Consider the following 124,991-nt stretch of genomic DNA (forward strand, 5'->3'; position numbering starts at 1 on the left):
TTTTGCTGCTAAGTCCTAAGATCTGAACTGAGGGTGGTAAATTCTGTACTTTTCCCCTCCCCTGGGGAGGAAAAAAAATCAGCATCCTGCAGTCGGATCAGACACCCAGGAGACAACGGACATGCCAAATGTTCAAAGTAAAGCCAAGAATCCAGCAGTCAAAAGCAGGTTTGCCACATCCTCACCGGCGCTGCTGGAGAAGCGGCGTTTCAGCTTTTGTGCCAGCCACTGCCTTGACTGTCACTGTGGATTGGATTTGTCATGATCTCCTAGCTGACCCTCAAGCATTAAGAGAATGAAGGACAGCATGCTCTCTTGCTGTGGCAGCAAGCAGCATCAGGATCAGAACAGCTACTAGGGGAGTAGAAACGATACAGAACAGCTCCCGGAGCCACGACAGAGATAAAAAAGACAGCGTACCCCATCCTGGAATGGCTGACTGGCTGGGAGAACCTGCTCTGGTGAGATCGCCAAGGGGCGCGGGCTTCCCCGGGCGGGGCAGCAGCGATCGGAGTCACTCCCCTCCTCCTTCCCGGGCCGGCTGGCAGAATTGGGCAGGCGGTCCCCTCAAGCCGCAGCACCTGGCGCCCCCACCGCGTGCGGCCCCCCGGACCAACTGAGAGAATTGGATCGGAAATCCCCAGGCCGCGAAGAACGGTGACCGGGGGGGTCCTTCCAAACACGTGACTCCCCGGTACGGCTGGGAACGGTGCACTCTCCTGGGCTGCAGCGGCTGGCGCCCTCCCGCCACGCTTGGCACCCTGGGCCGACTAGGAAATTCGGATGGGTGCACTCCCAGGCTGTGGTGGCCGGCGACCCTCCCTGTGTTCGACCCCCGGGCCGGCTGTCACTCGTCCAAGCTGCTTCGGCTGGCGAACCTCCCCCACGGCGAGAGTTCCCCAAAGTTAAAGGACCCACAGCACCTTTTACTGGTGGGACCCGCAGACAAATGTGTGCCAAGAGTGCCACCTACTGGGCAGGATAAGAAAAACAGAACCCAGAGATTTCACAGAAAAATCTTTCAACCTGTTGGGTCCGACACCCAGGGAAATCTGACTAAATGCCCAGACGCCAGCAGAAGATAATGGATCACGCTCAGAAAATTGAAAATATGGCCCAGTCAAAGTAACAAACAAATAGTTCAAATGAGATACAGGAGCTGAGACAACTAATGCTGAATATACGAACAGAAATGGAAAACCTCTTCAAAAACTAAATCGATAAATTGAGGGAGGACATGAAGAAGACATGGGCTGAACAAAAAGAAGAAATAGAAAAACTGAAAAAATAAATCACAGAACTTATGGAAGTGAAGGATAAAGTAGAAAAGATGCAAAAAACAATGGATACCTACAAAGATAGATTTAAAGAGACAGAAGATAGAATTAGTGATTTGGAGGATGGCACATCTGAATTCCAAAAAGAAACAGAAACTATCAGGAAAAAAATAGAAAAATTTGAACAGGGTATCAGGGAACTCAAGTACAATATGAACCGCACAAATATACGTGTTGTGGGTGTCCCAGAAGGAGAAAAGAAGGGAAAAGGAGGAAAAAAACTAATGGAAGAAACTATCACTGAAAATTTCCCAACTCTTATGAAAGACCTAAAATTACAGATCCAAGAAGTGCAGCGCACCCCAAAGAGATTAGACCCAAATAGGCGTTCTCCAAGACACTTACTAGTTAGAATGTCAGAGGTCAAAGAGAAAGAGAGGATCTTGAAAGCAGCAAGAGAAAAACAATCCATCACATACAAGGGAAACCCAATAAGACTATGTGTAGATTTCTCAGCAGAAACCATGGAAGCTAGAAGACAGTGGGATGATATATTTAAATTACTAAAAGAGAAAAACTGCCAACCAAGACTCCTATATCCAGCAAAATTGTCCTTCAAAAATGAGGGAGAAATTAAAACATTCTCAGACAAAAAGTCACTGAGAGAATTTGTGACCAAGAGACCAGCTCTGCAAGAAATACTAAAGGGAGCACTAGAGTCAGATATGAAAAGACAGAAGAGTGAGGTATGGAGAAGAGTGTAGAAAGAAGGAAAGTCAGATATGATATATATAATACAAAAGGCAAAATGGGAGAGGAAAATATTATCCAAACAGTAATAACACTTAATGTTAATGGACTGAATTCCCCAATCAAGAGACATAGACTGGCAGAATGGATTAAAAAACAGGATCCTTCTATATGCTGTCTACAGGAAACACATCTTAGACCCAAAGATAAACATAGATTGAAAGTGAAAGGTTGGGAAAAGATATTTCATGCAAATAACAACCAGAAAAGAGCAGGAGTGGCTATACTAATATCCAACAAATTAGACTTCAAATGTAAAACAGTTAAAAGAGACAAAGAAGGACACTATATACTAATAAAAAGAACAATTAAACAAGAAGACATAACAATCATAAATATTTACGCACCGAACCAGAATGCCCCAAAATACGTGAGGAATACACTGCAAACACTGAAAAGGGAAATAGACTCATATACCATAATAGTTGGAGACTTCAAGTCACCACTCTCATCAATGGACAGAACATCTAGACAGAGATTCAATAAAGAAATAGAGAATCTGAATATTACTATAAATGAGCTAGACTTAACAGACATTTATAGGACATTACATCCCACAACAGCAGGATACACCTTTTTCTCAAGTGCTCATGGATCATTCTCAAAGATAGACCATATGCTGGGTCACAAAGCAAGTCTTAACAAATTTAAAAAGATTGAAATCATACACAACACTTTCTCGGATCATAAAGGAATGAAGTTGGAAATCAATAATAGGTGGAGTGCCAGAAAATTCACAAATACATGGAGGCTCAACAACACACTCTTAAACAACGAGTGGGTCAAAGAAGAAATTGCAAGAGAAATTAGTAAATACCTCGAGGCGAATGAAAATGAAAACACAACATATCAAAACTTATGGGACGCAGCAAAGGCAGTGCTAAGAGGGAAATTTATTGCCCTAAATGCCTATATCAGAAAAGAAGAAAAGGCAAAAATGCAGGAATTAACTGTCCACTTGGAAGAACTGGAGAAAGAACAGCAAACTAACCCCAACGCAAGCAAAAGGAAAGAAATAACAAAGATTAGAGCAGAAATAAATGAAATTGAAAACATGAAAACAATAGAGAAACTCAATAACACCAGAAGTTGGTTCTATGAGAAAATCAATAAGATTGATGGGCCCTTAGCAAGATTGACAAAAAGAAGAAGAGAGAGGATGCAAATAAATAAGATCAGAAATGGAAGAGGAGACATAACTACTGACCTCACAGAAATAAAGGAGGTAATAACAGGATACTATGAACAACTTTACGCTAATAAATACAACAATTTAGATGAAATGGACGGGTTCCTGGAAAGACATGAACAACCAACTTTGACTCAAGAAGAAACAGATGACCTCAACAAACCAATCACAAGCAAAGAAATTGAATTAGTCATTCAAAAGCTTCCTAAAAAGAAAAGTCCAGGACCAGACGGCTTCACATGTGAATTCTATCAAACATTCCAGAAAGAATTAGTACCAACTCTCCTAAACTCTTCAAAAAATTTGAAGTGGAGGGAAAACTACCTAATTCATTCTATGAAGCCAACATCACCCTCATACCAAAACCAGGCAAAGATATTACAAAAAAAGAAAACTACAGACCAATCTCTCTAATGAATATAGATGCAAAAATCCTCAATAAAATTCTAGCAAATCGTATCCAACAACACATTAAAAGAATTATACATCATGACCAAGTAGGATTCATCCCAGGTATGCAAGGATGGTTCAACATAAGAAAATCAATTAATGTAATACACCACATCAACAAATCAAAGCACAAAAATCACACGATCATCTCAATTGATGCAGAGAAAGCATAGGACAAGATTCAACATCCTTTCCTGTTGAAAACACTTCAAAAGATAGGAATACAAGGGAAATTCCTTAAAATGATAGAGGGAATATATGAAAAACCCACAGCTAATATCATCCTCAATGGGGAAAAATTGAAAACTTTCCCCCTAAGATCAGGAACAAGACAAGGATGTCCACTATCACCACTATTATTCAACATTGTGTTGGAGGTTCTAGCCAGAGCAATTAGACAAGAAAAAGAAATACAAGGCATCAAAATTGGAAAGCAAGAAGTAAAACTATCACTGTTTGCAGATGATATGATACTATACGTCGAAAACCCGAAAAAATCCACAACAAAACTACTAGAGCTAATAAATGAGTACAGCAAAGTAGCAGGTTACAAGATCAACATTCAAAAATCTGTAGCATTTCTATACACTAGTAATGAACAAGCTGAGGGGGAAATCAAGAAACGAATCCCATTTACAATTGCAAGTAAAAGAATAAAATACCTAGGAATAAATTTAACTAAAGAGACAAAAAAACCTATATAAAGAAAACTACAAAAAACTGTTAAAAGAAATCACAGAAGACCTAAATAGATGGAAGGGCATACCGTGTTCATGGATTGGAAGACTAAATATAGTTAAGATGTCAATCCTACCTAAATTGATTTACAGATTCAATGCAATACCAATCAAAATCCCAACAACTTATTTTTCAGAAATAGAAAAACCAATAAGCAAATTTATCTGGAAGGGCAGGGTGCCCCAAATTGCTAAAAACATCTTGAGGAAAAAAAACGAAGCTGGAGATCTCGCGCTGCCTGACTTTAAGGCATATTATGAAGCCACATGGTCAAAACAGCATGGTATTGGCATAAAGATAGCTATATCGACCAATGGAATCGAATAGAGTGCTCAGATATAGACCCTCTCATCTATGGACATTTGATCTTTGATAAGGCAGTCAAGCCAACTCACCTGGGACAGAACAGTCTCTTCAATAAATGGTGCCTAGAGAACTGGATATCCATATGCAAAAGAATGAAAGAAGACCCATATCTCACACCCTACACAAAAGTTAACTCAAAATGGATCAAAGATCTAAACATTAGGTCTAAGACCATAAAACAGTTAGAGGAAAATGTAGGGAGATATCTTATGAAACTTACAATTGGAGGCAGTTTTATGGACCTTAAACCTAAAGCAAGAGCACTGAAGAAGGAAATAAATAAATGGGAGCTCCTCAAAATTAAACACTTTTGTGCATCAAAGAACTTCATCAAGAAAGTAGAAAGACAGCTTACACAATGGGAGACAATATTTGGAAACGACATATCAGATAAAGTTCTAGTATCCAGAATTTATAAAGAGATTGTCCAACTCAACAGCAAAAGACAGCCAACCCAATTACAAAATGGGAAAAAGACTTAAACAGACACCTACCAGAAGAGGAAATACAAATGGCCAAAAGGCACATGAAGAGATGCTCAATGTCCCTGGCCATTAGAGAAATGCAAATCAAAACCACAATGAGATATCATCTCACACCCACCAGAATGGCCATTATCAACAAAGCAGAAAATCACAAGTGCTGGAGAGGATGCGGAGAAAGAGGCACACTTATCCACTGTTGGTGGGAATGTCAAATAGTGCAACCACTGTGGAAGGCAGTTTGGCAGTTCCTCAAAAAGCTGAATATAGAATTGCCATACGTCCCAGCAATACCACTGCTGGGTATCTACTCAAAGGACTTAAGGGCAAAGACACAAATAGACATTTGCACACCAATGTTTATAGTAGCGTTATTTACAATTGCAAAGAGATGGAAACAGCCAAAATGTCCATCAACAGACGAGTGGCTAAACAAACTGTGGTATATACATACGATGGAATATTATGCAGCTTTAAGACAGAATAAACTTATGAAGCATGTAATAACGTGGATGGACCTAGAGAACATTATGCTGAGTGAATCTAGCCAAAAACTAAAGGACAAATACTGTATGGTCCCACTGATGTGAACAGACATTCGAGAATAAACTTGGAATATGTCATTTGTAACAGAGTCCAGCAGGAGTAAGAAACAGGGTAAGATAATGGGTAATTGGAGCTGAAGGGATACAGACTGTGCAACAGGACTAGATACAAAAATGCAAAAATGGACAGTACAATAATACCTAATTGTAAAGTAATCATGTTGAAACACTGAATGAAGCTGCATCTGAGCTACAGGTTTTTTTTTTTTTACTATTATTATTACTTTTATTTCTTTTCTCTATATTAACATTCTATATCTTTTTCTGTTGTATTGCTAGTTCTTCTAAACCGATGCAAATGTACTAAGAAATGATGATCATGCATCTATGTGATGATGTTAAGAATTATTGATTGCATATGTAAAATGGTATGATTTCTAAATGTTGGGTTAATTTCTTTTTTTCTGTTAATTAATTAAAAAAAAAAAAAAAAGCCAAGAATCCCTCACCAGACTCACAATTCAAAGCATGTCTTGGAATAGACTGAGTGTTCCTGAAGGGGACAAAATTTTTAAAAATGAATGTGCCTCATAAAAGACAAATAAAAACATCAAAATGGCCCTTAGAATCATTGTAGAACTTAACAGTCATTGTACAATATGATGAAATGCAGGCAAAGTTGTCCAATATTTTTGTTTCCCTTTTGGGATGCTTGAGAGAAAACAATCTGTTGTAGTTAGTAAGTTGCTAGAATGTGATATACCAGAAACAGGATGGCTTTTAAAAAGTGGAACTTATTAAGTTGCAAGTTTACAGTTCTAAGGCCATGAAAATGTCCAACTTAAGGAACCAGCAAGAGGTTACCTTCACTCAAGAAAGGCGGATGCAATTCAGGTTTTCTCTCTTAGCTGGAAGAGCTAGCCACATCTGTTAGCTTTCTCTTCTGGCTTCTTGTTTCATGAAGCTCCCCAGGGGTGTTTTCCTTATTCATCTCCAAAGGTCTCTGGCTGCGTGGGCTTTGTTGGTTCTTGTGGCTCTAAAGCTTTTTCCCTCTTAAAGGGCTCCAGTAAGCAACCCCACCTTGAATGGGTGGAGACATGTCTCCATGGAAACCATCTAATCAAAAGCTACCACTCAAAATTCGGTGGGTCAGATCTCTATGAAAACAATAAAAAAGCTCCCACCTAGAAATACAGAATGGAGATTAAAGGACATTGCTTTTCTGGGATAGATAATAACTTCAAACTGGCACACTTGGAATCTAGGCTCCCTTCCTTGGAAACCATATGACTCACTTTCTCCTTTTTCCGATGCCAAGTCTCTCCCTTTGTCCACTTTCTTTCTGCTGCCAGGTCCTGAGATCTGAACTGAGGTTGGCAAACTGCATTCATTTCCTCCCCTGGGGATGGAGGTATGTTTAAACAGCATTCTGCAATCGGACCAGACACCCAGGAGACAAGGGACATGCCAGATATTCAAAGTAAAGCTGCAAAACCCTCATCATACTCACAATTCAAACCATGTGTTGGAGTAGACTGAGTGATCCTGAAGGGGACAAAATTTTTAAAAATTAACGTGCCTCATAAAAGACACAGATAGACACATCATAATGACCCTTAGAATCATCGTAGAATTTAACAGTCATTTTACAATATGGCGAAATGCAGGCAAAGTTGTCTAACATTTTTGTTGCTTTTGGAATGCCTGCCTGAAATTGCATAGCTTGAATTAATGAAGAGCTTTCTCTAAAATGCAGAATCGATGAATTAGATCTCTTTAGCATACCCTCCATGGTAATTTTTTTTGACATTTATTCCCCCTTTTATTTATTTTTAATCCTTATGTTTTACTCATCTGTCCAAAAGGTAGATAAAAGAAGCATCAGACACAAGATTTTCACAATCATACAGTAATATTACGAAAGCTATATCATTTTACAGTCATCTTCAAGAAACAGTCCATGGTAATTTTAAGGCAGGAAATCACTGAAAAACCCAGCAGATCTTTCTTTTTATTGGCCAAGGCTAGTACTGAGGGTGATCTTAAAACTCTGCGGTTTCAGAGAACGTTCAAATTGGTGAATTAATGTGACATGAAGGAAAAATAATAGTAGCCTCATTCTCTTCCAGTGTAATCTCAGAACCAGCCCTAGAGGAGGGAGCTTTTAATGTTCTGTGTAAACCGATGCCCAAGCAGTATGAGTTTGAAGAAGGGCGGCACGTACCAGTCAAAACCGAGGAAAGCCCAGCCCCAAAGGGGCAGCCCCAGGGACAAAAAAAAAATCTCCTGCCAAGAGCAGCCCCAGGCAGCACCCCCGAGATGGCCCTCCTGGCCAGGGTTCCACCGGCAGCGGTGGTCTGCGGCTCCCAGATCTCCGGCGCCGGGCTGCCGGCGGGGGCGCGGGCCCGGTCCGAGGACAAAGGAGCCGGGCGCCCGGGCGGGGGACCCAAAAGCCTGGCCGCCATGCCCGGGCCCCGCACGCTCGCCAACCTGCGCGAGCTCTTCTGGAAGGACGGCTTCAGCCGCATCCACGAGATCCAGGTAGCCGTGCCGCGCGCCCCGGAGGGTGGCCGCCCGGGGGTCTCCGCCGGGGCCCACAGGGGACCGGTGCGCGGGCACCGCGGACGACACAGAAGCAGCAGAGCGGACGCTGGGCGTGTGGGGAACCGGGACGGCGGAGTTGGGGGGGGGGGGTGTGGAGACTGGAAGCGGAGAAGTCCAGAGTCACGCGGCGACAGGCGTCCCAGGGTCCCTAGGACCCTCATGGTGTGAACCCTGCCTTGGGGGTCCTCCGGCGGGCAGGACCCCGCGGGCTGGGTGCCTCTTGGGCACCCGGGCTGAGTCCCCGCGGTTCGGGAGGGAAGCCCGCCTGGGGCGCTGAGCTTTTTACGCCCTGAGAACTGGGGGAGCGCGGATCCCTGTCCGATGTGGGTCGCACGTGGTTGCGATCACATTTCTGATCATCGCGGCTCCGAGGCTCCGGCCTGTAACTTTTCCATGATGGGATCGACAAGTGAAGCTCAGCATCCCTGGCCAAGGTCGGAAACAGGGATTTAGGAAGAACCAGCCAGGCTGGGAGTGCTGGGGGCGGGCACGGTCCCCCAGTTTCTCATTTTGAACCTGAGCTTCGCCCCCACCCCCTCAAAATGAATCTTTCATGGGAGGGTGGCCTCCACCTTTAGCCTTCATCAGATCCCTTCCGACTCCAAAAAATGGGCAGGGCTTAGCTGTGACCTCCGCAAGGGCCTTTCGGCTTTCTCTCACCGTCTTGCAACTCCCACCCGGCACAGACAGTTATTTCTTGGATCAGCCTTTTTGCCTCTTCTGAGACAGTTCTCTTCCCACACCCACCCACTTCTTCTAAAATATTTTCATTGTAAACCTTAACAAAAACATATCAACATTCTTGACATACAAACATTCTATACATGGTGTACAATCAATGGCTCACAGTATCATCACATAGTTACACTCACTTCCTTTTGTCCAAAACTTCTCTGTCCTTTAAAGCACTTCTAACCACCCATCTGGTTTCAGGTGCATTCCCTGAAACATTCAGCATACATGATGGTAGAGGATCTAAAGCTTGATAAGCAGAAACTTTGTTAGTAGCAAAAGCAATGGAGTCTGACATGCAATTTTATTGCCACCAAAAGTTCAACTGGCCCCCTCCTCTCCATACCCCACATCAACCCTACATAATGTTTTTCACAGATCTGCTTACCCCAGTCAAAAATTATTTTTAACTCTTTTGCTTGTGGAATCGAAACATATCAGGAATATACATTTCAAATATAGTAAAAAAATGTTTTGCTGTTTGCTTGTTGACCATTTCAGTACAGCTTGCTTTTGTTCTAAATATTTTTCCCTTCTACCTCCACCCACATTTATCTTAACACTTCAAGCAGAAATTGTTCCAGGTGCACCAGTTTCTTTGAGAAACTGTCCACTATTAAAACCTGTACCTTTAGCAGGACTAAAATCAGGAATGGTCTCCATTTCAGATGAGGCATTTTTCCATTCAAATAACTCATCTGCCAGCCTCCAGCCATCACCCAAAGCCAAAGCTGTTTTTGCTGCATGGCTAAGACAACTGCTTTTGCCCTGACTAGTGGTGCAGATGTTGACAACTGATTCACTTGGCACTTTCTCAGAACACAGCACAAAGGACCCACGTGTCCCCACCTTTAGCACCATCCCAGGGTCACCTGTTCCTTTACTCTCAGGGTAAAATCACTAGAACCCTCATACTGTGGCACTGCAGGACTCTTGTCTTCCTGCAGCCATTCTGAGGATCCCAAGGGGCACTTTTATGGTCACTCACTTCTGCCCAGACTGCAGGCATGCTCAGGTTGCTATAGACTGAATAAGTTTCTAGGAGAACCTTCTTGCCCTGGTTTCCAGGTTGCTCATAAGGCACTTGGAGGTATTCTCCTACCCGAACTGGCCGGCTTACTCTTGCTCGTCTTGGAGTCACTGAGTGTTAGCTCAACAAGGGATCTTAGCCTTCACCTCTGTGCTTCAGTTCTTTCATTTCACAAATGGAAAAAGCTAAAAGTGTTAGAAACCAAGTGACTTGCCCAAGATCACACAGCTGGTTAGTGGCAAGGTGAACATCATAATCTGGGTCACCAGATGTTCTCTCAGGTATGATGGAGCTTCAGGGTCTCTGGCTCAGGAGATCTGGGTTCAAATGCTGGTCCTCACCTGATCACCTGTAGAGTCTTGGGTTAATCATTTATCCTCTTGGGACCTGATTTTCCTTCTCTGTAAAAGGAAAGCAATATCTCCATCCATCTCACAGGTTATTATAAGATCACATGAGATGAGTGTTGTGAAAAGGCTTTTTGAACGGTAGTAATAACCAACAGATAATGATAACAAACATACCTAGAGCTTTTTCCATGTGCCAGCACAGTTCTAAGTTCTACCCGTGAAATATGTTCTATTATTATCTCCATTTTTCAAGTGAGGAAACTGAGTCACATAGAGACTTAACTTCCCGAGGTCACCCAGCTTGTGCACTGTGAGCCAAGATTCAAATTCCAGAGTCTGTGCTCTTAATGTCTAAGCAAACTCTAAGTACTATGAATGGACTATTTTGCTCCATGGTCCTGTACCGAAAAGTACTGCAAATGCCCTGGATCACTTGTCATATTCTTTCTACTGCCTGGTCAGTTGCTTCCATGTGCTAATTGTGCCTATTTGGTAGCTGGATTTGCCTGAGGAGTGCTGGGTACTAATCCTCTCATCAGGGCTCCCCTTCATCAGCAGGTCCAGGCACAGAAGACTTGAGAAACATTCTTTGGAGTCACTTGCTTGTTAGATGGATGCATTCCACTTGATTCAGAGTGTTCCAGCTATTGGCAAGTGGACCTGACCCAGGCCTCCAGAGAGAGTGCGTGGCTGCCACTTGAAGTTAGAAGTGTGAAGAGCCAACAGTCCATATGACCTGCCACTTCCAAATATTGAGAGTTCGGGGTGATGAGAAATGTCAGCACATGTTGAAGACAGACTTAGTCATTTGTCCTGGGACCAGCCCTGACTATGCCATGCTGAATCATGCCAGATGGCTTTTTTTTTTTTTTTTTTTATCCCTTTTAGCTGAATAGTTGAACCTTGTCTTAGTTTAGCTAAGCTTCAATCACAGTGTCCACAAACTGGTTTTGGCTTAAACAACAGGAATTTACTGTCTCATGGTTTTGGAGGCATTCTGGCTGGCCAGCTGTCTTTGGGTTCCTTGGCTTTCCCATCACAGGGGCAGTGTCCTCTCCTTCCCCTTCCACCTTCCTATTGACACTTCGGGCTTCTGGCTCCTCCATGTGACTTTCTCTCTCTCTTTCTGTCAGAATCTCTTCTGTATAAAGGCTTCCAGTTATTCATATTAAGACTCAACCTCATTCAGTTGGTCACACCTTAGCCAGAAATAACATCTTCAAAAGGCCCTGTTTACAATGGGTTCACACCCAGGGAGATGGGAATTAAGATTAAGAACATCTCTAAATTAGAGTACATAATTCAACTACTGAAAATCCATTTACATTTATTCTGATTTTTGCTGTGTGTGTGTTTTGGCTTTTTAAAAAGTGGGATTTAATAAATTGCTAGTTTACAATTTTAGGGGTGGGAAAATGTCCCAATTAAAGCAAGTCTATAAAAATGTCCAAATTAAGGCACCAACAAGGGATTACCTTCACTCAAGAAAGGCCGATGGAGTTCAGGGTTTCTCTAGCAACTGGAAAGGCACGTGGCAAACATGGCGAAGTCTGCTATCTTTGTCTCCAGGCTTCTTGTTTCATGAAGCTCTCCCAGGGGCATATTCCTTCTTTATCACCAAAGGTCTCTAGTTGCTTGGGCTCTGGCTTTCATCATTCTCGTGACTCTGCTCTGTTGTTCTCCTATTCTTTGAAGCTTTCTCCAAAATGCTTCCTATTTTAAAAGATCCCAGTAAACTAATCAAGACCCATTCGGAGTGGGTGGAGGCACATTTCCATGGAGATAATCTAATCAAGTTTCCAGTATACAGTGCTGAATAGGGTTTAAAAGAAACAGCTGCCTCCACAAGACGGATTAGGATTTAAACATGACTCTTCTAGGGTACTTAAATCCTTTCACACCAGCACAGGTACATACCAAGATTTTTGGGTTAGGCCACTAAATAGATAATGTTATATTTGACTGAGGTGTGGACCAGGAAGGGTGGGCAGGTTTGGTGGAAGGGGAGGATGATAAAGCCATCTGGTATGTAGTTGGGACCACCTGAGTCTGGAGTGCAAGCGTGAGAACTTGGCTATATGTGGAAACTTGGGAGTCCTCAGTTACAGATGTTCACTGTGGCCTCAGGAGAGGATGCAAGAGTACCTGGGAAAAGTAGGTGGGATGGGAAGATGACCAAAAATCCTAGGGAGTGTCAATAACCAAGGGGCAAGCACAGGGTGAGCAGCCTACAGGGAGGGTGACATGGAGGGGTGGGAGAGGGACAGGAAAACCTTGGAGTTAAGGAAGCCAAGGAAAAATCATTTTAAGGTGGAGGAAATAGTCAATGGTTTGCAGTGGGTAGGAGGAAACTGAATGGAGAATCAAGGAGGGAAAATCTAGAACATTTTTCTAAGAGGTTTGGCTCTAACAGGAAGGAGGAAGATAAGGCAAAGTAGAGAGCACTGTGGGATCCAAGGAAGGAATTTTTTTGTGTGTTTTTAAAAATGGGAGAAATGGGAGAATGTTTAGATATCATAAGGTAGGAGCATCTAAGAAAGTGTTTGAAGGTTATGTTTTGGCCTATGGATTTGTCAAGAAATGTAGGAGGATTTTCCATAAAGAACTCTTCTGTGTCCTCCCTCTTCTCCCATCCACGAACTTATTCAGGTCTCAGGTTTGGGACTTGCCCAGGATGGGTGTTCAGGTGCTGAGTGGACTCAGCTAGATTAGACACCTTCAGTCACAAAGCCATTCTCTCTCACCTCTCAGTGTCTTGTTTGTAATAGTACGTGCTGTCTCTGGAGACTTTCAATCATATACCCACACCAAAGTTCACGATGAGGCAATCCGCAGAGCTCAAGGAGCACCCCCAGAGCCTCTGTGGTGATGTCCAGCCATTATCGGTACCACTGCATGATTAGTGGTCAAGGATGACAGGGCATAGCATCCCTCCTGCACTCCACTGCTTTACATCATCTCTCTTTCTGTCTACCGAGAAATTACAAACTGAGCTGCAGGGCAAAAAAAGTGTTTATTTGTGGTCCTAGAATTGCAATTCATGGAGCACAGATTCAGGTAGCAATCCAAACTGTGCCCCATCTTGAATCTTCCAGGAAAGTTTTTTTTTTAAAGAAGATTACATAAGTTGTTTATGATTGGTGGATATTCAAGGCACTCCAAGTGTCCTTCACATTGGATACTTTATTGAGTTCTTGATCTTGTAGCTTGTTTTTGGGGTCTAGATGTCCTCAGGGTTTTTTTTTTTTGTTGTTGTTGTTGTTGCTGCTTTTACAGGAGGGCTTTATTTCTTTTTTTTTAAATAATTTTTTTATTTTATTTTTTTAAATACCAAAAAACACCAAACAAACGCAAACATTCCTATTTTGATCATTCTGTTCTACATATGTATCAGTAATTCATGATATCATCACATGGTTGCATATTCATCATCATGATCATTTCTTGGAACATTTGCATCTATTCAGAAAAAAGAAATAAAAAGACAACAGAAAAAAAGTTATGCATACCATATCCCTTACCCCCTCCCTTTCATTGATTGCTAGCATTTCAAACTAAATTTATTTTAACATTTGTTCCCCCTAATATTTATTTTTATTCCGCATGTTCTACTCTTCTGTTGACAAGGTAGATAAAAGGAGCATCAGACACAAGGTTTTCACAATCACATGGTCACATTGTGAAAGCTGTATCATTATACAATCATCTTCAAGAAACATGGCTACTGGAACACAGCTCTACATTTTCAGGCAGTTCCCTCCAGCCTTTCCATTACATCTTGAATAACAAGGTGATATCTATTTAATGTGTAAGAATAACCTCCAGGATAACCTCTCCACTCTGTTTGGAATCTCTCAGCCATTGATACTTTGTCTCATTTCACTCTTCCCCCTTTTGGTTGAGAAGGTTTTCTCAATCCCTTGATGCTGAGTCTCAGGTCATTCTAGGGTTTTTCTCAATCCCTTGATGCTGAGTCTCAGCTCATTCTAGGATTTCTGTCCCACGTTGCCAGGAAGGTCCAAACCCCTAGGAGCCATGTCCCACGTAGATGGGGGGAGGGTGGTGAGTTTGCTTGTTGTGTTGGCTGGAGACAGAGGCCACATCTGAGCAACAAAAGAGGTTCTCTTGGGGGTGACTCTTAGGCCTAATTTTAAGTAGCCTTGACCTATCCTTTTTGGGGTTAAGCTTCATATGAACAACCCCCAAGATTGGGGGCCCAGCCTATAGCTTTGGTTGTCCACACTGCTTGTGAGAATATCAAGAATTCAACTTCTTGATGCCCTATTTTCACCATTCCCCAAAGGGGACTTTGCAAATACTTTTTTATTCACTGTTCAGCTCACTCTGGGGTTTATCAGGGCATCACTCTGGACAAACCAACAAAATCTCATTTCCTACTCAAGGTTCCATGTACTTATGGTGTTCAATTAAGCTGTCTACATAAGTTTATATTAGGAAATGCACTAGTCAAAATATAAATTTTTGTACCGAATAAACATTTTTTGCTTTAGTCTCACACATAGGTTGAAATTTTAAAATATTAATTGCCATCTATTTTCAGCACCCTGATTTATTTATTCTGATTTCTGTTGTGTGCGTTTTTAACAGCTTTTCTGAGATATAATCCACATCCCATACAATCCACCATTTAATGTCTACAATTCAGTGGTTTTCAGTATATTCCTAGAATTGCACAACCATCAACACATTTTAGAACATTTCCATCACTTCAAAATAAAGTAAGTCCATAACCTTTAGTTATTGTTCCCCTAAGGCCCCCATCTCCACCAACCTTCAGCAATCATTAATGTACTTTCTATATCAATAGATTTGCCCATTCTGGACATTTCATATAAATAGAATTATGTAATATGTAATCTTTTGTTACTGTCTCCTTTCATCTAACACAATATTTCCATATTGTGGCATGTGCCTGTACTTCATTTCTTTTGATGGTGGAATAATATTCTTTTGCATGGGTGTACCATGTGTTGTTTATCCATTCATCAATTGAGGGACATTTGGGTTTTTTCCACTTTGAGTCATTATAAATAATATTGCTATGAATATTAATTTACAAGTTTCTCTGTGGACATATGTTTTCATTTCTCTTGGATATATACCTAGGAGTGGAATTACTGGGTCATGTGGTAACTCTGTCACAGAGTTCTGAGGAACTGCCAGACTGTTTCCCTAAGTGGCTGTGCCATTTTACATTTCCACCAGCAATGTATGAAGGCCCTGATTTCTCTACTCTCCTGCCAACTTCTTATCTGTGCTTTTGAATCCAGCCTTCCTAGTGACGTAAAGTGGTTTCTTATTGTGGTTTTGATTTGCATTTTCCTGATGACTAGTGATGCTGAGCTCTTTCCATGTGCGTATTAGTCATTTGTATATCTCCTTTGGGGATACGCCTATTCAGATCCTTTGCCCACTTAAAATTGAGTTATTATTATTAGTAGTAATATTATTGAATTGTAAGAGTTCTTTATATATTTTAGATACAAGTTCCTTATCAGACGCATGATTTGCAAATATTTTCTATTCTGGGCGTTTTCATTTCACTTTCTTTTTTTTATTTTTTTAAATTTTTTATTTTTTATATGGGCAGGCACTGGGAATCGAACCCAGGTCCTCTGGCATGGCAGGCAAGCATTCTTGCCTGCTGAGCCACTGTGGCCTGCCCTCACTTTCTTGATAGTGTGTTTTGAAGTGCAGAAGTTTTTAATTTTGATCAAGGTCAGTTTATATATATGTATTTTTGCTGTTTGTGCTTTTGGTGTCTATCTTAAGAAACCATTGCCAAATCTGAGGTCATGAAGATTTACTTCCATATTTTCTTCTATGAGTTTTATGGTTTTGGCCTTATGCTTAGGTCTTGCTTCATTTTGACTTCGCTTTTGTATATGATGTGAGATAAGTATCCAATTCCATTCCTTTGCATGTGGCTTTCCAGTTGTGTTGACACCATTCCCCATCAACTGGCACCCTTGCTGAAAGCCAATTGACCATATTTTTATGGTTTAATTTCTTAATTCACCATTCAATTCCACTGATATGTATGTCTATCCATATCTCAGAATCACACTCTTGGATTACTGTAGCAAGTTTTGAAATCTTATAAAACTCCTATGCAAGTTTGTTTTAGCTATTCTGGGTCCCTTACATTTCTGTATGAATTTTAGGATGACTTTTCAATTTTCGCAAAAAAGGCAGCTGGGATTCTGATAGACAGTGCATTGACTCTGTAGATCAATTTGGGGAGTATTGCCATTTTAATATTAAATCCTCCACTCCATGAACATGGGATGCCTTTCTGTTTATTCAGATCTTTATTTCTTTCAACAATGTTTTATGGTTTTCAGAGTATAAGCTTTGCACTTATTTTGCTAAATTTATTCCTAAGTATTTTATTCTTTTTATGCTGTTGGAAATGGAATTGTTACTTTGATTTCATTATCAGATTGCACATCACTTGTATATGAAAATAAAATTGATTTTTGTACTTTGCTCTTGTATCCTGCAAGCTTGCTGAGCTCATTTATTAATTACAAAAGTTTAGTGGATTCCTTAGGGTTTTCTATAGACAAGATCATGCTCCCTGTGAATAGAGATCACTTTACTTCTTATAATCTGAATGCTTTTATTTCATTTTCTTGTGGGGGGGGCATTTTTACAGGCTCATTATACAGCTGGACACGGAGGGCTGGCTTCACAGAGCAGGCTGGGGCTCTGCCCACATAAAGCCATGGAGAGCCTGTAGGAGAGGGACAGGCCATAAAGGCCTCTCCCAGGAAGTTTAAGTCAGTGCATCTGCCTCCAAAACAGCATTTCTCCCTTCTGGCTTCATACAGCTACCTCAGACCCATAGTTCCAAAGACGAAGAAAACTTGCATGAAATGTGATGAACTGCGTGCAAACATGCTTATTGTAGGAAAATTTAAGATTGTCCCCTGACTCAGCTCCGGCTAACATAGAACTTCCCTCCACCCCAATTTTCTGCTTTTGTAACACTCAGAAATGTTGATGCTTAACGTGTGTCATGTCTGTATTTTTTCCTTTCTGATTTCTCCACGGTGTTGCAGCAGAAGCACACGCGGGAATTTGGAAGAGTCTTCAAGTCTCACTTTGGTCCTCAGTTTGTAGTATCTATTGCAGACCGTGATCTGGTGGCTCAAGTGCTGCGGGCAGAGGGGGTCGCGCCCCAGAGAGCCAACATGGGATCCTGGCGCGAGTACCGCGACCTGCGAGGCAGAGCCGCTGGGCTCATCTCCGCGTAAGTGTGGCCGCCGAGGTCGGGGCACCAACCTTCCCCCAAACCGCGGGGAACCCATGGGATCGTGTGAAGGGGACCGGTCCCAGGTCCTCTGCAGAGAGGTTTGATGACTGAGTCATGGGTAGGAGCTGTTGCTCAAGCAGGACGGTGTGGCTTTAGGTGTCCGTTCTGACGATCGAGGGACCAGAAGATCAGGAGCCCCCATCCCTGGACGGGCATGAGGGTGGTCCACTGTTTTAGGAGATCCTGGGGAATAATCCCCTACACAGGGGCTGAGAGCCTCTGGCACCCATCGCCATCTGATGGCATCCCCTTGTCCTGATAGACTGGGATGGTTGTTCCCAGGCGAAGTTCCCCAGGGACAAACCTTCCCAGAGTGAGCCCCACGTTCTCTGGGCTGGGAGGAGAGCACAGGATGTCTGCGCAGGCTCTTCACTTTGGAAATTCTACTTTCGTTCCTTTGATATACCCATCTCTCTTTCTCTTTCATCCATCTATCCATCCATCCATCCATCCATCGATCCATCCATCCATCCATCCATCCATCCATCCATCCATCCATCCATCCATCTACCTACCTACCTACCTACCTACCTATCTATCTATCATCTCTATTTTGATCACTATCTAGGGTGGAAATACAACTATGAGTTTCTCAAACAAGGTAAATAAAAATGTGGTTGGATGTCCCTGGGTCCCTCACTTTCCACCCTGTGGGAGATAATTAAAGGTGTGAAAACAGTTCTTCCCTGCCTGTCAGGCCCTAGAGAGCAGTGAGTGAAGGCTCAGGCCAAAGCTCTCTGCTTCTTACTCTATGCCAGGTGAACTTGTCTGCTTCAGGGGTGGGGTCAGGAGCCCATGTGGGTGGTGCTGGTGGATGGAGCACAGGGAAAGAAAGAAGGGTTCAGGGGTGCACAGGCGAGGAGACTGGCTGCCCCAAAAGCAGGCTGTCAGGCTGGAATTGAGTACAAGTGGTTTATTTGGGAGTGAGGAAGGAATGTCAGGTAAATCAATAAAGGGAATGTGGTTGGTGGACTTACAGAGGCTCAGCCCCTGCGGAACGCTGTGAGAAGCCTGGATAAGCCCTTGGGCTTTTCCAGAGTGTTCTCTCACCAGTTCCTGCCTTTCCTGGCTTCGAGGCTGTTAGTTCACAGGGCCCTCTCTGCAGGTAGGCTTAGGGAGTTAGCGACAGCTTCTCTATCCTGCCTGGGGCAGTGGGGGGGGGGCACCCTCAACGAGCATCCAGGAGCCACAATTCACCAAGGTTCTTGTAGCGAGATGTAGTGGCTCTGTTTTTTCTTTAACATCAATACTTAATTCATTTATATATAGAACTTTTTTTTCTTTTGCTTAGCAGCATGGTCTTGTATCTCTTCGCTATAATATAATTCAAAGTTTTTCAAAGAAAACTATAACTTTTAATAAAGATGATTTCCAGTGGTCATTTTTTTTCCTCTTAAAATCTGCTTCTAGGGCAACACCTGAAACTAGAAAAGGCTCCTGAAGTGAAGTTAGTCCTTTCTCCTCAGCAAAGCAACCTTCCTGTTTTAATTCCATTTCAAATTGGCAGACTTCTGTTGCTTCTTTATTGCTGGGAATTTTTTCAGTCATTAAAAAAAAAAGTCTTTCCCAGAAAGTCAGTATCATCTTTCTTTTTTGGTATGCTGTATGGCAGGGTCACATTTCATTCCTTATCCATGTGAATATCCCATTATTGCAGCACCATTTGTTGAATTTTTTTGTTTGTTTTTGATGGTTTCTTCTGTTTGTCTATTTGTTTGTTTGGGAAGTACATGGGCTGGGAATCGAACCCCGACCTCCTCCATGCATGACAGGTGAGAATTCTACCACTGAACTACCCTCGCACCCCCAGAAAGTATCATCTTAGGATTCTTTGAAACGTATTTTCTTCTTCTAGGGAAGGTGAACAGTGGCTCAAGATGAGAAATGTATTGAAACAAAAAATTATGAACCCAAAAGATGTGGCCATTTTTTCTGGAGAAGTCAACCAGGTGATTGCTGATTTAATTAAAAGGATCTACGTCCTCAAGAGCCAGGCAGAAGATGGAGAAACTGTGACTAACGTCAATAACCTTTTCTTCAAATATTCAATGGAAGGTGAGGCCCCTGTTGTGGAGTCGAGAGGTGGAAAAGAGGAAGAATCGACAATTGACAGGAAATAGTAATTCATCGTTCATTAAATGTTGTGCCATGTACATATTTACCGCTCACAGTGCTACCATGAGCCAGTTGTATCACTCCTGTTTCCAGATAGGAAACTGAGATGCAGAAATGAGCTTGTTCGAGGTTACCTTGTCCCCCATCTTTTTAGCAGCAGAAGCTTGGTCTCCACTGCAGGACTTTTTAAAAACATTTTTTATTGTGAAATATAACGTATATGCCAAAAAGGGATAAATTTCAAAGTACAGTTTAACAAGTAGATACAGAGGAAATTTCAAAGTATGATATCTGTTACAGTTCCACAATTTCAGATACTTCCTTCTAACTGTTCTAATATACTAGCGATTAACAAGAAATATCAAAATAGTGATTCAGTAGTCACAATTATTTGTTAAATCCATCTTCTCTGTTACAAGTCCCCACTCTCATTTGATCCCTCTCCCAATCTTCAGGGTTATTTGGGTAATGACCACTCTAACCTCTTCATATTGAAAAGGGTTCTCGATATTACTGGCTAGGGGGATGCAACTAGCTGATGTTCTTGGAGAGAGCATGGTGCTTTTGGGTTTCAGGGCTTATATGGCATAAGAACAATCCGGAAGTTTTAACTTTCTGAAGAATAAACTTAGTGAGTGAAACTTTTATAGAGCCTCGGATAGAGCCCTGGGTGTTCTTTAGAGTTTTCAGGAATACTGTTGATTAGAGCTTGATACCATGGCAATTAGCAATATCTAGCGGAAGCTTTGATGAAAGTAAGCTCCAGAATAGCCTCTCAACTCTCTTTGAACTCTCTTAGCCACTAATACTTTATTTTGACGCATTTCTGTTCCCCGTTTTGGTCAGGAAGGCATTGTCAATCCCACGGTACCAGGGCCAGGTTCATCCCTGGGAGTCATGTCCCACGTCGCCAGGGAGCCTTTCACCCCTGGATATCATGTCTTACATTGGGTGTGGGTGGGAAGGGGAATGTTTTCCTTGTAGAGTTGGGCTTAGAGAGAGACAAATGTGGGACTTTTTTTTTCTTTCATTATAATAGACATTTTTATTATGTATTTTTCAGACATACAGGAACTGAACAGCCATATGCATACCACTTAGATACAATAATCAACATTTTGCCATAAATGCATCATGATGCACACACACACACACATTTACATTTTTTCATATTCTTTTTGAGAATTATCCACATGCATACAGTGTAATCGTGTTATACAATCAGTAGCTCACAATATCATCACATAATTGTGTATTCTTCACCATGATCCTTTTTAGAACATTCGTATCACTCCAGAAAAAGAAATAAAAAGAAAAAAAAAGAACTCATACATCCCCTACCCCTTACCTCTTCCTCTCACTGACCCACAGTATTAAAATCTATTCAATTTTTACCCTTTATCTCCCCCTTTTATTTATTTTTTATCATTATTATTATTATTTTTACTCATCTGATGAAAGTAAAAGGGGCATCATACACAAGGTTTTCACAATCACGCAGTTACATTGTAAAAGTTATATAGTTGTCTTCAGGGACCAAGGCTACTGGAACACAGTTCAGCAGTTTCAGGTACTTCCTTCCAGCTATTCCAATACACCATAAGCTAAAAAGGAATATCTATCTATTGCAAAAAAATAACCTCCAGGATAACCTCTCAACTCTGTTTCAAATCTCTCAGCCACTGAAACTTTGTCTAATTTCTGTCTTCCCCCTTTTGGTCAAGAAGGCTTTCTCAATCCCATGATGCCAGGTCCCAGCTTATCCCTGACCCTGGGAGTCAGGTACCATGTTGCCAGGAAGATTTATACCCCAAAGAGATTTACATCCCTGGGAGTCATGTCCCATGTAGTGGGGAGGGCACTGTGTTCACCTGCCAAATTTGCTTAGAGAGAGAGGCCACATTTGAGCAACAAAAGAGATTCTCTGGTATAAGAGATTCTAGGTATAATCATAAGTAAGTTTAGCTTCTCCTTTGCAGGAATAAGTATCATAGGGGTGAACCCCAAAATTGAGGGCTCAGCCTATTGAATTGGTTGTCCCCACTGCTTGTGAGACTATCAGGAATTCTCCAAATGGAAAAGTTGAGTATTTCCTTTCTCCCACTCCCCCAAGGGGACTTTGCAAATACCTTTTTATTCTCTGCCCAAATTACTCTGGAATATATCAGGGCATCGCACTAACCTGCAGGAACCAACAAGATTTCACATTCTTTTCAAGATTCCATGTGATTATGGTGTTCACAATAAACTGACCATGCAAGTTAAATTAGATAATGTGCTACCCAAAATATAAATTTTGCTCCGAATAAGCATCTTTCCCTTTGGTCTCACACAGAGGTTGAAGTTTGAAAATAAAAGCCATATCATCCTTTACCCAGTATTCTGATTTACCTTAGTCCTATCCAAATCAGCTTTGTTCATATCTCTGCCTGAAGACTGATCCCCTTTTCAGCTTTTGAAAACTGTTGCTGAATGGGGTTCTGCTGACTTTCATAGCTTCAGTGCTCTAACTCTGAGTCTCAGGTGTCACATAAATACCTGAAGTTTCAAGGAATGACCAGGTTATAAACGAATAGCTCAGGATCTCAGAATTTAGAAATATCAGTTACAACTCCTAAACATAAATGACTGCTTTAAGAGCTTACAATAAAGGAGCCTTTACAATAGGCCCCAATCTGATAACCCATGCTCCCAACTTCAATTCTCTGAGTTTGTTTGTATATTATAGTTAATTCATATGAGTGAGGTATGATAATATTTGTCTTTTTATTTCTGACATTTTATTCAGCATATTGTCCTTAAGGTTCATTCACCTAGTTGCAAGACTCACAACTTGATTCCTTCTTGCAGGACTCAAGAGTCTCTTGAATGCAAACACCACAGTTCCCGCTTCTAGTCCTTAGTCATTGTACCATTAGGTCACCTCCTTCTGCAGTGTTAAACACCAGTGAATGCAGGACTTTTTAACTCATGCCTCCATTTTTCTAATTGTTACACTCAGCTATCTCAGTGCATAGCACATTGTGTGCTAGCACAACTTTAAAAAGCTTTAAGTGTAGAGAACATTGATTGCAAAGTCATTTTGACATTTAAAATTTATTTTGAATGAGCTATATGTTCCCTTGATTTCTAGTTTGCTAGCTGCGGGAATGCAACACACCAGAGATGGATTGGCTTTTAATAAAAGGGGATTTATTTAGTTAGTTCTTCAGAGGAAAGGCAGCTAACTTTCAACTGAGGTTCTTTCTTACACGGGAAGGCACAGAGTGATCTCTGCTGGCCTCTCTGTTCCAACAACTTTCCCCAGGGTGATTCCTTTCTGCATCTCCAAAGGCCTGGACTGAGCTGTGAGTGCTGAGATGAGGTATGTTGAGCTGCTTGGGCTGTGCTGCGTTGAGCTCTCTCATTTAAGCACCAGCCAATTAAATCAAACATCATTCACTACAGCAGGCACGCCTCCTAGCCGACTGTAGATGTAATCAGGAACAGATGAGGTTCACATGCCATTGGCTTATATCCACAGCAACAAAACTAGGCACCTTCACCTGGCCAAGTTGACACCTGAATCTAACTACCACACCCTGATTTGAAAATCAAAACATATCAGACATACCAAAAATGTATTCAGAGAAAAATCTCCCTCCCTCCTGAACATTATATGAATATTCTTTTTCATCCTTTTAAAATAAATAACAACATATCTTGTGCTTTTTTTATCATTGTAAAAAGTTTTATGGTAGTAAGTATATGTACCATAAAATTCACCATTTTAACCGTTTTTTTTTTCCTTTTACATGGGCAGGTATTGGGACGCGAACCTGGGTCTCCGGCATGGCAGGCGAGAACTCTGCCACTGAGCCACCATTGCCTGCCCCATTTTAACCATTTTTAAATGGACAAATTGGGGGCATTAATTGAATTCACCATGTTGTACAACATCACCATTCTTTTCAAAACTTTTACAATACCCCAAACAGAAACTCTGTATGCATTATGCTACACTTGCTTTTTTTTCTCATTTAAAAATATATCCTGAACCTTCTGTCAGCTCTTTCATTCTTTTTTAAATGATTTACCTTACTTCAAATTTAATTTTAAAGTTACTTGTTTTTGAAGTTATAATATTAATATTCTATAAAAATTGTAATGAAATCAACAGTGATGTGAACACGTTGGAAAATCCTGCTTGTCGCTAAGTCCTGGGGAGCATTTCCGCTGCCTCTTTAGCTCCCTGGGCCTCGGGATTCCCCTCTTGTAGGCCAGGAGGAGCCAGCTGTGGATTCCTTAAAGGTTGGGCAAGTGGGCAGACAGGTGACACGCCGTCATTCAGTGGGTGGTGGTTCTACCTCCTCCGTCCTCAAGATCCCGACCCACTACTGTAAGGAACAAGACAGGACGGCAGGGCTGGCTTGGAGGTTATCCAGGTCAGCTTCCTCCTCTCACCCGCCCTCCCGCGTTTTCACTTCAGACCAGAGAATAAATCCCATCCTGGCCTCCTCCTTTGTGACATTAGCTAACCAAGCTGCTTCAACCACCTGTGCCTTAGTATTTCCTGTTTAGAAAAGTTTTCTCTGTCTGTCCCCCTGGGTTGTGGAAGTAACTGCCATCTGCTGGCCTGAAACATACAGCACTCAGCCTTCTGTGGATGTGGCCTCAGACCGTGAGATCAGTGGTGCCTCACCCCGCCTAGAGTCAAAAAGCACCTGCACTACTTTGTGTGTGTGTGTGTGTGTGTGTGTGTGTGTGTGTGTGTGTGTGTGTGGCAGGAGGTTGGGGGGAAGGAGTTGGTTGTCTTTTAAAAAGTTATTTTTAAAAATTTTATTTTTAACATACAACATGAAGTTTCCCATTTTAACTACTTTCATATGTACAAGTCGGTGATATTAATTCCATTCACAGTATTGTGCTACCATTACAACCATTTGTGACCAAAACTTTTCCATTATCCCAGTCAGAAACTGCATCCATTAAGCATTCACTCTCCGTCCCCCCACCCATCGTAACCTTTAATGTACTTTCTGGCTCTATAAATTTGCACATTTTAGTTATTTCATTTCAGTGGAAACATACGGTTTATCCTTTTGTGTCTGACTTATTTCATGCAACATGAGGTCTTCAAGGTTTGTCCATGTTCTCACATGAACCAGAATTGCGTTCCTTTTGGGGGCTGAGTAACACTGTTGTGTGTATGTGCTGTGCTTTGTTTATGCATTCATCTGCTGACGGATGCATGGCTTGCTTCTGCCTTTTGGCATTTGCGAACCATGCCACAGTGAACCCCAGTGAACACGTATCTGCTTGTGCCCATGCTCCAGACACATGTTTGGAGAGTTACTTTTCTGGCCACATATTGTATGATGCTGCTGTAAATAAGCTAAAAGAAGAAGGTTCTAAAACTCCGTTTCCTCTCTAGGGGTGGCCGCCATCCTTTATGAGTGTCGTTTGGGCTGCCTGGGAAACCACGTGCCGCCCCTGACTGTGGAGTACATCGGGGCCCTGGAGCTCATGTTTAGCATGTTCAAGACCTCCATGTATGCAGGTGCCATCCCCAGGTGGCTCCGCGCCTTTGTCCCGAAACCCTGGCGAGAGTTCTGCAGGTCCTGGGACGGACTCTTCAAATTCAGTAAGAATTGACCTGCCTTTCCTGCCAGTCGGGTGCTTAACCATCATCCTGACAGGGAGTTAACATGGCAAGGAATGACCAGATAGGTTTAGGTGTTGTTGCTTGGATTTACGAACTCTCAGACTGGTTTGTCAAATAAGCAGAAGGCAGTTGGGTTGCCACTAGAAAGTCACAGGAGGGAGTTTTAATTTTAAAATGATTGCTAATTTTAATGAGCACGTGAGCAGTGACACATTCGAGTTAGGCATTGCCTTTGGGAGATGAGAGCTTCAGTCTGATAATCCCATCATTGTTTAAAATGCAGTAAGTTTCTGGCTCCGGCTACAATCCTTTGAAACATAACTATAATTCTCAATTGCAGTTTTCTGGGGAAAGACAGATTCATTGTTTCCTTCCTGGTGAGAACCAGCCAGGAGAAACCCTTCTTGTTTACGTTCAGTTTGAGACTACAAAGTAAGGAGATTGGTTTTCTTAAGTGGCTAAAATTTTTTACCATTAAAGCATTTCCAGGAAAAAAAGATCATATTTCCAAAATGTTTATACCAATGATAACATTGAAAGAAGTTTCTCACGGTCTCTTTTGAAGGTCAGCATTCGTTTGGATATACAAGCTCTGATGTATAAAATATAGCTCTTAATGCATGGCCTTTTCCCACTACTCAGTTCATTCTCCTTTCTGGAAATATCATGAAAAAAAAATGAAGCTGGTTTCTTGTTCTCCTTATTATATAAATCGTTTCTACTGCTATTTTTTAGTTTGATTCATAAATAGATTATTTTCAAAACCTGTCCATTCATTTATACAACCTAGTACTCCTTGAAGTCCCAAAGATGATAAAATATAAATCTGGCTTTCAGTGAACCTCTGCCATCTATTGTTGACTTAGTTAAGTTATTGGGAGGACGATGAGGGGGCTTGAGACTAAAAGAAAGATTATTCTCGACCAAGACTTCTTTCAAAAGAAATGCTGTTTCCAAACAGGCCAGATTCATGTTGACAGCAAGTTAAGGGCCATCCAGTCCCAACTGGAGCGAGGTGAGAGGGTGGCAGGGGGTCTTCTCACTCGCCTCTTCCTTGGCCGGGAGCTGACCCTGGAGGAGATCTACGCCAACATGACTGAGATGCTGCTAGCCGGAGTGGACACCGTGAGTTTGTGGGGTCTCTCGTTTCCTCCGTAATCCAAAGCACGGTTAAATTCCCAGGGCCTTGCCTGGTAATCAGATGGGAGTTGTCTACTTCTAAGGCAGATCCCACAATTAATGGACTGAAAGAGCTCTCAGTGTTTGCATGACTGAATGTTGGCTTCACTGATGAGGTCTCCAGGAGAAACTTTGCTTTCTTAAAAATATACGTAATGTAAAACTAAGGTGTGCAATGCATTCTGTAAAAAACATAACTATAATTATCACACATACACACAGGCACACGCACACCTCGTGACAATAATTTTAAAAGTTTAAAAATCATTCCTGACTTTTCATTTCTCGTTATGGAAATCTTTGAAGTTACGTTAAAATGTCGAGAATAGCCTGGTGATCATTTTTTTCTTCCTCATTAGAGAAGTTGTGGAAGTTTACAGAACAATCATACCTGAAATGCAGGATCCCCATCTACCACCCTTATTAATACCTAGCATTGGTGTGGAGCATTTGTTATAATTTATGAAAGCACGTTTTTATAATTTTACAATTAACTATACTACATGCTTTAACTTAGGACTCTCTGTTTCTGTAGTGTAGTTTCAAGTACTTTTTAAGAAACAATTATTATGCTACCATGTAAACAATCTAATCGTTCCCCTTTTAAGCACATTCAGCTAGATATTTCAGTGCTGTTAATTAGTGGGATCACCGGGCCATACGGTAGCTCTATACTTAGCTTCCTGAGGAACTGCCAAACTGTCTTCCACAGTGGCTGCACCATTTTACATTCCCACCAGCAATGAATGAGTGTTCCTATTTCTCCATGTCCTCTCCAACACTTGTAGTGGCCATTCTGTTTTTGTTAATAGCAGTCATTCTAGTGGATGTGAAATGATAATCTCATGGTTTTGATTTGCATTCCCCTAATAGCTAGTGATGCTGAGCATCTTTTCATGTGGTTTTTGGCCATTTGTATTTACTCTTCGGAAAAATGTCTAGAAGTCTTTTGTGCTTTTTTTTTTTTTGCATGGGCAGGCACTGGGAAACGAACCGTTTTGCACTTTTTAAAATTGGGTTGTGTGTTTTTTATTGTCAAGTTGTAGGATTTCTTTATATATTCTGAATATTAAATGTTTATCAGAAATATGGTTTCAAATATTTTCTCCCATTGAGTTGGTTGCCTTTCACTTTTTAAACAAAATCCTTTGAAGCACAAAAATTTTCACTTTACAGAGATCCCATTTATTTTTTCTTTCATTGCTTGTGCTTTGGGTGTAAGGTCTAAGAAACCATTACCTACGAAAAGGTATTGAAGATGCTTCCTTACATTTTCTTGTAGGAGTTTTGTGGTCCTGTCTCTTATATTTAGGTCTTTGATCCATTTTGAGTCATTAAAAAAATTTTTTTTAAATAAAATCAATCAACATACAATATGAACATTCTTTTTTTATCACATAGTTGTATATTCATAATCATCATCATTTCTTAGAACATTTGCATCAATTCAGAAAAAGAAATAAAAAGAAAACTGGAAAAAATTCATACATTCCATACCCCTTAACCCTCCCTTTCATTATCACTAGCATGTCAATCTACTAAACTTATTTTAACATTTTCCCCCCATTATTTATTTATTTTTAATCCATATGTTTTACACATCTGTCCATAAGGTAGATAAAAGAAGCATCAGACACAGGGTTTTCACAATCACACAGTCACATTGCAAAAGCTCTATCATTATACAATCATCTTCAAGAAACATGGCTACTGGAACACAGCTCTACATTTTCAGGCTCTTCCCTCCAGCCTCTCTGTTACACCTTAACTAAAAAGGTGATATCTATATTATGTGTAAGAATAACCTCCAGGATAACCTCTCTACTGTTTGGAATCTCTCAGGCTTTGACACTTTATTTTGTCTCATTTCGCTCTTCCCCCTTTCGGTCGAGAAGGTTTTCTCAATCCCTTGATGCTGAGTCCCAACTCATTCTAGGATTTTTGTCACACGTTGCCAGGAAGGTCCACACCCCTGGGAGTAATGTCCCACATAGAAACAGGGAGGGCAGTGAGTTTGCTTGTTTTGTTGGCTGAGAGAGAGAGGCCACATCTGAGCAATGAAAGAGGTTATCTGGGGGTGACTTTTAGGCCTATTTTAAGTAGGCTTGACCTATCCTTTGTGGGGTTAAGTTTCATATGAACAAGGCCCAAGATTGGGGCTCAACCTATTGCTTTGGTTGTCCCTACTGCTTGTGAGAATATCAAGAATTCTCCACTTGGGGAAGTCGAATTTTCCCCCTTTCTCACCATTCCTCCAAGGGGACTTTGCAAATACTTTTTTATTCACTGCTCAAATCCTGGGATTTATCAAGGCATCAGTCTGGACAAACCTACAAAATCTCATGCCCTATGCAAGGTTCCATGTACTTATGATGTTCAATTAAGCTGTCCATGTAAATTATATTAGGAAATGCACTAGTCAAAATATAAATTTTGTACCAAATAAACATTTTTTTGCTTTAGTTTCATACATAAGTTAAAGTTTTAAAATATTAATTACCATCTACCTTCAACACCCTGCATATTGACATTCCTTTATTCTTCCTCATGCAAAACATTTTTTAATTTGTACATTTAGTCACTATCATTATGCACTCTCAGCATTCCTAGATTATACCATCTCAGTCTTTATTGTCTATCTTTCCTTCTGATTTCATTTGTGCCCCCAGGACTTCTCCCTCTATCTCTCACATTTAGTTTCATTCAGTGTTCTAACATAATTGTATTACAGTTAGGTAGTATTGTGCTATCCATTTCTGAATTTTTACAATCAGTCCTATTGTACAATCTGTATCCCTTTAGTTCCAATTACCCAATATCTACCCTTTTTCTATCTCCTGTTTACCTCTGTTCTTAACTGAAATTATCCAAGTTCATTCATTAATGTTAGTTCATATTAGTGAGACCTTACGGTATTTGTCTGTTTGTTTCTGGCTAATCTCACTCAGCATAATGTCCTTAAGGTCCATCTATGTTGTTACATACTTCATAACTTTATTCTGTCTTACAGCTACATAATATTCCATCATATGTATATACCACAGCTTGTTTAGCCACTCGTCTGTTGCTGGACATTTGGGCTGTTTCCATCTCTTGGCAATTGTAAATAATGCTGCTATAAACCTTGGTGTGCAAATGTCCGTTTGTGTCTTTACCTTCATGTCCTCGGAATAGATACCTAGCAGGGATATTGCTTGATCATATGGCAATTTTATACTTAGCTTCCTGAGGAACTGCCAAACTGCCTTCAACAGCAGTTGTACTATTTGACATTCCCACCAATAGTGGATAAGTGTGCCTCTTTCTTCACATCCTCTCCAGTACTTGTTGTTTTCTATTTTATTGATAATGGCCATTCTGGTGGGTGTGAGATGATATCTCATTGTGGTTTGGATTTACATTTCCCTAATAGCCAGGGAAGTTGAGCATCTTTTCATGTGCCTTTTGGCCATTTGTATTTCCTCTTCTGAGAAGTGTCTGTTCAAGTCTTTTGCCCATTTTGTAATTGGGTTGTCTGTCTTTTTGTTGTTGAGTTGAACAATTTCTTTATATATTCTGGATACTAGAACTTTACCTGATATATCATTTTCAAATATTATCTCCTATTGTGTAGGTTGTCTTTTTACTTTCTTGATGAAGTTCTTTGATGCACAAAAATGTTTAATTTTGAGGAGTCCCCATTTATTTATTTCTTCAATGCTTGTGCTTTGGGTGTAAGGTCTAGGAAACTGCCTCCTCTCATAAGATTTATAAGATATTTCTCTACATTTTCTTCTAACAGTTTTATGGTCTTAAATCTAATGTTTAGGTTTTTGATCCATTTGAGTTAATTTTTATATAGGGTGTGAGATATGGATTGTCTTTCATTCTTTTGCATGTGGATATCCAGTTCTCTAGGCACCATTTATTGGAGAGACTGTTCTGTCCCAGGTGAGTTGGCTTGACTGCCTTTTCAAAGATCAATTGTCCACAGATGAGATGGTCTATATCTGAGCACTCTATTCGATTCCATTGGTCGGTATATCTATCTTTATGCCAGAACCATGCTGTTTTGACCACTGTAGCTTCGTAATAATCCTTAAAGTTAGGTGTGAGACCTCTGACTTCATTTTTCTTTCTCAGGATACTTTTAGCTATTCGGGGCACTCTGCCCTTCCAGATAAATTTGGTTATTGGTTTTTCTATTTCTGAAAAGTAGGTTTTTGGGATTTTAATTGGTATTTCATTGAATCTGTTAATCAATTTAGGTAGAATTGACATCTTAACTATATTTAGTTTTCCAATCCATGAACATGGTATGCCCTTCCATTTATTTAGGTCTTCTGTGATTTCTTTTAACAATTTTTTACAGTTTTCTCTGTATAGGTCTTTTGTCTGTTTGGTTAAATTTATTCCTAAATATTTTACTCTTTGGGTTGCAATTGTAAATGGAATTTTTTTCATGATTTCCCCCTCAGATCGTTCATTACTGGTGTATAGAACCACTACAGATTTTTGAGTGTTGATCTTGTAACCTGCCACTTTGCTGTACTCATTTCTCATTTATTAGCTCTAGTAGTTTTGCTGTGGATTTTTTGGAGTTTTCAATATATAGTATCATATCATCTGCAAATAGTGAGAGTTTTACCGCTTCCTTTCCAATTTTGATGCCCTGTATTTCTTATTCTTGTCTAATTGCTCTGGCTAGAACTTCCAACACAATGTTGAATAACAATGGTGATAGTGAACATCCTTGTCTTGTTCCTGATCTTAGGGGGAAAGTTTTCAGTTTTTCCCCATTGAGGATGATGTTAGCTGTGGGTTTTTCATATATTCCCTTTATCATGTTAAGGCAGTTCCCTTCTATTACTCTCCTTTTAAGTGTTTTCGACAGGAAAGAATGTTGAATTTTGTCAAATGCCTTTTCTGCATCAATCAAGATGATCGTGTGGTTTTTCTGTGCTTAGATTTGTTGATATGGAGTATTACATTAATTGATTTTCTTATGTTGAACTATCCTTGCATACCTTGGATGAATCCTACTTGGTCATGGTGTATAATTCTTTTAATATGCTGCTGGATTCAATTTGTAAGAATTTTGTTGAGGATTTTGGATCCATATTCATAAGAGAGATTCTCTCAGTGCTTTTTTGTCTGAAAATGTTTTAATTTCTCCCTCATTTTTGAAGGACAATTTTGCTAGATATAGAATTCTTGGTTGGTAGTTTTTCTCTTTCAGGAATTTAAATATATCATCCCACTGTCTTCTTGCCTCCATGGTTTCTGCTGAGAAATCTATGCATAGTTTTATTGGGCTTCCCTTTTACGTGATGGATTGCTTTTCTCTTGCTGCTTTCAAGCTTCTCTCTTTCTCTTTGACATCTGACATTCTTATTAGTAAGTGTGTTGGAGTACGTCTGTTTGGATCAATTCTGCTTGGGGTATGCTGCACTTCTTGGATCTGTAATTTTAAGTATTTCATAAGAGTTGGGAAGTTTTCAGTGATAATTTCCTCTATTAGTTTTCTCCTCCTTTTCCCTTCTCTTCTCCTTCTGGGACACCCACAACACGTATATTCATGCACTTCATGACTCATTCAATTCCCTGAGTCCCTGCTCATATTTTCCCATTCTTTTCCCTATATTTTATTTTGCTTGTCAGATTTCAGATGCCCCATCCTCCAGTTCACTAATCCTGTCTTCTGCCTCTTGAAATCTGACATTGTAGGTGTCCATTGTTTTTTAATCTCTTCTATTGTGCCTTTTATTCCCATAAGTTTTGTGATTTGTTTTTTCAGACTTTTGATTTCTTCTTTTTGTTCATTCCTTGCCCTTTTTATATCCTCCCTCAATTCACTGATTTGATTTTTGATGAGGTTTTCCATGTCTGTTTGAACATTCTGAATTAAGAATTTCAACTCCTGTATCTCATTTGAATTGTTGGTTTGTTCCTTTGACTGGGCCATAGCTTCAATTTTCCTACTATGATTCATTATTTTTTGCTGGCTTCTAGGCATTTAATTACCTTAATTAGTTTATTCTGGAGATTGTTTTCACTTTTTTTTTAATCTAGGATTTTCTTGCTGGATGGATTTGTTGTCTCTCTGTTCTTTGACATTTAGTTCAACTTATTCTGGATCTCTAGCTTATGTTTTGTTTAACAGATCAGAATTTTTCAGTTCTTATTTTCTTGTTTCTTGCCCTGCCTGTATGGTGCCTTTTTCCCCCTTAGGAGGATTTACGTAGGTATTATACACCCCAGCCAGATTTTCCCAGACCAAACTGGTCTCCTGTCAGGAGGAAAGAGTCACCTGCATCAGTTTTCCCTGAGGGTGAGACCAGTAGATTGAAAGACCTTCCTATGAAGCCTTTGGGCTCTCCATTTTTCTGTCCTGCCCAGTATGTGGTGGTTGTCTGCCTACGGGTCCCACCAGCATAAGGTGATGTGGTACCTTTTAACTTCAGCAGACTCTCCCTGCTGGGGGTATGGTAGAGACAGAGGAGAGGTTGTAGTCTGGTTTTAATCACTTCACTTTTCCAGACCCAGGTGTCTGAACTCTTTGAGGGAGGGATTCCACCTGAGCTGGGCCCAACCCCTCTCCTGGGGAAGGCACAGGCTCCAGACAAACACTCAAACAAGCTTAATTCTGCCTATGCCTGTGGCAGTGAAGCCCGAGAAGCCTTGCATCTGCATCCAAAGAGCAGTCAAGCTGTAGAAACACAAAACACCAAAATGAAAGAGAAAATTCCTTTTCAGAGCAGGACCCCTGTTCCTCAGATTTGCCAATCAAGATCTTAAGTTGGTACATTGATCTGTGTATCTCCAGGTTGTATGTGCCCCCTCCTTTCCTTCATGGCCCAGACATATTCAAATCCAAAAAAAATCTCTGTTTCTTTCCCCCCTTTTTCCTTCAGCCCTGCCCCCTCTGCACCAGGGCAACAACCACCAACCTCCGCTTTTACTCTAGGTTCAGCTGAACTGGGGGCCTATTTTTAGTAGTCAAAATTTGTTAATTAATTCCACAATTGGAGTTTAGTTGCACTCAGCCCCTGCTGCTGGCAAACTCTCTTTCCTTTCCCCTCTGGGAAGCAGCCTGTGGGGGAGGGGCTTCAGCTGCCACCGCTTGGGGAACTCTCGGTTCTGGGTGGGCTCGCAACCAGTCCAGCTGGCCCAGACTCGTGTATGCTGTGTGTCTCATCACTGATGTGGCCCCAGCAGTTGTTCTGTACTGTTTCTGGCTATTTATTAGCTGCTCTGGAGGATGAACTAAATCTCACACCTCTCTAAGCTGCCATCTTGGCCCCCTTCCCATGTTGAGTCATTTTTTTGCATAAAATATGAGATAGGGGTCCTCTTTCATTCATTCTTTTGGATGTTGGTATTCAGTTCTTCCAGCACCATTTGTTGAAGAGACTTTTTCTGTCCCAGTCAAGTGAATTTGACAGCTTTGTCAAAAATCAGTTGACCATAGATGTGAGGGTTTTTTACTGAATTCTCACTTCTAATCCATTTGTCACTGTTATCTGTCTTTATGCCAATACATGGGATGTTTTGACCACTGTAGTTTTGTCATATGCATTAAAGTCAGGAAGTATGAGTCTGCCAACTTTGTTCCTCTTTTACAAATGTTTTTGGCTATCCAGGGCCCCTTACCCTTCCAAATAAATTTGATAATTGACTTTTCCATTTCTGCAAAGTAGGCGGTTAGAATTTCAATTGGGATTGCATTGAATCTGTAAATCAGTTTGGGTAGAATTGACACCCTAATGATATTTAGTCTTCCAATCCAGGAACACAGAATGTCCTTCCCATTATTTTGTTCTTCTTTGATCTCTTTTTGTAATGTTTTCTAGTTTTCTGTGTCTAGGTCCTCTACATCCTTGCTTAAATTTATTCCTAGATATTTGATTCTTTTGGTTGCTACTGTAAATGGATTTTTCCCTTGATTTCTTTCTCAGCTTGCTCGTTACTAGTGTATAGAAACACTACTGATTTTTGCGTGTTAATTTTGTATCCTGCCACTTGTTGAACTAATTTATTAGCTTTAATAGCTTTGTTGTAGATTTTTCAGGTCTCTATATAAATAGGCTCATGTCATCTGCAAATATTGAACGTTTTAGTTCTTCCTCTCCAGTTTGGATGCCTTTTATTTCTTTTCCTTGCCTGACTACTGTAGCTAGAACATCTAGCATAATGTTGAATACAGTGGTGACACTGGGCATCCTTGTCTTGTTCCAGATCTTGGAGAGAAAGCTTTCAGTCATTCGCCATCGAGGATGATGTCAGCTGTGGATTTTTCCTACAAATGTTGAGAAGCCTTTTTCTTCCTTATTAGATAAGTTGTGGAAGTTTATGGAACAATTATGCCTAAAATGCAGGATTCCCATCTACCACCCTATTATTAACACCTGGCATTGGTGTGGAGCATTTGTTATAATTCATGAAAGCACATTTTTATAATTTTACAATTAACTCTACTCCATGCTTTAACATAAGATTCACTGTTTCTGTGGTGTAGTAACATGTACTTTTTAAAAAACAATTATGTTACCATGTATACAATCTAACTGTTCCCCTTTTAAGCACATTCAGATAGATTTTCAGTGTTGTTAATTAGTGGGATCACTGGGCCATATGGTAGCTCTATACTTTAAAATGTTGAGGAAATTTCCTTCTATACCTGTCTTTTGAAATGTTTTTATCAAGAAGGTGTGCTGAATTTTGTCAACGGTCTTCTCTTTGTCAAATGAGATGATCATGTGTTTTTTTCCTCTTCAATTTGTTAATGTGGTATATTACATTAATTGATTTTCTTGTGTTGAACCATCCTTGCATACCTGGGGTAAAACCTACTTGATCATGGTTTGTAATTCTTTGAATGTGCTGCTGGATTCAATTAGCAAGTATTTTTTTTCTTGGATTTTTGCATCTATATTTATTAGAGAAATTGATCCATAATTTTCTTTTCTTGTAGTATCTTTATCTGTCTTTGGTATTAGGGTGATGCTGGCGTCATAGACTGTGTTAGGATGTGTTCTCCCCTCTTCAATTTTTTGGATGTGTTTGAACTGGATTGGTATTAATTCTTCTTGGAATGATTGGTAGAATTCACCCGCGAAGCCATCTGGTTCTAGGCTTTTCTTTGTTGGAAGACTATTTTTTTTTGTAAGGTTTTGTAGTATCTATTTTTTAAATGCAGTTTTATTGAGATGTATTGATACAGTGTAGAAACCATTCGGATTATACAATCACTACTTCATAGTATCACTGTTGGCAAGCTTTGAATGTCCAATTCTTTATTATAATGGTTCTGCTGAGGTTTTCTATTTCTTCTAGAGTCAGTGTAGGTTGTTTGTGTGTTTCTAGGAATTTATCCATTTTATCTAAGTTGACTAATTTGTTGGCATACAGCTGTTCCTAGTATCCTCTTATGACTCTTTTTATTTCTGTGGATCAGTAGTAATGTCCCCCCTCTCATTTATGATTTTATTTATTTGCAGCTCTTCTCTTTTTTCCCCCTTTGCCAGTATAGTGAAGGATTTGTCAGTTTTAGTGATCTTATCAAAGAACCAACTTTTGCCTTTGTTGATTCTCTGTTGTGTTTTTTTTTTTTTTCCACATTGGCAGGCACGGGAATTGAACTTGGGTCTCCAGCATGGCAGGTGAGAACTCTGCCTGCTGAGCCACCGTGGCCCGCCCTCTCTATTGTGTTTTTATTCTCAATTTCATTTATTTCTGTTCTAATCTTTGTTATTTCTTTCTGTCTGCTTGCTTTGGGATTAGTGTGCTTTTCTTTTTCTAATTCCTCCAGGTGTGCAGTAAGGTCTTTGATTTTAGATCTTTTTTTATGTAGGCATTTAGGCTATGTTTCTCTCTCAGCACTGCCTTCTTTGCATCCCATAAGTTTTCATATCTTGTGTTCTCATTTTCATTTGTCTTGAGGTATTTACTGATTCCTCTTGCAATTTCTTCTTTGACCCACTGATTGTTTAAGAATGTGTTGTTTAACCTCAATATACTTGTGATTTTCTGATTCTCCACCTATTATTGATTTCCATCTTCATTTTGTTATAGTCTAGGAAAGTGTTTGGTATAATTTCAACCTTGTAAAATTAATTGAGACTTGTTTTGTGGCCCAACATGTGGTCTATCTTGAAGAGTGATCCATAAGTACTTGAGAAGAATGTATATCCTACTGTTTTGGGGTGGAATGTTCTTCATAAGTCTGTTGGATCTAATTAATTTATTTTATTATTCAAGTTCTCTAGTGCCTTATTGATCCTCTGTCGAGATGTTTTGTTTATTGATGAGAGTGGTGTATTGAAGTCTCCAACTATTATTATTTCTATTTCTGCCTTCAGTTTTGTTAGTGTTTGCTGCGTGTATTTTGGGGCACCCTGGTTAGGTTCATAAATATTTATGATTGTGATTTCTTCTTGGTAGATTGCCCCTTTTATTAATATATAATGTTGTCCTTCTTTGTCTCATAACAGTTTTTTAAATGATTTTTATTGTGAAACATAACATATATTCCAAAGGAAAAAAGGAATAATTTTCAAAGTACATTTTAACAAGTAGTTACGAAACAGACTCCAAAGTTTGGTATTGCTTACATTCCTCAATTTCAGGTTTTCTCTTCTAGTTTTTCCTTGCTCCAAAACACTAGAGGCTAAAAATAAATATCAATATAGTGATTCAGTAGTCATTTTTATTTGTTAAATCTTTTTTTCTCTGTTGTAGCTCCACCTTCTTCTTTGATCTTTCTTCCAATCTATAGGGATCTTTGGGCTATGTTCATTCTAACTTTTTCATGAAAAGGAGTATCAACAATATAGGATAGAAGGATGGAATTAGCTGGTATTCTTTGAGAGGATGGCCCCTCTGCGTTTCAGGACTTATCTGTCCGAGAAGTCCTCTGGAGGTTATAGGTTTCAGGGAAGTAAACTTAGTATGTGAAACTTTTATAGGGTCTCAGTTATAGCCCTAGGTATTCTTTATGGTTAACAGGAATGATGTTGGTTGGGGTTTGGCAAACAATGGCAATTAGCAATATCCAGTTGAAGCTTGCATAAGAGTAACCTCCAAAATAGCCTCTCGACACCATTTGAAATCTCTCAGCCATTGATACCTTATTTTGTTACATTTCTTTCCCCCCTTTTGGTCAGTAAGGCATTCTCGAATCCATGGTACCATGGCCAGACGCATCCCTGGGAGTCCTCTCCCACATTGTCAGGGAGACTTTCATCCCTGAATGTCATGTCCCATGTCAGGGGAGTATAGTGAAAGCTGAACTTAGGTTGATTCTTATAAATCCCCTTTCTTTCTTTTCAAAATTTTAGTTTTGGCATTTTAGTCTCTTCTTCAAACCTGATAAGAGCCTTTTCACACTCTTCATCACAGGGATCTTCCTTTTTAAGGAGGTTCGTGATGAGTATCTGAACTAACCCTTGGGCACCTGGGATAATACAGCACTAAGTATTGTGAGTACCCCAGCTACAATGGTTAAAGAAGCTAGCATGGACAGTGCCATCCCTTTCCATTTCCCAAATCAATTTTCCAGCCATCTCATGAGGGGGTCATCAATGCCTGAATTTTTCTTTTTTTTTTTTACCTATTCTTCAGATAAGGCCCTCAGACCTTGTAAAGCTTTGGTGATAGTTCCATTTGGAGCTGTATTATTACCCCAAGTACCTCCCTTTTCAGCTAACATCATATTTAGGACCATCCTATTCTCCTAGGTCATTTGGCTAGTAACATCCAACTGTTCTGCTATTTCTTCAACTGCATCCTTTGCTAATTAATCCAATCCACATTTTTGTTGACAGTTATCCACCAGAATTAGGATGACTCAAATCCTGCAGATACTTGGTTTTTTAGCCTTAAACTCATCTGGGATTTCTCTTGGCTCCCCTATATTGTCTAAATCAAGTTGATTCTCCTCTTTTTCAAATGCCAGGGTGAATGGGATGGCCAATTGGACTAGAGCACAGGTCCCCTTCTACTTCTTAAGAATAACTGATCAGAGGGTGCCCTTTCCACAGTACCGCCAAAAGCCTGCTTGTGGTGTGGTTAAACTGGAGAAATTGCCAGTACTATCCTCAGTTACATCCCATGCTTGGGTATGTGAGACCATGTTCCCAAGATCCTGGAGCCCTTCTTCCTGTCTAGAGAGACAGGCAGAGTGGTTTCCTGAACCAAGGCAAGAAGCCAGCATGGCCTTGACTTTTCTGGTCCTGACTGGAGGAAAAGAGAGGCCAACATACTATAATTTTCACCAGGAGTAGTATTCTGAAAAAGGAGTACCATGCACTTGAACTCCTTTTCGTGTTCTTCCATACCCATTGGGAAGAACTGTGTCAGTTAGGGTTCTCTATAGAAACAGGATCAATGGGAGATATCTCTAAATATAAAATTTATGAAAGTGTCTCATGTAACTGTGGGAATGTAGAGTCCAAAATCCATAGGGCAGACTGTGAAACTGATGACTCTGATGGAGGGTCTGGGTGAACTCCACAGGAGAGTCTCGCCAACTGAAGCAGGAAGAAGACTGTCTCTTCTGAATCCTCCTTTAAAGCCTTCTATTGATTGGATTAAATGTCAGTCATTGCAGAGGACACTTCCTTTGACTGATTACAAATAGAATCAGCTGTGGATGCAGCTGACGTGATCATGATTTAATTCTTTGAAATGTCCTCATAGCAACAGACAAGCCAGCACTTGCCCAACCAGACAAACAGGTACCACCACCTGGCCAAGCTGACACATGAACCTGACCATGACAGTCCACCCTTTGTCAACTTGGCAGCTATATATATATCACCTTAAACTGTACTTAATTTCTAAATAGAAAACAATAAAAGACACATTTTTCTTTGCATAACAACACTTAACTGTCTTGCATATGACCAAAAACACATGAACTGTTTCACATTAAATGTAACACATGGTCTACAGGAGTGGAGACCATGGGGATTGGGCCACTTCCTCATGCAACTTACTTATTCCTTCAGGACCTGCTCTGACCCTATCTCCTATATACCATTTCCATTTTATGGTGGAGTGCTGCTGCTCATGCCCAACTTTATGGCTTGGTGGGTCAAACAATACCCAGCTCATGATAGACAATTCAGGTCTCATGGTAACTTGGTGGCCCAAGGTTAAGCATTCAGTCTCTACTAAGGTCCAGTAGCAGGCCAAAAGCTATTTCTCAAAAGGAGAGTAGTTAATCTGCAGCAGATGGTAAGGCTTTGCTCCAAAATCCTAAGGGTCTGTATTGTCATTCTCCTATAGGGCCCCACCACAGGCTCCAAACAGCATCTCTATTTGCCAGTGACACTTCCAGCACCATTGGATCTGCTGGATCATATGGTCCAAGTGGCAGAGCAGCTTGTACAGCAGCCGGGATCTGTCCCAGAGAATCCTCTTGTTCAGATCCCCTCTCAAAACTGGCAGCTTTTCTGGTCACTTGATAAATGGGCCAGAGTAGCACACCCAAATGAGGTATATGTTGTCACCAAAATCCAAAGAGACCAACTAGGCATGTGCCTCTTTTTTGGTCGGAGAACAGGCCAGATGCAGCAACCTATCCTTCACTTTAGAAGGGATATCTAAACATGCCCCACACCACTGGACACTTAGAAAATTCACTCAGGTGGAAAGCCCCTGTATTTTTGTTGGATTTGTCTCCCATTGTCTGACATGCAAATGCTTTACCAATAAGTCTAGAGTAGTAACTACTGCTTGCTCACGAGGTCTAATCAACATGATATCATCAATATGATGGGCCATTGTGATGTCTTGTGGGAGGGAGAAAAGATCAAGATCCCTGTGAACAAGATTATGACACAGGGTTGGAAAGTTGATATACCCCTGAGGTAGGACAGTGAGAGTATATTGCTGACCTTACCAGCTGAAAGCAAACTGTTTGTGGTGGTCTTTACTAACAACTATTGAGAAAAAAAACCGTTTGTCAGATCAATAGCTGCATACCAGTACCAGGAGATATACAGATTTGCTCAAGCAATGATACTACATCCGGAACAGCAGCTGCAATTGCAGTTACCACCTGGTTGAGCTAATGATAAGCCACTGTCATTTTCCAAGATCTGTTTTCTGCACAGGCCACATAGGAGAGTCGAATGGGGATGTGGTGGGAATCACCACCCCTGCATCCTTCAAATCCTTAAGATGGCAGAATCTCTGCAATCTTAATTCCTCCAGGAATCCAGTATTGCTTCTGATTTAGTATTTTGCTAAGTAGGGGCAGTTCTAGGGGCTTACACTTGGCCTTTTGCACCACAACAGCCCCTTGTTCCATGAGTTAGAGAGCCAATGTTAGAGGGCAACTGGGATTCTGCCAGTTGCTCAGTATGTCTATTCCAATTGTGCATTCTGGAACTGGGGAAATAACTGCAGAATGGATCTGGGGGCCCACTGGACACAGTGTGAGATGGACCTGAGCTAAAACTCCATTGATCACCTGACCTCCATAAGCCCCACTCTCACTGGTGGGCCAGAGTGACGTTTTGGATTCCCTGGAACTAATGTCACTTCGGAACCAGTGTCTATAATGTCCCAAATATCTGATCATTTCCTTTTCCCCAATGCACAGTTACCCTGGTAAAAGGCCTTTGGTCTCCTCGGGGAAGGCTTGGAGGATGAGTAATGATATAAATTTGGTCAAAGGGACCTGGCCTCCCCCTCATTCATGGGGCTCTGTATCTGTAAACTGTCTCAAGTCTGGAAATTGATTAAGGGGCCATGACTGTCCATTTTTGTAATTCCAGTTAGACTTCTGTTCACTTGACCTAGAATACTTTTGCTTATACAGCTCAAACAGGAATTTAGTTGACTGACCATCTCTTGTACTTCTAGGTACCCCATGATTTACTAGCCAATACCACAAGTCTCTATGAGTCAGATTATTTTGACTCCAGCTTTGAGTCTGCTGTCTATTATGATAGCCACATCCACCTTGTGTTTGGCGATTAAGTGCTGCCACCTGGCTTCTGCCAACTCAGGATCCAGTCATCCCCACTCTGTTTAAGGATTCCAGCTCAGTAACAGCTGTTCCCACAGTAATATCTGACCTACAGAGAAGTGCAACCACAAAGCTCTTCAGGGTTGATGGTCTTAGTCTCATAAATTTATTTTTCACAGTTCTTGTAAAAGGTGCATCCTCCGGACAGTCCTGGGGTGTACGAGCAGACTTTGCATGATAAATCCACTCTAACATTCCAATCTCTCTAGGCCTCTGGATCCCCTCATCTACATTATACCAGGGCAATTCTGGCATTTCAACCTCAGGTAATGTCAGCCACCTTTTGATCCATGTTTCCACCAACTATCCAAACAAACTCTTAATGCCTTTTCTAACCCCTCAAGCTATGACATTGAATTCAGAATCTCTGCTTAGTGGGCCCAAATTAATAAATTCAGCCTGATTCAACTTTATATTCCTCCCACCATTATCCCACACCCTTAAAATCCATTGCCACACATGTTCCCCTGATTTCTGTCTATATAAATTGGAAAACTTATGCAGTTCTTTTGGAGTATAATGTACCTCCTCATGGATGATACTTTGTACCTCACCTTTTGGGGCCTATTGGGACTTAAGTCTAATTATAGGTCTGGAAGAAATGAGAGGTGGTGGGGTGGGTCATGAAAGGAATTAGAAGTATCTTCCAAGCCATTTGCTATGGGATATTCATTTGCAGTTTCATCTGGCAAAACAAGATTAATTACTCTAGGGCTCATCACTTCAGGTGGAGGTTGGGTGGCCAACTCCTCAGGGCAGGCTGGAGGTGGGGTGACTATGTCCTTAGGACAGACTATTGCAGGGTTATCTAGAGAAGACTCAGCATGGTCTAGGGTTTCAACCTCTCCATGGACATCATTATCAATCCATATGTCACCATCCATTTTTCAGGGTCCCATTCCTTTCCAATTAAATGCCCTCATTTTAATGGCAGACACCATGCAAGATTGAGATTTCAGTTTATATTGTAAAGTTGCTACTCTAACAATAAGACTCTGAGTCCTTTTTTCAGAGATCTCAAGTCTACAGCTACAGGAAATAAGATTTTCCTTCAGTACACTCATGGAAACATTTACATCTGTCAGATGGCACATAAGCTTCTCATTTGAAGCCTTAAACCCATCCCTTTCACTCATTAATGTATACAGTCTATCTAACAACAACCAACCAACATCTCTATACCTCCTATTTTCACAGAACTCTGTAAAGGTATAAAAAACATTGTCCCCCAGAGCTTGACTTCATACAAGTGAAGCATTAGAAGATTCAAATCGTGATATTTTGACTTTCTCTTTTGCCAACTCACCCCATGGATTGGCAATGTCATTCTGATTATGGGAATCAGAGTCCTTGGTGCCTTTGCACCAGTCAGAGTAGAAAACCATTCATAAAAACCTATTTTTAAGGTTCTGTTTCTTAAGAACCACTCCTGGTACCAAGCTGTATTAGTTATGGTTCTCTAGAGAAAGAGAATCAACAGGAAATATCTGTAAATATAAAATTTATAAAAGTGTCTCTCATAAGTGTGGGAACATAGAATCCAAAATCCATAGGGCAGGCTGTGAAGCTGACAACTCCGATGGAGGGTCTGGATGAACTCCACAGGAGAGACTCACTGACTGAAGCAGGAAGAAGACTGTCTGTTTTGAATCCTCCTTAAAAGCCTTCCATTGATTTGATTAAATGTCACTCATGGCAGAAGACACTCCCCTTGGCTGATTACAAATGGAATCAGCTGTGGATGCAGCTGACATAATCATGATTTAATTCTTTGAAAGGTTCTCTTAGCAACACACAGGCGAGCACTTGCCCAACTGGACAAATGGGTACCACTACCTGGCCAAGTTGACCTATGAACCTGACCATGACAAGAACAGTGGGTTGGCCTGTTCTTTAATCATAACAGTTGCTTTTGTCTAGACTCTGGACTGTATATTTGATCCATTCCACCTAGGCATTTGCAGTTCTTCACCTTATCCCTACCCTTATCGTTTGCTCCAATTCTTCTGTCCTGTCCTCCTTGACAACTTTGGAATCATTCTGTATTAGGGAACTAACCTCTAGCTGAGTGTCCTTAAGTGCTATTGGAGGGCCAATTGAAAAGGCTTAACCATTTTTTTTTTATTTTGAAATATAACATATATACAAAAAAGCAGTAAATCTCCAAGTAGATTTTAACAGGCAGTTATAGAACAGATTTTAAAGTTTGGTATGGGTTACAGGTGCATGATTTTTCATTTTTCCCTCTAGCTGTTCCAAGACATTGGAGACCAAAAGAAATATCAATATAATGATTCAGCAGTGGTACTCATTTATTAAACCCTTCCTTCTCTGTTGTACTCCTCCTTCTCTTTAAATAGCATATATACATAAAAGCAGTAAATTTCAAAGTACATCATAACAATTAGTTGTAGAATAGATTTTAGAGTTTGATATGGGAAATAATTCCATAATTTTCCATTTTTATTTCTAGCTGCTCTAAGGTACTGGAGGCTTAAAGAAATATTAATATAATGATTTAGCACTCATACTCATTTGTCAAACCCGACCTTCTCTGTGTAACTCCACCATCACCTTTAATTTTTATCCCACTCTTTAGGGATATTTGGGCTACGTCCATTCTAATTTTTTCATGTTGGATGGTGCTGTTGATAATATGGGATGGGGGATGGAACTAGTTGATGTTCTGGAAGGGCTGGTCTCTCTGCATTTCAGTATTTACCTGGTCTAGGGACCCATCGGGGGTTGTAGGTTTTAGAAAGATACCATAGTACATGGAATCTTTGCAGAATTTTATATAATGCCCTAGGTATTCTTTAGGGTGGGCAGGAATGGTTTTGGTTGTGGTTAGGTGAGTTATGATGGGTAGAAATATGTAACTGAAGCATATGTAAGAGTGACCTCCAGAGTAGCCTCTCAACTCTGAACTCCCTCAGCCACTGAAACCTTATTTGTTACACTTCTTTTCCCTCTTTTGTCAGAGGCAACAATGGCAACCAGGCTTATCCCTGGGGATCATCTCCCATGCCACTAGGGAGACTTTCATCCTTGGATGTCATGTCCCACATAGAAGGGAGGGCAATAGTTTCACTTGCAGAGTTGGGCTTAGAGAGCGAAAGGCCAATCTGAGCAACAAAAGAGGTCCTCCAGAGGTGACTCTTAGGCATACATATAGGTAGGCTAAGCTTCTCTGCTACATCCATTAACTTCACAAGAGCAAGCCTCAAGATCAAGGTCTCGGCCTATTGATTGGGTGTCCATAATGTTTGGCACAGTATCCAGAGTTTCCCTGGTGGTAAAGTTTAATAGTTCCCTAATTTTTCTCCCATCCCTCAATAAGCTTTGCCAATACTTCTTAATTAGAAGTCCACTACAGTCTGGGATGTATCTGGGTATTACATTAAGCTCTATAGAATTACAAGGCCTTGTTCCCATTCTGGGATCCATGTATTTGGGTTACCCAAATGAGCTATCCAGGCAGATTGATTTAAACTATGTGCTACAGAAGATCTAGGTTCTAGACACGACTCAATGGGAGAAAATATTTTGAAACCATATTATCTGATGAAGGTTTGATATCCTGTGTACATAAAGAAATTATATAATTCAACAACAAAAGAACAAACAACCCCATTATAAAATGGGTGAAAGATATGAATAGACATTTTTCCAAAGAGCAAATACTCAACATTGAATTGTCTGCCTCTTCACCTTTTTGACAAAGTCCTTTGAGGCACAAAACTTTGAATTTTGAGGAGTTCCTGTTTATTTATTTTTTTATTTCATTGTTGTGCCTTGGGTGTAAAGTTTAAGAAACTACCTCCTGTTACTAAGTTTTGAAGGTTTTCCCCTGTATTTTTCTTCTGGGAGTTTTATGGTGCTGTCTGTTATAGTTAAGTGTTGAATTTACTTCGAATCAATCTTTGTGTAGGGTATAAGGTAGGGATCCTTTTTCATTCTAGTTATTACTATCCAGTTCTCACATGCCTATTTATTGAAAAGAATATTCTGTCCAGGTCAGTGGACTTGGTATACTGTCAAAGATCAATTAACCCTAGATTTGGTGGGTCTATCTGCATTCTCTATTCTATTCCATTGGTTGATACCCCTATCTTTATGCCAGTACCACATTGCCCCAACTACCTGTGGCTCTACAATAGGCTTTAAAGTTAGGAAATGCTAGCTCTCCCACTCCGCTCCACTTTTCCAGGTTATCTTTAGCTATTTGAAGTCTCTTTACATTCCAAATAAATTTGATGACTAGCTTTTCCAAGTTTCCAAAGTAGGTTTTTGGAATCTTGATTGGTGTTGCGTTGAATCTGCAAATCAGTTTGGGTAGAATTGTCATCTTGACGACATTCAACCCTCCCATCCATGAGCATGGGATGTCTTTCCACCCATTTAGACCTCTGTTCTAGTTTGCTAGCTGCTGGAATGCAACACACCAGAGACGGATTGGCTTTTAATAAAAGGGGATTTATTTTGTTGGTTCTTCAGAGGAAAGGCAGCTAACTTTCCACTGAGGTTCTTTCTTACGTGGAAGGCACAGGATGGTCTCTGCTGGTCTTCTCTCCAGGTCCCTGGGTTCCAACAACTTTCCCCGGGGTGATTTCTTTCTCCATCTCCAAGGGCCCAGGCTGAGCTGCAAGTGCTGAGATGAGGAATGCCAAGCTGCTAGACTGTGCTACATTGCGTTCTCTCATTTAAGCACAAGCCAATTAAGTTAAACGTCACTTATTGCAGCAGACACGCCTCCTAGCCGACTGCGGATGTAATTAGCAACAGATGAGATTCACCTACCATTGGCTCATGTCCACAGCAACAGAACTAGGTGCTTTCACCTGGCCAAGTTGACAACTGAATCTAACTACCACAACCTCCCTTGACTTCCCTTAGCAATGTTTTGTAGTTTTCTATGTCCAGATCCTTAACATCCCTGGTTAAGCTTATTCCTAGCTATTTGATTCTTTTAGCTGCTGCCGTGAATGGAATTTTTTTCCTTAATTGCCTCCAAGTTAAGTCATTATTTGTGTATAGAAACATTACTGATTTTTGTACACCCATTCTGTATCCTGCCACTTTGCTGAATTGCTCAGGAACTCAGGTACCTTTGTTGTAGATTTCTCAAGATTTTCAAAATATCGGAGCATGTCATCTGCAAATAATGAAAGTTCTACTTCTTTCTTCCCTATTTAAGTGTCTTATATTCCTTTCTCCTGTCTGACCACTCCAGTAGAACTTCTAGCACAGTGTTGAATAAGAGTGGTGACAATGGGCATTCTTTTTTTTTTTTTTAATTTTTTTTTTACATGGGCAAAGCACCAGGAATCGAACCTGGGTCCTCTGGCATGGCAGGCAAGCATTCTTGCCTGCTGAGCCACCGTGGCCCGCCTGACAATGGGCATTCTTGTCTCATTCTCGATCTTGGGGGAATGCTTTCAACTCTCACAGTTAAGCATGATGTTGGCTATGTGTTTTTCATATATGCCTTCCATGATACTTAGGAAGTTTCCTTTAATTTCTATCTCCTGAAGTGTTTTTATCTGAAAAGGATGCTGAATTTTGTCAAATGCTTTTTTTTCAGTATCAATAAATATGATCAAGTGATTTTCTCTTTCAATTTGTTTGTATGCTGTATTACATCGATTGCTTTTCTTGTGTTGAACCACCCTTGCATCTCTGGTACAAACCCCACTTGGTTGTGATGTATAATTCTTGTAATGTATGGATGGATTCAGTTTGCTAGTATTTTGTTGAGAATTTTTGCATCTATGTTCATTAGGGGTATTGGCCTGTAATTTTCCTTTCTTGTGTCTTTGTCTAGTTTTGGTATTCATGTGATGTTAGCTTCATAAAATGAATTAGGTAGTGTTCCTTCTTTCTCAGTTTTCTGGAAGAGATTGGGCAAGATTGGTGTTCTTTTTGGAATGTTTGATAAAATTCTGTTGTGAAACCATCTGGTCCTGGGCTTTTCTTTGTAGGAAGTTTTTTGATGACTGATTGGATCTCTTTACATGTAATTGTTTTTTTTGAGATCTTCTATTATTCTTGAGTCAGTGTACGTAGTTTGTGTGTTTCTAGGAATTTGTAGATTTCTAAGTTGTCTGGATTGTTTGCATATAGTTGTTCACAGTATTCTCTTATTATTTGTAAAGTTGCTTCAGGATTCATGGTAACGACCTCTCTTTTGTTTTCTGATTCTGTTTATTTACATCTTCTCTTTTACTTTCTTAGCCTGGCTAGAGGTCCATCACTTTTATTGATTTTCTCAAAGAACCAGCTTTTGATTTTATTGATTCTTTCTATTGTTTTTTTGTTCTCCAGGTTATTTATTTTTGCTTTTGCCATTTTTCTTCTTCTATTTGCTTTGGAGTTAGTTTGCTGTTCTTTCTCTAGTTCCTCCAGGTGAGCAGTTCTCGATTTTTGCTAGTTCTTCTTTTTTAATGTAGGCCTTTAGGGCAATAAATTTCCCTCCCAACACTGCTTTTTCCACATCCCATACGTTTTGTTATGTTGTACTCTCATTTTCATCTGTCTCCAAATATTTATTTATTTACCTAGCAATTTCTTCTCTGACCCAGTGATTGTTTAAGAGTGTGCTGTTTGATCTCCATATATTTGTGAACGTTCTAGTTCTTTGGTGGTTATTAATTTTCAGCTTGATTCCATTGTGATCAGAGAAAGTGCTTTGAATAATTTCAATCTTATTGAATTTATAAAGACCTGTTTTGTGTCCCAGCATACGATCTATCCTGGAGAACATTCCATGAGCACTAGAGAAGAATATATACCCTGGTTTTTTGGGGTGTAACAATCTATATATGTCTGTTAGGTCTAATTCATTTATCACATTGTTTAAGTTCTCTGTTTCTTTGTTACTTCTCTGTCTGGTTGTTCTGTCTGTAGAGGAGGGTGGTGTATTGCTGTCCCCCACTATTATTGTTGAATGTCTATTACTCCCTTCGGTTTTGCCAGTGTTTGCCTTATATATTTTGGGGCTTCTTGATTGTAGGCACAAGCATTTAAGATTGTTATTTCTTCTTAGTGAATAGTCCTTTTATTAATATATAGTGTCTTTCCTTGTCTCTTATGACATCTTTACATTTAAAGTCTATTTTATCTGATATTAGGTTAGCTATTCCTGCTTTCTTTTGGCTATAGCTTGTGTAGAATACCTTTTTCCATCCTTTCACTTTCAATCTATTTGTATCCTTGGGTCTAAGATGATTCTCTTGTAAGTAGCATATGGATGGATCATATTTTTTAATTCATTCTGCCAGTCTGTATCTTTTAACTGGTGAGTTTAGTCTGTTAACATTCAAAGTTATTACCATAAGGTCAGTTCTTGAATCTGCCATCTTATTCTTTAGTTTTTATTTATTAGATATGTATATTCTTTTTCCTCTTTATCTTTTTGGTGCATGGCTGTGCTCCTCCCTACGCTATTGTTGGGGAAGAGAACTTTTACTTCCAGCCAGGGATTGGATTCCTGGACAGCCTGTCACATGAGTGGGGGGTGGACACAAACCTTCCCAGCCTACAGAGTTTTACAGCTCTTCACTATAGTTTCCCAGTCTCTTCCTTCTGCTCTTCCCTGGTTGGTGTAGGAGTTTCTTCTGGCCTCTGAAGCTCCCACTTGGCTGTTTCATACAGTTCCTGGCTCTTTACTAGATGCCCTAGAGGACAAACTGAGTCCTGGAGCTCCCTTCTCCACCATCCTATCTCCGTACTCCCAATTCATTCTACAAAGGCAGCTTAACCTTAAAACCAGAACCTGCTAAAGAGAGTGGAAAGAAAGAAGACTTTAACAGATTGACTTATGAATATATGTGTGTATGCACACATATATATTTATATATCAATTCTAAATAAAATACTAGAATAGAATCCATTAGTGTAACAGAGGAATAATAAGTGCTGTGACTATGGAGAGTTTAATTCTAAGAGTTTAAGTTTGGTTTACTGCCATTTGACTTGGAGGGAATACCACGTCCTATTGTTAAGTGAAAAAAGATGCTGAAAAGTGTGTGTATGTTTCTGTCAGTAAGACAAACAGTGCCCTTCCACACACCTGTGTGCACATGTGCGCTGATGAGTGTCCATGTGCCTTGGTCAGTGAGTGCATGCCATGTTGAGAAGTCACTTGGATTAGTTGGTGGAGGGTGGGGAGGCAATTTCTTTCCAGAAATATATGTATACCATGGTACATTTATTCATTTATGAAAAAACAATGTACATGTGGGTGTATGTACAGATACATTTAGAAATTTGCTAAAATGGGTGGTAAGATGAGAAAAAGCTGGGTCTGGGTCCAGTGTTTGGTGGCAGAAAAGGCAGTTGAGTGAAATCTCTGTAGGAGACTAGGGAAACCCTGAGTCAGAGTGGAGAGTTTCTGATGGTCTGGTTGGATAGGTAATAATTACAATTTGCCTGGTGCTTTACTCTTTCAAAAGCATACCCCCAACCACCTCTGTCTTCGCACAGTGTGCTCCAAGGTAGGTGTTACCATTATCATTTTACCAGTGGGGAAACTAAGAAATTAAGCTTTGCATGAGTTCTACTCAAACTTGAATAAGCTACAGAATTTCCTTTTAAAGGGAGAAAAAGCCCTATTATTTTTTATATAATGTGAATTGAAAAGCATAAAAGCTTCATATAAACTCTTTATTCTTATAGGTCTACTACAATGACAAACAACAAAAAAGATTTATAAATTAAATGCAAATTAAATGACGCAGTCAATGAGAATTCTCAGGAACTGTCTGAATGTGAAGGCTATGTGGGTTTGCTTAAGCCTAGTCACTATCGGAAAGGTGAAGGCATGAATGAATGGCCCGCTGTCAAGTGACTTGGAAGGTCTTTGCCTTTTGCCCCCTGGTGGTAATTAAGAACATCACAATGAAATCGAGTGCAGAATGGATCTGTCTCTTTCACATTCAAGCTCAACACCAGTGAAGGGAACATCAGGAGAGAAATTCTCACCATTTCACATTCTTTTTTAAAAATGTCATGTAAAAATTAAATTTATTGTAATATAACATATTTTAGTTTGTTTAGTTGCCAGAGTGCAAATATACCAGAAATAGCAGGCCTTTTAAAAAGGGAATTTATTAAGTTTCAAGTTTACAGTTCTAAGCCTATAAAAATGTCCAAACTAAGACATCCAGGTAAAGGTACCTTAATTCAAGGAAGGCCAATATGTTTGGAACACCTCTGTCATCTGGGAGATCACATGGCTGACATCTGCTGGCCCTTTGCCTCTGGGCCCTATTGCTTTCAGACTTTGTCCTGTGGGGGTTCCTGACTTTGCTTCTTCAGAGCTGGCTTTCATCTCTTGGCTGTCCTTGGCTCTCTCCAAGGCTTGCTTAACATCTCATGGTGATGTCTGCTGGGCTCCAAGTGTCTCCAAATAGTTGTGACTCTGTTCTCCATCTGTCATTTCTGCTCTGAAATTTCTGTTGGCTGTCGTTTCTGAGGTTTCTCCAAAATAGTTCCCCTTTTAAAGGCTCTAGAAAACTAATCAGGACCCACCTGGGATGGGTGGAGCCCCCACAGGATTGAATCAGGATTACAATATGTCTTTTCCGGGATACATAATACTTTCAAACTAGCACAACTCATATGCCATAGATTGCATTCATTTCAACTGTACAATCTGGTAAATTTTGACATATGTAAGTCATTTATGAAACCACCACCATGATACTGCACATTTCCTTCAGCCCCCCCAAATTCCTCATGCCCCTTTCAGTCTGTACCTCCCTACACCTCCAGCCCCAAACAACCACTGCTCTCTTTCTTTGTGGTTGGTGGTAGACACTTCTTTGGTCATGTTGATGGTTTGGACTAAGAAGTTTTCTCTTGATGTTGAGTCTTTACCACAACCATCCTTGAAATTGGGGACTTTGGTTTTTCACTTCTTCATCTCCAGTGCTTACCTGCACATAGTAAGAGTTCAGTAAATGTTGAGCACAAGAGTTGGCACATGTAGGGTTCAATAAGTAGGGTATGCTAAGAACTGTATGTTTTGGAATGTGAATCTAACCTTGAGTAGTTATCACAGATGGGGGGAAAGAGCTGGCAGGAATAAATATATGTAAAGAGAGTATTGAGTAAGAAAAACAGAGGTTGAAAAGGCATGAACAAAGCCAGGGAGGGTGGAGAGAGTGGAGAGATACTTTAAAGTTGAATGAAGTCTCTGGCAGGAGACTAGGGAAACCCTGAGCCAGAGTAGAGAGTTTCTGATGGTCTGGTTGGAAAGGTAATAATTACAATTTGCCTGGTGCTTTACTCTTTCAAAAGCGTGCCCCCAACCACCTCTTTCATTTCACAATGTGCACCAAGTCAAGTATTACTGACTTCATTTTATAGGTGGGGAAGCTAAGAAACTGAGCTTTGCATGCGTGCCACCCAAACTTGAATAAGCCATAGATCTCCCTTTAAAGGAGAAAAAGCCTGAAGTGGTCCTAGCATTGAAGGAGGAGAAAACCGCCGCTCTTTTTGTCACTCCACATTAGTTTGCATTTTTCTAGGCATTTAAATGAATGGAACCATACAGTATGTATTCTTTTGTGTCTGGCCTTTCTTTCACTCGGCAAAATGATTATGAGATTTGTCTGTGCTGTTTTATATATTGATAATTCATTCTTTATTATTGCTGAGTATTTTCCATTATATGGGTGCACCACATTGTATTTTTCCATGAAAATGTGATTTTAATAGAACATTTTTCTCTTCTCTTAATAGAAATCATGCAAACTATTTCCTTATCATTTATACATCTCTACTACAGGGAAATAATACAAATCTGGTCTATTTAAGTTACATTATTTTTAGATGAAAGAAAGGGCATTTATGGTGTGGAATTTCCTTGTTTCAAGAGAGCGAGAGATAATAATACCAATTTTAGTGAAAATCATAGGCCCTAGGAGAATAATACCTACACAATAACAATAATACATTCTCAGTGAATGGAAATGGGATTCTTGAGTCTGAGAAGGGGTATGGAATTGGTACTCCTTTGCACAATTGAGCTATTCAATCACTTTATGTTGACTTTACTTGATAAATGACTAATAATCCTTTGACCACCCCCAGACTTCCTCTAGCTTAGGCAGGCACATCAGATCCAGCCCAGTTGTCTTTCACAGCCCAGCCTGTGGGTACCCAGAAGATCAAATGGTTTGAAGCCTGAGGAGCAGTGTCAGGCCTCTCCGCACCCCCTCTTTTTTAATTTTAGCATGGTAACATACACAAAACCCAAAGTTTCCCATTTTAATCACTTTTACGTACAGAACTGTGATATTACTTCTATTTACAATACTGAGGTGCCCTTCCTACCATTACCAAGACTTTTCATCACCCCAGACAGGAACTCTGTACCCATTAAACAGAACTCTCCGTTCACTCCCCCAGCTCCTGGTAACTACAATCTACTCTCTGACTCTGCTTATTCTGTTCTTTTCATAGAAGCGGGATCATACGGCATTAGTCCTCTTGTGTCTGGTCCTTTCACGCAACATGCTGTATGTCTTCCAGGGTTCATCTGGGTTGGGATATGTTTCAGAGCTTCATTCCTTTTTTACACCTTTGCCCCCTTTAAAATCGGTTAATTTGTCTCTGTTGTGGAGATGTAGCGATTCCTTATGTATTTGGATATGAAACCCTGGGCAGACATATGATTTGCAACTAATTCCTCCCATTCTGTAAGTTTTTTCACTTTCTTGATAAAGTCCCTCGACGCACAAAAGTTTAAAATTTTGACTGAGTCTGTTTCATCTATTTTTCCTTTTATTGCTTATACTTTTACTCACGCCCCTTTTAGTGAAAATCAGGCGACCTCTGCAAAGAAGGTCGTGTGAAGTCACAAGGTTGAACTTCCAAGATTTGTCCAGCATCACCTACACCCTCTCAGGTGCCCACTGGAGAGGAGGTGTATAGCTCTTAAAGGATTAAAAAAGATGTTCCAAAACACCGCTTCCCGTGGCTCTTCTTTAAAGGAGTGCTTGAATCACATAGTTGATGGCGTCGTCCAAAAATATTTCTCTGTTCTTTTTTTTTTTTTTTGCATGAACCAAGGTTTGGTAAGGTTAAAATGTCACGATCAAATTGCATGAAGATGACTTTACAGCTACAGTTACTCACTAAGTGACTTCCTATCTGGCCCTGCATCCTGTTTTAAATCTTGGGCTTTCCTCACTGATGTATCTGCGTCTCCCTCTTTCTTTCCACAGACGTCCTTCACCTTATCATGGGCGGTGTACCTCCTGGCGAGGCATCCGGATGTGCAGCAGGCTGTGTACCAGGAAATAGTTAAAAATTTGGGGGAGAGGCATGTTCCAACCGCAGCAGATGTCCCCAAAGTGCCTCTGGTCCGAGCTCTCCTTAAGGAAACCTTGAGGTAAACAGACTCACCCAAATGCATATCCATAAATCAAAGCAATTGCCATTTTGGCTTAAAAACAGAGTACCAGGCCAATCCTTCAACTATCCTCAGTGGCTTACATGTGCACACAGTGTTCTCATAACTTGCCTATTTAGGAAGAAGTTATTCCTAACTATTTCCTCTCTGCTCTTGTTAGAATACAGGAAGGCTCTTTTGCCGTATGCTTGGAAATATGAATGGTTCTTTGCAAAGCTCTTTAGAGCAGGCAGTTAACATTGTACCCGCTTTGGTCACTTGGTTCATCAAGTGTTTCCCACTTTAGTTCCCAGATGAATACCCCTTGATTTCTTTTCCTTTGAAGACTAAACAGAGGTTAGGAATTTGTTAGGAAAATATTTTGGGCTGTTTGGCTAATTACCATTCCTGTTTACAAAATATGGCAGTTCTTATAGGAATAACCTAGTCTCAATTACAGATACCACATAGTAAAGCTCATTTGCTCATGGAAAGGTTTCTACTGACCCGAGTATCAGAAAAGCTGATCCTGGAGACTGTGGATTCCTTGGTGGGGGGGTGGGGAGGTGGTCTGGGTGGGAGATGGGATTAGGTGACCAGTAAAATTCCTCAGCCCTCTGAGATTCAAGCAGCTGAACACAGCATACCTTTGTAGAGGAAATGGAATGACACTGAGCAAAGGTTAATTTGCATAGTATACATTAAAAGAATCCCTTCAAACCTGATGTGCTAGTGACACTTCAATTTGTATAATATCTTCAATCTTCATGCAGCATGCCGCTTAATCTAAAAAAAAAAAATCACTATGTGATTTATTGGTGTCAGTTAGATTTTTTAATTCATCATTTTCTTAGGATCACTTCCCTGAGACAATCCCAGAGCTGAAGTAGCATTTCTCAAACTGTATTTCTTAGACTTCTAGTACTATGAACTGTTCTTTGATAAACTCTGAATCGTATATCCGTTTTTGGGATTTTCGTGATGCACAATTGCCTAGTAAAAGCTCAGCTTTGTTTGCGTTTCCCAAGCTTTTTTGAACATGCAACCTTTTCTTCGCATTCCTCAATACCCTCCCTGGACAAAGTGATCTGAGGAGCCACAAAGGTTCTTGCAAAGCTTTTCAGTTAAAACTGTACCACTTGTTACTTTTCAGAATTTTTAATAGGAAGGACAAAATCTCCAGATTCTTCAATGATTAATGAAACATCTTCAAGTCATACCACCATCCCCTTCCCCTTGGTCTCTTCACAGGCTGTTTCCAGTGCTGCCCGGGAATGGCCGGGTGACCCAAGAAGATCTGGTTATTGGAGGGTTTCTGATCCCCAAAGGGGTGAGTGTGGTGGACGCTGGGGTAGAATGTTGGGCTGTGCAGTAAAGGTTGAGGTGGAAAGCTGCTTCCAAATGGAGGAAATCCTTGTACCAAGACAACAAGTTTTCTTTTCTTCTGCATATAATTTGTAATGAAGATGGGCTCTAGAGGCAAGAAACTGAATGCATTGTGTGAGCTTATTGCTCTGGCATAAACAAAACCACACATTTCTGTAGTCTGCAGCCTTGTTCCCCCCCCCCCGCAAAGCCATTGTGGAAGCAGCAGTTGAGTTTCTAAAGGACTTGACTTGCCTTCTGAGAGCTCCACTGGCATTTGGGGTGGTGTCTGAGCAGAAGGAGAGCTGCCATCTTGGTTCTTTTGGGATCTTGAGTGGCTCCTCCTGGAGGCTCTGTCCAACTAGGGCCCCTCACCCCTGCTCTGCCTTTGAGTGATCTTATTCTTTACTTTTCTGGAATAACTGGTGTCCTCAGACCCAGCTGGCCCTTTGCCACTACACCACCTCCTACGATGAAGAGAACTTCCCCCGGGCCAAGGAATTCCTGCCAGAGCGCTGGCTGAGGAGAGGGAGCCTGCACAGAGTGGACAACTTTGGCTCCATCCCCTTTGGTTATGGTGTTCGCAGTTGCATTGGGCGGAGAATCGCAGAACTGGAGATTCACCTGCTCGTGATCCAGGTAGGAGGCGTGGAAACCAGGCATGGGCCTTTGAGTTCCTCTGTTACTGGACTCAGCGGGAATCCAGACCTTTAGGTTAAAAAAATAGAGCACGATTTCAGAACCCTGAAAGCCATAGTTTTGCATTAAATCCCTTTTATATTTTAAAACCCCACCCCCAGGGGGTGCTAGGGTAGTTCACTCAAGGTAGAATTCTTGCCTGCCACGAGGAAGATCAGGGTTTGATTTCTGGCCCATGCACTTCCCAAACAAACAAAGAAACCAACAAAAACCAACCAACAAACAAATGAAAAATTCAACAAATGGTGCTGCAACAACAGAATACTCACATGAAAAAAAAAAAATGAAATGTGACCCCATCCAAAAAAAAAAGAGTTAAAAGCCCACCCCTGGCAGCAGCCACCTTTAGCCCCTTGGCCAGCCTCTGTGTTCTGTTTCTCCTTGGGGTTGTGTGGGCAGAGGAGGTAGATGCTGGAGGCCTGAAGGACTGGCTGGTGTCTCTGTGTGTCCAGGTGGGGCACGGGTGGGAGCCCGAGGGCCCAACTCTCTTCATTGTATGGGCGTTCCAGAGAGAGGTGAATGGGAAGGTGTCAAAGGAGGGATATTCACATTTTATGGACCGTGACATCACCAGGGGCGCTTCTTAAAAGACAGAGTCCCAGGCACCACCATTCAGACAATAATTTAGTAGGTCTTGGGTATGGTCCCCACATGATTCTATCTACATTATTCCAGAAAAATTCCCCCACTCACTTTATGAGACTTACATAACTTCTATATTCAAACCTGGAAAGGATAATATGAGAAAGGAAAACTACAGGCCATTCTCATTTATTAACACAGATGAAAAGCATCCTAAATGTAACATTGGCAAACTGAATCCAGTGATGTAGAAAACAGAAATGCAGACTCCCGAAAGCAGGTGTTTTCAGGAATGCCAGGATGGTATACCACAGGAAGGTCTGTTAATAGAATTTGCCACAATAACAAATCAAAGGTAAAAAATGATGTGGCCGTCTCAAAAGATTATTGATAAAATTCAACACCCACACATGAAGAAAACCTCTGAACACACTGACAATAGAGGACTTTCCTTAAGCAAATAAATCGTACCTTTCCCAACCCTATAGCATTCATGCCTGCAGCATATTGGGATGCAAAGGGACAGGCTTTTTGGTGAATGTTAAATGTGCCCCCTTAAAGTCAGGTCCCAGATATTGCACAGAGGACATTTAGAACAGTACATCCCAGCTCCTCAGGAGTTTGTGAATAGAAGTGGGGGAGGGCCTTTGTTTTCTGCCCTTATGTATCCTGTGAATTTTTAGTGTTTTCTGTGAGCATATACCACCCACTTGGAAAAGGACAAAGACCTGTGCATCACTGTTCTAGTTTGCTAGCTGCCGGAATGCAACACACCAGAGACGGATTGGCTTTTAATAAGAGGGGATTTATTTTGTTGGTTCTTCAGAGGAAAGGCAGTTAACTTTCCACTGAGGTTCTTTCTTACGTGGAAGGCACAGGATGGTCTCTGCTGGTCTTCTCTCCAGGCCCCTGGGTTCCAACAACTTTCCCTGGGGTGGCTTCTTAATGCATCTCCAAAGACCTGGGCTGAGCTGCGAGTGCTGAGATGAGGAATGCTGAGCTGCTTAGGCTGTGCTACGTTGGGCTCTCTCATTTAAGCACCAGCCAATTAAGTCAAACGTCACTCATTGCAGCAGACATTCCTCCTAGCCGACTGCAGATGTAATTAGCAACAGATGAGGTTCACATACCATTGGCTTATGTCCGCAGCAGCAAGACTAGGTATGCTCACCTGGCCAAGTTGACAACTGAATCTAACTAACACAATCACATTGGGCTTGAAATTAGGAGACCAATGTGTGCGTTCCCCTTTTGCCACATGGAATGTCTAGGTAGGCAGTTCCCTGAGGTCAGAGTGAAGGATAGTTGGGTGTTTGGAGGAAGCCATCTTGATATCAGAATATTCTGGAGCTGCCTTCATGTTGACAGGGCAGTGAGTTTAAGACCTGCCCTCATCGCAGCCCTGGGGTTCCAACCCACCCCAAACACCCACCTGTGTATCCTACTTTGCTGGAGAGGGAGGCAGGGCAGGGCAGGGATAGCCTGGGTCACTGACAAGCACATCTGTTCTCCAAAGCTGGAAACCTCTAGTAGGTGTTGGGCTTTTCCTGAACACAGGGGGCAGTGCAGAAGGGGTTTGTCCTGGCAAGATCCTCTCTCCCCTGCAGGAACCTACCCTTATTTTGACAGAGGTTCTTAGTGCAGGCTGCCTTTTGTTCCCCAAGCCTAGGGGTGACTTTAAGAGAGAACATGAAGTCACAGCCCATTGGTTGGGGAGATTATTGCTTTAGGTGAATGGGTGCTTTGGTGCTTTTCAGGCACTTTCCAGTTTTACCCTGATAGGTAGGGCTGGTTCTACTTTTGAAGTGTAGAAGTGGGAAGTGGAATCATAGGTCTAAATCAAGTATCTTTAGGTGGAAGACATTGAACTGCGATTTATCCTCCCCAACAACTCTACCCACTACGGTTTTCTGGAAGGTTCTGTACCAGCAGGAAGCCTGAATTTCACATTATTCCTCATTTCTCCCTTCTCTCTCTCTCTTTTTTTTTTTCCGCATGGGCAGGCACCGGGAATTGAACCGGGTCTCCAGCATGGCAGGTGAGAATTCTGCCTGCTGAGCCACGGTTGCACCGCCCTCTCCCTTCCCTTTTTTCTCCCTTCTTTTTTGATACCTTCTCTGTAGCTATACCTAAAAATGGAAGCCAGAGAAATTAGAACTTTGAACTGGCTAAAGGAATGTGAGTTATTTGAGCTCTTTGCTTGCTTGTCTTTATCGCATTGATTTCGGAGGTGTTCAGTGGACATGGCAGACTCTTGCACGGGACATCATGCCAGGCGTTCAGACGACCAGTACCCCTCTGTCTGAGGAGTCAGTGTTCCCCACAATGGACTGTGCACTTTCCTGTTTCCTTATCTCCGTGGAATATGTGGCCACGATGGTAGGAGTCCAGTCATACGAGGGGCTTTGAGAATTTTCTGCTGCTCGCAATTTGAATCCTTCTCTCTCTTTCTCTTCTTAGCTGCTTCAACATTTTGAGATCAAAACGTCTCCTCAGACTAAAGCAGTATGTGCCAAAACCCACGGGCTTCTGACTCCTGGGGGACCCATTCATGTGCGTTTTGTTAACAGAAAGTGAAGCCCCATTTCTGAATCCAGGCTAATCAGGCAGAGCCGGCTCCTCACCACAAGCTGCATGTCTATGCATCACTGCTCACTGTGGAAAAAGAAAACGATTGCTTTCAGATACTGTCTTGGTTATAGACTGGCTTCCCAGATTCTGGGAGACCTGTAAATCACACATTACAAAGTCATGTCAAATGACTTTTATTTTATTTGTGCATACTGGAAGTTGCCTTTTCTTTGGGGCAACACCTGTTTATAAAAACCAGTGGAACTGAATCCTCAGGCCATGCATATTGTCTTGTACTTGTGTTGTCCACGGTATTTAATTACTGGTAGAATCCTATCTGTTGTGCTAGTGCTGTTTACTTACAAATCTAGTTCTTGTACATATGCCCTCTAATACTCCATGTTAGGAGGCAATTTCAATTTATTGTTTCTAATTTTGAGAGGGAACATTCAGAGTGCATTGTTTAGGGTAAAAGAGGATAGTGTATGTACTCTAGACCTTCAGCTACTCTGTGAGTTCAAAGGCAAAGAGGTTTATTATATAGAGAACCTAAATTTTCTGTAATACATAATCAAAATCAGCTTCTCTGGATAGCTCATTTAAATAAACGAAACTCCTAGAGTCCAGAATGGAATGAAGCCTTGCAATTCGGTATAGCTTAAGACACTACCATGATACATCTCAGACAACGGTGGGCTGATAATTAAAAAGTCTTGGTAGAGTCCCTTGAGGGTCTGAAGGGGAAATAGACACACACATATATGTGTGTATATATATATATGAAACTATTAAACTTTCTAGGAAAACCTGGGTATCTTCTCAACCATTGGGGATTCCTAAGCAATTCAGCCACGCCCTGGATTTTGAGGCTTGCCCTTACGAAACATTTTTCTGCAGGGGAGAGGCTAATGCTACCCATAATGAGGCTTAAGGGTTGCTCCCAGGAAGACTCATTGTCGCTCAGCTGTGGCCTTTCTCTCTCTAAGCCCAACTCTGCAAGGAAAAGTGTTGCCCTCTCTCCTATGTGGTACAAGTCATTCAGGGGTGAAAAACTCTCTGACAACATGGGGCATGATTCCCAGAGATGAGTCTGGCCCTGGTACCATGCCATTGACAAACCTTTCCTGACCAAATGGGAGGAAAGAAGTGTCATAAAATAAGGCATCAGTGACCAGGAGAGACCAAATGGAGTCAAGAGGCTATTCTGGAGGCTGCTCTTATGCAAGCTTCAGTTAGACAGTGCTAATTGCCATGGCTTGCTAAAGCCCAACCAACATCACTACTGCTGACTCTTAACAACTGAGACTCTATAAAGGTTTACCTTCCTGGAACGTACAGTTCTCGGAGGGTTCCTATGTCAGTTAAATCCTGAAACTCAGAGGGACCAGCCTTTCCAGCATTCTCAATTAATTACATCCCCCTATCTTTTAGTGGGGGACACTCCTTCTCAACATGAAAAAGTCAGAAAAGGCATTGCCCAAAGATCACTATAGATTGGGAGAAGGATTAAAAGAGAAGGAAGAAGTATAAGAGAGAAAATGGGATTTCACAAACAAGTATGGCTCCTGAATCATCGTATTAATATTCCTTCTAGCCTCCAGTGCTTTGGAGCAGCTAGAAGGAAAAATCTGAGATGATGGAAGGTAATATATGACAAACTCTGTAATCTTATCTGTTGAAGTGTGCTTTGGGATCTGTTCTGTAACTACTTGTTGAAGTGTGCTTTGAAAATTATTGCTTTCTTCTTTCTTTGCTCTGTACAGATATTATATTTTACAATAAAAAATTGTTAAGAAAAGAATGCATTTTTATGGGTTGCACAGGTAGTTCAGTGGTAAAATGCTTGCCTGCTATATTGGAGACCTGGGTTTGATTTCCAGTCCATGTATTCCCCCTCAAAAAAACAAAACCAAAAACCAAAAAACAAAACGACTACCGCCAACACACACACACAAAAACCACATTGTGAACAAAATTCCCTAGGATATACATACCACATATCTGCCTCTGTGTGTGTGTATGTATAGATATAGAAATATATATGTAGGGAGATATAAAAAAATAAAAGAATGCATTGTTATACTGTATTTAAGGGAGATATTAGAGGCAATATTTTTTATCTTGAGTCCTGGATTTAGATCTAGTAGAAGGCTCAAAATTAAAAGGGCCATATTCTTATATATCTCTCCCAAACCAGTACTTGCTTCTCTAGTCATAGTTCCTCAAGATATTGAATTTTTTACTTGAATGAAATAACGAACAAAAAATAAAGCCCCCAATGAAACTGAGAATAATCAGGTTTCCTACCCAACTCTAAATACTATGCAGATACATAAGGACTGGAAATCGACATGAATTGCCATTGCCTACTTTATTTGAGAGAAATGAATTAAATGAGTTTTGCAGAGTACTGTGGAACTTTAGAACATCTTTAATTTAAGGACAACTAAATGTATAATCAATGCTGTATATAAATAATTTTTTTTAACTTTACATTGCTATTTTTAAATACCTGAATGGGAAATGTGGAGATGTGGCCCAGCTGTTGGTGTCAGTTCTAATGGGATGTCTGGGGTACGTGGGGACATGTAGCTCTGCTGGGTTCTGGGCTCTTCATGCATGCACTGGTAGCTAATAACAAACACCATGATTTCACAATCTTCTTTCCTTTCCTTCACAACGAAATATGTTCCAATAAAAATTTTATTTCCAATTCTTGGATTCTTTTTACACAATCCTTATTCAAAAATCACATTTCTATTAATATATACCATAAGTCTATTTCTACTTTTGGTAATAATCCTTAAAGTAGAAGTGGCATCCATTTCACACACTGTGTTAAAGCGTATGAGAGTACTGAAATCTGTGGGTGACAACAGAATAACTCTAGCACGAATGCAGTAAAAACATGGACGGTTAAATAGGAAACTGGTGGATGACTTTGAAGTAGCAGTATATATGTTGATTTGCATTAAGTAGATAAATTTTTATCTGGCTGGAAACTGAAATTTAAAAAAATGTTGAGAGTAACTAAGCAAACTCTGAATTCCTTGCTATTTGTCATGCATTGTGTGGCTGTAATGAAATAATGGGGTGGAACAGAGATGCCCCCCCTGGGGTGACAGCTGAAATGCTGACCACGTGGCAATGTCTGAGCCCCCCACTCAGTCTCCCCACAAAATGAGGAGCCATCAGCCCTCAGGAGGTTCCTGATAGCAATGACACAGCACCAGCTATGAAGCTTTCTTGCCGAAGGGGTGGAAATTGAATTGGAAATGTCTTTCTATCCACTACTGGTAGATAGGAAATACAGAGGCAGAGGAGCAGGTTAAGCTCCCGAACAGATGCAGCTAGCAAAATCCAGAATAGAGGGACAGCTACAGGATATATAACTCAGATTTTTCAGCAAATAAATGACAAAAAAAAGAAGAAGAAGAAAAGAAAAAAATAAGAAAGAAAAGGGCAGCTTATATAGATTAAGACAGATTTAAGACATATCAACTAAGGGCAATGTCTGGACTTTAAATCCAACTTCAAATAAACTGCTTATAAAGAGACATTAAAGAGATAATTGGGATGTATATTTGGTGATATCAGGGCATTATTATTAATTATTTTAATGTGATAAGTGGAGTTCCTATGTTAAAAAAGTGACACAGGAGTCTTATTCCTTGAGATACCCCTTAAAGACATAAATGTTATAACGTTCATGGATGAAATGTTGTGATGTCTTGGATTTAATATAATCCAGTTTGCTGGGGGTGGGGAATGGTGGCTACTGTGTATTTGGGGAGGTGGGTCAGGCAGGAAGAGATAAACCAAGGTTGGTCAAATGTTGACAGTTATCGAAGCTGGGTGACAAATGCATGAGGGTCTCCTGACATTGTTTTCTCTGCTTTGGGTATGGGTGAACCTTTTCATAATAAAAAGTGATTTTGAAACACAAAAGTCTTGACTGGTTAATCATTTGTCCATTTGTATTTCATTATTATTCACAAATCAGCTACACTGAGTGTAAGTTAGGCTCTGCAGGAAGCCAATCTTTCAAGAACTGTAGTTAGGCATTGCTGATTTCCTGCACTGAAATATAACTGTTGTACTAGACCTTGGGAGACGCGCAGGACAGGCTTCAGCTAGCCTTGGAGCTCATAAGTTAAGCAGAGGACAAATCCAGAGCTGTCAGTAAGGAAAGCAGGAGCAGAACTGGCCTCTGCAAACCAAGTAGGTAGCTTAGGTGTGCAAAGCCACCAGGCGAAAGCTGATGGACAGTAGCCTGCAGACTGCACTCCCTGCCCGAAGGTTTCTGTTCTAGTTTGCTAGCTGTCGGAATGCAACACACCAGAGATGGATTGGCTTTTAATAAAAGGGGATTTATTTTGTTGGTTCTTCAGAGGAGAGGTAGCTAATTTTCCATTGAGGTTCTTTCTTACGTGGAAGGCACAGGATGGTCTCTGCTGGTCTTCTCTCCAGGCCCCTGGGTTCCAACAACTTTCCCCGGGGTGACTTTCTGCATTTCCAAAGGCCTGGGCTGAGCTGCAAGTGCTGAGATAAGGAATGCCGAGCTGCTAGGCTGTGCTAAGTTGCACTTTCTCATTTAAGCACCAGCCAATTAAGTCAAACGTCACTCATTGCAGCAGACACGCCTCCTAGCCAACTGCAGACGTAATTGGCAACCGATGAGGTTCACATACCGTTGGCTTATGTCCGCAGCAACAAAACTAGGTATGCTCACCTGGCCAAGTTGACAACTGAATCTAACTAACACAGTTTCCAAATTCACTTTTTAAAAAATGTGCTTGGCAAAAAAAGGGGTCAGCAAATGGCCATCTCTGAGAAACAGCCTAGGTTCAGAGCTCACAGGTGAGAATTTGGGCCCCACTGACTAGCATTTCCCCCATATCAAGGCAGGCATGCCCACCAGGTCAGTTGGGGTGCAAGCAACAGAAACAGACTGGGATGATGAGCCCTTCACCAAAAGGAAGGAAAAGCTGAACAGCCCAGCACTGGGAAGCACATCTTCCTACAGCATCTCTGGGCACTGCCTGCCCTGGTTGGAGAATCACACGTCCTGAGTGCATCTAATTGGCCAAGCCTGTGGTTGACAGGTGCTGTGACCAAAAGAAGGTGAGGGGTGCTGGGCTGGGAAAGCCCTTTGTTCAGGCATTGCCAGTCATTGGACAGCATCCAGCAGGGTGCAAACTGAAAACAACTTACCCTTTCTCACTGCTGCCCTGTTCAACCTGTTTTGTGGATCATTTCTAGCTCATATGATACCCAGCTCACAGGACGTTCCTCTTCCCTATGACCATAATTCCCTCGGTCATCTTAGGTCACTCCTAGAAAAGAAGTTCCCTGGTTATGTTAGCCTCTGCAACACCCGCATTTAATAACGGAAATATCCTATCCAGTATAAACAAAGAGTCTCAGACCTTTACTTCAGGTCAAGCCTCTTGCCTTCCCATTTTTAGGCCCGCTGCTGGCTGCAAGCCTCTATCTTCCTGCTTCGTTCTCCTACCTTGTCCAATCCCCCAACCCCTGCCCCAAATGAGGCTTGCTTTGGCACCTCTGGGTTTGGAGCTCGTGGGTTGGAAGGAGAGGAAGGGGGCAGGAAAGGCGTTCCTTGACTGTTACTATGGAGCTCTAGTGTTAGTACTCTTTTGCCTTGGCAGATATGACCAAGGACCTCCTCTCAAGTCCTTTTTTTAATCCCAGCAATAAACTGGTGAAGGGCTCATCATCCCAGTCTGTTTCTGTTGCTTGCACCCCAACTGACCTGGTGGGCATGCCTGCCTTGATATGGGGGAAATGCTAGTCAGTGGGGCCCAAATTCTCACCTGTGAGCTCTGAACCTAGGCTGTTTCTCAGAGATGGCCATTTGCTGACCCCTTTTTTTGCCAAGCACATTTTTTAAAAAGTGAATTTGGAAACTGTGTTAGTTAGATTCAGTTGTCAACTTGGCCAGGTGAGCATACCTAGTTTTGTTGCTGCGGACATAAGCCAACGGTATGTGAACCTCATCGGTTGCCAATTACGTCTGCAGTTGGCTAGGAGGCGTGTCTGCTGCAATGAGTGACGTTTGACTTAATTGGCTGGTGCTTAAATGATGCATATCCTAAGAAATGGGTAGTGCACCTCCCCCAGTTGGCTTCTTATGAGTCTTGCCTCGAGCATCCTGCCTGGGTCCCACAGCCCCTTTAAGCTCCCTTCTCGGGCAGAATCTAAAATTCCCCCACCTGATCCCCTCTGTTTGGCTTGCCCATCCTTGGTGGAAGCTGTCTCCTCCTCATGTGTTTCTATCTTAGTGTAGCTGCCTATGCAGGTGCATGTAACTGTGTCTGTGTATTTATATGTATATCACTTTTCTAAAAATACTTAGTCCATGAGAGAGTTGGGCTTTGTGTGTTAGAATGAGCCCTGGAGCCCCAGGCCCATGCCCCTCACTCCAGGCCATTGTTTCTCTCCTCGACCCCATTTGTCAGCCAGCATTGCTGTTTTCTGCGGAGAAAAGGATTGCCAGAAACTCCAGGAATCTTTCCACCCACTTCCCCAGCCTCTGCTGCCTGGGGCTGCCTGCATGTCACCCCCAGATCTGGAGTCAGTGGCATACCTTCTACCCATTTCATTTCCCCCTTTTGATAAAGGATAAGAAAAAATTCCACCCATCCCCCATCCCCCCAAAAGGGCAGGAATTTGATACCAGTCTTTGTACCCCACAGATTCCAGGTAACAGAGCTCCAGTTTGTTCTCTGAGTGGTTCTGAAAGAACCTGGTGCTTGTTTGAAAGGATTATGTGCCCTAAAAAAGCCATGTTTTAATCCTGATCTATCTTGTGGAGGCAGCATTTTCTTTTAATCCTTATTCAGGACTGTAGGTGGGAAACTTGATTAGATTATCTCCACGAGACTCACTCAATTGTGGGTATTAATCTTTGATTAGAGGGAGATGTGACTCCACCCATTCCAGGTGGGTCTTCATTCATTTACTGGAATCCTTTAAAAGAGGACACATTTTGGAGAGAGCCACGAGAGAGCTGAGAGAGAGCCACAAGAACCACAAGAGCCCACGCAGCCAGAGACCTTTGCAGATGAAGAAGGAAAATGACCTTGGGGCAGCTTTATGAAAGAAGGAGCCTAGAAAGAAAGCTAGCAGACGTTGCCATGTTTGCCAATTGCCTTTCCAGTTGAGAGAGAAACCTCAAACATCATCAGCCTTCTTGAACCAAGGTATCTTTCCCTGGATACCTTAGATTGGGTACTTTTATGGATTTGCTTTAATTGGGACATTTTCATGGCCTTAGAACTGTAAATTTTCAACTTAATAAATTCTTCCCTTCATAGCCATTCCATTTCTGGTATATTGTATTCTGGCAGCTAGCAAACTAGAACTCCCCTTTTATTCAGCTTGGGTTGAGGAGGTAGCTTTGGACATTGGGGTGTAGCGAGGGGGAATAGGGGATCTTTTTTTTTTTAGAACAAAGCTGATTTTTTATTTTTGTTTTTGATGTTGTTTTAAAATATTTTTATTGAGAAATCTTCATACACATACAGTCCATCCATAGTATACATTCAATGGCTTACAATATCATCATGTAGTTGTTTATTGATCACCGTGATCATCCTTAGAACATTTGCATTACTCCAGAAAAAGAAATAAAAAGAAAAAGCTCATTCATTCCATGCCCCTAATGCCTTCCTCTCATTGACCACTAGTATTTTAATCTATCCAGTTGTTTATCCCCATCCCCCAATTATTTATTTATTTATTATCCTTTTTTATTTTACTCATCTGTACATACCCTGAATAAAAAGAGCATCAGACACATGGTTTTCATAATCACACAGTCACATTGTAAAAGCTATATAGTTATGCAATTGTTTTCAAGAAGCAAGGCTACTGGAACACAGCTCAACAGTTTCAAGTACTTCTCTCCAGCCACTCCATTGCACCATAATCTAAAAAGGAATACCTATATAATGCATAAGAATAACCTCCAGGTTAACTGCTCGACTCTGTTTGAAATCTCTCAGCCACTGAAAATTTATTTCGTCTCATTTCTCTCTTCCTTCTTCTGATCAAGAAGGCTTTCTAGATCCCGTGATGCTGGGTCCTGGCTCGTCTCAGGAATCCTGTCCCACATTGCCAGGGAGATTTACATCCATAATAGGAGATCTTGCCACCCACTGTCTTATTTGCATCATTTGCAGCTTTAGCTAAAAGAGTCAGAGTCTCGTTTTAACAACTTTACCTTTGCCATGGTTTCCTTCCCTCAGAACATGGGCCTAGCTTTGTAACTGTCCTTGGGACAGCTGTCCAGGAAATTGCATGGAATGTCCAGTGTTGGCACCAGGAAAGGAAAGGATCACATTGTGCACAGAAGAAGGTATAGAGGGTTTGCATCTAGGGCCTCTAACTCAGATCTAACTCCCCTAGAATGGGTCAGCCTGAGCCCTGCCTGGCATGGAATACAGGGACAACTCTTCTTGAGAACACCTTAGAGCTAGAGAGGAACAGAGTTCAACTCTACTATATTGTCAGGTCTTTGTACTCCATGTGGTTGGTGGTTTGAAGCTGTATGTACCCAGAACAACATGTTTTTAAATCTAACCAGTTCTTATGAATGTGAACCCAATGTAGGCAAGGCCTTTTGATGAGGTTACTTCAGTTAACGTGTGACCCACTCAATCAGGAAGGGCCTTAATCTTATTACTGGAGTCCTTTAATAAGTGGAATAACATTTAGGCAGAGAGAGAAAGTCCAGAGGAAGCAACCAGAAGCTGAACATCAATGGAACTTGGTAGAGAAGGAAGAGATCAGAAGAGGCCACCACATACCTTGCAGTATGCCAAGGACTGCTGGCAACCCAGCCCAGAGCATCCCAGTCTTTGGGGAGAAAACATCACGTTGGTGACACCTTGATTTGGGCTTTCTTTTAACTTCAAAACCATAAGATACTAAATTCCCATTGTTTAATCAATCCATTTGGTGGTACTTGCTTGAGCAGTCTTGGAATCTAAAATAATGGCCTTCTTTTTTCTTTTAATTGCTGAGTTAATTGTGTTGTGTTCTATGTGATACTGATTCTTTGAAACTTGCTGAGACTTGTTTTGTCGCCTCCTATGAGGGTTAATTTTTAAAATATTCCATGTACGCTTGTGAAGAATGTACATCCTCATCACGGCCAGGTTCAACTTCTGTCTAGTATGTCAAACTTGCTATACTGTTGCTGAAAATGTATGTACACTTACTACTATTTGCATATCAATTATTGAGAATGGCATGTAAAAAATTCCTGCTATCATTTTGCTTAATATATTTTGAGGTCATGTTATTAGGTGTACCCAAGTAAAGTATTACTTTATATTTCCGATGAACTGTTCCATTTATCATTATATGCCACTTCTAATAGTTTTTGCTTGAAGTCCATTTTTATCTGACATTAATTTAGCTATGCCAGGTTGATTTCATTTACCTGGTCTTTCTATTCCCATTATTTTATTCTCCCCACCTTCCCTAATTCTTTTTTTTTTCAAAACAAAATTTTATTAATAAGCATATTAAACATATTCAAAGGAATAAAATGCAAAGATCCTAAAATACACATCATGATAAATGATAATTTATGAAATATCCCTCTCCTGATAAAATTTCAGCTTTTTGCATTTGCTTCTACATATCTTGCCATCTTTATCCTGTTGCTTTTCTATCTCTTTCCCTCTAACTTTTCCTTTCTATAGTTACATTAACACATTCACTGTTTCCTCTGTGGCTATAGAAAGTTTACCCCTATACAACCTATGATAGTCACCATTACATTTCTTAATATACTCTAACTTTGCCAACATCTAGATAGTACCTATAACCTTCCTTTCCCCTCAGCCTCAAGCATGTTGTTAGCTGTGCATCTATACTCCCTGAGTAGAGATGTGGTGTTTTATTTTCCAGTTTTACCTGTTGAGTTTTTGCATTTTTCTCTCTCTAGAATGCTTTATGATTTTCTCTTTATCACTTGCATTTCAAAATTTCACCAAGATGTGTCTAGGAGTGAGTGTCTTTTCATCAATCTTACTGGGTACATGGTAGACACTTAGAATCTTAAGGCTCAAATCTTGCTTTAGCTCTGGAAAGTTTTCTTTAATTATTTCTTCAATTATTTCCTCCCCTCCATTCTCTTTATTATATGTTTTTGGAATTCCTATTAAACGAATGTTGGAGCTTCTGATTCTATCCTCTATGTCTCTTAAACTTTGTTTTTTAATATATGCTTGGCCGTTTGCATTGTTGTCTCAGATCCTAGATTGCTGTTTTTTTCTTCAAGTATATCCATTCTGCTACTGAATTCATCTATTAAGTTTTTATTTTCCAAAACTTCTGAGAATTTTTAACATTTCCAGTTGCTTCTTGTATCTCTCTGAAACTATTAATTTTAAGTTTTCTCAAGTTTTCCTGTATTAAGTTTGCTCCTTTGGATGTTTGCTTTTCCATTTGCAGAATTTTACGTCTCTCTTTCTCAGTTTTCCTCAAAAGCTTGGTGACTTTTTTTTAAACTTTTTAAATTGCATAGTATAACATATATACAAAGCAAAGAAATAAAGAAGTAATAGTTTTCAAAGCACTCTTCAACAAGTGGTTACAGGACAGTTCCCAGAGTTTGTCATGGGCTACCATATGATCCTCTCATATTTTTCCTTCTAGCTGCTCCAGAATATAGGAGGCTAGAGGACTTAAATTTTTTTTATCATCACAATTGACTTTTTTTCCTTCTTTTTTTGTGAAAAATAACATACATACAAAAAAGCTATAAATTTTAGAGCACAGCACCACAATTAGTTGTCAATATATTTCAGAGTTTGGCATGGGTTACAATTTCACAATTTTAGGTTTTTACTTCTAGCTGCTCTAAAATACTGGAGACTAAAAGAGATATCACTTTAATGATTCAACATTCATATTCATTCGTTAAATTCTATCTTCTCTGTATAACTCCACCATCACCTTAGATCTTTCATAATCTCTCTTTAGGGTTGTTTGGCCTACGGCAATTCTAAATTTTTGATATTGGAAGGGTCTGTCACTAATATGGGGTAGGGAGATGGAACTATCTGATGTTCCAGAGAGGCTGGGGTAGGTTTCAGGACTTATCTGGACCAGGGCCCCATGTGGAGGTTGTAGGTTTCTGGAAAGTTACTCAGGGGCATGGAAGCATTGTGGAGTCTTATATATTGCCCTAAGTGTTCTTTAAGATTGGTTGGAATGGTCCTGGTTGGGGGTTAATAGGTTATGATAGTTAGCAAGGTCTACTTGAAGCTTGCATGAGAGCAACCTCCAGAGTAGCCTCTTGACTGAACTCTCTCTGTTCTTTATTAATTACACTTCCCCCCCTTTGGTCAGGTATTAATTACACTTCTTTCCCCCCTTTTGGTCAGGTTGTAATTGTTGATCCCATGGTGTCAGGTCTGAATTCATCCCTGGGAGTCATTTCCCACGTCACCAGGGACACTTTCACCCCTGGATGTCATGTCCCATGTGAAGGGCAGGCAATGATTTCACTTGCGGAGTTGGGCTTAGAGAGACTGAGGCCACATCTGAGCAACAACAGAGGTCCTCCAGAAGTGACTGTTAGGAATGCATATAGGCAATCTAAGCTTCTCCGCTACCTACATAAACTTCACAAGAGTTAGCCTCATGATCAAGGGCATGGCCTATTGATCTGGGTGTCCCTAACATTTGACACAGTATCAGGAGATTCCCTGATGGTAGGGTTTAATAGTTTCATAGTCTTTCTCCACTCCCTCAGGGAGCCTTGCCAATATTTCTTGATTATCTGCTTAATATACTCTAGGATGTTTCCAGGCATTACAATAATCTATACAGGATTAAAAGACCCCTTTCATATCCTGAGCTCCCTGTGTCTCAATTGTTCAAATGAGCTATACAGATAGGTTGAATTAGATTAAGTTCTGTGACTTTCGATGGAGTAGGCAAATTTGTACATGAATGCTTGTTCTGTTTACCACAGCTTATCTCCAGAGAGTTTGAAGAAGAGGTTAAATGTAAGGCTGGAAAGGCTGTCCTAATTTCTTGATTTTGGAGCATAGCCATTTTCTTTTCCTTCTGGGTTTTGTCTACCATCTGGTGTTTTACCAGCTATTTCTTATCAGAATCCCAAAGGCAGTAATTAAAGGCAATTTCTTTAAGTCCATGTGAGGCCTCTTCTTTCTCAGTCTTGGAGGTAGACTTTAATTCCTCTCCTTTAAAGGTCTTTCTTTCTTCCTATGTTGTCTTCTTCCATTTTCCACTCTGAGGCTTCTTCCTCCTCTGGTTCCATATCCTTTACCTTTTTAACATCCCTGGGTATGTTAAAACTTCATATTTTGTATCTATTAAGTATGACCCTGAAAGGTTGAGTCCTGCTCCTCATGTAAACCTAAGGCCTCTTCCCCCTAATTTTCTAGTTCTGAGGCCTCTCCTTCTTCCTCCTCCTCCTCCTCCAGTCCCAAGACCTCTTCTCCCTCCTCTTCCAGTTCTGAAGTTACTCCTTCTTTCTTCTCCTTTTCCAGTACTTCTTCCAACAACTTGGGGACTTCTTTCTATTTCCACTCTGAAGACTCTTCTTTCTGAACTTCTGAGTTCTTCACCTCTTCGGGCTCAGCAACCTTTACCTCTTTAATAAATAGAAAGCTCAGACCACCATTAGTTGTTCTCCCATCTCCATGCTTTGAGTCTATTAGAGTTTTACCCACTTTTTCTTGAACCCCATGTCTTCTTCTTCCTCCTTGGTTTATTTTTCCATTTAGTAAGAGCACATCCTTCACTAATTCTTTCATAGAAGACTTGTGGGCAATATATTTTCTGAGGCTTTGCAGGTCTGAAAATGCCTTTAATTCACTATCACATTTAAATGCTAACTTAGCTTGGCTTAGAAATTTTTTCAAAGTAATTTTCTCTCAGAATGTTGAAAATATTGCTCCATTGCTTCCTAAGAGCTAGTGTTGCTGATGAAAAGTCTGCTGCCAATGTGAGTGCTGCTCCTTCATCTAGCAACGATTTTTCTTCTATGGAAGCTTTTAGAGTTTTCTCTTTATTCTTGAAATTCTGAAGATTTTTCTTTCTCATTTATTTGACTCGTACATCCTCCTTGTTCTCTCTGTTCTATTCTTCTGTAACATCGATTTGGGTATTGCAATTTCTGTATCTGTCATCTCCATTGCTTGTTTCCTTCTACATTTTCTGTGAGTGATTTTGTGATACATTCTGGAATGGAACACTAACATACTACTCAGATTTATCTAATTTACTACTTAGTGTATTGATTTCCTTTTCTTTAAAGGTCAAAATTTCAATATCCTCAACTATCTTAACATTTTTTCCTTCTATTCTCTCTACCAATGCCATAATTTGTGGGGCTAAATCTCTTATTTGTCACCACTCTTTCCTATTACTGGAAATTGTTGAATTTTTAATTAACCATAATAACCATAATGTCCACTACCCTATTGCTGTTGCCAAATGCATTGTCATACCAGGAAATGAACTTGATGAAGTGGTGATTGAGGGCAATGCCATTCTCAACATCAAAAATGGAAGACTGGGTATCACTGTTAAAGTTGCAGGTGACAACCTGGTCCTCAGTGTAGCCCAGGATGCCTTTTAGGGGCCTCTCTGACACCTGCTTCACCACCTTTTTGATGTCACCATCAAGACAGTATTTGGCTGCTTTCTAAAGATATAACTGTAGTTGTAACTGTAATTATTATAATGACTAATAAGGGGGATAGAAAAAGTAAAATAAAAATACTGGACAACACAAACATGTAAAACAAAGACTGTGGTCAGAGTTAAACTTGATGAAGTTCTTGCATTTCAAAAATAAAGAAGAGATACAGATTAATTGTTTACTTTGTTTAGCATGTGTGTTAAAATTTTAGAAGTAATTATTACAGGAACAGAAATGGAATGCATAATTTCTAAACAATGGGGTGAGGAGGAAGAAAACTTCACCAAGCCAAAAAGAAAGCAGGAAAAGAGAATCAAAAAGAAGAAAAAGGATAAATTAAAAGTACAAAATAAAATAAATTATGTAGAAATAAATCCAGATGTATCAGTGTTCCTAAGAAAGGTTAAGAGGGAAAAGATAGAAATCACGAACTTGGATTTTTAAAAATTACAGCTACATTCTGTTTACAAGAGATCAGATCCATGAAGGACAGATTTTGGGTGGGGACACAGAAGATCATGCCAGAGAGTTTCCCATTCAGCTCCAGGATGACCTTGCCCACTTCCTTGGCAACAATGGTAGAGCCAGGGTGATGTTCTGAGCAGCCTTATGGCTATCATGTCACATTTTCCTGGAGGGGCCATCTACAAGTCTTCTGGGTAGCAGTAATGGCATGAATGGTGGTCATGAGTCCCTCCATGATACCAAAGATGTCATGGAAGAACTTGGCCAGAACAGGTGGGAAGTTGGTGGTACAGGAAGCATTGCTGACATGCTTAAGAACATTGTCATACTTTACATGGTTCATGTCCATCACAAACATGTGGGTATCAACCAAAGGGGCAAAGATGATGTCTCTTTTGGTTCCACCCTTAAAGTGAGCTCCAGCCTTCTTCATGATCGTGATAACACCAGTGGACTCCACAACATATTCAGCATCAGCATCACCCCTTTTGATGTTGGTGGGCTCTCACTCCTGGAAGATAGTAATGGGATTCCCATTGATGACAAGTTTCCCATTCTCAGCTTTGGTGGTACCTTTGAACTTGCCATGGTGGAATCATACTAGAACATATAAGGCCTTGTAGCTGAGGTCAGCGAATGGGTCATTGATGGCAACAAGCTTACACTTTGCTAGAGTTCATAGCGGCTCTGGTGACTAGGTACCCAGTAAGGCCAAATCTGTTTATTTCGACCTTCGCAGTGTCTCAGAGATGTGGCTGGCACCGCACGAAAAGATGCGACTATTTATCAAGTAAGGAGGAGCAAAGAGCCTCAACATTGTTTTAAGTGATGTATTAATGTTGTTACATATAGCTTTATGCTTTAATTCTAGCTGCCTATAGTATTTCATTTTATTAGTACAGACTATTTTTACTCTTGAAAAAAGACTTTTTAACTAACATTCATTTTTCTTTAAATATTATCTATTAATAATAATTATTAATAACAGTATTATTATTTTTGTCATGGAAAATATAAAGCATACACAAAAATAGAATAATGAATCACTTTGTAGCCATCATCCAAACTTAACAATTATCAATTCATGGCCAATCTCGTTTCATCTATCTCTACCCAATGGATTATTTTTAAACAAACACTATACATTGCATCATTTCATCTGTTAATTGTTCAGTATATTTCTCTAAAACATAAAGATTCTTTTAAAAAAATAATCACAATTCCATAGTAACACCTACAAATTTAGCAACAATAATTCATTATATTATCAACTCTTCAGCTAGTGATAAAATTTTCAATCATCCCATAAATATCATTAAAAAAATAGTTTGAATCAATTCAAATAAGGCCCATTCATTGTGATTGATTGATTTGACTCTTAAATATCTTTTGGGGTTTCTCCCTTTCTTCTTTTCCCTTGAAAAAAATTTCCTTGCAATTGGTTGAAGAAACCAAGTTGTCACCTTATGGAGTTTCCAACAATCTGAGTGTTGCTGATCCCATCCCTATGTTATCATTTAACATGTTCTTATAGCCCCTTTTTTCCATTTATTTGTAGTTAGAACTAGATGTCACACTTAATGTTGAATAATTTCACTGAGTGAAAGCCTCTTGATTGGTGGTTATTTTTTCTTGGCACTTTGAAGATATTTTGTTGGCTTTAGGCTTTCGTTATGGGTATTGAGAAGTCTGAGGTCAGTCTATTTTTTTTATATCCTGACTGTCCTTGCCTTTGCTCTTGGAGTTCTGCATTCACTTTACTTTTATTTATCTTACCTGTAGCTCATTACAACTTCTTCATTGGACGAGCCATGTCCTTCATTAACTATGGAAAATTCTCAGCCATGAATTTTTTGCATATTGCATCTCTCCCATTCTCTCTATGCACTCCTTCAGGAATTTCTATGAAATGTAAACTGAATAGTCTATTTCTGTCTTCTGGATCTCATAGTTTTTCTTTCAAATTTTCCATCGTTTTATCTCTTTTGTGTGGTGTGGTAGTTAGGTTTGGGTATCAACTTGGCCAGGTGAAAGCACCTAGTTCTATTGCTGTGGACATGAGCCAATGGCATATGAACCTCATCTGTTGCTGATTAAATCTGCAGCTGGCTAGGAGGCATGCCTGCTGCAATGAATGATGTTTGATTTAATTGGCTGGAAACTTAAATGAGAGAGTTCAATGTAGCACAGCCCAAGCAGCTCAGCATACCTTATCTCAGGCTCGCAGCTCAGCCCAGGCCTTTGGAGATGCAGAAAGGAATCACCCCAAGGAAAGTTGTTGGAACCCAGAGGCCTGGAGAGAAGGCCAGTAGATATCACCCTGTGCCTTCCCATGTAAGAAAGAACCTCAGTTGAAAGTTAGCTGCCTTTCCTCTGAAGAACTATATATTTTTAACTAAATAAATCCCCTTTAAATAAATTCAATTAAATAAATCCCCTTTAATTGAAATTCAATCCATCTCTGGTGTGTTGCATTCCAGCAGCTAGCAAACTAGAACATGTGGTATTCTGGGAAGTTTCTTCAAACTTAATTTCCAGTTCACTATTGCTCCATTCAGCTGTGTTTTACTTGCAATTAACATGCCTGCTATGTCCTTCATTTCAATGACCATGGTCTTTAGTTCCATAAACTCTATTTTGTTCATTTTTAAACATGGTTGTTATTTTAGTGTCTTGCTGCTTTATCATGAGTTTTATCTTTTCAAGTTTTTAAAATATTTTTAACCCCCAAAATTTTATAAATATTTTATAACCTGTATCTAATTTTTCTATTATCTGAAGCTCTCAGGAGTCTAATTCAATGGCTCATTGTTTCTTGAGACCCTTGTTCATAACAGCTTGATCCCTCACTTGCTTTGTGGTTTTGGATTGTGAATCCCTTTTCATAGGCCCAGATTGTGCATTCCTCTAAGGAAGCTTTGTGCTTGCTTCAGACTCCTCAAGGGCATTAACAGCTTAGAATCATTATTTTTATTTTTATTGTAATTATTATTATTTCTCTAGAGTGCGATTTCTGGACAATACATGAAGGTGGTCTGGAGGCTACATATTCTTATGGGAACATTTTCTTTCTAATCCAGAGTGCAATCTGAGACAATTAAGCTCCATTTTAGCCACATTTTGCTGGTGGACAGATTTTGCTTATTCTCTGAAAGTATAACGGTTTGAGGGTGCTGGCTTTTGGGGGACCTCTATTCTAACTGCCCTCATCTGTGCCCCAGGTCATAACTTTTGCCTTCATGGTCAGTGAAACTTAACCCCCTGGAAACTGCCAGCCTCCCCACCCAAGGAAGCCAAAATGTTAGCTTCACTTCTTTATTTTTCAGTTTCCTGACTGTATCAGGCAGAATTATGCCTCCCTCTCCCTATGAGTTGTCCACATCCTAATCCCTGGAACCTGTGAATATGTTTTGAAATGTGCTGAAGAGGAATTAGAGTTGCAGATGGAACTGAGGTTGCTCATCAACTGATGTTACAATAGGAAGATGATTTTACATGATCCAAGTAGGCCCATTATAACCACACAATCCCTTCAAAGTGGTTGAGCAACAAAAGTTAGAGTAGATAAAATGGACTTCATCAAAATTAAAAACTTTTGTGTGTCAAAAGACATCATCAACAAAATGAAAAGATAACCTGCTTGCAAATCATATATTTGATAAGGGTTTAACATCCAGAGCTATAAAGAACTGCTACAACTCAAAAACAAAAAGACAAACAACCCAATTTAAACAATGGGTAGAGAATGTTAATAGACATTTCTCTGAAGAAGATCTAGAAATGGCCAGTAAACACATGAAAAGACGCTTGACACCATTAGTCATTAGGGAAATGCAAATCCAAGTCACATGAGGTATCAGTTCACACCTACTAGGACGGCTATAATAAAGAAGACGCTTATAATAAACAACATGTTGGCAAGATGTGGAGGAATGGGAACCTTTGCATATTGTTGGTGGCAATGTAAAATGGTGCAGCTGCTGTGGAAAGGTTTGGCAGTTCCTTAAAATGTTAAAACATAGAATTATAATTCCACTTAGCAATTCCACTGCTAAGTATATGCCTCAAAGAATTGACAAAAAGGATTCAAACAAATCCTGGTACTACAATATTCAATAAAACATTTTCACAAAAGCCCAAAGGTAGGAACAACCCAAGAGTCCATCAACAAATGAATGGATAAACAGAATATGGTATATGCATACAATGAAATATTATTCAGCTATGAAAGGACGGAAGTTCTGACACATGCTTCAACCTGGATGAAACTTGAAATCATCATGTTGAATGACATAAGGCAACAGAACGATATCAAATATCCAGAATAAACAAATTCATGGAGAGAGAAAATAGATTAGAAGTTACCAGGGGCTGGTGGGGGTGGGGATGAAATGGGGGAGGTTTGGCTCAATAAGTACACAGATTCTGGGGGTCATGAAAAAGTCTTGGTAATGGATGGTGGTGATGGTAGCATAGCATTGTGAATATAATTAACACCACTGAGTTGTACACTTAAAAATAGTTAAAATGGGGCGGGCCACAGTGGCTCAGCAGGTAAGAATACTTATCTGCCATGCCTGAGGACCCGGGTTCGATTCCTGGTGCCTGCCCATGTAATAAAAAAAAAAAAAGTTAAAATGAGAAATTCTTATATATATACGTATATATAACTACAATTTAAAAAAACGTAAGAGGGAGACAGAAGCGAGCCAGAGGGAAGTGTGATTATGGAAGAATTGTCAGAGTGGCAATGCCACTGGTTCTGAAGATGGAGGAAGGAGGCTATGAGCCAGGATATGTGGATGGCCTCTAAGAAGCTGAAAAAAGCTATGGAAACATTCTCCGTTAGAGCTGCTAGAAAAGAGCATGGCTTAGGGCTCCCCATTCCTGACCTCTGACCTCCAGAACCATAAGATAATAAATTTGGTTGTGTTAAGCCACCAAGTTTGTGGCAATGCTATGGTAGCAATAGAAAATTAATGCACGCTCTAGAATTTGGGGCCCCAAGTGATTGCTTTACTTTTCTGTGAATGTGACCATGCATTTGAAAGGACCCATGTCTCATCCAGCATTTTTAGGTGTCTGGTAGTGACAGGGGAGACACAACACAGTCTACCATATGGTTGGTTTTTCCTACTTTCACTTTTGAAAGATTCATATTATTGTTTGTTTTTTCCTACCTTTATTTTTTTTAAAAAATATTTTTATTGGTAAAACAACATACAAACACAAATATTCTTAATATTTAAACATCCCATACATGATGTACAATCAATGGCTCACAATATCATCACATAGCTGTGCATTCATCTCAATGATAATTTTTTTAGAACATTCTGCTTCACTCCAGAAAGAGAAATAAACAGAGAAAAGAAAAAACTTATACATCCCATACCTCTTACCCCTCCATCTCATTGACTACCGGTATTTCAATCTACCCAATTTTTTACCCTTTATCCTCCTCCCATTATTTCTTTATTTTTTACTCATCTGTTCATACCCTGGATAAAAGGAGCATCGGACACATGGTTTTCACAATCACATGGTCACAGTGTAAAAGCAATGTAGTTATATAATCGTCTTCAAGAATCAAGGCTACTGGAACACAACTCAACAGTTTCAGGTATTTCCCTCCAGCCACTCCAACACACCATGAACTAAAAAGAAATCCATACTATACATAAGAATAACCTCCAGGATAACTGCTTGACTCTGTTTGAAAATCTCTCAGCCACTGAAAGTTTATTTTGTCTCATTTCTCTCTTCCCCCTTTTGGTCAAGAAGGCTTTATACCCCCACAATGTCAGGTGTGCTCATCCAGGGGTTTCTGTCCCATGTTGCCAAGTAGATTTACACCCCTGGGAGTCATGTCCCATGTAGTGGGAGGGCAGAAATTTCACCTGCTGAGCTGGCTTAGAGAAAGAAACCTTCACTTCTGAAAGATTCATATTATTGTTCCTTCCCAGACCTTTTGGTCCTTCCATTGTACTCCTCCTTGTCGACCCCCCAATATCTTCTGTCATGGGAGCAGAAGAAGTGGGAGGCAGAACCACTTCTAGTTCTCCTAGGGGAGAGCTTTTGGGACAAACACAGATTTCAACAACAGGGCTCTGAACGGGGGAAATCCTGACGCGTCCTGTGTCTCTGCCACACAAAGTGACCCTGAGCGAACCATTGCGCTGTAGTTTTGGAATGAAACATAGACAAGGAAGACGTATTTTGATCATTGCCATTCTTTAAATCAAATGCTTTGATTTTTTTCCCTATGTAAAAGGCTCTAATTTAGCTCTTGCATAATGAAATCCTCCATACAGAACGCTACCTGAACGTTTTCATCCTTTGACTCTGCCGAGGAGCTGGTTCTGTCTTTGGCCACTGCCTGGGGGTGGAGGGCAGGAGCAGGCAACGTCTCCCGGGGAAGGGCACATACCATCATCACGTGAGCATTTGCCAGCCTTCAGGGCAGGGTGGCTTTGATGAGTGAGGCAGGGAGGAGTCTCCACACCATAACAGAGCTCCTGCCTACCCAGCGTGGGCTTTTGAAAGGCTGGTTGTGTGGCAGGTGGTTGTGTTAGTATCGCCCCACATGGATTTTAAATTACAGCCTCAGTGAAAACCTAGGATTGCAGTGTTGCTTCCAGAGCCCGTTCTCCTCCCCCAGAGTCTGAGTCACGAGTGGCAGCAAGTGGGATCAGAGCAGCAGTGCGAGGGGGCTGCCAGGATGCGTGATGTGAGGCCACCCCCAGGACCTCTGCAGCTGCCTTCTGTGGGGGAGAAAATGTTTAATCTAAATCTGAGTTTTTAAAAAGAAAACAAAAAAAAGATGTGTTTGGGGTTTGGGTGGAAATAGGGAGATAATGAACACCCTCCTCTAGGGCATGGGAGCAATTTCCATAAACGGATGATTCCAGAGGAGCAAACAGCACCCAGGCAGACCTGCCTTGTGTAGCCTGTGGGAGAGAGCCCTGGCCGGAGCGTGACCCAAGCATCTGCGACTTTGGTAGCAGGTGGGTAGTTTCTCCAGCCCCAGTCGCATCTCACTGTTGTCTGATGATGCATCCACAAACCTCTTTCATCCCCTCACCCTGCATATACTATGCTCCCGAGATGAGTAGCCAGACTTAGAAACCCCTTCAAGCTTTGGGCACAGACAGATGGGGGTCTACGGCTGTCCAAGTTTGGAAGCTGTCCAGCCTCTTGACCTTGACAAGCACTCAAGGACCCTCTAGACATAAAAACAAGGGATAGTAACAGTTAATTTGCTTGATAAGGATTAAATAAGATGATGTATACAAAGCATTTGGAGCATAGCTGGGCGACTCTGTGTGTTTCCCACACGTTGTTTGATGTAACAGCCTACACAAAAGAACTGCTTGGGAATTTTTCAGTTGACTGAAGATGAGGGTGGGGATGTGGTCTGACTTCTGAGCCACAGTTTAGTGCTGTGTCTGGGAGGGAGCTGAGGATGGAAGCCCGGTATTCCACCAAGAGTGATCTATAGGTATTGAGCCATTACAAAATCATTCTCAGATGGGAAAGTAACAAAGATGAAATCCGGGCACACAGTGGAGCAGGGCACAGCTTGATCTGCAGGCTCAGGCTCCTTGAGACTCTAGGACTCCACCTCTCTAGCCCGGCTCCCTCATCTACAAAATGGGCTATAGCAGCACTGGCCTCCTGGATTTGTCCTTGGGAGGGACATTTTCAGGGGACCCCAGTCCTAAATCCTAAATCAGTTGCTGGCTGCATGCTCCTGAGCCACTATTTCCTCAAGTGTAGATAGAAATAACAACACCCACATGGAATGGTTGGAAGGGGTAAAGGAGATATTGTGAAGAAGCTGGTACAGAATGGGTGATTGTTACAGGTTCTTTAGCCTATTCTCAAGGACTTCAAGGAAGGACACAGTTCAAGATATTAAGTTGGCTCTGATCTATCTTGATGAGAATTCTAATAAAGAAATCCTAAGTTATGCACATTCAATCAATAGAGACCAGTTTTTGTTGGATGAGCTACGGTTCCCCAAAACATATTAGGTAAAACACTAGTTCTGTGGGCTGTTAATGCAGTACATTAATGTGTCAGAGTTATCCAAGGTCAAATACAGTTGGGCAACAAATAGGTATATTTACTGCAGACCTTCTCAGGGCCTTTAATATGCCAATGTGTTTTGTGGATCTTTAAAAGTGGGATGTGTCAGAGTTTTCCAAATTTATTTGACCATGTAATCTTTTTTCACAGAATAGCTCAAGGAGTGGTGGGAAATACCTTTCTAGGCTCCCTACTATCTACATTTATTCTGTAAGAATCATATGGAACATTACTTGACTTCACTTTATTGACTTCATTACACTGATTTGGGCTTAATAAGTTTGGAGCAATTTACACTAAAGTGGAAAGACAGCCTTTTACAGTAGGTTAAATTGAGCATTCAAGATTCACAATATGATGAGATATTGGAGTTGGAAAGACCCAGAAAGGCTGACTGCTTTCATCTCTTGATCCTTCCAGACTTCCTGAGGTATAAGCACATGGTCCAATTGTCTCCTTCTGTGACAATAGCCTATGGCTTTCTGTGGAAATCAGTTCCCTCATTGTGGTCAGCCTTTGACAGTATGTCCTTCCTTTCTGTGCCAGCTTGAAGCTATTATGTGCCTCAGAAAAGCCACGTCCTTTAATCCTCATTCAGTATTGCTTAGGTGGGATCTTTTTTATTATTTCCATGGAAGATGTAACCCATCCAATCATGGGTAGTAACTCTTCATTAGTTGGTTTCCATGGAGATGTGTCTCCACCCATTCATGGTGGGGTTGCTTACTGAAGCCCTTTAAGAGGGAACCATTTTAGGAAAAAGCTTAGAGTCAACAGAGCCCACATAGCCAGAGACCTTTGGAGATGCATAAAGAAAATGCCTCTGGGGAAGCTGTTGAAGAAGCCTGGAGAGAAAGCTAGCAGACATCGCCATTTCCCTTTCCAGCTGAGAAAGAAACCCCAAACATCATCAGTCTTCTTGAGCCAAGGCATCTTTTCCTGGATGCCTTAGTTTGGACATTTTTATAACCTTGCCTTAATTTGGACATTTTCATGGCCTTAAACTGTAAACTTGCAACTCAATAAATTCCCCTTTTTAAAAGCCATTCCATTTCTGGTACATTGCATTCCAGCAGCTTTTGCAAACTAAAACACTTACCCAGGCCATCTCGGTTCCCAGAATGGGGGCTCTCCACATGGCAGCCTTAAAACCAGCACTTGAAGGTCACTACCCCTGGTACATCCAAAAAGTCATTTCTTCTCCAAAGCAAATGTCCTTGCTCTCTTGGTGGTGGCGTGTGTATCATGTCTCCTGACCCCTCCCTTTGGGTGATCCATCTAATGCGTCAACGTCCATCTTAAAGTGTGGTCCTCATCTGGACCCAGGACACTGAGGTTGTGGGGTCAGCCCTACACTCAGGGCAGCCAATGTCTTCTTGTCATGAGCATCCTCCATTTATTGATGCAGCCAACACTATTAACCCTCCCAGACCCCACTCCTACCCCAACCACTGATCCATTTTGAGTTTGAGACAAATTTCACCTCCTGGTTTTCCTCCAACACCAACTGCCCTTCCCCAGCATGCTTCTGCCCTGCTTTGAGCCCTTGGGATCTTTGCATCCTATTCATCCTTGCCAAATTGTATTTCTGTCGGGATGGGTCTGTTTCTGCCTTTTGGATCACTTCTACATCCTCGCTTTGTGAACATCTAATGTTTCTTCTGGCCTTGTGTGGTTCACAGTTTGGCTATGCTTCGTTGTGAGTATAATTTGTTGGCAAAACACATATAACTGATTTCTGAGTACTTTGCCAGCCCACAGGAGGGAATTCAGTCATGGGACACTGACCCCCATCCTTTGTAGGACAGGCTTTCCACGTAGTTTTGTGAGTCTTTGGAGACCTCCCACGCGATCGACTGCTCTCTCCCGGACACTGCTCTATGCAACTCTTATTCAGGGGAAGGACCTTCTCGTCACTGCTTAGGCTACTGCCATCTTGCACAGCAAGACCCCATCTTTGTCCTGCTGTGGGAACCTCAGGGGTCTGTGCCACTGCATTCGCATGGTCCTCTACCAGAAGCGCTGCCGTGTTTGGTGTAGAAAGGGGGAGTAGTCCCACTCTCCCACTGAGTCCACCCTGGTGCCCTGCCCTGAGTCCCACAAAGCATCTTCTGCAAATAGGGCACAGATGCCCCACTCCTCACCACCCCTTCTCCTCTGCATCTGTCCCCAGGGACCCTTCACAAAGCTTTCAATGTCAGTGCCTAGGGGCTTCTCCAGATGTGCCCACTTACCCCTATTTAGGGTCAGTACAACCACACAAGAGGAATGGCTGCCTTTTACCAACAGTGTGCTGTGTCCCAGGAACTTTCACATTCTCGCCCTCTCTTACTCTTTATAGCAGCCCCCTGAGATGCTGTCATTACCTCCAATTTACAGATGAGAAAACAGAGAGCTTAAAGAGCTGGCTCTAAACTCCAATAAAGGCCTTGGTTTGACTCAGACACCCAACCTCCAGGAGTAGCTACTGGGCACCCACCATGTCCTTTCTCTGTGTCCACCTGCTGCCTCTCAGACCTGGCCAGTGGGGGGATGGTGGGGTGGAGACAGGGGTGCCTGGTGGTAGATGCAGGTCCGTGGGGGCGGAGCACGCTGCTCTTGCCTGCTCTTGTCCCAATACCAGAGAGGGCTGCTTGCTGTACCGGCCCAGGCACCTTGGGTGTGGGTGTGGGGGATGGGGTAGGGATGGTGAGGAGTTGGGGAGCTATGCCTAAGTCTTGTCTTTCCTCTAAGCAGGAGGGCCTATGCCAGGAAAGCACTTCAAAGCAGCAGGAGGCCAGAGGGAAGCTGCAGTCGATGGGACTTGGAGAACCTGCCCCAAAGCTTTGTTGTGTGTGTGTTTAGCTTAATCTGTTTTTTTTTGTTGTTGTTGCTGTTAAATTGTGAGTATAACATATATACAAAAAAAGAGCAAGACGTTTCAAAGAATACCACTACAATCAGTTGTAGAATAGACTTCAGAGTTTGATATGGGTTACAATTTCACAATTTTAGATTTTTCCTTCTAGCTGCTCCAAGACACTGGAGACTACAAGAAATATCAATATAATGATTCAGCAGTCATACTCATTTGTTAAATCCTATCTTATCTGCTATAATCCACCTTCTCCTTTGATATTTCTCCCAATCTTTAAGGGTATTTGGGCTTTTTTAAGATATTAAGTTGGTTCTGATCCAACGTAATCTTTTAACATCAAATTTTTCATGTTGGTAAGGGCTATCAATAATATGGAATAGGGGAATAGAACTAGTTGATGTTCTGGAGAGGCTGGACCCTCTGCATTTCAGGACTTATCTGGTCCAGGGACCCATCTGGAGGTTGTAGGCTTCTGGAAAGTAATCACAGAATCTCAGAGCCCTAGGTGTTCTTTAGGGTTGGTTGGAAGGAATGGTTTTGGTTGGGATTTGGCAAACCATGATAAGTAGGAATGTTTAGCTAAAGCTTGGTAAGAGTAGCCTCTAGAGGAGCCTCTTGACTCTATTTATCCCAAGCTTTTTGACTTCTCAAAAGTCTCCATGAGGTGGTGGGCCCAGGAAGACACAGGAAGGTGGACTCTACTCTCAACTTCTTCCAGCAGGAGGGTCAGCAGAGAGGAGCCTGGATGTGTGGGGTTAAATTTTAGAGCATTTTTTTTCCTGCAAATTTTAATTTTGAAAAATTCAAGCCTGCAGAAAAATTTAAGAAGAGTACAAAAACATGTAAGCCTCACCTGGATTCACTACTTGTGAACATTCTACCACATCTGCTTCATCTATTTCTGACAATATATGTATGTATGAATGTGCGTGTGTGTATTGTGCATTAGTGTCTGTAGGTATGTGTGCACATGCATGCATGCAAATGAATGTGCATGTGTGCACATATGTGTACATATATATGTGCATGCTTGCATGTATGAGTGTGTGTTTGTGTGCACATTAGTTCATTTGTGTGCATGCATAGTGGTTTGGAGCTCTATGTACCCCAAACAACATCTTAAACTAAATCCATTCCTGTTGATGTGGACTCATTGTAAGTAGGACTTTTGGTGAGGTTACTTTAGTTATGGTATGTCCCAGCTTAATCAGGATGAGTTTTAATCCTATTACTTGAGTCTGTTATTGGCAGAATGAAATTTAGACAGAGAGGGCAAAAACCAAGGGAAGCAAGAGGCTGAAAAGTCAATGGAGCTTGGAAGAGAAGGGAGAGGACACCATATGCATTGCCATGTGACAGAGGAGACTAGGTCCAGGGATCTCTAGCAGCCAGCCCCAGAATGTCAGTCTTGCAGAAGAAAGCATGGCCTTGATGACACTTTCTCTTAGTTTAAAAACTATGAGCTAATAAATTACCATTGTTTAAACCAACCCATTGCATGGTATTTGTTTGAGTAGCCCAGGAAACTAAAATAGCTTGTGTGCATGCGTTTCAGTGTGCAGGTGTGTGAGTGTGTGCTGTGTGTGTGTGTGTGAACTGTTGGCAAGGCCATTGTAGGCATCATGGCATTTCTCTTCTCAGTATTTCAGCAGGCACCTCCTAAAAACCCGGATGTTCTCTGACATGACCATGATACAACTCTTAGTGGCATTACTTGTAAAGAAAAGAATGGGAATGAAAAAATTGTACTTGGCTTAAGAACTTGAAAAATCCCTTTCACTGTGTGATATGATGGCTTTGAAAGTGGAACATCCCCAGTCTTTGAGAAGGTCTTCATGTACTTTCTCAGATGGCATAAAATCATCTTTATTTTAAACAAAAAAGATGAAAAAAAACAAGAGGAAAAAAGTGTTCAGCTAAGTGGGAGGGAAGGGATTTTGATGTTAAATTTAGAATTTCTCCAGTGTTTTTCCTTATAGATCACAATCCAGATGGTGTAGCTATCAGAGTGATAAAGGAGCCAATTCTACCTGAATGGAGTTAGCTCATGTGTTAGAGTAGAGCAACAAAACCTACCAGCTCAGAGCCAATTTTGCTATTTTTCTGAAATCACACACACACAGCATTCATCTCCGACACTTGGTCAACATTTGAGGACATCCACCCAGCCCCTTCCCTCCTGGAGGGAACCATATCTAAATGTGCGAAGATGCGTGACCTCGGTGGGGCCACTAGGACTCTGCCGGGGATTGAATCGTATCCTCACAAATGCTCACATTCTGTTATCCTTGGTCTTGTGGGTGTGACCCCGTTTGCAAGTAGGACCTTCAAAGATGTTGATTAAGGTAAGGCCAAACAGAAAGAGGGTGGGCCTTCGTCCAACGTGCCTGGAGTCTTTATAAGCAAAGAAAGTAGGACACAGAAAAAGAAGCTGAAAGTCAAGGGAACTCCAAAGAGAAAGGAGAAGAGGCTGCCATGTGCTTTGCCATGAGAGGGAAGAGCCAATGAGCCCAAAGAGTGCTGGCCAGCCAGAAGACATGGATCGACCAAAGATCGAACAGAGAGGAAGCAAGCCTCCGAAACTCTGAGCCAATAAATTCCTATTGTTATGCCAACCCATTGTATGGTGTTTGTTTCAGCAGCCAGGAAACTAAGACAATGACTATGTCTGGACTTCATTCAATAGCAACACCCTATTGTATAAAGGCAATTTGGTAAGTTCCCCAGTACTGACCCATTATCCATTTATGTGACTTCATTGAGCAAAGTCAGATTATTCATAATATCCAGAAAGTAGCAGTTTAACGCTTCACAAAGAATAAAGATAATACCATCCCATATTACTTATTATGTAAGAATTGAGATGAAACAAAACCAACTTCTCAGTATCTTCCAGATAGCCAATAAAATGTGCTTATTTCCACATTTATCAATGACTAACTGCCTTCATAGGCTGGGGGCAAAGGAGCTGTTTGGAATTCTCTGGAACACATGTCTTGACAGCACACATCACAAAGTGGATTTCTCACTGGTTTTAGCCACAAGTGTGTGGATTCTGGAGTCCAAATGCTTGAGTATAAATCCTGGGTCTGACACTTTAAGCTCTTGGAGCTTTGTTTTTTTAATCTGTAAGAGTTGGACGATAAAATAACCACTCACATTAGGGCTGCTTGGAAGATATGAAATAGTCTGCAAGAGCTCCATGTGAAGTCTGTTAAGTTCTCCATATGTTATCAATTATAATGGTAATAACCAGAACATTTTTCCAGTCCTGCATTCAACAACATAATTTTGGATGCTGATCAAAAGTGGTGATGAGGATTCTGGAGAGAGAAAACACAAGCTGTGGGGCTTAACAGATTGGGATTTAGGAGGCTCGTTTTTCTTACCAGCTGGGGCACTAACTCCGAGTCTCAGTTTACTTACCAGCAATGGGAGGTGTTTGGTGAAAATTGAAATGCCCAAACCCCATTTCACAATCTCAGTTCTAAGCAGGGAGAGGAAAGGTGGTGGAAGATGGAAGAAATTTAGTCCATCCCCATGTTAAATTGATATCAACCTTTTGAAAAGTGATACAGAAACAAATCAAGAGCTAAAAAATAAATAAAAAAGAATACCATTATCCAGTAATACCAGGATGCTGGAAATAAGAAGGAAACAGTCAAAATTAGGGTGTGGGGGGGAAGATGGCAGTTTAGTAAGGCACGCGGGTCTTAGTTCCTCCTCCAGAACAACTACTAAAGAACTAGAAACAGTACAGAACAGCTCCCGGAGCCACAACAGAGACCAGACACACAGTGTACCCCATTCTGGACCGGCTGGACCGGCTAAGAGACTCTGCTGCGGTGAGGCCCCCGAGAGGCGCATGCTTCCCCAGGCCGAGGCAGCTGGTGGCAGGAGCCCATCCTTCCTTCCTTCCCGGGCCGGCTGGGAGCTTTGGATCGGGTTCCCCAAGCCACGGCGACCGGAGCCCCTTCCACACACGCGGCTTCCCGGGCCGGCTGGTAGCCTCGGAACAGCGGTCCCCGAAGTCGCGGTTTCCGGCAACCGCAGCCCCTTCCACACATGCGGCTTCCCGGGCCGGCTGGGAGCATCGGAACAGCGGTTCCCCAAGCCGCGGCGGCTGGCGACCCTCCCCACGCGCGGCTTCCCGGGCCGGCTGGTAACCTCGGAACAGCGTCCCCCAACCACGGTGGCTGGCGACTGCAGCCCCTTCCACACACGTGGCTTCCCGGGCCGGCTGGGAGCATCGGAACAGCGGTTCCCCAAGTGGTGGCGGCTGGCAACCCTCCCCACGCGCGGCTTCCCGGGCCAGCTGGTAACCTCGGAACAGCGTCCCCCAACCGCAGTGGCTGGCGACTGCAGCCCCTTCCACACATGTGGCTTCCCGGGCCGGCTGGGAGCATCGGAACAGCGGTTCCCCAAGCCACGGCGGCTGGCGACCCTCCCCCACAGGCGACTTCCCGGAGGGAAAGGAAAGAGTCTCCAACAGTAGTAGAGACTGAGCCCAACCTAACACCAATAGTGGCATTAATGAACAACTTCTGACTACTAAAAATAGGCCCTCAGCTCAGGCGAAACTGATCAAGGCGGAAGTCGCCGATTGGGCTAACTGAAAAAGAGGAAAGGAGGCAAAACAGAGTCTTCTGCAGCTGTTTCTACAGAGGCTTCATTGCCTCTGGGCTCAGCGCTGGGATTACATAGGTTACAACTGCCCCAAACGCAGAAACAGGTTGCTTTTAGGGCTCTCTATCACCTGAAACTTCCCCATGGGAGGGGTGAAACGCAACTCAGGTGGAATCCCTCTCTCAAGGAATTCAGATCCCAGGACTTCACAATTTGAAGCCATTAAAACCAACCTACAACCTTTCCTCTGTCTCCACCACACACCCAGCAGCGAGAGTCTTCCAAAGTTAAAGGAGCCACAACATCTTTTGCTGGTAGGACCCACAGACAGACAAGCACCATGTACTGGGCAGGATAAGAGAAACAGAGCCCAGAGACTTCACAGGAAAGTCTTTCAACCTGCTAGGTCCCACACTCAGGGAAATCTGATTAAATGCCAAGACGCCAGCAAAAATAACAAATCACACCAGGAAAATTGAAGATATGGCCCAGTCAAAGGAACAAACCAATAGCTCAAATGAGATACAGGAGCTGAGACAACTAATTCTGAATATACAAACAGAAATGGAAAACCTCTTCAAAAACCAAATCGATAAGTTGAGGGAGGACATGAAGAAGGCATGGGATGAACAAAAAGAAGAAATGGAGAGTCTGAAAAAACAAATCACAGAACTTATGGGATTGAAAAACACAGAAGAAGAGATGAAAAAAACAATGGAAACCTACAATGGTAGACATAAAGAGACAGAGGATAGAATTAGTGAACTGGAGGATGGAACATCTGAAAGCCAAAAAGAAACAGAAACTATAGGGAAAAGAATGGAAAAATTTGAGCAGGGGCTCAGGGAATTGAATGATAATATGAAGCACACAAATATATGTTTTGTGGGTGTCCCAGAAGGAGAAGAGAAGGGAAAAGGAGGAGAAAAACTAATGGAAGAAATTATCACTGAAAATTTCCCAACTCTTATGAAAGACCTAAAATTACAGATCCAAGAAGTGCAGCACAACCCAAAGAGAATAGACCCAAATAGGCGTTCTCCAAGACATTTACTAGTTAGAATGTCAGAGGTCAAAGAGGAAGAGAGGATCTTGAAAGCAGCAAGAGAAAAACAATCCATCACATACAGGGGAAACCCAATAAGACTATGTGTAGATTTCTCAGCAGAAACCATGGAAGCTAGAAGACAGTGGGATGATATATTTAAATTACTAAAAGAGAAAAACTGCCAACCAAGACTTCTATATCCAGCAAAATTGTCCTTCAAAAATGAGGGAGAAATTAAAACATTTTCAGACAAAAAGTCACTGAGAGAATTTGTGACCAAGAGACCAGCTCTGCAAGAAATACTAAAGGGAGCACTAGAGTCAGATACGAAAAGACAGAAGAGAGAGGTATGGAGAAGAGTGTGGAAAGAAGGAAAATCAGATATGAAATATATAATACAAAAGGCAAAATGGTAGAGGAAAGTATTACCCAAACAGTAATAACACTAAATGTTAATGGACTGAACTCCCCAATCAAAAGACATAGACTGGCAGAATGGATTAAAAAACAGGATCCTTCTATATGCTGTCTACAGGAAACACATCTTAGACCCAAAGATAAACATAGGTTGAAAGTGAAAGGTTGGGAAAAGATATTTCATGCAAATAACAACCAGAAAAGAGCAGGAGTAGCTATAATAATATCCAGCAAATTAGACTTCAAATGTAAAACAGTTAAAAGAGACAAAGAAGGATACTATCTACTAATAAAAGGAACAATTAAACAAGAAGACATAACAATCATAAATATTTATGCACCGAATCAAAATGCCCCAAAATACATGAGGAATACACTGCAATCACTGAAAAGGGAAATAGACACATCTACCATAATAGTTGGAGACTTCAATTCCCCACTCTCATCAATGGACAGAACATCTAGACAGAGGATCAATAAAGAAACAGAGAACTTGAATATTACAATAAATGAGTTGGACTTAACAGACATTTATAGGACATTACACCCCACAACAGTAGGATACACCTTTTTCTCAAGTTCTCATGGATCATTCTCAAAGATAGACCATATGCTGGGTCACAAAGCAAGTCTCAACAAATTTAAAAAGATTGAAATCATACACAACACTTTCTCGGATCATAAAGGAATGAAGTTGGAAATCAATAATAGGCAGAGTGGCAGAAAATTCACAAATACGTGGAGGCTCAACAACACACTCTTAAACAACGAGTGGGTCAAGGAAGAAATTACAAGAGAAATTAGTAAATATCTCGAGGTGAATGAAAATGAAAACACAACATATCAAAACTTATGGGACGCAGCAAAGGCAGTGCTAAGAGGGAAATTTATTGCCCTAAATGCCTATATCAGAAAAGAAAAAAAGGCAAAAATTCAGGAATTAACTGTCCACTTGGAAGAACTGGAGAAAGAACAGCAAACTGACCCCAAAGCAAGCAAAAGGAAAGAAATAACAAAGATTAGAGCAGAAATTAATGAAATTGAGAACATGAACACAATAGAGAAAATCAATAAGACCAGAAGTTGGTTCTATGAAAAAATCAATAAGATTGATGGGCCCTTAGCAAGATTGACAAAAAGAAGAAGAGAGAGGATGCAAATAAATAAGATCAGAAATGGAAGAGGAGACATAACCACTGACCTCACAGAAAGAAAGGAGGTAATAACAGGATACTATGAACAACTTTACACTAATAAATACAACAATGTAGATGAAATGGACAAGTTTCTAGAAAGGCATGAACAACCTACTTTGACTCAAGAAGAAATAGATGACCTCAACAAACCAATCACAAGTAAAGAAATTGAATCAGTCATTCAAAAGCTTCCCAAAAAGAAAAGTCCAGGACCAGACGGCTTCACATGTGAATTCTACCAAACATTCCAGAAAGAATTAGTACCAACTCTGCTCAAACTCTTCAAAAAAAACCAAAGTGGAGGAAAAGCTACCTAATTTATTCTATGAAGCCAACATCACCCTCATACCAAAACCAGGCAAAGATATTACAAAAAAAGGAAACTACAGACCAATCTCTCTAATGAATATAGATGCAAAAATCCTCAACAAAATTCTAGCAAATCGAATCCAGCAACACATTAAAAGAATTATACATCATGACCAAGTAGGATTCATCCCAGGTATGCAAGGATGGTTCAACATAAGAAAATCAATTAATGTAATACACCATATCAACAAATCAAAGCAGAAAAATCTCATGATCATCTCAATTGATGTAGAGAAGGCATTTGACAAGATTCAACATCCTTTCCTGTTGAAAACACTTCAAAGGATAGGAATATAAGGGAACTTCCTTAAAGTGATAGAAGGAATATATGAAAAACCCACAGCTAATATCATCCTCAATGGGGAAAAATAGAAAATTTCCCCCTAAGATCAGGAACAAGATAAAGATGTCCATTATCACCACTATTATTCAACATTGTGTTGGAGGTTCTAGCCAGAGCAATTAGACAAAAAAAAAGAAATACAAGGCATCAAAATTGGAAAGAAAGAAGTAAAACTATCACTGTTTGCAGACGATATGATACTATATGTTGAAAACCTGGAAAAATCCACAACAAAACTACTAGAGCTAATAAATGAGTACAGCAAAGTAGCAGGCTACAAGATCAACATTCAAAGATCTGTAGCGTTTCTATACACTAGCAATGAACAAGCTGAGGGGGAAATCAAGAAATGAATTCCATTTACAATTGCAACTAAAAGAATAAAGTACTTAGGAATAAATTTAACTAAAGAGACAAAAGACCTATACAAAGAAAACTACAAAAAACTGTTAAAAGAAATCACAGAAGACCTAAATAGATGGAAGGGCATACCATGTTCATGGATTGGAAGACTAAATATAGTTAAGATGTCAATTCTACCTAAATTGATTTACAGATTCAATGCAATACCAATCAAAATCCCAACAACTTATTTTTTGGAAATAGAAAAACCAATAAGCAAACTTATCTGGAAGGGCAGGGTGCCCCGAATTGCTAAAAGTATCTTGAGGAAAAAAAATGAAGCTGGAGGTCTCAAGCTGCCGGACTTTAAGGCATATTATGAAGCCACAGTGGTCAAAACAGCATGGTATTGGCATAAAGATAGATGTATCGACCAATGGAATTGAATAGAGTGCTCAGATATAGACCCTGTCATCTCTGGATATTTGATCTTTGATAAGGCAGTCAAGCCAACTCACCTGGGACAGAACAGTCTCTTCAATAAATGGTGCCTAGAGAATGGGATATCCATATGCAAAAGAATGAAAGAGGACCCATATCTCACACCCTATACAAAAGTTAATTCAAAATGGATGAAAGATCTAAACATTAGGCCTAAGACCATAAAACAGTTAGAGGAAAATGTAGGGAGATATCTTATGAAACTTACAATTGAAGGCGGTTTTATGGACCTTAAACCTAAAGCAAGAGCACTGAAGAAAGAAATAAATAAATGGGAGCTCCTGAAAATTAAACACTTTTGTGCATCAAAGAACTTCATCAAGAAAGTAGAAAGACAGCCTACACAATGGGAGACAATATTTGGAAATGACATATCAGATAAAGGTCTAGTATCCAGAATTTATAAAGAGATTGTTCAGCTCAACAACAAAAAGACAGCCAACCCAATTACAAAATGGCAAAAAGACTTGAACAGACACCTCTCAGAAGGGGAAATACAAATGGCCAAAAGGCACATGAAGAGATGCTCAATGTCCCTGGCCATTAGAGAAATGCAAATCAAAACCACAATGAGATATCATCTCACACCCACCAGAATGGCCATTATCAACAAAACAGAAAATGACAAGTGCTGGAGAGGATGCGGAGAAAGAGGCACACTTATCCACTGTTGGTGGGAATGTCAAATGGTGCAACCACTGTGGAAGGCAGTTTGGCAGTTCCTCAAAAAACTGAATATAGAATTGCCATACAACCCAGCAATACCATTGCTAGGTATCTACTCAAAGGACTTAAGGGCAAAGACACAAACAGACATTTGCACACCAATGTTTATAGCAGCATTATTTACAATTGCAAAGAGATGGAAATAGCCAAAATGTCCATCAACAGAAGAGTGGCTAAACAAACTGTGGTATATACATACGATGGAATATTATGCAGCTTTAAGACAGAATAAACTTATGAAGCATGTAATAACATGGATGGACCTAGAGAACATTATGCTGAGTGAGACTAGCCAAAATCTAAAGGACAAATACTGTATGGTCCCACTAATGTGAACGGACATTCGAGAATAAATGTGGAATATGTCATTGGTAACAGAGTCCAGCAGGAGGTAGAAACAGGGTAAGATAATGGGCAATTGGAGCTGAAGGGATACAGACTGTGCAACAGGACTAGATACAAAAACTCAAAAATGGACAGCACAATACTACCGAATTGTAATGTAATTATGTTAAAACACTGAATGAAGCTGCATCTGAGCTATAGTTTTTTTGTTTGTTTGTTTGTTTTTTATATATATTTTTTGTATTCTTTATTTTTATATTTTCTCTATATTATCATTTTATTTCTTTTTCTGTTGTCTTGCTATTTCTTTTTCTAAACCGATGCAAATGTACTGAGAAATGATGATCACACATCTATGTGATGATATTAAGAATTACTGATTGCATATGTAGAATAGAATGATTTCTAAATGTTGTGTTAGTTAATTTTTTTTAATTAATAAAAAATTATTATTTTTTAATTAATAAAAAAATTAATTTTTTTTAAATTAATAAAAAAAAATTAGGGTGGGGTTGGGGCAGATGGTGACATCACCATCCTACAGTGCAGGAAATGGGGAATTATTTAGCACATCCCTTCATTGCAATATTATGGACGCATTGAAAAATAATGTTCTGTCTATGCTGAGTTTTTACCAAAGGGTTTAAGTTAAATCAAATCATGAGAAAACAACCAAATAGATCCCAAAAACGGATCTTTCTATAAAACAACTTACCGATAAATCTAAAAAAAAAAAAAAAGTCAATGTCATAAAAAAAAAAATAAAACAAATGACAGAGACTATTCTGGATGAAATAAGATCCAGTAGAGGGAAAACCAGATATAAGACATTTTGGGAAAAAGTGCGGAACTTTGAAAATGGATGGTGTATTGTATATTATGGAATTATTGTTAATATTTAAAGTGTTTTAGCAGTATTGTGATGAACCGGGGAATATCTTTATTTTAAGGGATGGGCTGCTCTTTCTCCTGGGCTTCTTCCTTTTCGCCCAGAATGAAATCTTGGAGTTAACTCCTCACTCCTAGGATGGCTCCTCAGATATTCTCAAGTAGAAGCATCTTAAGTGTTCCAAATCTAAGGTCAAATGTTTCCCCTTCCAGCTTGGCTCTGCCTGGAGCCTCCCAAGGTGTCACTGTCCATATCATCTTCCTGGCTCAGCCTCTCTCCTGGCCCAGCTGCTGTTTGGGGCTCTCCAGGGTGGGGCCCCAGGGAGCTGAGGGAGGGTCAGGAAGGGTGACATGATGGTGGGGGCCAGAGGACCCCAGGGGCTCCGGCAGGGGCCACCCCCCCAGTCGCTGGCTCTTTCTCTCCAAGCTCGTTGGAGACTTCCATGCTGGCTGTTTGGGACACGGCTGGTGGGCTCTGTGTCAAGTGCTCCTCTTGGGAAGGGCCTTTCTACACTGCCCGGCCCTGGTCCTTCAGTAAGGGCCACACCTTTGAGCTGTCTGTGTCAGTGGGAGACACCTCACCCCACCTTGCACTGCTGCAGGTGGTTCTGGGGGCCTCAACTTTGGGCAGGCCCTGGTTCCCGTGGCCCCAAAGTCCAGAGGATGTGGACCAAGCTCCCTGGTTCTCTGAAGGTCCCTCTTTTGGTGTAGCATTGGTGCAGGCACCCTCCTCCTTCCCAGGGATGGATTCTTGACAGATCTCATAGCTCCTGGGGAGAGGAGAGGAGCAGGAAAGGAAGACAGCAAGCAACAATTCTCTCCCGGAAACCCTCTTTCCAATCGCCATCCCATCCAACCCCCTTCCCATGGGTTCCTGGCCTTGCCTGCAGCCCCTAGGTAAGTTATGCCCCAAAGCTAGCATGCTTGCTCTCTATCTCATAGCACAGCACTTCTTAAAAGAGCTTGAGCACATGGTTACTGGGGGGATCCTTACAAGCAGGTTCTGGTCCAGCACATCTGGGTCAAGGCCACAGGCTGTGTCTCTAACACACTCCCGGGTGAGCCTGAAGCTCTTGGACCACATTCTGAAGAGCAGAAGTAGAGTTGTGGGGCATCAATCACCACGATGGGGCAGCCTGAAGTGGTTTCGGTGGGAGACGCAGGTCCTAGGCCTGTCTCAGGTACTGGGGTGAACTGTTGAGCCAGATTCTGGAAGAACTGGGAGTGGCTGAGCCCTCATCATCTGGCATTGGACCGCAGAAGCCAGCCCCCTAAGGGGGCACAGCCTCTCAGCCTGTGTGTTCTCACCACAGCCCCATCAGCTGGCTTTTTGCTTCTCCCTTGGAGACTTGGTCAGTAGCTCTGGGTAATGGTGGCTTCCAGTGATGTGGGTTAGGGCCTCCTGCTCCTGAGCCCCTGCCTCTCTGGGCCTCAGTTTCCTCAACTATTAAAGAGTTTGCCCAGGGCTCCTCTGTGGTTTCCTGTGTTTCCAGCAGTTGGCAGACCTCATGCTCAGGGATGGATTGGGATAGTGGGAGTCCACTCCCATCCCTCTCTTCCCCTCCTCCCTTTCCTCCTGCTCTGGGTGTGGAAGATGGAGACTGTTGACATCCTGGGTGGGACAGGCTGGTCACTGAGCTGCACATGACATTTGTGCCCCATCTCCAGCACTCAATGATGGTGATACCATAGCAGTCAGTTGTCCCCCAGATGTCTCCTCGCACCCCTAGGGCATGTTGGCCTGAACTCAGCACCTGCTGTCCCCTCTATCCCCCACTGACCACTTTCTGCAAGGGCAGGCAGGCTGCACAGGGTTTTCAGGGAGTTGAAAGAGAGAATCTGGGTGTGGGGCTGGGGCCTGCAGGACAAGGGACATCAGTGGGCACTGGCCTTGCCCCTCCCCTCCTCCATTCTGCCTGGTTCCTGGGGGTTCACCCAGCAAGCCATTCCTGGGGAAAGCTCCCAACTAATGGGGTCTGCCTGCTTGGCCCTGCACCACTGCCCCCTGCTTGGTCCTGGGGTTCTGGGGATGGGTCTTATGGGGGGTGGGCGCAATGCTGTGGGAAGGAAAGGAAGGGGAAGGAAACCCTTCTCTGTGTCTCCAGCACAAATGAGCCACTAATATGTGTCAGCTAGCAAATATTTAATCTTCAGAACACTTAGGGCAGTGCTGTAGATTGGAGTGGGGGAATCACAGAATGCAGGCCTGAGGCCTTGAAGGACATTTCTTCCCGCCCAAGGGTGGCCGAAGTCTTCTTCATGCCCTGCTCCATGCCAGATGTGTTGTGCATGGCTCCAAATCCAGGTCCCCATCAGGCGGTGTCCTAGGTGAGGCTGCATGGATACCCAGGAAGTGGAGGGGAGAGAGTGGAGAGTGGGGGAGCTCAGAGGGTCTTGATTCCCTCTAGGAACACCTGGGCAGACCCACCTGGCCCCTCCATCTGCCCCGGGTCTTGCCCAGCCCTGCCCTTCCCCCTGATGGCCACAGGTGCTAGCAGCTATGGCCATGGCCAGGTGCATGCGGTTCGAGAAGGGCAGCCCTTCCTTGGCTCCCAGAGCCTTCTCAGCCCATCCAGCTGGGCAGGGGGCATCAGGCCTGGGCTGAGGGTGGTGGGGCTTCCCACGTTCAGGGCCGGAGGTCTAGTAGGGCCATAGGCTTAGTGGTGACGTGCACATCTGAGCTGGCGGTGTGGGGCCTGGCAGGGCTGGATGTGGTTACAGTGCTGAAAATGCATGTCCTTGTGTCCTGAGGGCTCTGAAAGCTGATAATGAGCTGAATAAAGTAGAAACTCTGCTCCTCGGGCTCCAGGAGGGACTGAGGGGACAAGGCCAGTGCTTCATCCCCACAGGCAGGTTGGGCATGGGCCAAGAGGCTGTGTGGGGCAATTGGCCCCAGGGCTCTGCTGAACAATCCCAGAGTACGTCATTCTAAATGGGGGCAGTTTGTTCTCTGCTTGACCTCGTCCTGAAGGAACCTGGCTTTCTAAGACCCAGAGGAACAAAGGGATGTGGAAAATGTGTCCTGGATGTGGGTCCTAGATTGGGAGGCTGGGTATGGGCCTGGGTGGGGACTTTGGGCTTAGGTGTTATAGAGTGGATGCAAGGTCTGCAGTCTTCACTGCAGTTCCCTCTATTCAGACCAAGGCCCACCTCCTTTTCCTCCCTCTTCACACCCTCCTTCCATACACCCTTCTCAACACTGCAGGCCTTGACTCTCAGGAGGATCTCAAGATCCTCAAGGGATCTTGTAAAAGTGCAGCACTGATAGCTTACCCTTCGTGCTGTTAAAATGAGGTGCCAATTTCACCCCTAGCATGTCTTCAGTGTTAATCTCCAGGTTGGGGTGATGCAGCCAGGTTGGTTCATTCAAGACCTTGGAGAGTAGGGGAATGGAAACTAGTATAACCTCTCTGGATAGTGATTTGGCAAAATGTGTCATGAACATAAAAAATACCCTTCAGCTTGATAGATCCTTCTTTAGGACCTAATGAAAGAAAATTAGCTAAGATCCTGATGAGGACATACAAAGATGTTCATCACCATGTCACTTAGTAAAGAAAAATATTGGAAACAATTTACATAACCAGCATCAAGGAGTTGCTCTTCTAAGAGATCTCCACTTTGGGGTGCTTTTGCTATACCCACTTTCAAGTTTCCACCTCCATCTTGTCTTCTCCAAGAACCAGTGGTCCTACCTGACTTTATTTCTTAGAACATGTCCTATACGTGCTCAGAGTTTTCTAATGCTTTATTCTGATTAATAACTTCACTCACCCTTTTTTTTCATCCTTCAGCTTTTTGTGAGATCTGCTTTATGTTCTTAGGCTGTGAAAATGTTCAACTCAAGTAATCAACAGGATGATACATGGACTCTGAAGACAGGCTGCTGGCATCTGGGACACCTCTGTCATGTGGAAAGGCACATGGCTGGTAGCTGCTGGTCCTTCTGTCCCAGGTTTTCTTGCGTTCAGCTTTTGGTTGCTCTGTCTCTCAGATTCACTGAGTACTTCTCTTGATTTCATCTCTCTGCTTCTGTATGTCTTCCTTCCTATAAAAGACCCAGTAAGAGGATTAAAAACCACCTTGAATGAGGTGAGTCACATATTAATTGAAACAACCTAAGTAAAATGTCCCACCTGCAATAGGTCTATACCCACAGGAATGGATTAAAAGAACATGCCTTTTCTGGGGTACATAACAGCTTCAAACTACCATAGAGCCTCATCTTATATGATAAACTAAAACAAATTTCAAATATACTAGAGTAAAATGTGTATGTAGGGGACAATCACATCACAAAAATCTAGAAGATGAAATAAAATTTCATAATCTCTGAGTAAGAAAAGACTTTCTGAATTTAAAAGTGGGATAACAAATCACCAGGGGAAAGATTGATGGGTTTTTGAATATTCCACACATTCAAAAACAATGTGACCAAAACTGAAGTAAAATAAACATCAAAGAAAAATGTTTGCAACAAGTCTGATAGAGAAATGGTTAACATCCTAATGCAACCATGATATTAATAATTTAATGCAAAATGAAATTAAAAGTTTTTAAACCAAAGGCAAAAGGGGTACAGAATAATGAAAAGTCAAGTCACAGAAGAAATCCAAATGGCCAAAAAAAAGGTGAGAGCTGAATTCGCTTGCACTAGTGTTTGAAGAATTTGCCTCCAAAAAGCCTGAGATGCTTCATTTTCCATGTAAAATCAGCAAAAATGTTTAAAATGTAGTTTCCCATAGCTAGAGAAAATTCAGGGGAATGGCAGACCTCATCCATCATAGCTGGGATGTGTGTAAGGATAAGCTTTCTGGAGAGCAATCGGGTAGCCTGAGTCCAAAACCTGAAAACACGTATATCTGTATATTCACAATTTACATTTCTAGGAATTTAGCCCTTGGAAATAATCCAGGTAGTGGGTAAAGATTTCACTACAAGTATTTTCACGGCACCACTTTTCATAATAGCAAAAAGCCAAAATGAAAACAAATGGAAAATAATCATATGTCCTACCAGCATTTGACAAAGGTCCATGGAATGTCAATGGGTATTTGAAGATAAAAGGGTTCCTTGCTAAAAAAAAATGCTGGCTTGAACAATGTTAGATGAATTGTTTTGTTGTAGGAATTTTCATTAATGTGCTAGAGTCCAGGGTAACAGTACAAGAGTGGACTTCCTAGGCATTAATTTTCTAAATATGTCTGGTCAGGGAACATGTATTGATTAATTATCCTTGGGAATTGTCAAAAGTCATTTTTGCCTCACTTTGTTGCCTATAACAGGTCAGAAGACCTGTCCAGATTCAAGGGACGGGGCAATGAACACTGCTTTGATGGGAGCATGTGTGAAATCAGATGGCAAAGGGTAAGGAGACAGGGAGGGATGGAAAATTGGGATAACTGGAGCCATTTTTGCAATCGGTCTACCACAGCCCTTTCTTCAAGGCATGTATTAGGTAAGGTAAATAACTACTGTTGACCAAAGAACTCCCAAAACTCAAGTGGCTTCATATAAACTAGTTTTCATTCACACTAGAGTGTAATGCAGTCAGCGGGTGACTGCTTCTCACAGGCGTTCAGGGACCCAGGCTCCTTCTGTCTGGCAGCTCTGGCCTCCTCTAGTTGCCCCTGACATTTTAGCCAGTGGGTGTTGAAAGAGGTGAGGATCACAAGTGGGAGGTTTTTAGAGTCAGGCCTGTATGCCCTGCATAATATGTCTGTTCGTGTGCCATCAGCCATACCTGATGCAAGGGAGGATGGGAAATGTAAGTCCAGCTTTGTGAGAAGGAGCAAGGGGAAGCAGTTTGGGTGAGCAATTAGCCAGTTATCTGCAACATATCTTGGGAAATGATGTCTCCCTCCACTAAAATGTAAGTTCCATGAAGGCAGTTTTGTTCGTCACTGCATCCCCATTATCCATCCAGGGGCTTGAATATAGTAGACACTCAATAAATACGTGCTGAATAAATGAATGAGTATGTGAGTGAATAAAAAAATTAAGTAACCTCAGAGAAATGGAATATTATGAACCAATTAAAATTGATTTTTAAAAGGGATTTTAGGGATATGAGATATTACTCATGTTTAATGAGTACTGTTTGTTGGATGGGGAGAATATGAACTCTGTAATGGAACTCAATATAACAGTCACTTAAAGTAGAGCTTTATATCTCTCCGCAAATGTAAGGGTCCAGGGCTGAAAGGGAGGCTGTGTGGTGTCAGGGGCCCAGGCTGCTTGTTACCTATGGCCCTTGCCATCCCCAAGGAGTGCCCTGCCTGCATGGTCCAATTGGCTCCCACCACAGCCACGTTTCAGGCAGTGGGAAGGAAAAAGGGAAGTGGAGATTCATCCCGCTGTTCCTTCCAAGCACAGGTGACCCGAGAAATGAAATCTTAGCTTTACTGACTAATTTATTCTGAGCCTCTAGACTGTGAGGATCATCTCTTTTGTTATTTTCCAGGGCAAAGGGCAATGGCTATGTTTTAATATGTCTTCAAAGGACTAAATCTTATAACACCAGTTCTCAGCTTGATTTGTTCAGTAGTTTTGGATTTATCTTCTCTTTGTCCATTTCTGAAAGTCTCTATTTTAAGCCCAAGTAAAGAGTTGGAGCTTTCCAAGTTTTATTAATGGACTCCAGTTTTTATATGTCTGGAAATACAAATACAAAGCCAGTTTGGCTTCCATTAAAGTTAATCCAAGGCCTTTGGATTCCTTCTGAATGAGGCTAAGCTTGTCAAAAATTGATGCCTTTCCTCTATAAGGGCAGAAACCCCAGGGACCAGTTCGGTTTTCTGATCTTGCAGTAAGAAGGTTTTTAATAATTATGAATTCCCGTCACTACTGGAAATACCACCACCTTGCACGGCTGTTGGTGGGGATCTGAGCCTGCTCCAAGGTCCGACAGTGTCATCTCCAAGACCTACAAGATGAGACCCTAATGGCTATCAGGGGACCCTTTGGGGCCCAGAGGCAATGGTTGAGTTGCCTCAGGTTGCCGGGACCCTTTGATCCACAGAGAACACAGAGATCCATTCAGAACCAAATCCGTACTTGGCAACCAGGGCCACTCCCTGTGCAGGTAGAGGAGGAGGGATAAGTATAGCAAAAGGGAACCCCAAGCCTTCCTCACTTTGTGACACCCACAGATACCAAAAGTATATTTCATGTGACCCCCACCCAATGGGACCTGGACAGGCTGCTGGAGGTGAAGTTGATATCCTGGGTCTCTGGCCACACTAGGCACCTGCTGGCTGAGCTGGGAAATGAGGGAATCAAGGTCTTGTCACACCTGTAACCCACTGTGCTGTTTTGAAACTGTTATGTACCCTAAAAAAGCCATTTGCTTGTAATCCTAATATAATTTTGTAGGGGGCAGACCTATGTAGGGTGGATCTTTTGATTAGGTTGTTTCCATGGAGATTTGACTACTCAACTGTGGGTGTGAATGTTTTTTGAACATTTTTATTGACATATCTTCACACACATACAGTCCATAGATGGTGTACAATCTATGGCTCACAACATCATCACATGGTTGTGTATTCATTACCATGAACATTTTTAGAACATTAGCATCACTCCATTTTTTCAATTTTTTTTTTTGCTTGAGCAGGCACTGGGAATTGAACCTGGGTATTCAGCATGGCAGTTGAGAATTCTACTACTGAGCCACCATTGCACTGCCCTGCATCACTCCATAAAAAGAAATAAAGAGAGAAAAAACTCTCATACATCTCATACCCCCTAACCCTTCCTTTCATTGTCCACTAGTATTTCAATCTACCCATTTTATTTTTCTCCCATCCCCTGTTATTTATTTATTTTTTATCCTTTTTTAAAAACTTATCTGTCCATACCTTGGATAAAAGGGGCATCAGACACAAGATTTTCACAATCACACAGACACATTGTAAAAGGTATATCATTATACAATTGTCTTCAAGAATCAAGGCTGCTGGAAGACAGTTCAACAGTTTCCAGCCATTCCAATACACCATAGACTAAAAAGGAATATCCATATAATGCATGAGAATAACCTCCGGGACAACTTCTTGACTCTGTTTGAAATCTGTCAGCCACTGAAACTTTATTTTGTCTCATTTCTCTCTTTCCCCTTTTGGTCAAGAAGACTTTCTCAATCCCATGATGCCAGGTCCTGGCAAATCCGTGGAGTTCTGTCATGTTGCCAGGGAGATTTACAACCCTGGAAGTCATGTCCCACATAGGGGCAAGGGAAGTGAGTTCACCTGCTGAACACCCTTAGAGAGGCCACATCTGAACAAGAAAAGAGGTTCTCTAGGGGTAACTCTTAGGTTATCTTTTGCAAGAATAAGTTTCATAGGGGCAAACCCCGAGATCAAGGGCTCAGCCTATTGACATGATTGTTCCCACTTCTTGCAAGAATATCAGGAATTCCCCAGATGGGTAGGATCCCCCAAGGGGACTTTGCAAATACTTCTTTATTTACTGCAGAAGTTACTCTGGGATATATTGGGACATCACACTAACCTGGACAAACCAACAAGATCTCATACCCTATTCAAGATTCCATGTAATTATGGTGTTCAACTAAACTGACCACACAAGTTAAATTAGGTAATGCATTACCCAAAATATAAATTTTGCACCAAATAAACCATTCTACCTTTGATCTCACACAGAAATTGAAGTTTTAAAATATGGAAAATATCATCCTTTACACTGTATCCTGATTTATCTTAGTCCTATCCAGATTAGCTTCATTCATATCTCTAGTCAAAGTCAGATGTGGGAGAGAATTTCCCACAGATTGGACTATTTCCAAGGAGACATGACCCCACCCATTCAAGTTGGGTCTTAATTAGTTTACAGGTGTCCTTTAAAAGGTAGACATTTTGGAGAAAGCATAGATGCTTAGAGAGCTGACACAGAGAGCAGAGAGATAGAACCAAGTGACAGAATTTGGAGATGCTAAGATAAGAGATGAAACCCAGAGTTGTGCCCCAAAGAAGCTAAGGGAGGACCCAGACACTTAGAAAGCCCCTGGAATCAGAGCTATTTGAAACCAGAACCTGGGAGAGAAGGACAGCAGATGTTGTTACTAGGTGCCTTCCCATGTGACAGAGAAACCCTGGCCCACATCAGCTTTTCTCCAGAGTCAATGTATCTTTTTCTGGATGCCATAGTTTGGACATTTTCATGGCCTTGGAACTGTAAATCTGTAGCCTAATAAATCCCCTTTGTAAAAGCCAATCCATTTCTGGTGTATTGTATTCCAGCAGCATTAGTTAACTGAAACACCTACTCAAAGGTCAAAGATTAGTAAATTCCTCAGGATAATTTGCAGGTTCTGAACACTGGCTGATGTTCCTAATTCATTCTGTGGAATTAGAGGCCTCATCCTGCCTAAAAACATTAGAGAAAGCTCCTCACTCTCAGCCCCTCCTTGGTCCATGTGTGTCTGTCCTTGAATGCACATGAGGAAGGTGAGAGAGGTAACATGGAGGACCCTAAAACAGGTGTCAAAACCACTAATTTTACTTTAAAAACTAAGGAAGAAAAGTACATAGTAAAGAATTTAACTTTTCCCCCAAAGAGGTCTGGCCTTTGCCTTCAGCTTCTGAGAAGACATCTCTAAACCCTTGGAATATCATGCCTGATAAGAATATCTTTGCTTGCCTGGGTGTCTTGGGTCACCAAACACTTTATATGATTTGCTGTGGGGTTAGAGGAAGGGGGCTGACCATGCCAGAAAGATCAGCAATGTAATTTAGGGCAGAGGTTTTTGGTCACAAGGTATCTCTCAACCTCTGGAGGGATTGGAAACTGAATTCAGCAAATGGGTAATCAAAGATGTCTATGTGATGGAGCCTAAATAAAAACTCCAAGACCTGTGTGGGCTTCCCTGGTTGGCAATACTCCATGTGTAATGTCATATATTGATTCTGGGACAGTAATGCTGCCCTGAATCCCCAAGGAGAAGACAACTGGAAGCTCTGCATTTAGTACCCTCCCAGACTCTGCCCTATGGCTGAATTCAATCCGTATCCTTTTTATGAAATCAATCACAGCTGTGAGTCCAGCAATTTTTAGTGCATTCTGTGAGTCTTTTTAGCCAATTATTGCACATGAATGTAGTTTTTGGAAATCCTCAAACTTGCAATTGGTATCAGAAATGAGGGTGATTTTGTATGAACTGTTCCCTCTAGCTTCACATTGGCCTCAACTAATACAGTTGAGGATTCAGAAGTGGGATTCAGTAGAATGACCCTGATTCACTGAAACATTGGTTTGGGAGAGGTCTGAGAGTGACAGACATTTGGCTCCTGGTAACCATGGGATCCCTGGCAACATGGAACTGTAGCTGTGTTCAGTTATTGGAGGTTAAACCCTATTTAATTAATTAGGGTAAACTTAGACCCCTAATTTAACTATGGAAGGGTCTTAAATAGCCAAAAACATCTTGAAAAAGAAGAATGAAATAGGAAGACTCAAGTTTCCTGATTTTAAAGCATATTGTAAAGGCACAATAGTCAAAACAGCAGGGTAATGGCATAAAGATAGACATATTGATCAATGGACTCATATTAGGAATTCAGAAATAGACCATCAGAGCTGTAGTCAATTGGTTTGTTTTTTGCTTGGGCAGGCACTGGGAATTGAACCCGGGTCTCCAGCATGGCAGGCAGGAACTCTGCCACTGAGCCACCACTCCTGCTTTGGTCAGTTGATTTTTGATAAGGCTCACAAGTCCACTCAACTGGGGAAGAATAGTCTCTTCAATAAATAGTGCTGGGAGAACTGGATATCCATAGTCAAAAGAATAAAGAGAACCCTACCTTACTCAATATACAAAAATTAACTCAAAATGGATAAAAAAAATGAAATATAAGAACCAGTACCATAAAATCCCTAGAAGAAAACGTAGGGAATCATCTTCATGGTCTAGTGATAGGTGGTAATTTCTTAGACTTTACATCCATAGCACAAGCAACAAAAGGAAAATAGATAAATGGGAACTTCTCAAAACTGAATATTTCTAGGCCTCAGAAGACTTTGTCAAAAGGGTGAAAAGGCAGTCTACTCAATGGGAGAAAATATTTGGAAACCACATATCTGAGGAGGGTTTGATATCCAGAATATACAAAAAAAAAAATCTTATAATTTAACAATAAAAAGACAACCCAATTTTAAAAATGGGCAAAATACATGAATAAATATTTTCCAAAGAGGAAATACAAATGGCTAAAAATCACATGAAAAGATGTTTATCTTCACTAGTTTTTAGGGAAACACAAATCAAAACCACAATGAAATATCATTTCATACCTATTAGAATGGCCACTATGAAACAAACTGGAAAGTGCAAGTGTTGGAGGAGTTGTGGAAAAACAGGAACATTTATTCACTGTGGTGGGAGTGTAGAATGGTACAACCATTATGGAAGACAGTTTGGCAATTCCTCAGGAAGTTTAGTATAGAGTTACCCTACAATCTGGCAATTCCACTATTTGGTATATATCTAGAAGAACTGAAAGCAGGGAAGTAAACAGACATTTACACACTGATGTTCATAGTGGCATTATTCACAAATGCCAAAAGGCGGAAGCAACCCAAGTTTCCATCAACCAATAAATGGAGAAACAAAATATGGCATATACTATGATGGGATAGTGTGGCTGTTAGATTCAGTTGTCAACTTGGCCAGGTGAAGGCACCTAGTTCTGTTGCTGTGGACATGAGCCAATGGTATGTGAACCTCACCTGTTGTTGATTGTATCTGCAGTTGGCTAGGAGGCGTGCTTGCTGCAATGAATGATGTTTGACTTAATTGGCTGGTGCTTAAATGAGAGAACACAATGCAGGACAGCCCAAGCAGCTCAGCATACCTCATCTCAGCACTCACAGCTCAGCCCAGGCCTTTGGTGATGCAGAAAGAAATCACCCTGGGAAAAGTTATTGGAATGCAGAGGCCTGGAGAGAAGGCCAGCAGAGACCATCCTGTGCCTTCTCACGTAGGAAAGAACGTCAGTTGAAAGTTAGCTGCCTTTCCTCTGAAGAACTAACAAAATAAATCCCTTTTTATTAAAAGCCAATCTGTCTCTGGTGTGTTGCATTCCGGCAGCTAGCAAACTAGAACAGATAGGATTCAGCAATAAGAAAGAGTGAAGTTCCGAAGCATTTGACAACATGGAGGAACCTTGAGGACATTTGCTGAGAGAATAAGTCAGACACAAAAGGACATATATTGTATGCCCTCATTAATATGATCTAATTATGTAATTAAATCCATAGACTTAGAATCTAGAGATAGAATGAGGCGAGAGAGTAGAAAGCGGTTGCTTAAGATGTGCAGAATTTTTAACTAGGTTAAATTTAAAAGTGTGGAAATAGATGGAGGTGATGGTAGCACATTATTGTGAGCTTAATTAACAGTGCTGAATTGTGAGTGAATGTGGTTGATTGGGGAAGTTTGAAGTCATATATGTCACCAGAAGGAAAGCCAAAGATTAAAACATGGGTGTATATAACACAGTAAAATCTTGTGGTGGATGATGACTGTCATTAACAACAGTACAAATATAAAAAATTTCCTCCATGAACTAGAGCAAATGACTGAAACTATTACAAGGAGTTAATAAAACAGTGATATATGGGGAAAAAACACACCTATTGCAAACTGTATACTATAATTAACACTAATATCTTAATATTCTTTCATCAACAGTAACAAACGAATGTACCACATCAATGCTAGGGGTCAAACATAGGGGAGGAAAAAAGGTATGGGATGTTTTGGTTTTTTTCTCTTTTTTTCTTTTGATTAATGAAAATGTTTTAAAATTGATTGTGGTGATGAATGTACAACTATGTGATGATACTGTGAGCCATTAATTGTATACTTTGGATAGATTGTATGGGTGTGAATATATTTTAATAATATTGTGTTAAAAATGTCACCAATGGAATTTAGAAATAATGGATCCAATTTCTGATAAGTTAGCCCACCGGATGCACTAGGAAATGCAATATAATGGAAAACAAGCTAAATATATACTCTCCTGGTTACTGATATCTGTAATATCTAAAACAAAAGTAAAGGGAGAATATTGGGGCAGACCCTGATGTTTGGCTAGGCTTAGATTCTGGACAGTCCTAACTGCAGCCACAGTAGTTTGGGCTACTACCAAAGAAAAAAGTTATGCTGAAGCAACAGGTGGGAAAGAAGGTTCGAGTGATTTGTAATAGAATGTGGCACAAGAAAGGAGAGAGCCAGGGGTTTCATTCCAGCTGGTGGATATCTTCAAACAGTTATTAAGAAAGGCAATGAACAAGGTAAATATGAATGGGGCAGCACAAAAGTCTTAGTGCAGCACTTTGAGGGGTTGGGTGGGTAGATGGGAGCCTCTGCTGGTCCACCAACCTAGAAGGGTCCAAAACAAATCTACCTTAGTTTGGAGGAATTTTAAAATCTGGAAAGCAAAGATGATTAAGAGAAAACTGACCTCGAATCACCAGAGGTAATGGTCACACAATCGAATCAAGATAAGGACCGATGAAAGGGCCTGAGTCCGTTGGCCCAGTCCCTGGCTGTGGACCCAAGCCATGTGCATTTGAGTGGGTAAAAGGCCCAGGTGTAGAAAAGAGTTGTTTCTGGGGCTCTTTGATAGGGGGAATCCCATGTGTTGTGCCTCCAAAACCTGTCAGTGAAGTCCTAACAGGGATACAGATAGATTGGGAGAACATAGGAATGCAATGATTGATGGGGTTAAGGTGAGAGTTTGGATGAACATTGAAATGTTTGAGCAGACTGTATGGTTGTTTCTGCTTTCCCTGAATGGATTAAGGGGATGGATACTGAGTCTGCCTGGGAAATGCTTCTCCTACCCAGTATTGTAAAGCAGAGGAATGTAAATTCAGCCTTCTACCAGTGGTGATTGGACATCCTAAATGAGAACCAGTAAGATTTGCCTGAGGCCTCAGGGAGTTGTTAATTTGAAGCAATATAGGATACTTGTTGGACACAGATTTTGCACAATAGATCTGTGCAGGCAGCAGATTGGGCCTCACATGGCAGAAGTCTATGAATCTCACCCAGTGATAACTGTTGGGATTTTGGACAAGAAGATTACTATTTGAAAGACAATTACTACCATGCTATTGGACATTTATTGAAACTGTCCCCATGGCTGAAGCACCTAAAAAAAATCCTTAAAACCTGAAATACCCACAGTGTCCTAGGTGATGAAAAAATGCTCTAACGGGGAAGGCAATGTCAGGAAGAGTTCCATAATAAAATGGAAATGGTTTGTTTAGGAACATGCTACTGGAGGGAATGCAAAGTGGTACTCTTGTATTCATCAGCAGGTAGTCCCTTTCCCTCTATAACCAATTTTGGAACTAACTAAGTTGCTATTGGCCACTTACATCACTTGGACAGTGCCCTGTGAGCATTTCTTGACAAACTGAAGAGTGGCTTGTTTTATGGATGGCAGTTCCCAGGTGAATAGACAGCTTTCCGTTTGAAAGACAGCCACTCTCATCGAAGAAGGTAAAAGCTAATTGGCTCAATGAACTGAATTGAACACTGTTTTCCCTGATGCTTGGGTTTTGACTAACTTGTGGGTGGTGGTCAATGATCTTGGCCATATGGTTGGCAGAAGGTCAGTGAAAAACTGGCATATTAAAGAAATGTGGCATGGTCCCATGGAAAGCACTATGGGAATTTTAGGGGGTACATTAAAGTAGGACATGTCAATGCCCATTAAAGAACCTCCTTACAGGATTGAAAATGATTTGGAATCAATAAGTAAGTATCCCAGTGTGTTTGTGTGAGGTGGTCACCTGTGCCCTTGAGATGAGTGGAAATGGGGAAGCTGCAGCAATGCAAAAATGGGCTGAATCTGGAAATATTCCTCTTGTACCTTCTGAGGCACAAAATGCTGAGAGCTGTTCTAGGTGTAAGCAGGAGAGCCAGGGTGACAGACAGCTGTGGGGCAGATTCCCCAGTCAATAGCTGACAAGATGGGTTGAGCTGGGAGGCTACAAGTAGGTATTACAGAAAGAGACACTTATTATGGATTGGGCATTGCATAGCCAGTGGTAGATGCAAATGCTCAAAATACTATAAAGAATGGAAACAGAAAACATTGTACTGATTTGGAAAACTGAGTCACATTTCTTCAGACCAAGAAACATACTTTCATCTTCAGATTGATAGCTCGATAGAGAATTGGGATGGGCAATTAAAAAATTTGATGTCTAAAACAGGGGGAGATAAAAGCACAATGGGCTGGCTCCCTTGCCTTCAGAAGTGTGTGCTCACACTCAGCATGAGGGCATGAAGCAGGATCCCCACTGGGCAGATTCCTCCACTGTTCTGAGGGAGCTAGAGAAAAGGAAGTGAGGAAGGATGCTGTTCGACTATACAATCTTTTCTGGTACTGGGATGACTTTACACTTCTTCCTCCCAGCATCCCAACAGTTTTCCCCCTACCTGATGCAGTGGCCCCAGGACCAGGGCTACAACTGCAGGTGGCTGGAAGCAGGGATGATTCCTAAGCAAGAAACTATAACCATACCTTTAAACTTTTAATGGCAGAGTTCCTAAGGCCCTGATTGGGTAGAGTATCCCTTCACTCCAGCTGACAAAATTGGAATTGACAAGGAATGCAGCTGCGCTGCTGTATTGCTGCAGTTGTATTGCTTACTGGTCCTGAGAGCCCACCAGCGATGTACCTATATAACTGTACCCTATATGAGTGGGAGTGGGTCGAGGGTGAAGCCCTTGCTAGACTAGCATTGCTCAGGGCAACTTGGACCAGCACCATGACTAAGCCTAACATCCCTTCCAAAGGTGGAAAAGTTTGAGTAAAATGAAAAATGAAGAGAAGGAAGAATAGCTGAGAGTCAAGGAATTAAAAAATGGGTTGTTAAATGAGGGAACTCTGGTATTACACTGATGCCTTGTTTTGGTTTGCTGAAACTGCCAGAATGCAATATACCAAAACTGGATTGGCTTTTACAAAGGGAATTTATTAAGTTACAAGTTACAATTCTAAGGCCATGAAAATGTCCAAATTAAGGCATCAACAAGAGGATACTTCTCAAAGGAAAGGCTGCTGGCACACGGGGTTCTCCTATCATATGGGAAGGCACATGGTGACCTCTGTTGTCCCTTCTCTCCAAAATGTCTTTGTGGGCATTTTATTTCTCTCTTAGCTTCTCTGGGCTCTGAGTTCTCTCCAAAGTGTCTCTCCCTTAAAGTACTCCAGCAAGCAGATTAAGATCTACCTCAATGGGTGGGGCCACATCTCTATGGAAACAGCCAATCAAAGCATCCCACACAGCAATAGGTCCGTCCACATAATATTGGATTAAAAGAACATAGACTTTTCTGGGATACTTAACAGTTTCAAACCAGTGCGTGCCTCAACTGAGACTCAGAGCAAAGCATGATATTGTCTCTTAGCTTAATTATACTGGCTGCCTGAAAGGATGATGCCATATTTTGCAAAGGCTGTTCCTGCTTTTGAACTGGACATGGTGAAACGGAAGCCTGCAAACCTGAGTGGCATCACTGTGGGAGACATTTTGGTCATATGATATGATGATATATTGGACTAACCATTTTGATTGAGTAGGCCTCTAGCAATGTACCAGTGCCTTTTGACTCTTACTATTCAGTCTACATCTTCTAATCATATCATGAGATGGTATAACACTGACAGTGTTGGTAAGATCATAATACTGAAATTGATGGTCAAAAGCATTGGGAAATTGAGTTAAAACCTTCTCATGACATAAACTGATGGAAAATGACTAGCCTGAGGAAGAACTGAATTCAAGTAACCACCAGCTAATTTCTATACTGCATCATTCTGTCCTAGTTTGTCATAAGGTACAAACAGCCATAAGAACAAAAAATGTCAAAAGGGACAAAAGTGAAAATAAATGCAATAGCTTTATAGGATGGATTAGTTGTCTCTTTAACTCTAGCCCTACCCCATACTGGCTCTTCCAAATGTTAGGTATATGACCTTTTTTGTTGTCATAAAGTCTTGGCCAAAGGCCAGAAGTAGTAAAGAATTTAACCTTGCCCAAATAAAGGTCTGGCATTTGCTTGCAGTTTCTGGGAACGAATCCCTAAGGGGAATGCCATGCCTGATAAAAGGATATCTTTGCTTGGAGGCTTTGGTTCACCAAATAGTTTAAGCATAAGACTTAGGTCAGGGACTGGCCACAAGGGATAATCTTGGGTGGGGGCTGACTGTTCCAGAAAGACCAGCAATATGATTTAGGGTTGGGGATTTGGGTTATGTGGTATCTGTCTACCTCCAGAGGGGCTGGAGTCTAATATCAGCCAATGGGAAATCAAATATATATACATGATGGAGCCAGGATAAAAATTCCTGTTGACACCAAGGCTTAGACAAGCTTCCCTGGTTGGCAATACTCCATATGCAATGTCATGCATTGATAGTGAGAGAGAAACATTGTCTTGACTCCATGGGGAGAAGACAACTGGAAGCTCCACATCTCCTGCTCTTTTGGACTCTGTCCTGTGTGACTCTTCCTTTGAATGATTTTAACCTGTATCCTTTCCCTGTGATACACTAATACAACTTCAGTAAGTTTTGTGAGTCTTCCTAGTGAATTATCAATCATGAATGTGGCTTTGGGAATACCTCCAAACTTGCAGTTGGTGTCAGAAGTAAGCTTGATCTTCTGAAGACTGTTCCTCTAACTTTGCAGTTGCTTAATCCTCACAAGGAGTTCATGGAATTTTCAGCCTTCACATTTCAAGAATGTGCAGTCCAACTATGAGCAAGGAAATCAGGATTTTCAAGTTCCTTCTGCATGTAGTGAACTGTTTGAGGATGCAGAAGCCCTTTCCCACTCTGTCATTCAGAACAATGAACTTAGGGGTCTTAGGTACTAGTTGAAGATCACTTGAGGGCTTCCTCAGTGGGCACTCGGGCATGGGGGACCCAGGCCTTATCCAGCTCAATGGGCAGCTCAGTCTTATTGACTTTTGAGTCTGCGGGGTGGCTGGCAATTAGCAGGTTTTGGCCTGGCTGGACTAGGTTGGGCTGGATGGCCCTGCTGAACTCAGCTGGGCTCACTCTTGGGTTGGCTGAGTGTGGGCTGATCTGAACCATTCTCTGGGACAGTTTTGTGGGGAAGCTCTGCTGGTCTCTGCCTGGCTTGTTCCTGCATCTTGGTATTGGGTGGGGGTTGGCCAGTTGTGGCTGGGCTGTGTCTCAGTGACTCTGCTGGTCTCAGCTGGACTTGTTTGTCCAACTTGGGCTCAACTGGAGGTTGGCTGGTGTGTTAGTTAGATTCAGTTGTCAACTTGGCCAGGTGAGCATACCTAGTCTTGTTGCTGCGGACATAAGCCAACAGTACGTGAACCTCACCCGTTGCCAATTACATCTGCAGTCAGCTAGGAGGCGTGTCTGCTGCAATGAGTGACGTTTGACTTAATTGGCTGATGCTTAAATGAGAGAGTGCAATGTAGCACAGCCTAAGCAGCTCGGTGTTCCTCACCTCAGCACTTGCAGCTCAGCCCAGGCCTTTGGAGATGCAGAAAAAAGTCACCCCGGGGAAAGTTGTTGGAACCCAGGGACCTGGAGAGAAGACCAGCAGAGACCATCCTGTGCCTTCCACGTAAGAAAGAACCTCAGTGGAAAGTTAGCTGCCTTTCCTCTGAAGGACTAACAAAACAAATCCCCTTTTATTAAAAGCCAATCCATCTCTGGTGTGTTGCATTCCGGCAGCTAGCAAACTAGAACAGCTGGCATGGACCGAGTGCAGCTGGTGTTCAGATCTGCCCCATGTATCTCTTGTCCTTCTCCTAGATTACTGGAAAAGCACGGTTCAGTAAAGGGGAAAAGCCAATCTCTGGAGAGCTACAAATGCAAAAAATTCCTACCAACTTGCATTTCCAAAAGCTCTCCCTGGCTGCTGTGTGGGAAATGGGTTGGAGGAGGCAGGTGTGGGGTTAGGAGAGATCAGTCTTGGGCAATTGTAGTAGTTTCCAGGAGAAATTTTGGTGGCTTTGGGTCTCAGTTATGAACTAGGCTTGTGTTCATGCACTGTTCCAAAGGGTATGGGCAATTACTTGGCCATTGAGCAGAGTGGGGACTAGATTACTGCCACCCTCTTCTCCTGGGTGAGAGCTGTACACAGGTGCAAACAGATAGGTATGTGCAGCAGCTCTGCCATGCCCAAGCCCCCAGAGACCAGAGTTCAGGAAATGTTTGGTTGCAGGCAAGGCCCAAGGAGTGTTCTGGGAGCAGGAAGAGGCACAGCTGCCCAAGATGTCCAGAAAAGGGGGTGAGGAGGGCGCATCTAAGGGTGAGGGGCAGGAGGCTTGAAGCACCTCATGGAGTATTGAGAAAAAGTCATTTTCATATCAAAGAACTGGGTTGAGTTCTGATGGTCATGCGGTGGGTGCTAAGCTACTGCCCCTGCTTAGAGGAAGTGTGGAGAGCTGGATTTTACTTGTGGAGAAGAAGGGTAAGGGAGAGGGCTGGGAGCTGTTCCGCAGGCTTGAGCTGGGCTGTGTGGAAGGGCCAGGTGCTGCTGTGTCAGGGAGGAGAATTTCCCTGATGGATCCAGCCCATGTGGCAGCTTCTAGGGGCTGCATCCCCTAGCAGAGCAGACTCCAGGGCCTGGAGGAGGAGGTCAGAACTCTCTTCAGGTTGTCACCTGCATGCCCAGTGATATTTGGAAGGAGTCAGTGCCATTCCATCAGTCACCCTCAGCCACCTGCCACAGCTCTAGTGAGGCCGAGCCTGGTTTCATATTTCTTGACATATGAGCACACACAGGGCTGAAGTTGGTCCTGTCACACAGGGGAGGAGCATGTACACTGAAACTGTTCCCAAAATAAAGCAAAGAGTCATTTAAGATGCCTTCAGTCACACTGGATCTTGGGCAAATGATCACCACCTTCCTTGGAGGTGGGAAGGGGTCTTGGAGGCTTTTAACTGACTCAGTGCCCAGTGCCCAGCATGCTGCAAGGTGGGAGGGGTCATAGTCACCATGCTTCGTGGGATCTGGGCTCTCAGTGACCTGGAGGCACTTGGCCCATGGACAGCCATCATGCAGACTAGGCACGTGCCACTCCTGGCCCCTGAAATGCCCCAATGTGTTCCAGCTGCCCCTGGCCCACCTTTTGGTGATCATCATGCCAGGGTGAGGAGAGAAGGGTCCACCTTTGCACTCTCTGTGGATATGTGCCTGTGTTTGAGAGTGGCTCATCCTTGGAGCACTTTTCTGTTAGGATGCCACCCAGCAGAGTTATCTGTGTCCTGGGCATGCAGGCTCTTTCTAGGGTCCTTTCTCTAAGAAACAGCCCAGGCACCTAGAACCACTAGCTGGCTGCCTTCCCTTGCTTGGCAATGCAACCCTAACTTTTTTGGAAACACACCTCTATCCACACTTGCTCGCCATGTGTGCTGAGCTGACCATCAGGGAATTCCTTATTCAAGCCTTGGTGGTCCCAGACATGTGGCATCTCAGGGGACACTTACCCCTCTCTCCTGGCAATAGCAGACCTCCTTCTTTAGATGAATGTGTTGACCCTATGAGCAGGCCCAGATACCAACTGAGACCCAAAGGGCCTGGCCACAGCTATGGAGGAGTGATTCTCTAATTTTTTGGTGTTAGTTGCTCATAAACTCTTAAAAATTTTCAAGGACCCTAACGAGCTTGCATTTATGTGGAGTATATCTATTTTTGGCATATCAAAAATTAACAGAAAGTTTACAAGCATTGATTGATACCTTTTATTTAGTGTTTTTTACTTCTTTGGTCCTCCGTACCTCAGCTGCTTCAGAGTCTTTTCTCTGTTGTCTCAAATCGTATCTGCTCTCCCTTCAGAAGCTCCTGGCTTCAAAACATTCTGCCTTTCATCCTACTCCTTCTGCACATGGTGATGCTAGTTAAAGGCTTTTTCCTCTAATGGGGTTGGTCCCTAAGAGAGAAAACCACCAAGAGTTTCTCCAAGTACGTCTTCCTAAGGTGTAAATGTCTTCTGGCCCCAGAACTTCCAGAAAAAGCTGAGTAAAGAGGAGGAATGTGAATACAAACTGTTCTCTGCTTCTTTGGCTTCTCTAGCAAAGTGGCAGTAGAATGAACACCTACCACATCTGTGAGATTTAATTTGGAGACCTAAGACTCCAATTTTCTAGACTCTTTTTTTGCCCTTCAGGGTTGTTTCTACTCTTCTACTTCTAAGCGGTAAAGTGATTCACCCAACCCCCAAAGTCAGTGGGGTGTCCTGCAGGATGCCTAGAAAACGTGGGGCTGGAGGATTGTCAGCCTTCAGAGACTCAAAATATATGGTTCCTGTTGACCAGACTGTAGTCTCTGTCCCTCAATCTGGGCTTCTGGTCTCTTGGCCTGACGCTGGTACCCAGCATGTACCTGTGGAGTATGTCCGCAGTTCTATAGGGAGGGCCAGGAACAAGCATGGAGGCTGTGCCCAAGGGTCAACCTTTCACCTCAGAGTTTGAGGTTAGCCCTGAAGCTGCGGGTCTCAAATATTTTGCTCTCAGGACCCCTTTCCAGTCTTCAAAATTACTGAGGACCCCAAAAAGCTTTTGCTTACATGGGTTATATCTATCAATATTTTCTTGTCCAACCAAGAAAGTTTTCTATTTTTTTTTTTTTACTAATTCATTAATAAAATAATAAGCCCATTGCATATTAGCATAAATAACATGTTTGTATGAAAGACAGATTTTCCAAAAATAAATTTAGTGAGATGAGTGGCATTAATTTTTTATATTTTTGAAAGTCCCTTCAAAGTCTGGCTTCATGGAAGTGATATAGATTGAAATATGTTCCCCTAAAGACATGTTCAAGTCCTAACCCCTAGACCTGAGGACAGGTCTTTGAAGATGTTCTTAGTTAAGGTGGGGCCAAACCAATTCAAGTGGACCTTAATCCAGTATGACAGGAGTCCATAAAAACAGAGGAAATTTGGACACAGAAGTAGGAGACAGATGGGGAGACAGAGGGCCATGTGATGGAGGCAAAGACTGAGTTATGGATTGCTGGCAAACCCTCCCCAGAGCACTACAGATTTCAAAGAAAGCATGGCCCTGTTGGACATATATCCCTGGAACTTTGAGACTTTAAATTCCTGTTTGTCTGTGGTACTTTGTTGAAATAGTCTTGGCAAACTAAGACAGGGAGACAGCTGGACTTTCATATCTGCTTCTGCATTTAATCTGTTGTGATATGCTGTTTAATTGAAGTACCTGAAGAAATGCATATTTGGAACAGAGAGGCAAATTTCCATAGGCTTTTCAGGGAGTGGTGAACCTACTCCTTTGTTGCTGCTCCAAAACTTGATGAGTAGTTGATTCTTAAACACTGATTTCAATGAGGAATCTGAAACCTTCAATGAAAGTTTTATGCTCTGTCCTTAAACCATTCATCTAGCTTTCATTTTGGACAGAATCTTTCCCTGTCTGTGACTGCATAACATCTGCATGGGTTATCAGGAAGATATTGGTTTGTTGAATTATGCAGTTTTCCTCAATGTTGACATTTTCCATGAAACTACCAAAAATCAGGTTTGATGGTATTCACATATTAGAAGGCTGTCAAGGTCTGAAAGGCAGATAGAAATTTTGAAAAATTCTCATTTTTACTTAAGTACACAAATTTTATCATTGGCAGCAAATGCCATTGGTTGTCTCTATGAAATGGCAAGCTCACTTCCTTTGTTTTTGAAGAAACTTCTGTCAGATACCCACATCTGCATAACCATTATTTCTTTGCTAATCATCCTTTCAAGAAAAAACAGTATCCCGTGGAAAAAACATGGGTAGATCAGCTTGCGACTTAGGCAATCACACCTGTGCTTTTCCTTGAGCACATTTACTGGGAAAGCAATAGAAGTGCTCTCTGAGAACTTCCCATTTTGTCCCTCAGAGTATAAAAACGATCATCATCCAAGCGTTGAAATTGAGTAAAATGTTTTTACTGCTTCATCAAGGACATTCTCAAGGAGAATGGGTACTTAAAAAAAAAAGCGAGCCTCAGGGATTGTGATTTCATTGCTTGCCAGTTGGGTGCTAATGTTTTTGTTCCACTGAGGTAAATGTCAATAGCGTGAAAGAGACTAATCATATTTTCGTATTGTGATGAAAATAGTTTTGACCTCATGGAATCCCGTAAGGGTTTTGGGGACACCCAGATTCTCGACACTCTACTTTGAAATCCTTTAGCTGAAGGCATTTCCATGGAGTAACTGAATAATTTTCCCAACTTATCTCTGTGTGTCTCTGTAGTAGTTAAGTTCAGGTGTCAACTTGTCCAATTGATGGTGCCCAGTTGTTCTGTTGCTGTGGACTTAAATCATTAGCACGTGAAATTCGTCTAACTACACAAAGGGCATGCCTTTGGCAATGACTGACACTTTAATTAGCTGGGGGCTTGAAAGAGAAAGGTCAGAAGCAAGCTCAGCAGCTCAGACCCAGATGTTTGGAGATGCTGAGAGAAAGTGCCCTGGGAAAAGCCATTTGAACCCAGAAGCAGGTGAGAAGGCCAGCAGACATCTCCGTGTCCCTTCCCTTGTGACAGAGAAAGCCAGAGGAAAGCCAACTGTCTTTCCTTTGAGGAACAGTAAATTTGTAACTGAATAAATCCCCTTTATAAAAACCAGTCCATTTCGGGTGTATTGCATTCTGGCAGCTTTAGCAAATGAAACAGTCTCCTATGTCTCCATGGCTTGGGCACCCAGTAGAGGTGTAACAGATGGCTGCTGACTGTGAGGTTGGCATCTTTGCCAAGCAACTCTTAAGAAACAGAGGCTGGATCAAGGTACTTGTCATTGGAAAGGTACTGTCAAGAGCCTGGAGCTGCTCCCTGTGTTTCATTGGTTTGGGTTTGTGCCCAGGTATTGGGACCTTTTTTTTTAATACTTAAAAATATTTTTAATCCTGCCACAAGAATAGAAAATAGCACAATGACAAGGGACAAAAGCCCACCAGACATTACTTTCTCTCCACTGACTTCTGCTCAGAATCATCAAAAGGAGTATATTAGTTGTCAGACAGCTTCTAGGGCTGGGAAGGAGAGGGAAACCTGGGTTCTCAGGGACCCAGGAGGGGCCAGGGGACTCTGGAGGCTCTGAGTTGCCATTGGACAGACCTCCAAAGTACCTCCTCAAGCAGGAAGGGATTGGGCTGCCACGGCAGGCTGTCATTCCAGAGACTCAGCTGGAGTCCGGGAGCCACAACAGGCAAAGTCAGGAGATCACGCTGCTGTGGGCACAGCCCTGCCCTCCGGTTCCCCATCAGCAGCTCTCTATGCCCTTTTCACTTGGAGAGAGGAACTCCAAGCACCCAGAAGAGGACATGATGGCCACGTGAGCAATTCTGGGTCTGTATCCATGCCTGCCTCCTTCAGGCTGCTCCAGCCCAAGCTTCTCTGCCCTCCAGCCCCTGGCATACTCTGTCCAAGCACAATGTCTAGGGCCTGGAGCCCGTGGGCTCTTGCCATCCACTGGGCAGGAGAAGGTGCCCCTCTCCTGATGAGGCTTCTGTGGCTTTGAAGATATGGAACATGCCATTGAGAGCACGACTCTTGGTAGTGACTGGCGGTGCTGTATTTCTGTATTTGCTAGCTCCTCTGCCCTGATCTGTGGCTGGAACACATGGAAAGGGAACAGTTTTTGTTTATTCTTCAATCCTAATCATTGACTGAACATCAAATTGATCTTCAATCGATATTGATGATTCAATATCAGTATCCCTGGGAGACCAGGGATGATAGTTTGAGAGCCAGGTGGAAAGTAGAGATGTGTATCCCACATTTTGTTAATGTAGTAAAGCAAACAATCAGTGTGTTTCCCTGTAGTCTAGATGTGCTTTTGACTCTAAAACCAGACTGTATTTGAAATTTGACAGCTACTTTCACTTATTGTATTTATCCTTTTCTTTGCAATCAGTTCCAAAGAGGTATTTGGAAGTTTGAGACCCAGCACTACAGATTTGTAGGAAAAGTAACATTCTTTTATAATGTGGGGTGTGGAGGAAATATTTTTGTGTTTCTGCAGCATTGGGGCACTCAACAAATTTTGCTGAAACGTGGAATCCTGAGCTAAGAACAAGCCTTGAAGGTTAATTTACGACTGCATAGAGAGTGAGGGAACTCTGAGAGATTTACCCAATTCCAGAGGTATGTGTTTACATTTCAAGGGCAATCTGGCCTAGGAACTGTAGACAACTGCAAAGACCAGAGAGAAACTTATTTGGCTCCTAGAGAGATATATTTACATTCCAAAAAGTTGGAGTGAGAATTTAGGATCATTTCCGTACTGTCTCCAAGGAGCACATGTTGGCCAGCTGCCCTTTTCTGGGTATGAACGGCCAAACATCCCTCCCTTCTTGATCCCTCCCTTGGAGGATTTGGCCCCTGGCTCAGGAGAGCTCCCAGCTGGATTTCATCATGTCATCCTCATGGCTGAGGGCTGAAGTGAGGGGGACACATGCTTCTTATCTGCCCTGCTCCAGAACACCTTGTGTGTACAGTCAGGATAAAATGAATAAAGATGAATATAGAACCCCAAAATGTTAACTTAAACATGCAAACCAGAAAAATATTACATGGTCTGAATGAATACAATTAGGAAAAAAAAACTCTCTGGGAGGAAAGGTTAGCAGGAAATGGATTTAACTACTAATAAGGTGGCATTTGGGTATGACAAAATTGGAGATTTAAATTTTTTTCTCCTTTTTCCTTTCTTTGTAAACTTTCCTTAAAGAGCACATATGAATTTCACAAGGGAAAAAAAAAAGTGTCTTTTGAAGGTCAAAATAGAGACTATCTTTGTATTGTTTGTCTATTGCTGCACAACAAATTAACTCAAAATTTAGCAGCTTAAAACAGCACACATATACTGTATTCTGATCTCTGTGGGTTGGGAACCTGACTGAGCTGAGTCACCTCTCCCAGGGTCTCCCAAACAGCCCTTCCAGCCCCCCTCCCCCATTAGGGGCTCAGAGCACCCTCCCACCAAAGAGTATAGTAAGTAAATATTACAAACTGCATGTGTAAAATAAATTTATATTAAATGCATCTAATGTCTTTGAGTGTCTTGATGTTCTGTCCTGTTTTTGACATTTTGGGGTTTTATGTAAGATTTCCAAAGCCTTGTTTTTGATGCCAATACTCCAGGACTCTTAGGCTAGCCCAGCAATCTGTAAATCCAGATTTCACAGCACTGGAGACTTGTGTGCAATGCTTGGTCTTCCTGGCAGTGTTTATTGTGCATTTGGAGTCAGTCCAGGAGTGACTGGGGAATGGTTACAGAATTACTGGGTGTTAGTGTTTTCTTAAATGGCGAGCTTCATAATCAGGCATGGTAGTATGTGGGGAGGTTGGTCTTGTACATTCTATGGAGACAAAAGAATGAGAATGAAATAGGAAACCCGTTATTTGGAAACACACACACTGACTATGCAGAGCCATGCTCCCTTCACATGGGATTTTGGTGAGAGCTGGTCTTTCTGGGACTCTGCTGCTGGATTCTCTCTCTAGGGACCAAAGCCTTTTGGCCTGCACTCCACAGAGAAGTGCCTGGAGAGCTCCTTCAGGTTCTCAGGAAGGCCTTCGGGGACTCAGCTTCTGGGTCCTGCCCAGTGCTGGCTTCAGCTGACCTTCCCTTGGAGCAGACCCTGGAGGGCAGCAGGAGGACCCAAGACTAAGCTTACCTTCTCCTTCGCCTTAGTTTGCCAGGACTGCTATGACCAGTACCACACAGTGGGTTGGCTTGAACATGGGGAATCTATTTTCTCAAGGGTTTGGAGGCCAGAAGTCCAAAATCAAGGTCTCAACAGACAATGCTTTCTCCCAGAGTCTTAGCTTTCTGGTGCCGGCTCGATGCACTCCTTGTGTTTGCTTGGCTTGTGTCTCATTCTCCCTCACATGGCTTCTCTTTCTGGCTTCTGCTTCTCCTGTTAAGTCATCTATGTCTCTGCCTAGAGTTCCTCTTCTTATAAGAACTTCAGCCATATGGACTAAGATCCACCTTGATTCAATTTGGCCTCAACTAAATAGGATCTTTGAAGACCCTAATCACAAATGAGTCCACACCTTGACTGATAATAACATCTTCAAAGGTCCTGCTTACAGATGAGTTCACACCCACAGGGATGTAGATTAAGACTTGAATATGTCTTGTGAGAGATATGATTCAATCCCTAAGACCCATCATCACCTCTTTTTGCCTCCCTAGTGAGATTCCTCCCTTTGGACAGGCAGGAGAACAGTTTTGCTCCAGGGCTTGCAGTGAGGGTCTCAGCGTCCCTCCCCATCCCAACACCATGATGGCGGAGCATGGACCAACGTGGTTACATTTCTTGAGACCAGACTTCTAGGCCTGAGCCATGAAGGAGGGTTTTAAGGGTAAGAGTCCAAGCAGGGACTGGTTAAACCAGCATTTGCAGGCCCGAATAAGCCTTTGGGAAAGCAGAGGATACATATGTACATTGAAATGCATTGACAGAAACTCGTGGTGCACCGTCCTTCTCCAAAGGTTTGAAACTCAACTGCTTAAGCTCAAAATCACACATCCAATGCCACTGAGTTCTTAGTTCTTAGTTGTAGGAAAATGTACAAGAATGTTTACAATAAAAATGCGAAATAGCCAAAGGTTGGAGAGCCAGATGAAGCACAGCAAGAGTTCGTTTGGAGAGCATTACAGGTTCAGGAGGAGACTGGGGAGTTGCAAGGAGAGTGGGTCAAGGTGGCCAGTGAGTGTGAGCATCACTCAGGCCTTGCTTTAGCAGCCATCTGGAGAAGGCACCACTGCTGGCACCACTGCCCACTGACACTCATTGCCATCCCTTCTGGATTCTCAGCTCCACTGCTGTGATAGATGATCTCTCACTGGCTCTGTGACTTTGGCAAAAATATCTGTCAGCCAAGACTAGGTCATGAGACCTCCCCACAGCTACGAAGAGTGAGGAGGAAGAGTGCCTGATCTCCTTTAGCCATATAGTGGGAGGCAAAGTTTCCTTGGCTGCCCCAGCTAATACGATGAAATGGGTTGGGTTAACAGTGGGAATTTATTTATGTTTTTTGAGGCTAAAAGAGAGACCAAATCAAGGCATCAACATGATGCTTTCTCCTTGAAAATCAGCCTTCTGGGACTGGTGCTGGTGATCCTGGAGTCCTTAACTTGCTACATGGTTAGGCACATGGCGGTGTCTCCTGGTCTCTTTCTTCTACTACAGGTTCCATTTCCTCTTCTTGCTTCCTGTGGCTTTCTCTCTCTCTCAGTTTCATTCCGCTTATAAATGACTCCAGTGGTAGGATTAGATTAAGACCCATCCTGATTGAGGTGGGTCACACCCTAACTGAAGTAGCCTCATCAACAGGTCCTAAAAAGGAAAAGGGCATTACTCATTTTTTCCTATGGTATTTAGAATACAATTGAATAGGAAATAGTCATATTTCAATATTATGAACATGTAAATATAAAAAGATAATGTGTGACAAAAACAGCATCAGGAGGGGAACAGAGGTGAATGGGAGCATAGACTGTGTACCTATGAAGTTGTCAGCAGCATATAGAAATAGTAGGTTATTTGATACAAAGCCCATGGTAATCATAAAGAAAATATTTTAAATATATATTTATATTTAAATGAGAAAGGGATCAATAAATTATGCCACAAAAGATCAACTATACACAAAAGAAAGCTTCAATAAAGGAAAAGAAAGGCAAAAAATATAGAATATATATAAGAAACAAAGGACAAAATGGCTGAAATAAGTCCTGCCTTATCAGTAATTATCTGAATATAAATAGATTAAACTCTCTAATCAAAAGACATGTATTGGCAAAATAAATGAAAAATGCATAATTCAAATGCAAGACGCTCAATCTTAGACCCAAAGACACAAATAGGTTGAAAGTGAAAGGATGGAAGAAATATTTCATGCAAATAGTAACAGGTCCTTATACTAATACCAGATAAAATAGACATTAAGTAAAAAATTGTTACAAGAGACAAAGAAAGACACTATGTATTAACAAAAGGGACAATCTGCCAAAAAGATATAAGAATTATAAACATTTATGCACCTAATCACAGAGCTGCAAAATACATGAAGTATACATTGACAAAACTGAATGGAGAAATAGATGCTTTTACACTTGTAGCTGAAGACTTCAATACACTACTTTCATCAATGGATAAAACATGTAGGTAAAAGATAACAAGGAAACGGAGAACTTGCACAATACTATAAATGAACTGGATGGAATAAATATATGTGGTACTCTGCAACCAACAACATCAGAATATACATTCCTTACACTTGCACATAGATCATTCTCCAGGATAGACTGTATGTTATGTCACAAAATAAGTCTCAATAAATTTTAAGAGATTGAAATTATACTGGATGTCTTCTCTGACAAAAATGGAATGGAACTAGAAATCAGTAACATAAGGAAAAGTGAAAAATTCACAAATATATGGAAGTTAAACAACATGCTCTTTTTATTAATTTTTATTATTGTGAAATATAACATACATACAAAAAAGCAATAAATTT

The 124,991-nt window shown here is 41.5% G+C and overlaps 1 protein-coding gene across 1 annotated transcript; it reads left to right on the forward strand.

Annotated features, from left to right (window-relative positions):
* The first annotated feature begins 17,620 nt into the window (after positions 1-17,620).
* Positions 17,621-61,486, forward strand: CYP27C1 (cytochrome P450 family 27 subfamily C member 1). Its single transcript, XM_077151907.1, has 8 exons — positions 17,621-17,849; positions 19,768-19,967; positions 25,441-25,650; positions 26,633-26,796; positions 54,103-54,269; positions 55,521-55,599; positions 56,070-56,273; positions 59,376-61,486. Exons 1-8 carry the CDS (start codon positions 17,791-17,793, stop codon positions 59,490-59,492), a joined length of 1,200 nt encoding a protein of 399 aa, XP_077008022.1. The 5' UTR covers positions 17,621-17,790; the 3' UTR covers positions 59,493-61,486.
* The last annotated feature ends 63,505 nt before the right edge of the window (positions 61,487-124,991 follow it).

This window comes from Tamandua tetradactyla, chromosome 3 (genome assembly GCF_023851605.1).
Source record: "Tamandua tetradactyla isolate mTamTet1 chromosome 3, mTamTet1.pri, whole genome shotgun sequence".
NCBI lineage: Eukaryota > Metazoa > Chordata > Mammalia > Pilosa > Myrmecophagidae > Tamandua > Tamandua tetradactyla.

What these genes read in the sequence shown, in the direction of transcription:
- CYP27C1 (XM_077151907.1), top strand. Translation starts at nt 17,791, where the DNA reads ATGGGATCCTGGCGCGAGTACCGCGACCTGCGAGGCAGAGCCGCTGGG. An exon ending in GCCGCTGGGCTCATCTCCGC is followed by an intron (nt 17,850 to 19,767) that starts GTAAGTGTGGCC and finishes TTCTTCTTCTAG; the next exon opens with GGAAGGTGAACAGTGGCTCA. An exon ending in GGTTTCTGATCCCCAAAGGG is followed by an intron (nt 55,600 to 56,069) that starts GTGAGTGTGGTG and finishes TGGTGTCCTCAG; the next exon opens with ACCCAGCTGGCCCTTTGCCA.